This window comes from Pinus tabuliformis, chromosome 3_2 (genome assembly GCF_031772625.1).
Source record: "Pinus tabuliformis cultivar Carrire ecotype Pingquan chromosome 3_2, CPIR1, whole genome shotgun sequence".
NCBI lineage: Eukaryota > Viridiplantae > Streptophyta > Pinopsida > Pinales > Pinaceae > Pinus > Pinus tabuliformis.
Genome location: NC_142302.1, coordinates 1,198,808,147 through 1,198,952,325, shown reverse-complemented (window position 1 = coordinate 1,198,952,325; position 144,179 = coordinate 1,198,808,147). Strand labels below are relative to the sequence as shown.

Below are 144,179 nucleotides of genomic sequence, written 5' to 3'. Positions count from 1 at the left end.
AATCAGTAGGATCGATGCCTCCTATAGCAGAAAATAATGATTTCCACTTCATTGCACAAGTTTGGAGAACTTCCAAAGTAGTCATCACCGAAGGCGCTTGAGCTAAACCTTCAACAATACTGTAATCTTGAGCATCTCTAGCATTCAGATTATAGGACGACTTGTGAAGCATACCTTTGGGAGGCAGTCGGATGATAGATTCATTATTAGGTCTCTCAATATGGAGAGGACCATAACTGGGTGGAGCGGAAGTAGAAGGTATATCAGTGGCTTCCTTTTCCACTGTCTACTTTTGAGGGGTTTGATAATATTTTGATCGAGTGGCTATAGAGATAGGCAATGAACCCATCATCATGTAAACTTGAGAACCAGATGAGGCAGAGGATTGTGGTTGGTCTACCAACTGAGCCTTCTGAGATGGAAATGGCTCTTTCAGTATAGTCGGGGTCCCTTTTAATAAATGACTAACTTCTACACGTCGCGACAATCCTTGGTGTAATGATCTTCCTCACAAATGAGGCGAGGATATTTCGGCTTTTATTTGTAGACATCATCAGCAGATGACTTAGGAGGATCATGTTTTGGGGTATCACATTTTGCTTTACCTTTACCCTTCTTCTTACCTTTCAAGGCTTCTGCCATGGTAGACTGGACGACATTGACCTCAAAGGTTTTACCAAGATTCGATGGGTTTTTTGAAGGATGATTAGAACCAGTATTCGAAACAGATTTTTGCTTCGAAGAAGCTTTAGTGGAAGTTTGAGATACTGATCCAATTATACCATCAACAGGTGGTACTTCTGGAGGCTTCGAAGATGATCAATCCGATGATGGCCTTGGAGCATCATGCAACATTTCATATAGCATGACAGATTGGGAATAAACCAAATCCAAATACTAGGCACGAGCAATAGCTTGATCCTCGGTAACACAACCTCCCATTGCTATATCTGTAGTGATTTTGTTTACGAATGACTTGGTGAACCATTCGGTCAACAACTCATCAGGGATTTCAAATTTGATGAGGCAACGTCGATGTCTCCATTCATGGATGTGATCAAAGATATGGTTTGCGGTATCATGTTTCAGACATGTGAGAAAGTGGGTACCAGTTTCATAACGAACCGGTAACTATAAGTGGGTGAGGAAGGCCATGGCCAAAGTGTTGAAGTTTGCACAGGTATCTCGAGGCAACTCGATGTACCACTTTGCGGCAGCACCTGTTAAGGTTCGTTGAAAGAGGCAGAGAGGAACATAATCGTCAACGTAAGAATTGGAAGAACACCATAATTCATATTTCATCACATGGGCCTTAGGGTCATCTTTAGCTTTTCCTTCAAATTTGGGGTAATCGTTTGGAATTTTGGTGGGAATTAGAGGCCAATAAGGCGAATGAAGAATTGGATCATTAGTAACCCTCGAGACATTGGGCAGTCCAATGTCGCTAAAAATGGCAATTGTGGGTTAAAAGGCATATAAGGCCTTTGATAAGGCCCAGTCTGTGGGTTCCAACCTTGTTGGTAAGGATTATGCCCCCAAAGTGGAGGATTTTGACCATAAGGGGCTTGATTTTTCCCCCACTGAGGGGTACCTTGACCATAAGGTGGATTGTCTCCAGGATACGGTTGATATTGACCTGCCATAGGTTGTTAATAACCATAAGGAGGATAAACATTATGTGCAGCATATGGATTGTAAGGTTGTTGCACATGCTAACCCTGGTAATAAATCTGTTGGCCCTGCTGCTGTAGGGGTTGGCCTTGTGTCTACAAGGTTTGACCTTGTTGATATATGGTTGAGCTTGATGCTGCAAGGGTTGACCTTGTTGCTGCAATGGTTGACCTTGTGGTTACAAGGGTTAGTTACGTTGTTGGACAAACTGCGTTTGTTGTTGCAAATGTTGTTGAAACTGCTGCAAAGGTTGCCCCTGCTACTGCAAAGGATGCCCTTGCTGCTGTAAAGGTTGTTGAACGGTTCCTTGAGGGATTCCTTGTTGGTACTAATAAGTTCTAATTGGGATGTGACCATATACACCAAGAATAGGATTTTTACCAGGTTGCACATGAGGACCTGCTTGTGGAATATAAGGTGGATTTTGCAGTGCTTGTGAACCATATGGAATATAAGACTGTTAAAGAGGTATTCGGGTCGTGTAAGGTTGTTGATACTGGATATTACCTGCCGTAGATGGATCAACAGGATTAGGTTCACTCACTCCAACCATGTGAGGTTTTGATCCACTCACATGGGTTCTACCTGACACGAGGGAAGTTTGGATTCCCCCCCCAGGTTGTGAATTAGGAGGTGGTACATTTTGTCCACTTGATGGAGGGATTGAGGAACTTATAGACGTATAAATCGAAATTGTTGGTTGTACCAGAATGGAAGGTTGAAACGATGGTAACGGTTGTGACGGAATTGTTGGTTGAATTGGAACTGAAGTAACGACAGTTTGCACAGGGACCTGAGAGGTCACGTTAGGAATAATCGGACCAGAAGTAGGCATAGAATTTGATGACAAAACTGGATTTTGGTACAATGAAGAAGCACTGGGAGTTCCTGAAATTAATTGAGCCAAGATTGTATAACCATGTGGAATCATAGGCTCATTGTTTTCAGGAGGTGGTTGAGATGGAACTCTTCCTACATAAGGAAAGCCTTCCGGAGTAAAGTCGTATTCATATTCATTATCAACATTAGGAGTGCCAGTAGCGGAGACTTTCGAAGGACCTCGAGAAGAGGTTGGAATCTCACCTGCTGAAGCCATAGGTGGAAACAGCTGGCGAGGAAGAATCCAAGATGGACAAGGAGATAACTCCATAGGAACACCTAGTTGATCGTATGAACTATAAGGATGTTGAAGATATATTACAAATGGATCAAATAACAGATTTAGAGGATATAAAACAAACCTATGTGGACTGTAAGGGGTTTCTAGATCAGACTCCTAAGATGACAATGAGTCTCGAGGTGGAGGACGAGAAGCAAGGGGTTGGGTGCTTGGGAAAATTCCAAGTTCAAAGCCTTGAGCTTCAAGTGAATGTGAAAGTTCAGGATGAAATACTTGTGAAGACGCTTCAGTACCAGACGATGAAGGGGAACTGTAACGTGAACCCGATGGTTCAGCCACGATGACTTTCTCTCAAGAGCAGAAGCATAAGAGATGATTCGTTTAGAGCTGATAAAAATTAAAATTTACAAGGAATTAGTTAATGTTAGGTCAAGAAGCAACTACATGGGTTCGACATATTATCGTTGGCAGTTAATTTTATGACACAAAACAACAAATAAATCAAAATGGGTAATGTTAGGCAAGAGGGTTTACCAAGTATCGGTGAACTGTTATATACACCTTTGCCGAAACCAAGGACTTGACGTATGACAGACGATCTCCCCAAATGTTGTGTTCGATGTATCACGTTTACAAGGCGGCTAACTGAGTTACCTGTGGCTAAAAGATAACAACCTATTGGGGTCACCCAATATATACTCAACAGTATGGGGAGCACAAGTTCGTGTTAGCATTGTCTAATGCATAATTGTTCAATGAGAGTGTCCCTATATACTTTCCATACTAAAGTGCCTCCTATATACCTGAAAGTACTGGAGAACCTTCGATATACTTCCGTACTGGGACGAGATTTCACCCTCGGGATACAATGTAGGCAGTTAATGACAATTGTTATGTTTAAAGACGTCGAAACATGTCTCTAGCCTAGACCTCTAGATATTTTCATTAGGTTACAAATGCTCCTTGGGTTGATTGAGGTAAATTTTAAGTTTATCTTCAATTAAGTTTCAGTTTGATGGCTCAACAATGTTACCTGAATTCCTATAATGCAACTAAATGATAAAAATGAAATCTTTTCATTCGATGAAGGATAAACTAATGAAGGAAGAGAGACAACCAAATAATGCATCAATCAAGCAAAATGCATCAAAACACAACTCTTTATCTTTCCAATGCAAAATGTAAAAATGAAATCTAATCTTTCACTTTCATTAACAAATGCAATCCCATGAGAAACAAAAATCACTTTCCTTTCACTAAGATGCACTAATCTTTTGTTCTTTTCCTTTCACTTTGATTCAACAATGCAAACTAATGCAATGAGCAAAGGAAAAATGCAATCTAAAACAACTAAAATGAAAATTTCATTCACTTATGGTTTCAAATGCAAATCATTTCAAAAATACTAAAATGAAGAAATATTTCACTTTTCGTTTCGAAACAAAGAAATCAAAAAAGGTATTTACCTTCAGCCCTACCAAAGCAAACACCTATAAACTATGTTTGACAATGGAGCAAAAACAATTTTCAAAGCACCAATATAACTCAATACTAATGAAAATAACTTTACAATAACGAATCGAAAGCAACTTGAAAATGGTGTCCTAACTACAGCAAGACTCCTAAATGGAAGCAATCAATCTCAAAGAGACAGACCAAGCAATGAGTTAAGGGTGACCTGGAAACCCTAGAAGAAAATCAAGCTTCAAACACACATCAACAAAGCCAAGAGACAATTGCAATCACACAAGGATAACAATATAGACAAACACCCTATAGTTACATTGGAAAAGACTGACAGAGGTGGAAAATCACTGAAAACAAGAAGAAACCCTAATTTGCTTCTATCCTTTGGGATCAACGTGCCTGTTAAAGGGAAAAGGGTGATGAAAGGCAGATCAGCGTAACTGTAATTTGAAAATCAGCATTGTCAGCGCTTTTGTTAGAGCAGAAGACGCATTGGGTGAGAAAAATAAGGAAAAATAAAAAAGCTTCAAAATCAGAATAGGCTTAAGATTCTTAGGCAATAACTAGTGACTGAAAATAGCTAAAGTCATGCACACAAGCCAAGAAATTGACAGTTGGTCAAACTCATCAAAGAATCTGATATAAGGAATCGATGGAAAGGGTTATAGCTTCCCCAGCGGAGTCGTCATTGTGTTGTCTAGGTAAATCCTCTCTGCGGACAGAGACGATCCCTCGAGCCTAATGAGTGGGACTAGCAATCTACGTGACAATCTATAAGGCACTTTCCTAAATTACAATTGAAATGAGAGAAGAGGAAGATGGCCTACCTCGTTCTTATGCTATAACGCACTCCTTTGTTGAATATCTCGAATCACTTACTCCTCAGGCTCAGCTCTATCGCTCACAACGCTTGGATACCTACACAAGATATCAAAGTCATGATGAAGCATACAGGTGCAACAAGCATAATCGAAAGTAATCCACTTAACAGATCAAGGAGAATTAAGATAAATGATGCATTAACACAAACATTTATGGAAAGTGAACCAACAATTTTATATATTAATGAAATAAAAGGTGAAGCATGCAACCAAGCCTTGATGTCAATAAGCTCTCCTTGAGTGAATGTCCAAGTCCAAGTTCAAGCTCTCCAAGCACTCCTTCTCCAAGCCAAATGAGTAGTATGTAGGCACTATCCCAGCATAAGGGTGAAAATAATCAGATACCAACCATTTGGGGATGGGAGAGGATGAATATATAGGCAGGGAAAGGGAGTTAGGATCTCTCCAAAGATAGGGGAAGGCCCTCATCTCAAGGAGGTAGCTCATAGGGATAAGATCAAAGGGCAATATTGGGATAATTCAACCACATCCACACCGAACAAACTTCAACTCATTGTTCTAGAAGCCTCTAGATCATGAAGCTTCTTGTCCTCTTTGGGAAAACTTTCCTTTTAGGGATCAACGTGTGTATCCAAGTAAAAATCACGCTGGAAACGCGAGGCTAGTATAGTGCAACTTGTCATCAGCGCTAGTTTCCAATGTCACAGTCGCGTTGGTCCTGAAATTAGGGTTTTAGAGCTTGCTTCTTCAAGGAAGGCTCAAGGCATGTTTCCATCAATGTTTTAGGGAGGATCTAAACTACATATCAAGATGGGTACACTACATGATTTCCAAGTTTTGGGCACTTCAGGATATGACACATGGAAGCGCAAGAGGTGAGACAAAATATTGTGTAGCAAGGGGACAAGCCTCCTACATCTCCTTTAGATGCCTCCAACATGCCTCCGCATAGTAATGCACTAAAAAATGATTTTTTTCCTATACATTGACCACATTAGGCCACTGAGTATGACAAAAATCCTTTAGTTTTACTATTAAGCACATTATAGCCAAAAAGATATTAATTAATGTGAGAAAAGAAGAAATTATAGGTCGAAGGATATCAAAATGGGCCTTATAATATACCTATTGATGGGGCCCATCACTTCTCCCTTAACACCATTTCCCAATATTGATTATCACTCTGACATAATCTCATCATAATGATCCACATCTCAAAGGCTTTATCCTTCATTGTTATGTGAGGGATTATGTGATCCCTCACCGCATCTATGATGATACATCTGGTGTCTTTGAACTCATGAGCTGCCAAAGTTGTAGCATTTAAAGGAGATGTAATATTAGTGGTTACAAACTCCCATAGGTTGTTCTCCTTGAGAATCAATGTTATCCTCTCCTTCCATGGATTGAAGTTGTAGGGCCCATCTAACCTACCCTCAAACCTCAGAGTGATTGTTGCCATTGAAAAATCACTAAATACTTTCTCATGTCCTAATTGGTATAGTTTCTCTCTCTCCCTCTGAGGGTTGATTTCACCAATCACATTAGCAACACTGTGCAAACTATTGTTTATGTCATTGTCTCAATGTGGCTCCTATACAGTTTCGCCTGTTCTTGACACTTTTGTTTCTGCAACTAAGTTTGGCCCTGACAAACAATCTCTTGTACAACTCCATCACTTTCTAACCTCTCTCCTATATATAATACTCCCGTGGCGTACTTGTGACACTACAATTTGGCTCTGCACGTGCCTTGGTCCCACAACAACTTTCCTTAGCTGCTTGCAGCTACACTCAACTCACATTCTCACTACCTCCTCATAGTGAGCTTAGCTATGACACTCATATGTCGCCATGTTCTCATCTCGTGTCTCCTATCCACCTTGTGTAGACCTTATCCCCTTTGTCTACTTATTGTGGTGTTGTGCTCTCCACTTAGCCACCTGATAGATGTGTCGTCCACTCTAACCAAACCCTAAAATGCACTTGGCTCATGACTCAGATTCTCTGGTAGCTAGTCCACCCTTCTATGAGGCCTTGGAATGACTCTTTTAACAGCCTGTGGCAATTGTTGGTTTCCTTGGAGCTTATCGGACCTATGTGTTGTCTACCTCATTTGCACGTTGTTGGTGGATCTTCCTACCCCCGTACTCTATGTTCTTAGTTTTCGGATGGGTGTGGCTTGCTACCGTAGCTGTTAGTTTCCTTGGTGGTCCCAATTCTCTTTTGGTTCAACTGACTTGTGGTGCCTCGATTGACTAGCTTCAACAACACTTTATCAACCACTCTAATCCTATGTTTGTTTTCCTCTGAACCGCCCCAATGTTGTTCTGTAAACCTTCCTACCAGTCTGTCGACACTCGCAGGTCTAACAACCACAAGTTGTCAACCATTACGGCTTGCGGCCCAACCACCTCCTCTCTCTTTTTTTAAATTTTCCTTTTAAAAGCAATCCCCCCCCCACCCCACCCCTCCCCACAAGAAAAAACAATATATCTCTCTCTAACTCAATCCAAAATATTTTTGGCCCCTAAAGAAATTTCACTTTAGGGAATTGTATGGTCGCTTTACTTCAGCCTCCTTAAAAAAATACCCCTTGTACAATCATGACCAAACAATCAGAGAATGCACACTGAACACAACAAAACTTGGACTTTACATTGCCAGGGAATGATTTTTATACATGCATGATGAAGTTTCTAGATTATCAGTGGAAATAGCTTCTTCGGGAAGCTATCTGAACTCTCGAGACTTCCCCCAAAACTCTCTAGAATAAACTAACCTTCCTACCTAATGCATTTAATGTAGAAGGGGGTTGGAATTAATGTTTTCCAACACTCCCCCTTAATTCCAACCATAAGATAAACACACAAAATACACTATAGCACAATACATAAGACACAAACATACTCTTAATTAACACGTTTGTCGGTCTAAGTATCAGCTAGGCTTACAACATAATTTGGATTTTGTACAACACATAACTTACTTCTACAAAACTCAAATTTGGCCTTCCCAAGAGGCTTAGTGAATATGTGAGCTACATTCTCATTTGTATTACAATATATTAAGTCAATTTCCTTTGATTGGACCTTTTCTCTTACAAAATGATATTGTGTGTCTATATGCTTTGACCTTGCATGACATACAGGATTGTTCGCCAATTTGATGGTGCTTTGATTATCACATCTGATCATTGTAGGTTCTTGTTGACCTTCACAAACATTTTCAAGTATTCTTTTGAGCCATATTGCTTCACAGGTGGCACTGCGTAATGCTTTATACTCTACTTCAGTTGTTGACAAGGAAATAGTTGGTTGTTTCTTACCGCTCCATGATATAGTTCCTGATCCCATATTTGAACACATATCCAGTGGTGGATTTCCTGTCATCTGGATTTTCGGCCCAGTCAGAATCAGAATGACCTGTCAATTCAACATTACAATCATTAGTATATTCAATACCAAAATTAATAGTTCCCTTTAAATATCGAAGGACCCTTTTTGTAGCTATCCAATGTATTTCACGAGGCTTAGCCATGAATTTACTAAGTATGCTTACTACATAACCAATGTCTAGTCGAGTGGTAGTGAGATAATTTAGACTTCCCACTGATTGTCGATACAATGTTCCATTCACCTCTTTTGTTCTGTCATCACTTCTCAATTTGATATTTTGTTCTAGTGGAGTACACATTGGTTTACTGATGTAGGAGCATGAGAGTTGGAGGAAAAATCTTCAAATTTATTCCAAAAACACAAAAAAAAAAATCTACAAAATAGGAGTGGGATCCTTTAGCCATCAATTTCCATGTTTTTCTAGCTTAACATAGTGATAGAATATAGGACTAAATCATGTTGTAATAAATGTTAAATAGATAAGCTGTAGTGGAGGTTATCGAGCAGAATACCTCGTTGAACAAATAGGATTAGTTAAGCAAATTGGAGGTTCTCGAGGAGGATGTTCCGCTGAACTGAAAGTTGTATTACATTAAGCCTCTATTTTAGGGATTTGGTTGTTAATACGAACCAATATAAATGTAATTTGGATGCTATGGTAATGGGATTTTGACCGCATACTATTATCGCATATTTTTCAAAGGAAGAGGGGACTTTTCTCTATGTATTCTTCGATCTCGGAGACATGGTGACCTCTGAAAAACCTTTTTGTGCATATGAACTATGTTTGCATGTTAACTGGTATTTATGCGTATATTGGTTTCGGTTCTTTTCTTCTGAGTCTTATTAATGGTGATTCAGCCTTGTTTTCTAGTTAATATTTGATTTTAAGTCTATTAGTATTTTTTTCCTTTGTATTAGCATGCTCTGTTTCCCTTTTAAGCATCGTTGAGTTCTGCAGGCGGAAACTCTATTTTACATTGGAAAACTGTAAAAACCCTTAGTCAGAATTAAGTTCCAGACGTGAAACCTTATTAATTTTGGCCAATACCCTTTTGGGTCCATAACCATTATCGCATCATTGTGTTGAAGTGAGGAGAGACTAACCCTTTGGAGCATCGAAATCCGATAGTGTGATACTATTGGATCTGAAATGTTATAGAGGAGGGCTTATTGTATATCAGGTTCACAATAAGGGTCGCATCGCAAGCCTTTAATGGGAAGGCTTAGCGTATCAGAATCGTCGATTGCGATTGCCGACGATAGCCACGTGTTATATCGCATCGGGGTTATTGGAGTCTTATGTGTGTTCCGTTCTTTGGAACTGCCGATAGCGATTGTGATAGTGTATTATGTGTTATTCCATTTCTTTGGAATAAAGCCGCTGACAGTGTATTATGTGTTATTCCATTTCTTTGGAATAAAGCCCCGTTGACTGTGTATTTTGCGTATTAATGTTAATTCCATTAAAAAAATCCCTGCGATAGTGTATATTATAATTCCTATGGAATTACGGTTCCGATAGAGTTAAAGAGGCTCTATGAGATAAATTGTGCCCGATAACCAGAGTTGGGGTGATTAAACGGGAAAGAGTGGTGATTTTAGGGGAAAAGGGAAATTTATGAATAGTCTGTCTAAACAATAGATGACTGATACTCCAATATAGGAAACAGAAGGAACTCCACTAGAATTAGAAGAAATTATATCAGGTTTTGGTCGTTTGTCTATATCGCCTGCACCCAGGCCACCATTAGTGGTATCAGAGCCAGGTTTTGACACTGAATTGAATCTTAGAAGCAGAAGAAGGAAGGTTAATATGGCTTTCAGAGTTGGACGAGGATGTGGTAGAAGAGGACGGCCTGTTGCAAATGCTGAAGTGATGGAAGTTGTGCAACAGATGCAAGCAAGATTAGAGGCATTAACAGCAGGGAGAAATATAGATGATGGGGATGTTAGTGAGCCTGAGGTTGAAGCTGGAGAAGAGGAGGAAGCTATAGAAATTACTCCTGAGATGAGATTCTTCCAGTCAGTGTTGAGATCCACAGCTAGGCTGAAGACTAAGGTTTCAATATATGAAGGAGGATTGAATCCAAAAGAATTGATAGACTAGATTAATGGCATGGAGAAATTCTTTGACTATGAAGAAACAAAAGATGAGAAGAAAGTAAAGTTTGTTGTCACCAAGCTAAAAGGCCATGCAGCGCTTTGGTGGGATGGTGTGCAGGCAGAAAGAAAGAGACTTGGCAAGCAACCTATCAAAATTGGAGCAGGATGGTAGCAAAGCTAAGTGGTAAGTTCTACCAAGTAATTATCAGCAAACCTTGTTCAGACAAATGCAGAATCTTAGATAGAGGTCTATGACAGTGAAAGAATACATAAAGGAATTCTATAAGGTAAGCATAAGAGCTAGACAAACTCAGGATACAGATGAGAAGGTGGCTAGATATGTGAATGGTCTTAGGATGGACATTCAACATGAGATAAGTGTATTGTCTCCTAAAACAGTAGAGAAAGCTTATCAGATGGTACTGAAAGCTGAAGAAAAACTCGTAAGCAAGCAGTCTGCCAGAGGCAGAGGCGCTTTCCGAGGAAGGGGAAGTCAAGGTGGTAGAGGAAGATCTACAGCACCTAAAGATGGAGCTAGCAGCAGCTCAACCCAGCATGGTGATGTAAGTGGCAGAGGCAGTTTTTCTAGAGGAATAGGAGGCAGAGGAAGAGGAAAAGAAGTAAGATGTTACAGGTGTAACAAACTGGGACATAGAGCTTTTGAGTGCAAAGAATGTAGGAACAAGCCAGAGGAATGCAATTGTTGCTCTAGTTGAGGGAGAAGCAACAGCAACAGCAATGGCAAAAGAAGAAAATATACTAGAGAGAGGAGAATCTTTGGTAATCATTAAAATTTTACTCAAGCTAGCAAAGGAGATAGCTGAACCATCACAAAGAAAGACCTAGTTTAGAACAGTGTGTAAGGTTCAAGGAAAATGTTGTCAGATGATCATTGATAGTGGCAGCACTGATAATTTGGTCTCTACAGAGGTGGTGGAGAAATTGAAGCTGAAGACAAAGAAACATCGAACACCTTACAAGGTGTCATGGTTACAAAAGGGACCTCACCTGTTAGTAAATGAACAGTGTGAAGTGGAATTGCAGTTGGGAAAATATAAGGACAAAATTGTATGTGATGTGATGCCAATGTATGTGTGTCACATATTTCTTGGAAGACCTTGGCAATATGGCAGAGGAGCTATGCATGATGGAAAGAGAAACACCTACAAGTTTGGTCCTATGGAAGAAGAAGATGCATCAGGAAAGAAGACTGATCCAAAAACTCTGTTATTGGGAGGAAAGGAATACTTGCAGCAGATTGAAGAGAATGAGGTAAATTTTGCTATAATTTGCAAGCCCAAGGTAATAATGACTTCCACTAAAGTTTCTGATTTACCCATTGAAATTCAAGAAATGTTGGACAACTATTGTGATATCATTGTTGATGATTTGCCTAATGAGTTGCCACCCATTAGAAGAATCAACCATCATATAGATTTGATTCCTAGAGCAAGTCTACCTAACAAAGCAGCTTATAGAATGACTCCTACAGAAAATGAAGAGGTTAGGAAGCAGGGGCAAGAACTGCTTGATAAAGGGTTGATCAGAGAAAGCTTGAGTCCTTGTGCAGTACCAACAGTGTTGAGTCTAAAGAAAGATGGAGGCTGGAGAATGTGTACTGATTCAAGAGACATCAATAAAATCACAATTAGGTACAGATTTCCTTTACCTAGAATTGAAGGTTTAATGGATTGCTTGAGTGGAGCAAAGTATTTTTCAAAACTAGATCTTAAAAGTTGGTATCGTCAGATAAGGATAAGAGAAGGGGAGGAGTGGAAAACTGCTTTTAAGACAAATGAGGGATTGTATGAGTGGAGAGTAATGCCTTTTGGGTTGTCAAATGCACTACTACGTTTATGAGACTCATGAATGAAGTTATTAAATAATTCATTGGTAAATTTGTGATAATATATCTGGACGATGTATTAGTTTACAGCAAGTCTAAAGAGGAGCACATGAGACATCTGAATTATGTCTTACAAAGGCTACAACAAGAGAAATTATTGTTGAATTTGAAGAAGTGTTCATTCATGAAAGAAGAGCTAGTGTACTTGGGTTTTGTTGTCTCTGCTAAAGGGCTGAAGATGGATCCAGAAAAGATCAAAGCAATCACGGAGTGGCCTTCACCTAAAAGTGTTTTTGAGGTAAGAAGTTTTCATGGTCTTGCTAGTTTTTATAGAAAATTCATAAAGAATTTTAGTAAGATCAATGCACCTATTATTGAGACCATAAAGAAGGATAAACAACCATTTAGATGGACTACTGAAGCAGGAAAGAATTTTCAGCTGTTGAAGAAAAAAATCATTGAAAAGCCTATTTTGGTTCTACCTGATTTTAATAAACCTTTCCAAGTGAAGTGTGATGCCAACAAAGAAGCTATTGGAGGTGTTTTAAGTTAGGAAGATAGACCTATAGCTTATTTTAGTGAAAAGCTGAATGATTCCAGAAAGAATTATTCTTCTTATGATAAGGAGTTCTACGCAGTTGTTGTTGAGTCCCAAACCTGCACTTCCCTATATAACCTTTCAGCCTTCTTTTTCCATTTACTTCATCCACCAAGCTGTCAAATCGTTGCATATTAGTCTAAAAAGAGCTTATGAAATGGTTTCCTAACTATGTTTATGACTATTGTTTGATTTAGATTTTTGTTCAAGCAGTTGCGGAAACTTGTCACTTTCCACAGCCAGCCCAAGTTTCCGCAGCCATTTTGTTAAAAGCTATGCTACAGGTGTCCAATGGAGAAACCGGCCACATGGGTAAGCTGCAAGTGACGTGTACATGGAGTGTGTCCCCTCAGTTCAACCAAATCACTCATAAACGGTCGTGGTCAACGACGGTTAAAGGAAGGGCCAAATGAGGAGTTTTGCGGTGGCACGGCTCTGTTTTGCCCACGTGAAGGTTTGCGTGGCACGATCCTTAGTTTCCGGAGGTACTGGCACACCTGTATAACAGCCCATGAACTGAATCGAGCAGCCACCACTCCATGGATTCAACTGTCATGATGACCATCACGCTAGATCTCAGGTCAAGGAGATTTACGTGTCTCTTGGCAGCATAAAATCTAGGAATTAGTTGCAGCACCTTTACTTATAAATAACGCGTTGATATACGCTGGATAGTTAGTTTTTGAAATGTAATTTTGACTGTTGTTATCAGCCCACTGTACTGTGCTTCACTTTGTTTTATTGCTGCACTTTAAATACATGAGAAGACAGCATTCCTGAATCTGATTTGTGACTAAGTGATTGACTGGCCGAGGTTGCAGAGGGCCCCTGTACACCAAAGCTTTGTATAGTTTCTTACTTGCTTTCATTTACTGTTTTTAAATCATTGCTTGTATATATATTGCGTTGTTCTGATGTTCATTGCTGTCCAAATTTCCTTTATGTTTTCTTTTTAGCTGATCAGTGCTTCTTTTACAGGTTTTTGTAGGTAGCCCGGGTATATTTACATATTTTTTATAACTACTGACATGAGATCATCTTGTCCTTTCTGCTGATTTTCATTTCCTGGGTTTAATTCTAGCACTGTCATTTTTCAAGTTGTGTTTTTCTTATTTACTTTTCTGCTACTTAGACATCATATTACTCATCTGTTTATGATTTCCTTTCTATAGTCAAGCGACTCTATTAGTAAGGAATCAGAATATTACTTATTGTAGTATGATTTAGTTTGCTTTCCTGCAAGTTAGAGATTGGATTACTTATGTCATTTTCAAGAGTTGAAATATGAATGAGTAGTTAAATCTTAGTTTCCTTTTATGTAATTTAATTTCCTGCAATTTAGATATCATATTACTCAGCTTGTTTATGATTACTTCCTATTGATGGAGTGAGTCGAAAGGTGAAGGGTCAGAACGGGGGTTGAAGTAGTGTGATTTAGTTTGCTTTGCTTTCAGTCTTTGAGTTGCTTTAAGTTCAGTTTTTACTTTCTTTTTCATACAGCAGTAAGGATACTGGGCCACTGTCACTAGTTCACTGTTTTGGTACATTTATTTCCTTTTGAGAATTGATTTCATTACAGTTAGTTTGGAACTTTCTTTTTGAAAACTTTTAAGTTTGGAAAATCACTGTAGAAATCACCATCACCATCCATACTTAACTTTCAATTTCGCCATCACACACTAGGGAATCCATAGAAGATAAACCCAAAAACAAACTAAAAAAACTCAAAAACGACAAAAGACTAAGAAAATGGTTATCTTGTACATATAGTACACCTCACTTCACCAGTTTACGAATCCCGGATTGACATTTTAATTAGAAATTTAGGACACACTAAATTGACCAAACATTTTTGTGCCGTTGCCGGGGAAGTGAAACTAGGTAGCCAATTTCTCAAAAAAAAAAAAATAATAAAAAAAAAAATTCAAGGAAGGAAAATTGATAACCTCTCAAAGTATGCTCTCCTCTTGCACTTAGCGTGACTTGGAGGATCAGAAAAGAGAAAGTTATTGGTTTAATAGTTTCTTGAGTATGCTCTCTTCTTGCACCTAGAGTGACCTGGAAGATCAGAAAGAGAATTATTAGCCTGACTTGAAGAAAAATAAAAAGGACATGCATAGAGCAAGAGATTCTAGAGGAAGGTTTTTAGCTAGAGCCAAGAGTTCGATTTTCACAACTCCATCTACTTCAAGGAATAGACAAGAGACACCTCCATCATCTCCAACCCACAGTCCTAGCCCTAGGATTCCTGGAATTCAAGAGGCAGTAGTTGAATTAGGAGACTCTTCCACACCATCCATCGAATATGAATTAGGAAAAGATCCTTTCTTTCCTTCTACAGGGAGACACATTGTAATTGAAGAAGTAGAATCACCTGAGGAAGAAGAGGGAGAAATTCCTCCTCGTTCACCATTAGTAGAGGAACCAGAGGACTCTGAAATCTCTGAGGAAGCTATCATGACAGAGGAGGTAGTTAATGGATTTGGTAGAGGTAGAGGTAGAGGAGGGGGAGGAGGAAACAATGGAGGAGGTAGAGGTAACAATTGGGGAAACAGGGATGGAGATAACTCATTCGGATTTCCTATAGTCGATGAGGATTCTCGAGCAACAATGAAAAATATTTCACCATCTGTCCTCCCAAACTTTCATGGGTTAAGAAATGAAGATCCTGAAACATTTCTATTTGAGTTTGAGGTCGTGTGTCGAACTTATGATTATCTGGAAGACTCTCAAAAACTCAAACTGTTTCCTTCAACATTGAAAGGAGCTGCTTTGAAATGGTTCATGGGATTACTCACTCAATCCATTAGGACTTGGAATGATATGAAACAAACATTTTTGGATAGATACCTGGACTATTGTATGCCCACCAATCACAAGGATGAAGTATTTAAAATGGTGCAAAGAGAAGATGAAAACTTGGAGGATTTACTTGAAAGATTCCAATACAACCTGAAAAGAGCAAAAATGAGTAACTTAGATGAGGAAACCCTGAAAGCCCTTCTATTAAAAGCCATTAGAGATGAATGGATAGATATTTTGAACATGATGGGAAAAGGAGACATATCTCAACTTCCACTTCATGATATAGCAGAACTACGTGTCCATCTCTCAAGAGGAAAATCTAAAACTGGAAAAGGGCCTAGAGATCCTTCTCTCATCAGAGCAAACAAATCTGCAATTGGATCAGTAAGTAGGGCCAAGATTGGCAATATGCTTGATGAATTCAAAACTGATATCTTAGGGAGTCTCAGTGAGCAACTAGACACTCTTAAGATACACAATAAGCAGAAAGCAGAAGCTGAAGCTTTGGCCATCTTTTGCCCAAAATGTAGAAAGAAACATGCTCTAAGGGAATGTCCCTTGGATGCAAAAGTTGCAGAAACATGTGTGATTTGTTCAGAGAATCATGAGACCAAGGATTGTCCTTCAATTCCTGGGCTCAAAGCTGTCTTCCAAGAAGATCCAAATACAATTGAGTCTCTCGGTTTTGTTGCAAGGAGACTTGGTAGGGGCAACAAAACCAAGGGTTTAACAACTCTATGAACTTCCAAACCCCACCAAATTGGAATCCTTGGCAACAACCTTGGTCCCAACCTCAAAATCCTTTTCAATCATGGGTACAAGGCATGCAAAATCCTTATGGGAGATTTTCTCAATTTTATCAATATCCTCCATCTTTTCAAAACCAACAAGCTCCACAACTTCCAAATCAAAATCCACAGCTATCATTGCCATTTCAACAACAACAACCTTCTCAATAGAATTCAAATTCTCAACTCTTGCTTCCATTCCAACAGAAGTCAAATCAACTTCCTTCCCAGCCATTGCCAAACCCCAATAATAAAAACCCTCAAAATGCTTACATGGTAGAAGGTCAAAAATTTCCTACCTATATGATTGTTCCTCTCAATGATGTACAACTCAGATCTGGTAGAGTTTTATATAAACCTTCTATAGATGCCCAAAAGCAAAGCATTTATGAGGAAGATTCTCTTGAAGCCAATAAAGGTTCTGAAGCATCTCTTCAAAACCCAAGCACTCAGAAAGAAAAAGAAAAAGAGCTAACCCCCACAACTCCTATAGTTGAGCAACCTGCATCTTCATCCACACCTCCTTTTCCTGAAAGATTACAAATTGACAAAGGGGTGGAAAAACAAATCTTGTTGCCTGACTATGATTTTCTAGATGAATTGAAGAATGTCTGTATCAAGATTCCCTTGTTACAAGCCATTAGAGAGATTCCTATTCTAGCAAAAACAATAAAGGAGTTGAGTCTTAAAAGACCAGGAAGGAAACCTAGAGATACAAGAAGAATCCACCTGGTAGGAAAAATTGCAGATATCATGATGGGAAAAATTACTATGCAGAAGTATGTAGATCCCGGTAGTCCAATTGTCAAAACACATATCAATGGGGTAGAAATTCCAAATACTTTGATTGATTTAGGGGCTGCTATCAACATTATGAGTAGACAGACTATGGAACAGCTGAAACTTCCTAATCTTCTTTTTACACCTACTTTACTGCAACTTGCAGATCGATCAATTATCAAACCAGATGGTGTATTAGAAGACATTTCGGTCTCCTTAGACTCTTGGGAATATCCAGTAGATTTCATGATTTTAACTCCCAAGAGTAATTTAGGAGGACACCCTCTCATCTTAGGAAGACCTTGGCTAGCCACAGCTGATGCTTTCATTAGTTGTAGGTATGGGGATATGTATATTTCTGATGGTAATTCGACAAAGAAATTCAATCTGTATCCTCCAACAAAAGCAATTACAAAAACAGGAGATAATGAGTGGGTTGATGATGAGGATACTATACAACCTGTCTTTACCATTTCTGAAGTCAGTGAAGATAGTCAAATTTTGAACACATTAGAAAACTTTGAAACATCTTCAGAATATGACCACACACAATTTCAGTTAGATTCTGACATTGAGTATCTATCATCTAGACAAATGTCTCTTTTCTCTATGGAAGAGTTTGGTAGTTCCGCCATTGAAATCTTTCCAGGTAAAACATTGAATATCAACAAAAAGTTGGAAAGATCACTACAGGAAGAACTAACCAAAATCTTGCAAAAACATTCTACTGCATTTGCATGGGAATATACTGATATGAAAGGTATTGACCCTAAGACTTGCATTCATCACATCTACATTGAGGAAAACAATAGACCAATCAGACAACCTCAGAGAAGGATGAATCCAAACCTTAGGGAGATAGTGAAAGAAGAGCTCCAAAAACTACTCAATGTAAACTTCATTTATCCAATTTCAGATAGCCGATGGGTTTCTCCTTTGGTTATAGTACCTAAAAAAAATGGTAAATGGAGGGTATGCATTGATTACAGGGAATTGAACAAAGCAACTTTGAAGGATCACTTTCCTTTACCCTTTATCGATCAAGTATTAGATACTTTAGCAGGCAAAAAGTATTTTTCATTTTTGGATGGTTTTAGTGGCCATAATCAGATTCAGGTAGCACCTGAAGATCAGGATAAGACCACATTTACCTGTCCATGGGGAACTTTTGCTTACCGAGTACTTCCTTTTGGATTATGTAATGCACCCGCAACATTTCAAAGGGTAGTACTAGGAATCTTTTCTGATCTAATCCATGATTGTGTAGAGGTTTATATGGATGATTTTACAGTTTATGGTAATTCGTTTGAAGAGGCATTAGAGAATTTGGAAAAAGTCCTTATAAGATGTAAAGAAACAAACCTATCATTGAGTCATGAAAAATGCTTTATGATGTTTACTGAAGGGATTGTTTTAGGACATCATATTTAAGGGGATGGGATTAAAGTTGATAGATCAAAAGTTGAAGTCATCTCCAAGTTGCCTATTCCAAATTGTCAAAAAGATGTTAAAAGTTTTCTTGGATTTACTGGATACTATAGAAGATTTATTGAAAACTTCACCAAAATAGCTTCTCCACTCTTCAAATTACTTACAAAAGACTGTGAATTCAAATGGGATCCTGATTGTCAATATGCATTTGAAACTTTGAAAACAAGAATATCTGAAGCACCCATTTTGAGAGGGCCAAATTGGAAACTTCCTTTCCATATTTCCACAGATGCTTCAAATACAGCTCTAGGAGTTGTGTTGGGACAAAAGGATTTAGTTCCTTATGCCATTTACTACACCAGTAAAAATTTGACTCCCACCGAGTTAAACTATACTGTGACTGAAAAAGATTCTTAGCTATTGTTCATGCAATCAATAAGTTTAGACATTATATAACAGGCTATGAAACTTTTGTCCATACTGATCATTCTGCAATTAGATATCTCATGAATAAACCTGTTACTAATGGCAGAGTTACAAGATGGCTCTTACTTTTACAAGAATTCAATATTACTGTGTTGGATAGACCAGGGAAACAAAATATAGTAGCTGATTTCTTGTCTAGAATCCAAAATACTAATGAAGATTCTCCTGTAGAGGATAAGTTTCCAGATGAGTATTTATTTGCAGTAACTACTAAGACTCCTTGGTATGCAGATATTGCTAACTATTTTGTTACAGGAAAGCTACCTCCACATTTATTTCCTGGTGAAAAAAGAAGAATTATTCAGGAGAGTTCAAGTTATTCATGGATTTCTAATGAATTGTTTAAAACAGGGCTAGATTGTGTGATCAAAAGATGTGTTCGGGAAGATGAAATGCCTGACATCCTCAAGGCATGTCATGATGAACCATGCGATGGACACTTTGCTGACAAAAGGACGGCCTATAAAATCCTTTCTTTAGGATATTATTGGCCTTCCCTTTTCAAAGATGCAAAACAATATGTCAGAAGGTGTGACAGCTGCCAAAGAGTTGGGAGACCGACTCTTTCAAATGAAATGCCATTACAACCACAGGTACTCATCGAACCCTTTGAAAAATGGGCTTTAGATTTCATTGGACCCATTAATCCACCATCTAAACAAAAAAAGTATATATTGGTATGCACTGATTATGTCACTAAATGGGTAGAAGCCAAAGCATTGCCTTCTGCCACTGAAAATTCAGTTGTTCAATTTCTTTTTGAGGATATTTTTACTCGTTTTGGTGTCCCAAGAGAAATTGTGACAGATCAGGGAAGTCAATTTACATCTAACTTGATGGAGAAGCTGATGGAAGAATACAAAATCAAGCACAGAAAATCTACTCCTTACCATCCGCAAGCAAATGGCTAAGTGGAGTCTACAAACAAAGTTCTTGAGAGCATCATCACCAAAATTGTTCATCTACATAGAAAAGATTGGGCAGAAAGGCTTCCTGAAGCCTTATGGGCCTACAGAACTACATGGAGGAATACAACAGGACATTCTCCCTATGAACTTGTTTATGGGAAAGAAGTCCTACTCCCCATTGAGTTTCAAGTCAAGACTTTTAAGATGGCAGTCCAGTTGGGGATGAATCTATCAGAAGCCCAAAAGCACAGAATGGAGCAGCTGAAAGAGCTAGATGAGATCAGACAAGAAGCAATTTTAAGGACTGATCTAGTTCAACATCAAAGAGCTAAGTGGCATGACAGATACATCAAAGAGAGAAAGTTTCAAGAGGGGGATTGGGCATTACTGTTTGATTCCAAGTTCAAAGACTTTAAAGGTAAATTTCAGACCCATTGGCTTGGGCCATATGAAATTGACAAATTCTTTAACAATGGATCGGTAAGAATCAATACCATTGATGAATTCCGTATTTCTCTTATTGTGAATGGCCACCGATTGAAAATTTATCATAAGCCACTCTCAAAAGAAGAATTTGTCAAGATGTTCCAAGAGAATTCTGCAATAAGGTTGGTGGAGAAGAATTCTTCTTCCCCACCAACCTAGCCTTTGTTCTTTCAGTTAAAAAAAATAAAAATAAATAAATAAATTGTATAAGCCTGAAAACCAATCATAGATTGGCAGTCTTATACAGAAAATATAGAGTGAAAATCAAGGACACTTGACACTCTATATTTTCCAAAAAAAAAAATCTCCTCTCCTTCTCTTTCCATCTTCACTCCACCTCATTTGCCATTCCACTCCATCTCCATCTCATTCACATTTTCTCTTCACTTCACTCCGCTTCATTTTCATTCCATTCCACTCATTTCATTTTCATTTCATCAATAAAAGTTCCTTTCAGGACTATTTTCACTCAGTTAGTTCTTTTCTAACTATATTTGTTCAGCTAAGTGGGTGCTGTCCCAGTTTCCGCAGCTGGAAGCAGTTTCCGCAGCCAAAAACAGTTTCCGCAGCCAGAAACGATTTCCGCAGCTACCACCACTCTGTTTTTCAAATTCACAGTCAAAATGTTAGTACAAAAATCATGAAAATGCAGGTGTAAGTGAGAAAATGCCATGAAGACATGGAGCATCTCCAAGACATCAAGAAAGAACAGTTGATTAAAAGCTATGAGTAAGAAATGACAAAGTTTCTAAAGGTATGAGCAATTTTTTTTATCAAATAGCAATTAAAGTCATGATTATGCATAGTTATCAAACCATAAAAAGTTCTACTATGTGAAATGATTCAATATGATAGCTCCATTACCCACTCCTATCCCACGATATTACTCCATACACCATGCATTCATTTCTTAACGGTCTCATGATGGGTTTTCGGGTTTAAACTCAAGTTGACTGCACTTTCATTTTCCACCTGCGCTCATAAGATGTGACCAATCCCTTTACGGCTCTTCTCCACCGTATTCCCCGCAGCCATCTATCAAAACGTGTGATCTCCCGTACGCAGTCGTTAATTCAAAAAAAAAAAAAGATCTCGCCTCCACTACCGTTCACTTACCATTTCATTTAAGATCTTCCTTTTTCATACACACGCATTTCAATTTGTGAACTCATTCACTACTGCTTATCCTCTGTTCCGCCTATAATCTGAGGCATTTTCGTTACCTGCTATCGATTGCAGCCATTGCATTTTACCATAAACCCTGCAACCGAGCTACTTCCCTCTGCCAAAATCCTCATACGCAATTACATCCTCAGTTGAAATCTAAAACAGAGAAAGGAATGGGAAAACTACTAAGGGCAGAACCAGAAGGACCGAAATATCTAGAAGGTTACCCTCAAGCCAAGGATTTACTGAAGAAAGCCAAATGGTTACGCTTCATTCAAAAGTTTAAAGGCTATAACAAAGAAGTAACCAAGGCTTTTGCACGGTTTTTCGATGGTCAAAAGGTGGAGATTGGAGATTTGAAGCTCATGGTGACCGAAACAACAGTAGCAGTTGCCACAGGCTTACCTCAAGAAGGTGAGAGATGGTTCAAAAATAAAAGCGTGGATGAACAGGCATGGAGAATTATGCTAAGAAACCCAGGTATGGACACCACTGTGTTTACTAAAGGAATTCCTATTCATGCATTGAAGGAAGAATGGGCTAGTCTGTTGTTAGTTATCCAAAAATTTGTCACTTGTGAAGGACGCTTTGGTTCGATGTACATGTACCATGCTAGACTGTTGATGAATTTCTTAGAGAATCAAACTCTTAATTTGCCTTATTTCTTACTATTGAGTTTGAAGAAGATGAGTATTACAGTCCAAAAACACATAGGCAATATAGACCCTCGTCTATACCATCATGGACTTATAAAAATTCTTATTGAAGACCAACTAAAGAAAAACAAAGATACATGGGAACAATTCTTGATAAGAAACTACTTCCAAGAGCCATTTGAGGCCTCTGAAAGTAGTACACCAAAGACACCAAGAAAAAGTAGGAGAAGAGAAAAGAGCACCATAGTCCAAGACTCCCCTACTACAGAAACTCAAGAAATTGGTCAAAAAGAAGAAAAAGACAAAACTAAGACAAGAAACAGAAGAAAGAAAAAGGCAAAAGGACCATCCAAGAAGTCTACCAATCACCTGAGCCATCCATAGAGGAAGATTATCAACCACTATCAGAAAGATTAGTACATCTTCAGGCTGCTGCTATAGCAAAGAAAAAGGAAAAAGGAAAACAGAGTATACAAGAAAAGAGTACTAGTCCACCATACTTAAGGAGAAGCACAAGGTTAAGAGGAAAAGGGAGTAAAACACAAATAAAACGGCCCCACTTCATTGACTTGGGTGGAGAGACACCTGAGAAAACTCCAGCTGGCCGTAGTCCACCTCGTCCTCAGCCAAGCATTGAAACCAGTCCTCCACATGATGAAAGCCCTTCTCGGCCAGAGCTAGAGAGCAGTGCTCCTCCTCCACCAGATTTTGAACTCAGTCCAAGAAAGACACCTGAAGTAGATCCCAATCAACAGGAAGTATATGACTACTTGGAATCATTAGAAAAATCAGCTGCAGGTCCAAGTACCACTCTGCCACCAGATGCACAAGTTCAGTCCTTAAAACAGGAGGTATTTGAATTAGAGGTCCTAAACATGCATATCAAGCAGGAAAATGAAGCACTCAAAGAGCAGAGCAAAGTAGATAAAATTATTCATGATAACGCTATGCTCCATTTAGGACTATGGCAAAAGAAAAACAAGAAACTGAAGAAAAAGTGAAAAAAGTTGAGCAGAGCATTGATCAATCTCAAGTTCAGATGTCTAATAAGGAAACCAAGAATGGTGGTAGCACCAAAGAAGAAGAAAAGAGGGCTAGATGTCCTAGTAGAAGCATCAGAACATATGGATTAGAGAGAAGTGACTAAATTTTGGTTGCATGAGGACATGCAACACCTTCACAGTGGGGGTATGTTGAGTCCCAAACCTGCACTTCCCTATATACCCTTTCAGCCTTCTTTTTCCATTTACTTCATCCACCAAACTGTCAAATCGTTGCATATTAGTCTAAAAGGAGCTTATGAAATGGTTTCCTAACTATGTTTATGACTGTTGTTTGATTTAGATTTTTGTTCAAGCAGCTGCGGAAACTTGTCACTTTCTGCAGCCAGCCCAAGTTTCCACAGCCATTTTGTTAAAAGCTATGCTACAGGTGTCCAATGGAGAAACCGGCCACATGGGTAAGCTGCAAGTGACGTGTACATGGAGTGTGTCCCCTCAGTTCAGCCAAATCACTCATAAACGGTCGTGGTCAACGACGGTCAAAGGAAGGGCCAAATGAGGAGTTTTGCGGTGGCACGGCTCTGTTTTGCCCACGTGAAGGTTTGCGTGGCACGATCCTTAGTTTTCGGAGGTACTGGCACACCTGTAGAGCAGCCCGTGAACTGAATCGAGTAGCCACCACTCCATGGATTCAACTGTCATGATGACCATCACGCTAGATCTCAGGTCAAGGAGATTTACGTGTCTCTTGGCAGCATAAAATCTAGGAATTAGTTGCAGCACCTTTACTTATAAATAACGCGTTGATATATGCTGGATAGTTAGCTTTTGAAATGTAATTTTGATTGTTGTTATCAGCCCACTGTACTGTGCTTCACTTTGTTTTATTACTACACTTTAAATACATGAGAAGACAACATTCCTGAATCTGATTTGTGACTAAGTGATTGACTGGCCGAGGTTGCAGAGGGCCCCTGTACACCAAAGCTTTGTATAGTTTCTTACTTGCTTTCATTTACTGTTTTTAAATCATTGCTTGTATATATATTGCGTTTTTCTGATGTTCATTGCTGTCCATATTTCCTTTATGTTTTCTTTTCAGCTGATCAGTGCTTCTTTTACAGGTTTTTGTAGGTAGCCCGGGCAAATTTACATATTTTTTATAACTACTGACATGAGATCATCTTGTCCTTTCTGCTGATTTTCATTTCCTGAGTTTAATTCCAGCACTGTCATTTTTCAAGTTGTGTTTTGCTTATTTACTTTTCTGCTACTTAGACATCATATTACTCATCTGTTTATGATTTCCTTTCTATAGTCAAGCGACTCTATTAGTAAGGAATCATAATATTACTTATTGTAGTATGATTTAGTTTGCTTTCCTGCAAGTTAGAGATTAGATTACTTATGTCATTTTCAAGAGTTGAAATATGAATGAGTAGTTAAATCTTAGTTTCCTTTTATGCAATTTAATTTCCTGCAATTTAGATATCATATTACTCAGCTTGTTTATGATTACTTCCTATAGATGGAGTGAGTCGAAAGGTGAAGGGTCAGAACGGGGGTTGAAGTAGTGTGATTTAGTTTGCTTTGCTTTCAGTCTTTGAGTTGCTTTAAGTTCAGTTTTTACTTTCTTTTTCATACAGCAGTAAGGATACTGGGCCATTGTCACTAGTTCACTGTTTTGGTACATTTATTTCCTTTTGAGAATTGATTTCATCACAGTCAGTTTGGAATTTTCTTTTTGAAAGCTTTTAAGTTTGGAAAATCACTGTAGAAATCACCATCACCATCCATACTTAACTTTCAATTTCGCCATCACACACTAGGGAATCCATAGAAGATAAACCCAAAAACAAACTAAAAAAAAAACTCAAAAACGACAAAAGACTAAGAAAATGGTTATCTTGTACATATAGTACACCTCACTTCATCAGTTTACGAATCCCAGATTGACATTTTAATTAGCAATTTAGGACACACTAAATTGACCAAACAGTTGTGCAGTCATTGAAGAAGTGGAGACATTATCTAATGTCAAAGGAATTCATCCTTTATTCAGATAACCATGCATTACAGTATATCATGCAGATCAAAACTTAGCCAGAAACATGCTAAATGGGTAGAGTATCTTCAAGGTTTCCATTTTGTCTTGAAACATATAAATGCCCAATCAAATAAAGTTACAGATGCCTTAAGTAGGAGAAATATCTTACTTCAAGAGAGTCAAATTCAAGTGTTAGGTTTTGATTTTCTTAAAGAATTATATGAGACAGATTCAGATTTTAAAGAGGCATTTGAAGCTTGTAAGAATCATGTTTTGATGGATAAGAGTAAATGGTTGGATTATTTCTTACAAGATGGACTGTTGTTTAAGAGAAATCAGTTGTGCATACCAAACTGTTCTATGAGGGAGAATTTAATCAAAGAAAAACATAGTGGAGGACTTGCAAGACATTTTGGTATAGAGAAGACTTATGAACAGTTGAACAGATTTTATTTCTGGCCAAAAATGAGATCTGATGTGGAAAAGTATGTGAGAACTTGTAAAATCTATCAATATGCAAAGGGAAGAAGCCAAAACACAGGTTTGTATGTTCCATTACCAATTCCAGATAGGCCTTGGGATATGGTAAGTATGGATTTTGTTTTGGGCTTACCAAAGACTCAAAGAGGTAATGATTCAATTTTTGTTGTAGTGGACATATTTTCAAAAATGGCACATTTTATTCCATGCTATAAAACTAGTGATGCTACTCACATTGCTAATTTGTTTTTCAAGGAGATAGTAAGATTGCATGGGTTGCCTAAGAGTATTGTCTCAGACAAAGATTCCAAATTTGTTGGACATTTCTGGAGAACACTATGGAAGAAATTGGGAACTAAACTGAGTTTCAGTTCTGCCTATCATCCACAAACTGATGGACAGACTGAAGTTGTGAACAGGAGTTTGGGCAATCTTTTAAGAAGTCTTACTGCAGAACATCCAAAACAATGGGATCAAGTGTTGGCACAAGCTGAATATGCATATAATGACTCACCTAACAGGAGTACAGGACAAATTCCATTCCATATTGTTTATGGAATGCACCCAAGAGGAGTATCTGAGTTGAGAAACTTGGGAAAAGATGAGATGAGAAGTGCAGAGGGAGAAGATTTTGCTTCAAAAATGCAAGCAATACATGAACAAGTGAAACAACAGCTGCAGGATAGCAACATCAAGTACAAGACCAGAGCAGACATGAGAAGAAGAGAGGTGAACTTTGAAGTTGGAGATTTGGTATTAGCACACCTCAGAAAGGAAAGATTTCCAAAAAGGGAGTATAATAAATTAAATTTCAAGAAAATTGGACCATGCAGAGTATTAAGGAAGTTTTCTGCAAATGCATATAAGATTGAATTACCCCCTGATGTTAGAATATCCCCAATTTTCAATGTTGCTGACCTGTACAAGTATGAAGTGAAACTGCAGATGATACAACATAAGATCAAGAGATACAAGAGATTGACTGGGTAAAACAGTTACCTACAGCAAAAGAATTACAGCCAGAAAAGATTTTGGACAAGAAAGTGTTCAAGAAGACCAGAGGACATGAGTACTTTCAGTATTTGGTAAAATGGAAGGATCAACCAACTGCTGAAGCTACTTGGGTAACAAAAAGCATGCTACAGAAGCTAGGCAATTTTGTAGAAGAGCTCATGGACAGGAGCCCATGAAGAATTTTGTCCTCAGGAGTCTGATGCAGGAGCATGAGACTTGGAGGGAAAATATTCAAATTTATTCCATAAACACAAAAAAAATCTCCAAGCAAAGGAGTGGGATCCTTTAGCCATCAATTTCCATGTTTTTCTAGCTTAACATAGTGATAGAATATAGGACTAAATCATGTTGTAATAAATGTTAAATAGATAAGCTATAGTGGAGGTTCTCGAGGAGAATACCTCATTGAACAGATAGGATTAGTTAAGCAAAGTGGAGGTTCTCGAGGAGGATGTTTTGTTGAACTGATAGTTGTATTAAATTAAGCCTCTGTTTTAGGGATCTAGTTGTTAATATGAACCAGTATAAATGTAATTTGGATGCTATAGTAATGGGATTTTGATCGCTAACTATTATCGCATATTTCTCAAAGGAAGAGGGGACTTTTCTCTGTGTATTGGTCGATCTCGGAGGCGTGGTGACCTCTGAAAAATCTTTCTGTGCATCTGAACTATGTTTGCCTGTTAATTGGTATTTATGCGTATATTGGTTTTAGTTCTTTTCTTCTGAGTCTTATTAATGGTGATTCAGCCTTGTTTTCCAGTTAATATCTGATTTAAGTCTATTGGTATGTTTTTCCTTTATATTTGCATGCTTTGTTTCCCTTTTAAGCATCATTGAGTTCCGCAAGCGGAAACTCTGTTTTACACTGGGAAACTATAAAAACCCTTAGTCAGAATTAAGTTCCAAACGTGTAACCTTATTAATTTTGGCCAATACCCTTTTGGGTCTGTAACCATTATCGCATCGTTGTGTTGAAGTGAGGAGAGACTAACCCTTTGGAGCGCCGAAATCTGATAGTGTGATACTATCGGATCCGAAATGTTATAGAGGAGGGCTTATTGTATATCGGGTCCGCAATAAGGGTCGCATCGCAAGCCTTTAACAGGAAGGCTTAGCGTATCAAAATCACCGATTGCGATTGCCGACGATAGCCACGTGTTATATCGCATCGGGGTTATCAGAGTGTGATGTGTGTTCCGTTCTTTGGAACTGCCGATAGCGATTGCGACAGTGTATTATGTGTTATTCCATTTCTTTGGAATAAAGCCACCGACAGTGTACTATGTGTTATTCCATTTCTTTGGAATAAAGCCCCGTCGACTGTGTATTTTGCGTATTAACGTTAATTCCATTAAAAAAAGCCCTGCGATAGTGTATATTATAATTCCTATGGAATTACGGTTCCGATAGAGTTAAAGAGGCTCTATGAGATAAATTGTGCCCGATAACCAGAGTTGGGGTGATTAAAGGGGAAAGAGTGGTGATTTTAGGGGAAAAGGGAAATTTATGAATAGTCTATCTAAAAAATAGATGACTGATACTCCAGTACAGGAAACAAAGGGAACTCCACCAGAATTAAGAAATTATATCAGGTTTTGGCCGTTTGCCTATATTGCCTGCACCCAGGCCACCATTTACACCCATTGATATGAAATCTCTTTAGTACCTCGTTTGTATATTTGCTTTGTGTGATTAAATTCCTTCCATCATCTCTCCGTACTTCAAGACCTATACAATAGTGCATCTGTCCAAGATCCTTCATCTCAAATCCCTGGGATAATTTCCTTTTTATATCCCAAATCAATTTATCAGCACTCCCTATTATTATTAGATCATCAGCATATATAGAGATTAATACTATATCTCCATTTCTATCTATCTTGACATACAAATTAGGATCATTTTTGCTTTTGTTAAATCCTTGCTGAAAGAAGAATTTATTGATTTTCTCATACCAAGATCTAGGTGCATGTTTTAGTCCATATAAGGCCTTTTTTAACTTGCATACAAGATGTTCTTGTCCCATTTTTACAAATCGTTCTGGTTGAACAAGATAAATATATTCTTTTAAGTCCCCATTTAGAAAAGTTGACTTCACATCTGATTGTTGTAGCTTCCAATCATATTTAGTGGCCAATGCTATCATTATTCTGATTGTATTCATTTTCGCAACCAAAGCAAAGGTATGTTCATAATATATACCTTCCTTTTGTGAGTAACCTTTTGCAACCAATATTGCCTTATACTTGTCTATGCTACCATCTGCATTAAGTTTTGTCATGTACAACCATTTTGATCCTATAGGAACTTTATTTTCAAGTAATTCTGTTAATTCCCAAGTTTCATTTTTCATTATAGAGTCATATTCTTCTTTCATAACTTCCATCCATTCTTTATGATTTTTATCTTGTTCATAATTTAAAGGCTCAAAAATAGTCATTACTTGAGACATTAAAGCATAATCTTTATACCTAATAGGGGTTTGAGTTTGATGTGTTGACCTTCTTAGAGGTTCATTACACTGTGGAGTACCTTCTCCTCTTCTTCTTCTCTGTGGAGTGCCTTCATCACTTCTTTGTGGACTTTGACTTCTTGAAATGTCTTCAGTAATGTCCATGTTTTCTTGAGCTTAAGATGATCCCACAACATCTTCTTCCTTAAAGCTATCATGAGGAGGTTGCCATACATTATGTTCATCTTCTTTTATTTGTTTATCTACATGCTCTTGAAATATAACATCTCTACTTGCAAAGACCTTGTGAGTACTTGGATCATACATTTTATATGCTTTTTTATTAGTACAATGTCCAATAAAAATGCATTTAATAGATTTAGAATCTAATTTTCTCCTATCCTCTTTAGGAATATGAGCAAAGATTTTGCATCCAGATATCCTTAAATGACTAACTTTAGGTTTAAAACCATAAAATGCTTCAAATGGTGTTTTGTGCTCTAGATACTTTGTAGGGCTTCTATTTTTGAGGTATATAGATGTATTAATGGTTTCAGCCCAAAAACTATTAGAAAGTCTTTTAATTTTTAACATACTACGAGCACATTCAACTAATGTTCTATTCTTTTTCTCAGCTACTCCATTTTGTTGAGGTGTATGTGGTACTGTAAATTGTTGCATAATTCCATTTTGGTTGCAATATTTGACAAAAGCTCCTGAAGTGTACTCACCACCTTTATCTGATCGAAGAACTTTAATGCTCTTTCCTGTTTGCTTTTCAACCATACTCTTGAATTCTTTAAAGTATTTAAACACGTCACTTTTGTTTCTTATAAAGTACACCCAAGTGTATCTAGTGTTATCATCAATAAATATAAGAAAGTAATATGCTCCAACAAGTGACTTAGTTTGCATTGGAACACATACATCAATATGCACTAGTTCAAGTATTTCACGTTTTTTTCTATTTTGATGCACATGAAATTCTTCCCTATGTTGTTTTCCTAGTGCACAACCTTCAAATTCAAAGTGTCCACCCTTAATATTTCGAAGGCCTTCTACCATCAATGTCTTTTGTAGTAATAATAGGCCATTATGATTCAAGTGTCCATACCTTTGATGCCAAAGCTCTATATTTGACATGCCTGTTGATGCCAAAGCTTGATGCCCATTCATCATTACATCCAACTTGTATAATCCTCCAACTTTCATTCCTTTTGCAACAACCTTGTAGTTGTCTTGCACATCCTTTACCAAACAATGTGATTTCACAAATTCAACTTTTAAATGCTCACCTATAATAATAGAGGCTAGAATTAAGTTCTTCTTTATTCTTGGAACATACACCACATTTTGAATTTGTTTTTCTTGTCCATTAGGCATCATAACACTTATATCACCATATCCTTTAATTTCATGTGATTTATTATCTCTTAAATATATGTGTGCACCATTATCAACCTCATGATAAGTATTAAACCAATCTCTTTTGCATGATATGTGGATTGATGCATTAGAATCTATAAACCAAGCATTATCATCATCGATTTCTGCTGATAAAGAAACATTGGACACAAACAATTTAAGATTGCTAAAATCATGACTGATTGCTTCATCTCTGTCAACATAATTTCCTTAATGCCTTCTTTGTTTAAATGGACCAAACCTTATTTTCATGCAATTCTTAGCAAAATGACCAGGTTTTCCATAGTAATAACGCACATCATCTCTACTTGATTTTCCATTTGTCCTTGGTAAAGGTGTACCTTGAAATGATTTTACCTGTGGCTTTTTGCCTTTATTTTTCTCCCACTGTTTGCCTTTGAAGGAATGCTTCCCTTTAGCCATCAATGCTAAATTTGAATTGGGAGATTTTTGTTTAAGACTTCTTATCCGCTCTTCTTCCTGCATAAGTATACCTACCAACTCTTCAAATGTAGAAGCCTTCTCTCTAGCTTAAAGACCAGTGATAAACATTTGATATTCATCAAGAATTACATTTAATGTCACAATAACCAAGTTTGTACTAGATATTGTTTTACCAATGTCACCTAATTTATCCTTTAGATCCTTAATTATAGAAATAAAATTACTGACACTTTCATTTTCTTCCATCTTAATTGAAAGAAGCTTACTTTTTAAATACAATATTTGATTTGTAGTCTTCTTCTCATACAATTTTTTGAGAGTGTCCCATGTCTTCTTGGATGTTTTTCACTCTCTAATGTGTTGAATAATGTTGTCCTTAACACACATCTGCAAAAGCACATTTGCTTTGTTTTCTCGTCGTTCCCAATTTTGAATTGCAACATCTGTGGCTTGAGGAGGCACTGGATTGACTTCAGCTCCAGACACAATCATCCATATATTGTAGCCTTCCATCAAAGTCTGCAACTTAAACTTCCAATTTGCATAGTTTTCACCATCTAGCTTGTTAGAGTTAGATAAATAAGATTCTGCTACATTAGCCATGATACTAATCTTATGAATCGTTCAATCACTAAAAACCAATAACTTTAATGACTCCTTAATCACAAATATAATTCCTTAAACACAAGTCATAAAGTTATATTAAACTTCACAACTCAAAAATATTATTGAACAATATGTCTCCCTCCTCCTTTTTAAGTTATATATATAATTAATCTTTTTTATTCCATAATCACCAATTTCATCATATAGCCTTCAATCTTTCAAGAGTCTTTCTAAAATAACAACACCAATTTAAAAAAAGGTTAGGAGGCCAATCATTAATCAACACCCCACAACACTTTTCACTTAGTTGAAATTTAACCACAAATTTATTTTTATGACCAAAATTTACTTTTTACTAAGTTGGAAAGTTCCAAGAACTTAAAACCCAAACAAAACAACCGCCACAAACTACTCTTCACTTAGAAAAGCTATTTTCACCTTAAATAACCCCAATTTGTAAAATATGCACATTTAAAACTTCATTTCAGAGTGCCCACTGAATGCAAATCAGAGTTTTACACACCGAAAACTTAATTTCACAGTGCCCACTGAACGTAGTCAAGAATACCAACAAATGATGCCTTGTTCACCAGAAATACTACACCCAATGTTAGCCAAAGCTTTCCCCACTTGTTCATGCACACACAGAACGATAATTCCAGTAACAGAATGAAGAAAAAAAAAATTCCCAAACTTTTCAATATTCTCCACAAAAAAATGAGTAAATAAAAAATCTCTTGTACCAAAAGCTCACCCCACTAGCTTGTCTTGGGGTTCCAGCAACTCCTTAGAAATATTTGGCTCCGTTTCTTTGACAACAGACGACTCCCTCCAGCAAGCCTCACAAACCATACTGCCTCCCTAATCATCCTCAACACGAGCAGATTTCTCCACACTATTTGCACACAAAGACTACACAACGACTACACAATTGTTTCTCCCACACTGGCTGCACACAACATGCTCAACACGCAACCTCACGCCAATACGCTCTCCACCAAAGCTTAATTATTTTGTTGCACACAGACACTATGCAACACCCTAAATGATCTCACACTCTGATTGCTCACAGAGGAAAAAGGCTCACACTCTCACCTCACTCTAATGCCAAATCAGGGAACACACACTGAACACAACAACACTTGGACTTTACATTGCCAACGAATGGTTTTTATACATGCTTGATGAAGTTTTTGGATTTTCGGTGGCAATAAATTCTTCAGGAAGCTATCTAAACTTTCAAGACTTCCTCCTGAACTCTCCAGAAGAAACTAGGCTTCCTTGGCCTCGACCTCTAGTACGAACTTGACACCTGTGATTTAGAGATAAATTTTCTTTAGAGTTTATGCTCTCATACCATGTTATTTTTCTTACTATAGCAATCAAGTAATTAGTCCCAAGTAGAATTACATCCACTGAATAAAAACACAACTAGGGTATTAACCAAAATAATTACATAAAAAGCAAATTTTCCAATCTAAATAATATAAATAACACATATTTTGCCCAATCCGAGTTCTTCATTAAGATCTAAACTTATTCAAGCTCCTTTCCTAGGAAAATGGCCTCACTGAGGAATCTGTATTGAGTGGCCTTGTTGAACCCTCTTGGGGAACTCACTTACATTATGGAATTGTTTTGGGGCTCTAAGCTCTTGATTTAGCCCATATTTTCTTTGGATGCTCATTTTGAGTCATTGACTACCTAGATCTATTTAGGAATGTGTAATTGGGGACCCTCTAGGCTAAACCTTCCTTAGCCCTTTATGGTTTCTTATTGTTAAGTGAATCGTAACTTTTTGGGGCTATATCACATACATGGATTGTGGTTCGTAGAGCATTGTGTGTACTCTATAGAAATCACTCATGGTATGCATTGAGAAACCAACAACACATATTTAAAACACACAATATGATTGTTTCGTACAAAGCTGATCTAGGTGGATATTGGCGGCCACCCACATATTCCACTTAGACCCCCACCGTTATTTCTTTCAGTTTTTCAGTTTCCTTATTTGTAGCACAATTTACTATTTTTGGCAGTTTTTCAGGTCATGAACTTTCGGAGCCGTTTTGAGGCCCTTAATGACGTTTTTTGGGAAAACTTGGACCAACATTGGTCATGGACGATGTTGGTCATTCAAAAGTTGTATTCTTCAGATAAATCTTTCTAATGAGGTATTGTGCGTGTCAAACGAAGATCATATGCCAAAGTTACAACCCTCGGGAAGTTGATGTACCAATTTACCCAAACGGGGCCCATAGTTTGGCGCTTCATCTCCTAGGGTTAGGTTTTTGGATGTTTAGGGTTTTCCATTGTTTCTCAATAATATATTAGGCCTTTAAGCCTCATTGTAACACAGTTCAGAGGCATGTAGCCACCACATCTCTTCTCAAAGATAAGCTACCATCGCCCGAGCTAGTCTTATTTCCATTCTATTTGTAATAATATTTCAGTATTTGATATTAATGAAATGAAGTGTTATTTCTATTGCGTCTTTGTATTTATGGTTATATCTGTAATTTGTTGCGTTCCTATTTAAATATGGATCAGTGGTATCAGAGCGGTCTGCTCTTTCTCTATTTTTCTTTGCATGTCCCCAATGAGGTCAGGATATAAGGAGTTAGGGCTCGATCTGGTTGAACCTTTGCAAGATCAGCCTCACAAACCTCGACGATTGCCCATGGGGGAAGAAAAGAAAGACGAGGGGAAGGAGATCCTATCAAAATATTGCTCGAGGAGGTCCTCGAGAAACAAAGGAACGCGAAGATGGATAACTTTGCCCAGATCCTTCAATGGTTTCCCACCGGCGGTGCATCCACGTCCAACAGCCACTCTGGAGGCTCCACTCCTTTTAAGGTACAAGTAAACTTTGACATTCTCATATTTAAGGGCCAAATAGATATACACCGTAGATAAATGGTTAAATCTGCTAGAAGGATATTTTTCTGCTCATGATTTTTCTAGCCAAGAAAAGATTACTTTTGCTCTTCTCAAAGCCGCCCCCCATGTCAAGGACTGGTTGGAAACCTACTGTGAGCAGAAGGATGAAAGTACGACCTCACTTTTTTCAGCCATACCCACTTGGAATTTGTTTCGGATGCCATCAAGGAGCAATACTACCCTGTCGGTAGCTATGAGGATAAATACATTAAGTGGACAATGTTGCGGTAGGGAAGGGACCAAGATGTGCCAGAGTTTATTAATGTTTTTCATACCCTTCGCACAAAGTTGGGTATCAAGGATTATAAGAAACATTTGGTACTCAAGTACGCGGTTGCCTATGCAGGTAAATCTAGGACAAGATGGAGTTATTGGACATCTCCTCGCTCAGCACGGTGTACTGATACGTCGTCAAGATCGAGCAGAAGTTTAAACATAAGAAGTGAGACTTTGGATCTGCAAATCCAAAGCAAGGGAAAAATGCCCCCAAAATGCTGAACAAAGGACAAAGCCAGGGCGGGGCAAGCTAGGACAACCCGCCAAAGTCGCAAGCAAAGAACAATACCGCGAAGACGAAGAAGGACACGGGAAAGTGGTGTGAGTTCCATAAGAGCTCCACTCACAACACAAGTGAGTGTCAGGCCAAGCAGTCACTAGGGGCCAAGCTGAAGGCTTCAGAATCTAATGCATGTTCCGACTCTGAGTCAGAACCCGACAAGGGGAATGACAAAGGGAAGCAGATTATTGATGCGGAGCCCAATGCCAACGTTGCCACCACGAAGATCCAGAAGGAGGAACCTAAAGATCTAGAGGAGGAGGAGCACCTCTTCCACTCCCAAATGTGGGTAAAGGGTTCCCCGCTACAGTTCATTGTCGACAACGAGAGCCAAAAGAACCTCATTTTGATAGAGGTCATGAAGCGGCTGGGCTTACCGACCATAACACATCCACAACTGTACACCATCAGGTGGCTTCACCAAGGACGAGATATTCACGTGAGCCAGCAATGTCGCCTTCCATACAATATCAACCCCTTCACGGATAAGGTATTATGTGACGTTTCTCCCCTTGATGTTTGTGATGTATTATTAGGACAACCACACTTGTGGAAGCGACATGATGTGTACGAGTCAAGGCCTCGCGATGTTATTGTTACTTTGGAAAATAAGTTGTATAGGATACCAAAGGTAGCACCACCTACTGCCATCTCTTTGGTTACTACAAAACAATGCATTAAGATCATTTCCAAAACTGGCAAATTTGTTTTTCCTGATGATATGCCCTCAGGGAAAGAAGAAGACGGTGGCCATGACCTCCAGACAGGGCCCCTTCGCACAACAACAATAGATGGACAAGGTCATGGAGGAGTACAAGGACATCTTCACCTCCCACGTAGGGGTGCCTCTACATTGTTAGGTCAAGCATTCCCATCGATCTGACCCCAGGTGCGCCGCTGGCCAATGGACCAATCTATCGGTGCTCCGTTCTGGAGAACGACGAAATCAAGAGGCAGATTCAGGAGCTGCTGCAGAAAGGTCACATTCAGCTGAGTTCATCACCCTATGGGAGCCCGATCGTATTGGTATAAAAGAAGGATGGAACTTGGAGACTTTGTATTGACTATCGAGTGTTGAACAAGATCACTGTCCAGAATAGGTACCCGATCCCACAGATTGATGACCTTATGGACCAACTCAAGGGGGATAAATATTTCAGCAAGATCGACTTGAAGTCTGGATATCACCAGGTGCCAATTGAACCCTCCAATGTGTGGAAGACTGCCTTCAAAGCCAAGGAAGGCCTTTTTGAATGGTTGGTTATGCCTTTCGGGTTGACGAATGCTCCTGCAACCTTCATGAGGTTGATGGATGACATCTTGCGACCATTCACCAACTTATTTGTAGTGGTATACTTGGATGACATCATGATCTTCAACCAAAGTTGGGAAGAGCACCTATACCACATCCGATAAGTTCTCCAAACACTGCGACAATGCAAGCTATGTGCCAATTTGAAGAAATGCACTTTTGACATGACCTAGGTTCAGTATTTGGGATACATTATTGATGAATTGGGGGTGCATGTGGATCCAACCAAGATCCAAGCCATTCGGGATTAGCCAGCCCCAACTACTCTGAAAGAGCTCCACAGCTTTCTGGGTCTTGCCAATTTCTACCACAGGTTTGTGTTGGGATTCACTCATATCACTTGGCCCTTGAGCCAAGTCACCAGGGGAGGAGCGAAAGCAAAATTCTTTTGGTCTGAATCTCAACAGAAGACATTCGTAGAGTTGAAACATTGCCTCCGCTTTGCACCAGTGCTCACTTTACTAGACTTGCAAAAACCAATTGAGATCGAGACAAATGCTTCTGACTATGCTATTGGGGTAGTCCTTACTCAACAGGGGCATCCAGTGGCATATCACAGTGAAACACTTTCAGGTATAGTCCAGAAGTATCCCACTTATGACAAAGAGATGTATTCCATTGTGCAGGCATGCTGACAATGGAAGCATTACATTTTGGGGAAGAAAACGGTCATCCACACAGACCACTGACCCTTGCAGTTCATATAGATGCAAAGGAAGTTGCAGAATGATTGCCATCAGAAGTGGTCCACATACCTGCAACAGTTCCATTTGAATATCAAGTATAAGAAGGGCAACACCAATAATGTTGCAGACTGCCTCAGCCGACCACCGATCATGGCGTTAACCACGGTGCTCAACTCTTGTGAGCACAAGACTTCTGATTGGCCACTTCTCTACAAAAGCGACCCAAAATTCGGCCACACATACCAAATTCTCTTGGAGGGTCAGTAAGTTCCAGATTTTCACCTCTAGGATGGCCTACTATACCACCTGGGACACCTTTGTGTTCCTCAAGCGAGTGTGCCAAGATGATTTGGGAAGCACACTACAGTCAAGCCGCTGGGCATTTCGGGGTTGAGAAAGCGGTGGCAGTACTGCAAAAGTATTTCTATTGGCCAAATCTTCAATAAGATGTCGGGAAGTACATCAGATCCTACACTGCTTGTGCCATTGCCAAACCGACCATCAAGAAGCAAGGCCTCTATATTCTGTTGCCTACCCCTAGTCGAACTTGGGAATCCATCTCCATGTATTACATGTTGGGCCTTCCTTCTACTAAGCATGGCAATGACTGTGTTTTTGTAGTCATCGACAGATTCTCAAAGATGGCCATTATGACGGCCTGCAAGAAGAATATCACAACAGAAGCCACTGCTAAACTCTTCTTTGAATGAGTGTGGGTACACTTTGGGATCCCATAGTCTATCATCTCAGATCGAGACAACAGGTTCCTCAGTACATTTTGGTATAGTCTCTGGCCAATGCTGGACACCAAGCTCACTAAATCCACAACTTTCAACCCCAAATTGATGGCTAGACAGAGGTCATCAACATGATGATCGTGCACATTCTGCACATGTACAACTCAAAGCATCTATGCACATGGGATGAGAGCCTCCTCTATGTCCAACATAACTATAACCGAGCTCTCCACAGCTCGACTGGGCACAACCCTTTTCAGGTGGGCTTGGGATTCCAGCCACCATGTCCCATTGATGTGGTCATACCATTTGCAGCTACTAAGGCAGATTCTGCTCATGTCCAATCGGAAGCAGATAAGGCAAACAACTTCATTAAGCACATCCAACATATCACCAGCAGGTCCATGACATTCTGGAGAAATCAAATGCCAAGTACAAGCAACGACATGATCAACATCGGGTGCCACACAAGTTTCATGTGGGCGACAAAGTCTGGTTGCATTTGCAGAAGGAACGCCTTACCGGAGCCTATCGGAAACTCATACCACTCTGATATGGTCCTTACACCATTACCAAGGCTATGGGAGATAATGCATTTGAGCTCAACATTCCCCCATTCCTTGGCCTGCACCTAGTGTTCAATGTGGACCACCTTTGACCATACTTCCCACCATTGCTGGACACATCACACATTGCAGAACAACTCACAATTACAGAGTTAAAACCAGATTGCATGGAACAAGCCACAACTGATTGGATCATGGACATGCAGAACAAAAACATCCAACAACAAAGGATCCAACTATATCGAGTTGTCAAAGCAGGCCAACTCCTTCACCAGGGCAAGTGGCTCACTAGGGACCAAGTTCAACAGTGGTTTCCTCATCTCATGGAGGAACTCAATGCAATGGGGACCATTGCTTCCCAAGGGGGGAGGAATGATCCAGGTGGATATTGGTGGCCACCCACCTATTCCACTTGGAGCCCCACCATTATTTCTTTCAGTTTTTCAGTTTCCTTATTTGTAGCACAGTTTACTATTTTTGATAGTTTTTCGGGTCCTGAACTTCCGGAGCCATTTTGAGGCCCTGAACGACATTTTTTTTATAGGAAAACTAGGGCCGATAAGGGTTATAAATTGATGTTGGTCATTCAAAAGTTGTAGTCCCTGGATAGATCTTTCTAATGAGGTATTGTGCGTGTTAAATGGAGATCGTATGCCAAAGTTACGACCCCGGGAAGTTGATGTATCAATTTACCATAACGGGGCCCATAGTTTGGCGCTTCATATCCTAGGATTAGGTTTTTGGATGTTTAAGGCTTTCCATTGTTTCTCAATAATAAATAGGCCTTTGAGCTTCATTGTAACACAATTCAGAGGCATGTAGCCGCCACATCTCTTCTCATAGATAAGCTATCATCACCCGAGCTAGTCTTATTTCCATTCTGTTTGTAAGCATATTTCAGTATTTGATATTAATGAAATGAAGTGTTATTTCTATTGCATCTTTGTATTTATGGTTATATCTGTAATTTGTTGCGTTCCTATTTAAATTCGAATCAAAGGCATTTTGTCTAATGACTAGTTTAGGGTTCAATTATGCATCGGGGTCATTTCTCTGTCTATTTATATTTCCCATCTTCTCTTTGTAAAGTCTATTGGAATCTTCTTTCCTCGTCTCATTATTGTGTAAGGACACTTTTGGATTTATGCCAAATCTTCATCTAGTTTCCCTACTTTTCTCCCATGCTCTTATGCTACTCACTACTTCCATCTCCAATGCCTTTACATGTACCTCTTACTCTTGGTATAACCTCTCATTTGAAGGCTTGTTGCTTTTGTCCCAAGCCATCTCCATTGGCTTGGTCCCCTCCTACTCTTTGGATGATTCAACTCTTCTACCTCAAGAGAGATTCCAAGATCACTAATGCAACTGAGAGACCATCTTTTCAAGGGCACTTTAGGTTACCATACAACACTTCATTATTTTGTCATTCATATGGTAGATATATATGTTTTTATTACATTATATTGAAGATTGGAATCAAATTTGTTTTATAGGAAGGTATAACAACATGTGTAGATTCGTTCAAGTGGAAAACCCTTCTCCTAAAGGCTAGTGGCATCTCTCAACTTCAACACCTATAAAAATGTTTTGTTAATGTTCCTCCATTTTCACCTTCAATGTTTATGTTAATTAATTCATCAAAGCAAATCGATAAATTACTCTTACATAGTTTGCTTTACTTTATTAATTTGTTATTATTTCTACTTGTTTTCAACATTTAATTGAATTATTTTAAGTAATTTATAACCTAGGTCACATAATCAACCATAAAACCCTAATTAACCTCTTCTCTATGTCTTCCTAGCTCAAGATTTCTTAATTTTACCCAAAAATTTAGTGACAACTCCACTCTCTCCTTTTCTCCCTCCTTGTAGTAATATGGTGCCTCACTTTCACCATCACAACACATTAAATGGTTACTAGACCCATATAAACAGTTTATATGATAACATTTTATCCATAGGTGGAAAACCTATCATAACTCAGTTGTCAAACAGCAGTGAGGACAACCATCTCTCGCTGCTAACCGTGAATGCAAGCTGACTCATCACCGTTAATCAAGGAAAACCACGCCACCTGGAATAACCCGCTAGTAGTTTGTAAGGGGGCAGACTTTCACTCCAACGAGATGCCTCTAGATCTTGAACCATTAACCTATTTCCTTAAGTCTGAGAAAGACAAGCTCTTAGCCAAATAGAAACAGTTTTAAGACATACTCGAGACCAGTTTATAAAATAACATTATTGATATCATTTTATTTTATAAAACATTTAACCTAAATTTTTAAATAATTTTTTAATTAAAATTTTAAAATAAATTAAACCATTTTTTATTTACCTTAAAATGGTAAAATAAATAAAACATTAAAAGAACACTATCCTTTAAGCCCCCGAAAAAAACCGAGTAACGATTTTAACAAACCTGTCGTCAAAGGGATCAGAACTCTCTTCGTCTTTTTGGAATTTTAACAAACTTTTTTATAACAAAGAGTTCTACATAAATACCACATCAACCTGCTCAAACAAAAATACTGATCATAAAATCACAATGCTACAATATTTTCAAACAGATAGCTGTTTTCATGAAATCACAACGCTATACTATTTTCAAACAGATAGGCTGTCAAAGTTACTGGGCAATATAAACCATCCTTTAATCTCCGTTGATATACGGAGCAACAAACAATGGAAGTGATTAACACAAAAACCGCAACGAACGCTGGAAGTGATCGACACAAAGAGCCCAAGAAGACGAAGAAACGAAGGCATGATCCCCAAGAAATTCAGTATTCGGCATTCAATCTTCTACAGCAGGGAAGCAACAGCTCCAACAACTATGGAGTGCAACCTCTGGGCAATCTTCTCTTCGACTCGGCTGCAGTCAATATTAGAGATGTGGGTCTGGGTACCCTCATGCGCTTCACGGACGAAACCATTTTAGAGATTTTGGGTTTGCTAGATGCCAAAAATTTGGGTCGTCTGGCGATGGCGAGTAGGGCCCTTTACGTTTTCAGCAATCAAGATTCCCTCTGGAGGGCTTTGGTCCTCGATCAGCTTAACGGCAGATTCTCCTTCAAAGGCTGCTGGAAATCCACATACATTGCTGCACATTGGCCCATGCATGTCCTCCCTCAGGTGCCATTGAAGGTCAGTAATTTCTATTCGGATTACCTGTTTCAAAGTTGGCTGTGTGCTAGTTTAGAGATGAAACGAGAATGGCTTGAGGTGGATAATGTGGATCGCAGAAACAATCTGTCCCTCGAGGACTTCATAGCTTGTTATGAGGAACCCAACAAGCCAGTTCTTGTGAGCAATGATGCATTGGTCAACTGGCCTGCAATGAAAAAGTGGGACAGAGGCTACTTGTGTGAAGTTGCAGGAGATTCGGAATTTGCTGTAGGTCCTGTTGAAATGAAGCTCAAAGACTACTTTGTCTATGCTGATTCTGTCAAAGAAGAGCGCCCCCTTTATCTATTCGACCCTAAATTTGGAGAAAAAGTGCCAGTCCTGGCATCCGATTTTGAAGTGCCTGTTTATTTTAGAGAAGATCTGTTTTCATTACTCGGTAAGGAGAGACCGGATTACAGGTGGCTGATTGTAGGTCCAGCTAGATCAGGTTCTTCCTTTCATATAGACCCAAATAGCACTTCTGCATGGAATGCAGTCATAAAGGGCTCCAAGAAATGGATATTATTTCCTCCAGATGTGGTCCCTCCAGGCGTGTATCCCAGCCCAGATGGTGCTGAGGTTGCGTCTCCGGTGTCGATAATCGAGTGGTTCATGAATTTCTATGGACAGACTAAGCAGTGGAAGAAGAGGCCCATTGAATGCATTTGCAGGGCTGGGGAGGTGATTTTTGTGCCTAATGGATGGTGGCATTTAGTTATCAATCTGGAGGATTCCATCGCCATAACACAAAACTATGTTAGCAGGTAAAATTGATAATTTGTAATTTAAAGAATGAGATCCTGTCTACTCAAGCTTTCTAGGGGATATGCAAGATTAAAAACAGTAAACCTTCACTGAAATTCAAAGTTTACAGCATCCACTGTAGTTCTGTATTGTGTTTCCTTTTTCCTTGTTGCACCGTGCATGTAATTCACATCCAATTGTGAGTTTGAGGCATAGTTGTATTTCTATCCTCATCCCCCACCCCAGAAGGCCATACCTGTACCCTGGACTCCTGCAGCGTTATCGTTAGAACGAGACACCACACTACCGCAAGGAGGAAGACCCAAGCTCGAGTGCCTGGAAGTGAAGTGCAGTCACTTCCTGGTTTTTGGAGAAACCAGGAAAACTAGGGTGGGAAGAAGTAGGTCATTAAGTTTATCAGGAGATTAATCTCATCCTTAATGACCTATGGTTGTTAATAAAGGTTTAATGTGTGAGCTTGTTATGTTTATTTAGAGCAGCAAGTGATGTAACCGGTGAGTTAACAAGGGAAGAGAAAATAACTAGGGTTAAACCGATCTTATTTTTTTTGGTGTGCCATTGAACTACTTGCATGAATGGAAAGAACTGAAATGAAACAAGATGCAGCCTATTTGATCCCTCCTTTAAACCTAATGCAAATTGCAAGTAGCAAACATCAGGATTGGTTGACCAGTTCTTTTCAATGGTCAAGCAACCAGGAAGAGAATATACAGTTTGTTTAAGGTTTACTACCCTCCTAGGTAGGTTAGAGCCCTTAACTAGGTTTTGAACCAAACTAACCCTAATCCAATCTCAATGTACAACGAACTACGAGTGCCTCGAGAAGAAGAGACAAACAACAAGCAACAACGGGGGGAACTTACTCTACTTCCTTGTGTAATGCTTCTCTTCCTATGGAAACATATTAGATATGGTAGTTTGGTTCTTTGTGTCTTAGACAGTGTTCTAGCTACAGTACATTTTTTTCAGAGCAGCATACAGTAGAGTTCCATACAGTACAGCAGCCTTCCTTGTCAACAGTCCTTACAGCAGTTATTAGGGTGCACTAGCATTATGGAGGAGAGAAAGATAGATGTCGCATGCTTTTGAGGGTGCACGCACACCAAGAGCATGCATGAGCCATCCTCAGTTAATTTCCAGTTTAGATGCTTTTCCTAAATTAGCAAATCATTTACCATTCTGATTTTTTGCTTTATTTAGTTTTACATGCACGTCTTCCTAGGCGCTCATGCATGAATATTTCTATCTTAGTTGAAGGGGACAGATCTCTAGGAGGATGCATGCCTCAGATCATCCTCAGTAGAGGCGCACTTAGTTGGCATATTTATCAATGCAAGGAAAATGCTCTAGGGTTAGGGTTTCACATTCTCAGTTAAGGTGTTGTTGTGCATTTTTCTAGTTTCATTCTACCTGCTCCTTTTTCTAGTCTATAAAGGAGAAGGAGGGCACACCACTTTATGGTTGGAGAGTTTGAGTTTTGAGCTGTAGCTGTAGTTTCATGTTCAGATTTAATAGGAAATCAATGATGCTGTTTTGAGTGTTCAGATTTGCATGCTTACTGTTATAATTATCAATAGTATGTGTGTTTAAGTTAAAGTACTCTATCATAATTTGGATTGGTGTTTTCAGTTTCAGCAATCTATGGTAATAGGCTAGAGTTCAGAGTGCAGAATCTACTCTCCATGGTCTTATTTTTGACAAGACATGCTAGCTCCAAGTTCCAACTGAAACGAAACAAGAACAATAAACACAGCATAAAACCAAAGATGCATCAGATAAATGTGAATATGATTGTCACATGTGCCTTCGGTTGAGAAAGTTACCTCCTGGTCCACAGACTTGTGTTGAAGCTCCCTTTGAGTTGGAGACATTGGATAACAAGATGCAAACAAGAGATCAAGTTCGAACACCTCAATCGAGCAAACCAAATCAGCCAAAGGAAATCTAAACCAAATGGAGAGAAAAGTACCAACTTTAGCAGCCTTTCAAACAGGTGGAAGGTAGATGGAAACAACAAACAACAAGTCCAAGAGTGTGGAAGGTGGAAGGATATCAGAAGATTGCTAGAGTTTTTTTAATTTGACAGAGTTTCAGTACATGAGAGAATGAAATTAGAGAATCTTTACAATGAGGAAAAACCTGACATAAATAGATTTGGGGAACATTTGGGGAACCTTGAGGGCAGAAACAGTCATTGCACTAATCATTGTGTAGGTGGTTTTTCAAGAAAAGCGAAACTGTGGGGTCTGACCTAGCATATTGCAAGCATATGTGACATACAATAACTAATTTCTGGAAAAAACATGCTTTGTACTACAAGAAAGTATGTACTGCTGAAAATTGTAGACAAACTTTAAATGTTGTAGCTCACCACAGTTTCAAGGTTTTTGCATAAATTTAGTACCCACATTCCCAACTAGTAAATCTGATATAAAGCTTTTGAATGCAAATTTATATGGAACATTTTATAGCTACCTCTACCATTTTGTTTTCAGCTGATAGGTAGAGAAACACAAGCAACTACACACAGAAATTTTACACAAGTTTTTGGTCTATTGAACCTGGAAAAACCCACAAGGGGAAAACCATTTCTAAGGATAATTTTAGTTGCTTCTCAGGAAATAAATACACAGCAGAGATAAAAAACAACTTCTCTCCCTCTCTCTTGGTGATGTCACTGCTCAGAATACATAGAAATTCAACCCCCACGATGTCATAAACACAGCTGTGTTATGCCTTGAATTCTGTGCACATTGCCACCCAACAGTGCCTTGAAAAACGTGCCAGACAGCGCAGAAGTCTTCTCAGAAATTTGTGCCAAAGTCTGATATAAATTCCCTCCTGGAATCAGGTTGAAAATGCCTCACTGTTTGTGCTCCAAGCCAGAAAAAATACTGAGAGGCAATCTCCTATATTCTCGGCTCTGTGACTGTATTGTGGCAGAAAAATTGAAGAGTTTGAACAACTCCTAATGTTGGACATTGGATAAACCAATGCTCCCCGCATGTTTTGTGACATGGACTAACCGCCTCTTGTGGATCCTTATTTCTGGCGATGCGATCGTTGACTAACACCTGTGGGTTTTGGTCTAACAACAATTGTGATTCCCAACAAGTGGTATCAGAGCGTAGGTCACAAGTTCGATACACACTCGACTCGCGTTGGGCGGAGAAATTGTTGGACATTGGATAAACCAACGTTCCCCGTGTGTTTCACAATATGGACTAACCGCCTCTCGTGGATCCTTATCTCTGGCGATGCGATTGTTGACTAACACCTGCGGGTTTTGGTCTAACGACACTCGTGATTCCCAACACATAATAACCATAGAAAAAACACTGAGACTCCCTCTCAGCTGCTGAACCAATCAACGCAGGTCCTTTGCTTGAATCTTGGCCCGTTTGCCATGGAAACACAACCTGAAACCTCTGCCCAAAAATCTCGGGATTCGTGCCAGAGACATATAGCAGAACTTGGGTTTCTCGTTGGGCTGTACGCTGTCTCTCTTTCCTTGAAATCTCTACCTCCTCTTCAAGCTCCTTGCTCTCCTATGCTCTCTTCTCAAATCTCATGAGAATAATGAATAATACTTAGCCTTTTCCATTTTGTCTTCTCTAAGTGAAGAGAAACCTAACCCTAGAGATCTAATGGCTGAGATTAAATCTCAACTCATTAGATCAAAGGTAGAGGTCATTTCCCTTTCTTGACCCATTTTCTTATGTGACCCCCTTCACTTTATAAACGTCTAGTCACTTTAATATGTTTTGTATCATGTGCATTTTTTCTCTCATAAAGTCACTTTTAAAACATAAAAGTCACTTTAATAATAAAAGTCACTTTGTATTTTTTCTCTCTAAAGTCACATTTAAAATATAAAGTGACTTTATTAAAAAGTACCTAGCACATGTACCACCTCATAAAGTGACTTTACTCCATGACATTAATATAACTCATAATGTCACATGACAAAAAAGTTATTAAAGTGTTTTCCTAGGCAAAAAGGCCAATGCACTAGGAAACACTTCCTTGGTACCATTTTTTTCAACACTCACTTTTACCAAGGTAGTTGTTTCCCACCACTCCATCTTTATCTTTGAAGTGGATATGCTCACCCCTTGGTACCATCCTGTCACTCGCTACTCTCGCCACATCACCACCTAACCTCTCTGGTGGTCTACTCTTCCTCACTGACTCATGTGCTTCTTTCAAGGTACCATAAAGCATTCTTGGCTTCATCTTCCCTGAAGAAGTCTCCTGTACAAGTGAGGGAACCTCATCTCTATCCCTTGACACCTGCGGCCCTAATGAAGATGCCCCTGTGGCCTGTAGTGATCCTCTAACCTGTGTACCTATCACCCCAGAAGTCAGTGATCCTCCTGACCCTTGTAAACCTATACCTGTGGACCCGTAAACTTGTAGTGCACTCTCCCGCTTAGGAGCCTGCTGCTCTGCACGATCATCCTCCCGTGACCTCCTCACGATCCTGGCAGGCTGAAACATGAACCTGTAAAGTCTCCCCTCACAGACACCAATCACTTTAGCAGAAGCCATGTTAGATCCCATGGGATACATCAATACCTATCCAACTTGGAACACCACAACATATCCCCTGTCCTCAATATAGAAAACTGATATCAGGTTCCTCCTTAGGCTCGATACATAGAGGACTTCCCTCACATTTAGAGGTGGCAATGACTCCCTTTGCAAGGCTACAGTCCCCACTCCTGTCGCTCTAACCCTGGTGTTATTTCCAAGCACCACCTCCTAGTCTACACTCTTTGTAAGACTCGTAAAGTGCTCCCTCACACATATCATATGTCAAGATACTCCACTTTCCATAAGCCAGACAATCATGAATATAGCACTAGTGGCTAAGCTCACCACCAGTGCAAACTTTGAATCAAACCTAGAGGTGAACTCCTCCACCTCAGCTGATGTTGCCACATCCTTTTTCGTCCCCTTCTTCTTGGGACACTGAGAAGCATAGTGACCCATCTTCCCACAAACAAAGAATCTCACTTTGCTCATGTCCTTCTCAGACTCCTGTTCTCCCTTCTGCTGCTCAGCTCCACTAGAAGACCCCTTGCCTTTTTTCTTGCCTTAGTCGCAAGGGCAACATTCTCCTCCTCATCTACCCCACCACTCTCACTGCCACTCTTGGCACTCTTCCTGGTTTCCTCTTGGATGAAATCATCCCACATCCTCCTCCAGTCTGGAAAATGCTCTCTGGCAACAATGCCATGTATGAATTCATCCCACTGCTGGGTGAAACCATCTAGTGCGATCCTAACCAACTGGTACTCGGGATGTTACGCAACCAACTCAGAAAATAGAAGAAAATATAGATAAACGACTTCAGAATCAGCCTCTTCGAGGGGGCAACCTCCTTTACATTACACAAATGAACAATTCTTGGATGATACAAATGACAATACCTCCTTCTATATATAGGAGTCTAAGGGGTCACAATATAATCAGAGCCGACATAACAATAATAATGTAAGAGCACAACAATAACAATAGTGGGCTTCTATGGGGCACAATAATAACAATATGGGGACAACATGGGCACAACAATAATAATAAGGGGCTACAATGACAATAATAATAAGGGAATACACTAGTATTATAGGGACTTAACATGCCCCTCTCCTTCAAAAAAGTGTTGTTTTCAATGCTTAAGTATTTCTAAATGCTTCTGTATAAAATTCTCATCCTCCCATGTGGAATCTTCAGTGGGTAAGTTCTTCCACTTGATGAGATACTCTGAAATTGATCGATTTCGTAGCTGTCGCGTTCTTGTTTCAGTGATTGCTTTAGGTTCCAATATGATTTTTCCTTCCTCGTCAAGTTCTAGCAATATTGTTTGAATTGGGAGCTTGTCACCTATAACCTTCTTTAAGCATGAAACATGGAAAACTGGGTGCACTCGGGAAGATGTAGGAAGTTCCAATTTGTATGCCATAGTACCAATCTTTTGCAACACATTGTACGAACCATAATACTTTGGTGATAATTTATTATCCTTCTTAGCTTGCTTGAGGGACATTTGTTTGTATAGTTGTAGTCGTAGAAATACCCTGTCACTTACATCAAAACTTCTTTCGCTGTGATGTTGATCTACCTGTTGTTTCATTCTATTATGCGCCAAAGTGAGGTTATCCTTTAAGAGTTGGAGAACTTTTTGTTGATGCTCGATGTGATCTTCCACTGTTTGAACCTTAGAATTTTCTCTTAAATATGATGTGATGGACAGTGGATGATATCCATAAAGTGCCATAAATGGGGCCATTTTTGCTGTAGTATGGAAGGAAATGTTATACCACCATTCAGCGAGAGGTAACCATTTGACGCATTGTGTCTGTTTATCAGATAGAAAGCAACAAAGATATCCTTCCAAACATTTGTTCACTATCTCAGTTTGCCCATTAGATTGAGAATGATAAGATGAACTATGAGCTAACCGAGTATCGAGACAAGAAAATAGTTCTGTCCAAAAAATTCCAGTGAAAATAGGATCTCTATCACTTACAATAATCTTTAGGTTTCCATGTATTTTTTGAATTGTCTCTGTAAATGCAGTGGCAACTGTACTGGCTTTAAATGGATGAGATAATGCATAAAAGTGTGCATACTTGGTAAGTCTATCAACTACCACTATGATGACACTTTTTCCTTCGGACTTGGGTAAACCTGTGATAAAATCCATTGAAACCTGCTCCCAACATTGACTTGGAATGGATAAAGGTTGTAATAGACCTGGGGTCTTAATTGTCTCAACTTTATTTTGTTGGCAAACCAAACATTCCGCCACAAACTTTTGAATATCAGATTTAAGGCCATCCCAAAAAAATTCCTTCTTAACCTTGTGGTAAGTTTTTAAAAATCCTGAATTCCCTCTTAAGCGACAGGTGTGCAATTCCGAAGAATCTTTTGTTTGAGTTGGGAATTCTTACAGAGGTCTAAGCGATCTTTGTACCATAACAAATCATTTTTCCTGCTAAATGTATCAGATGTACTGGGATCTTGTTGCAACTTTTAAATGAGTTCCCACTCTTCTTCGTCATTCTTCCATTTATTCCTTGCTTCGTTTATCCAATCTGGTTGGATAATAGAAATGGCACAAAGCAATGCTTCCACATCCTCATCCTTTCTTGAGAGTGCATTTGCAACAACATTTGCTTCCCTTTTTTGTAGATGATTTCAAAGTCATAACCCAACATCTTTGTGACCCATTTTTGCTGCTCTTCTGAAGATAAACCTTGTTCTAAAAAGTATTTAAGATTATCATGATCCATTTTTACCTTGAAATGTCTTTCCATTAGGTAAGGTCACCATTTCTTAAATGCATGTGGTATTGTCAACATTTTCTTCTCATAAATAGTCTTTTGTAAATACTTTCCTTTGATTGAACGACTTTCAAAAACAATGGGTCTTTCTTTTTGCATTAAAACAACATCAATTCCATTTCTTGAGGCACCACATTCCACAATAAAGGTTTTTGTGAAGTCTGGCGTAGCTAAGACCGGTGCTTGGCACATTGCCTTTTAAAATGTTCAAAGGTTTTCATTGCTTCTGGAGTCCAAGAAAATGCATCTTTCTTCAGTAATGTTGTCAGAGGTGCTGTTATTCTCCCATAATTCTTAACAAACTTGCGATAATACTCTGTCAACTCGAGAAATCCTCACAGATGCTTTATGGATGTGGGAATTTTCCATTCCTTAATGACTTTAATTTTGCTAGGGTCTACCTTAACACCTTCATGAGATACAATATGACCCAAATATTCCACCTCTTGTACTCCAAAGTAACATTTGGAGGTTTTTGCATATAATTGTTTCTCTTCAAATAGTTTGAGCACTCTATCAACATGTTGAACATGATCCTTCCAAGACTTGCTGTAGATTAGTATATCATCAAAAAATACTAACACAAATTTTCTAAAGAAGGGTTTGAAAATGGAATTCATCAAACCTTGAAATGTAGAAGGTGCATTAGTAAGGCCAAAAGGTATGACCCAAAATTCATAATGACCCTCATGAGTTCTAAATGCTGTTTTCAGAATGTCTTCAGTCTTCATTCTGATTTGATGATATTATGAATGAAGGTCCAACTTAGTGAAGTAAATTGGTCCATGCAATTCATCCAATAATTCATCAATGACAGGAATGGGAAATTTATCTTTAATAGTGAGTTTGTTGAGTTCCCTATAATTCGGACACATGCGCCATGATCCATTCTTTTTGTGCACCAATACTACTGGAGCAGCGAGAGAACTTTAACTAGGTTGAATTATACCAGCCTCTAGCATTTCTGCAACCATACGTTCAATTTCACTCTTTTGGGCATAGGGATATCTGTAAGCCCTGATGTTTGGAGGAACACTTCTTGGAATCAAATGAATAGCATGATCATGATCACGAATAGGTGGGAGGCCTTTGGGAGTCTCAAATACCTTGGAATGGTTGTCCAGGACTTTTTAGAGATCTGGGGAAATAGATGATTTCGATGTGGGAACTGCTAGCAAACATAATTATGCAATTATGCCATGTTGTTCTTTCTTTAGAAGCTTTGTCATGCCGTTAGAGTTGATTATCTTTCCCGATTTCCCTGTGATACCCCTTAATTCAGCTTCCTTAATTTCTGAAAAAAATTTCAAGAAAAGTTCTTGGAAATTAAAAGCTATTGTACTGAAAGATTATAACCATTGGACTCCTAGTACAACATCAACACCACCCATTGGAATGGAAAGCATTGGACCATTCAACACATATTCTCCCATGGATAGCTTGATATTATGGCACTTTCTAGAGCAATTTATGGTTCTTCCATTTGCAACCATCACTTGACACTCTCGTGTTGGATATAAGAAGCAATTCATTTTCTTCGCTATCTTACAATGAATAAAATTATGGGTACTGCCCAAATCAATCAACACTGTTACCTTTTTCTTCTTGATATGTCCTTCTATCTTGATAATTTGAGGAGTGGTAATTCTGTCCAATGCATTACAAGATATGGTCGGATTCATTTCTTCTTTCTTTAGGGTTTGTTCCTAGTGTACATCCTCTTCTTTTGATTTTTTTGTTCCTTTTCTTATTCCTCTTCACAATCTATGTAAAACAATTTATTCTCAGCACACTTATGACCTTTAGTGTATTTGCTATCACAACTGTAACAAAACCCTTTTGCTCCTTTTTCTTCCAATTGTTGTGGTGTCAACCTTGTAGGTTGTGGAAGGCTAGGGGCAACAACACTTCCATCTTTATACTTGTGATTGGTAGGCTTCCTTGTTGCCATAATTTTTCTTTCAAATTTTCTTGCCAACCTGAATGCCTTCTCCAATGAATCAGGTTCCCAAAGACGCACCCCATGTTGGATGCTATCTTTTAAAGTCCCTATGAACACATCAATCCTATGCTTCTCTGGAATATCTTTTACCCTTATATTCAATTTTTGGAAGTCCTCAATGTGCTCCACGATTGAACCCTTTTGTTTGAGATTTATCAATTGGCTAAAAAAAGGTGTTGCTTTTTGTATCCTCGTAATGTGCTATCATTTCTTCTGTAAAAATTGCCCAAGTGACAATTTGTTTACTAGAGCGAAGCCATCGATACCATACAAATTGATTGGGTTCCAAATATAAAGTCGCAATGCATACCTTTTGTGTGTTTTGCACATTATGGAGATCAAAATATTGTTGCATCTATAGTATCCATGTTACAGGATCCTTGCCATCAAACTTCCTCATATCAATCTTTGGAACATGGTGGGTCTTCAATCCAACGTTAGAGTCTATGAAATCATGATTAGCATTTCGTTTGTTCTCATTATGAGTTTCCTCTACTACTTTTTTGCCATTAGGAAACAATTCTTGTAACAACTTTGCCAAACCTCCTTTCAAACCTTCCATGTGTTTTTTCAAATCTTCAGTGTTTATTTCTAAACCATCCTTCTTAGATTCTACGCCATCCATCTTTGCTTCCACGCCTTTCTTTAAACCATCCATCTTAGCTTCTGTTATTTTTTGTGAGAGTGAAATTTGTTGCACTTGGTTTCGTAATTTTGATATATCATGTTGCATTTCTTCCTCTTCTTCATGAGTCATGCTAGAGCTTTTAGGTTGCTTACTAGGTGTTTCTTTTTTCTTTCTTCGGGGCATCAATATGCCGTTTGAATTCCTTCAAACTAATTTTTCAAACCAAACTCATGCAAAAATTTTAAAAAGACTACACACCTTTTTTCGCTTTGTAGGAGCTCGATATTGAATCTGTTCTATCTTTGTAATTTCGGATCTTCGTGGTTTGAAATTTCGTCCCGAAGTAGCCCTCTGAGTCTTTTTTCCAACTCCGCAAGTCTGATCAATATTGGATTCTCCAAGGAGTTATTCCAAATCTCCCACGATGACTTGATTATAGACTGGTTCAGTAGAACGAACTTGTACTAAGTGCCACGTGTCACCGTTTCGACCTTTAGACCTGGAAATGATACACAGAAAACTACAATCCGTCTTCTTTTTGTACCTTTTTACGAAATTTCAATCTGATGCTCAGAGAGAAAGTTACGACGATTTTCCCTAGGTCACCTGTTTAAGATATAATTCGGGAGCCTGCAAAAACCCAACTTCCTTGGATCATATCTCCGAACATATAACGAGACAAGATTTGAAATTCGTACCCGAGGTTCATCAAGATTTCTGCTCAAATGGGTTTTAATTTCAGCTTCTGAAATGTCGTAGAAGAAAATTTATGGCGAAAATGCCACGATGACTTGTTTGAAGCAACGAAATCCTAGAATCCAAAGCTCTGATACCAAATGTTATGTAACCAGCGCACAAAATAGAAGAAAATATAGATAAACGACTTCAGAATCAACCTTTTCTAGGGGGCAACCTCCTTTACATTACACAAATGAACGATTCTTTGATAATACAAATGACAAGACCTCATTTCTATATATAGGGGTCTAAGGGGTCACAATATAATCAGAGCCGACATAACAATAATAATGTAAGGACACAACAATAACAATAATGGGCTTCTATGGGGCACAATAATAACAATATGGGGACAACATGGGTACAACAATAACAATAAGGGGCTACAATGACAATAATAATAAAGATACACTAGTATTACAGAGACCTAACACGGGAATAGCCTCTGCTACTGCAGCCAACTCATCTCTCACTTGTGTGATCTCGGTGATGTATGAGGTCACATTGTGAGTTTTAGTCATCTTGGTGTTCCTTAGCTTATGCCTCAAAACCATCTTCTTGTTTTCATTGGAACTCTGTTGTAGTGTGACTATAGACTTCCACATCTCTTAGGCAAACTTCTTCCCGATCACATGAGGGAATAGGTGGTCTCTAATGGGATTGAGAATGATTCTCTTTGCTTTTACATTCTTCTTATTGAAATCAATCCACTGAGCAGGATTTGTAAGAGGTTGCACGCCATTTTCCACAATGTCCCATACCTCCAACTCAAACAAAAGCATCATCCTCTCCTTCCAGGGGCCAAAGTTTTATGCCCTTGCCAATCTGTCCTCCACTCTTATACCAGTAGCCATGACTCTCCAACCACTAAATCTGAGATCTATAAAACTCCAAATTTACCTCCCTCTGAACAACCAATTTTTTGGTATCTGAAGGTAGTTTTGGTTCACTGTTTACTGACTTATAACAAAAGATAACTTGCCGGTTTTTCTTATCAGCTGAAGGTTTTCCTCAGATCTGAAGCTTCCTTTTTCAGATAGTTTTCCAGACTTTGATACCATGTAGAAAAAATTTAAATGCTGTAGCTCACCACAGTTTCAAACTTTCAAGGTTTTTGCATAAATTTAATACCCACAGTCCCAACTAGGAAATCTGATATAAAACTTTTGAATGTAAATCTATATGAAACACTTTAGAGCTGCCTCTACCATTTTGTTTTTCGCTGATAGGTAAAGAAACACAAGCAAGCACACAGAAATTTTACACAAGTTTTTGGTCTAATGACCCTAGAAAAACGCACAAGGGGAAAACCAGTTCTAAGGAGGATTGTAATTGCTTCATAGGAAATAAATACACAGCAAAGATAAAAAACAACTTATCTCCCTCTCTCTTGGTGATGTCACTGCCCAGAATACATAAAAAGTCGAGCCCCCACACAGTCATAAACACAACTGTTTATGCCTTGAATTCTGTGCGCACCCAACAGTGTCTTGAAAAATGTGCCAGACAATGGAAAAGTCTTCTCGGAAATTCGTGCCACAGTCTGACATAAATTCCCTCTTGGAATCAGGCTGAAAATACCTCACTGTTTGTACTCCAAGCCACAAAAAACAATGAGAGGCAATCTCCTATATTCTTGGCCCTGTGATTGTATTGTGGCAGAAAAATAAAAGAGTTCAACAACTCCTAATCACTACAGGAAAAATGCTGAGACTCCCTCTTGGCTGCTGAACCAATCAACACAGGCCTTTTGCTTGAATCTCGGCCTGTTTACGTTGGAATAATAGCCTGAAACCTCTGCCCAAAAATCTCGGGATTCGTGCCAGAGACTTACAACAGAACTCAAGATTCTCCTTGGGCTGTATGTTGTGTCTCTCCTTCCTTGCAATCTTTGCCTCCTTTTCAAGCTCCTTGCTCTGTATGCTCTCTCCTTCTCAAATCTCATGAGAATAATGAATAATACTTGGCCTTTTCCTTTTTATTTTCTCTAAGTGAAGAGAAACCTAACCCTAGAGATCTAATTGCTGAAATTAAATCTCAGCTCATTAGATCAAGGGTGGAAATCATTTCTCTCTCTTGACCCCTTTTCTCATGTGATCCCCTTCACTTAATAAATTTCTAGTCACTTTAATATGTTTTGTACCATGTGCATTTTTTCTCTCATAAAATCACTTTTAAAGCATGAAAATCACTTTAATAATAAAAATCACATTGTACTTTTTCTCCCTAAACTCATATTTAAAACATAAAGTGACTTTATTAAAAAGTACCTAGCACATGTAACATATCATAAATTGACTTTACTCCATGACATTAATATAATTCATAATGTCATATGACAAAAAGGTTATTAAAGTGTTTTCATAGGCGAAAAGGCCAATGCACTAGGAAACACTTCTTTGGTACCATTTTTCTCAACAAATAGGTATGGTAGGGCTAAAAACAAGTTACAACACGGAGTTTGGAATGCATTCCAAGACCACTCAAGTTATGTGCACCCTTAAGAGCTTGCCCAAATGGATTAGGGACATTTAGGGACCTAGGGGAAGCTTATAAACTAATTAAGATCCCATCTAGTGCATGAAGCCCAAGAGAGATCCAACTTAGCAAGGGAGGGACCCAAAAGATTGGCTAAAGCACCTTTAACGGCCAAACATGTGGCCAAGGGCAGTCAAGGATGAAAGTGGACCCTGCCATGGTACCAGACATGAAATGGGAAGCCACACTCAGACATCTAGACTAAGTTAAGGAGGCTCAAAATGAGTGACTTCAGCAAATTGTGAGACATCACTAGTATGGATGGGACTGTGAAATGCCCCACACAACAATATCTGTGAAATAAAGACATGGTGGGTACAAAGTGTAGAAACCATACACTACATACCCTTCACACCTACATTCTAATGACCTTCTTAAAACATATGTCATGCCTAGATTTGATGGGCATGCCTAAAATTTGCAATGTTCTTTCTGAGCTTATCTGTTCCAAACACATGTACTGCTGTTAGCTCAGCTGGTTTCCATCCCATACTAACTACGACAGCAAGGGGCTATATAAAATCTCTTACTTTATACATGACAACATTCATGTTTATACATATGCATTCTAACTAGAATTCATAAGCTGATTGACCACATATAAGACAATAAATTAAAAATGGAAGTTTAGTTCACTATATTAAAATTACAAATAAGACATCATAATGCAGAATACAAGAAGATGGGTTGCTTATCTTAAAATGTAGCACACTGTGAAAATTGTTGCGAAATGAGATTTCTCCACTCAGACATGGGCATCCCGCTTGAGTGCCTACCCCCAAGATGTGACAATGATGTGAGAAGAGGAAAAAAGGAAATCAGTTGGCTTTATCTCAAGCTTCCAATTGTCTAACCACAAACCCTTGCTAACCCAATCTCTACAGCTGGGATGAAGGCAATAAAAATGAGCTGAAACATTGCTTGCTTACTCATTATGCAAGGTGAAAGATCTCAGCAAGAAGATAAAGCTACAGCAGTTAGCCAAGCAGCCTTGCTAGGCTACTCACTAGTACAAGAGTTCCTTGCCACAGCCTACTTGCTGGAACAAGGGACCTCAATCCTTGCTAGCCTACACAAGAGAACAGGGAGATGCCTTTAAAGTTTAAATTGCAATTATAGCAAGCTTCTGCCTCAATCCTTCATTGCTATCTTCTCACTAGGGGAGTAAATCAGCCTGTTCAAACAGCACAATGTCCCCCACTAGCCAAATTACATCCTATGTTATGTACAACAGCATGTGCAGAGATTTCAGCCTCTAGTTATGAGACCCTCCATTGGTTCTCCCTCATTTGCATGAGAAAAATGTGATACTGTGACCTGAAATAACTCCTTTCTTGTCTCTAAAAGGGTTGTTTATACAAGGTGGGTTGGCAAGGATTGAATCTGCATGGATTTGAGGTATCACTTTATTTCTCAAGGTACTTGCTCACCACTCAAGAAGGGAATGGGTTAGATGGATGCCACTTGGCATTTTTTTTCTCACTTTTTGTCACATTACATATTTGCCTCTCTCCTAAGGAATCCATGCCCACTTATAATACTTATTTACAGCACATTTAATCATGTACATGCTTGTGTCTCCAACCAATAACTTAGGAAAAATAAATATTTTTACTCACAATAGCACAAGCCTTTATGGGGCTGTGGCCTTAAGCTCCCAATTAGGGTTGACATTACAAGATCCTCATGGATTAATACTTACAACTTAGCACTTTATCCCCTAACCATCAAATAAAGTTGTGCATGGCCTTACCTTTCTAATTTGGCTTTGGTCTTGAACCTTTATTAGAATGTGATTAAGAAATCCATATATTTAAATATTTACATCATGACAAAGTACCATTACAGTTGTCCATTTTCATGCCATTGACTAAGCTTCCATTCTCATGGGCTTTTCCCAACACCTCAAGGGTAGCCATGGGGACAATTGGAGGTAGGGGTTGAATTTATTGCATGCATAACACCTCCTGTATCTACATATTATGAGCCCATGAACATGCACATGTTCTCCTAGTCTGCCACAAAGCTTGGGGATTACCCGTGTATTGGTAAAGGCATTGTCAATGTCTAGGAGAGGTGCAATATTGCGATCTCTCTCCCCATATGTTAAAGTGGGTTTGTACCATGTCGATGTAGCATTGGGGTTCATAGTTTCCCATGGATTAATTGAAAGTAAAATTTAGTAGTTTAAAAACAACATTACAATGGTTCATATATTTTTATTGACATTAGTTACCATTAGAGTATTTACTTAGTTGCTTGGTAGTTGTTTTTCCTTCTCTAGGGTGCACCATAGTGACCATAGATCTATACCTTAAGATGCATGTGGCATGTGGAGATGTGATGTAACCATGCACAACACTAGTTGCTTATGGAGGTAACTTGTTGTTATGTGGGGATGAGTGAGGAGAGCACATGCATGAACTGATGTCTTGTTCGATCTCTAGTTCAGATTCAATTCAATTCAGTTTTAGATCTATCAGATTTCCTTTTTAGGTGCCTTTTTCAGATTTAGAACAAAATGCTTACATGAGAAGTTTGCCTATTCTAGAGGGTTTCGATATTTTTTAAAGATTAATTTTGAAATGTGGGAGTTTGTGTAGTAGATCTTAGAGATGGTATCAACTAGCCTCAAATTCGAGGACATATTGGATGTGTTGAAGAATGTCATTGGTGTCGGTCTTCATAATTGTACTTGTCAAAAGAAAATTTATTATTGAAGAAAATGACTTATTAAAGCATGGGTTTCATGCTTGGGTTAATGTTTTCTATTTCAAAGCCTCCATTGAAGGCTTTTAGGTTTTGTCGTGAGTCATTGTTATTTTTATTAGACCCTTCCTAGGCTTTTGTATCATGTAAAAAGAATTATTTTTGAGTCAAAAAGGTTATTTTTCACCTCCACACCAAGTCGACCCTATCCCCATGAAGTCGGCCTACATTAGGGCAATTCGACCCAGCAAAAAGGCTATATATAGAGAGGCAGTTTGACCTATTTGGAGCATTCACTCAACAAGTTCGATCTTCAAGGAAGAGAGGCAGAAAAGAGAGCGAAGTAGCTAGAGAAGGACAAAATTTGTTGGGAAGACCTAATTCGAGTTTCTAGGCTATTTATCTCTCACACGTGCGAAGTTTATGGGTAGTTGCTGGGGCCGAAATTTAGTTGCTAGGGGTCGAAGTTCTGCTGTCGGGAGGTCAAAATTCTGGATTGAAGTTGCTGTTGGGGAGTTGTTACTTGGAGACTTTGATAGGGATCAACTATTGAAGGGAAGGGCTGACTTGGTGGTTGGAGGAGGTCTTTGTCTAGGTCTAAGAGGTCTTGAAGAGTCTCATCTTGATTTGAATCTATTGAAGGAAGAGTTTTATTGGGTTTTCCCCTTATAGGGGTTTTGCCTTGGCTGAGTGCCTACATCTTGTGTCTCGTGTTCTTGTGGTCTTCATATACATATAATTTGGTAATTGCTTGATGAAAGATAAACTAATAAAGAAGTAAAAGAAGCCAACATAATTCACAAGTAATTATCAAGAAAGAGGAATCAAACCCTAATTCCTATAAGCATTGATTTCTCAACATGGTATCAGAGCTAAGGTCAAAGAAGGTTGAAGATCACATTGTTGGCTTGGAAAGGAAGGTTACTCCCTCTATGGGAAACTACTTGAAGATGGGATTCAATGTCATAAAAATTGTTGGAAGTTGGATTGGAAGAATCATCTACAATCTATTTAGGAAAATCAAGAGTGAAGGATTCTTCGCTGCACTTATAGGTACTCTTGATGATGACAACACATGGATCATTGATAGTGGAGCCTCAAGACACGACGGGAGAAAGTGGAAAACTTCATACTTTATCAAGGGAACCATCATCACATGCAGTGGAGCTAGGAGACAACAACATTTATGTAGTCAAGGGCCTTGGATCTACATCACTAAAGCTGGAAAGTGGAGCAAAGCTACACCTCAACAACATACTCTATGTTCTAGGTTTAAAAAAGAATTTACTTTCCATTTCTTGTTTAGAAGATAAATGAGATAGGGTTGCCTTTTTAGATGGTAAAGTCTTGGTTTGGAGAAAGGATTCAAGTATTGAAAAGGAAAAAGTAATTGGAGTTCGTGAAGGAAGGCTATATAGAGCCACCATCTTCTCAAGCCCTAGTTCACATGGAGATCAATCCTATCGAACTATGGCATAGAAGATATGGGCATATTCATTACAAGATAATACCCTCACTTAGTCAAATGGTAAAAGGCATTGTCAACATCAAGGAAGATCATGAAGGAGTATGTAAGGGACCTTGGGTGAGAATACAAGAAAGCCTTTTACAAGTAGTGATACAAGGTCTATGGAGATATTAGATCTCATTCATTCTGATGTGTGTGGGCCAATGTCTAACAAATCTCTTGGAGGCCAAGTGACCTTCATTGATGATCATTCTAGAAAGACATGGCTCTATCTTCTCAAAACAAAGGACAAAGTATTTGAAAAGTTCAAGGAATGTTGATCCAAAGTGGAGACCTTAATCGAAAGAAAAATAAAGACGTTGAGATTCGACAATGGAGGGGAATACACTTCAAAAAGAATTAATTGCCTATTGTAAAGAAGTAGGTATTAAGAGGGAGCTCATTGTTCCCTACAACCCTGAGCAGAATGGAGTTGTAGAAAGGAAAAATAGAACAATTGAAGAATGTATTTGAACTATGATATTTGATCAAAATCTACCAAAGTTTCTATGGGGAGAAGCAACAATGACAACAATATATATACAAAATAGAAGTCCTCATAGAATCCTTGATAATATGACATTGGAAGAAGCTTTCACAGGGAAGAAACCATGTGTAGACCATCTCCAAATCTTTGGATGTCTTGCATACATCCATGTTCCGAAAGATAAGCGAAAGAAATTGGATTCTACAACATAAAAGGGATCTTCGTTGGTTATAGTCTTTCTTCAAAAGCGTATAGAATCTACATTAAGGAAGGAAGACAAATTAAAGTTAGCAGGGATGTTATATTTGATGAAAGTCATGCCCACAAAAGATCCAAGGTTATACAAATCGAATTCGATGATGAAGATGTACCAGTGTTTGAAGAAGAAGAGCATCATGACAAGACAACTACAAACCAAGAAGAAGAAGAAGAAGGAGGACCAAGTGAGCCTATTCAACCTGTAATCATTCCCGAAACAAAGAAGAGGCCAAATTGGTTAAAAGCTACACTTGTGTTAGCACTCTGTATTTCCTAAGAATGTGAAAGAAATGCAAAGGTAACCACAAAACCACTTTGGAAGTTGGGATCTAGCCCTGCCAGCTTCATAGAGGGATCTCTCTTTCAGATTTAGATTTGTTTATATTGAGATATTATGCTAGTTATGAAAGTTTAATAGTTTGGTTTTTGATTTGGTTTGGTTGTTTGGTTGATAATGTAACAAGATACCATTGGGCAATGGAGTCAATTTACTTCAAATGGATTTATTTTAGCATTGACAGACAGATCTAACAGGGCAAGGTAGGTAGATTTATTGGATCTTATATGTTTGATGAGATGGAAAAAGAAGAAATGATCAAGTGTCCATTAAGCAGAGAGCAATTAAGAATTCTATTGCTTAACTTTAGTAGAAAACATTGAAATTGTTCAAAAGACAGAACTGAGTGTACTTAAACAAATTCAGATTCATAATTTTCTTTGAACAAAATAGATTAGAAAACACATATGAAATTACAGAGAAAGGAAAACACAACAACAAAGGAGAATATCACTTCACCAAAAATCTGACACAGGAATCCTATAAGAGCTTCTGTATTACTGAAATGTGTCCACTGGAACTTTGTGGAACAACTTTACATCAATGGTCCTTTTCTTTTACATAAACATCAACCCCTACTACTTCGAATTATGAAGTACTTATAGAAATAATTACAAAATATCTTGATTTCAAAAGATCAAGACAAAATCCTAAAATATCTAAAACTAATTACACAAATAGTACAAAAATTTAGGAATTTTGAACTGCTGGAGCTGCTGGCACTATTTTCGAGGATGGCTATTGATGATTGGTCCCAAAAAGGTGTTGCCTCATTGTATAAGATGAAACATGTTTCACTCAAGTAATTCACACAAGTGATCCTGTTGTGGCTTTTTCTAGCACCTACAACACGAATGCTTCAGGCAACATAGAAAGCCTCCTAGAGATAGCCTTTGGGTTGATTGTAGATCAGTGCCTAGGACATCTTAAATAGAGGAGTGCATGGAGGATTATGAGTGAGGTTTCTGTTGCACTCAAATTGTCACATAATAAAAAGATAATAAGAGGGGCTTGGTTCAATCGGCCTTCATTAAGGTAGACTCAAGCCAACACATGGATCCAAATTCGGGGGGTATACTGGGGCAATCTCAAAGAGATATGTCTTCTTCTGGTGGCCGGCACACAACAATGAGACAACGTAATACTGAAGTTGTAGAGATGGTGGAGAGGAGGAAAGGAAGGAGGGAAATAGATGCATAGGGCTATAGACAAACAAAATATTTAGCAACAATTTAATGATAGATTTTTCGGCGAAAATCACATGAGAAACCATTTGTCGACGCGTTTCGAACCAACCAGTGTGGTTCATCGTTAGGACAAGTTGAAAAACAGATCCAGCTTAGCCTGTTTAAATAGCTAGAGCAGAGACACCAACGGTTACCTGGGCAAAAAGTTGACTTAAGGAGCAAGGTCAAATATAGTTATATTAGGTAAAAAATAAATAAATAAATATATAAATATATAAAGAAAAATAAAATAAAAAATAATAAAATATAAATGGTAACATTAGTTAGGTAAAACTAAAGGGAAGTAGTTATGTAAGGGAACATCTCTTATAATATATAAATATGTAAACAAATTAATTTACCCATGATGTGGCACCTCCTGAGTGGTGACACATGTCACTCGGAAATGCCCCATAGGACCCCTTAAAAAGCCAAATCAATGTGCCACGTGTCCTTCGTATTGCCACATCATCTCCAAATTGCCACGTCATCTTCGTATTGCCACATCATCTCCGTACTGCCACGTCATGCTGATGTCAGCAACCCTGTGGATTCTTAGACCAATAAGATTTTGCCACGTGGCACCCTAGAAGTTCTCGCATATTGCAATCACAAGCTGGAGGACTTCAGAGGAGGAGGAAACTTTGCTTTGTGTGATCGACGATTGATGATGTCATTAGTGCCATGTGGCATCTCCCGAGTGGTGACACATGTCACTCGGAAATGCCCCATAGGACCCCTTAAAAAGCCAAATCAATGTGCCATGTGTCCTTCGTATTGCCACATCATCTCCAAATTGCCATGTCATCTTCGTATTGCCACATCATCTCCGTACTGCTACGTCATGTTGATGTCAGCAACCCTGTGGATTCTTAGACCAATAAGATTTTGCCACGTGGCCCCCTAGAGGAGAGAGAAAAGGCTCGTCTGCCTCTGGTTTTGCAACTGATTTCCTTTGTAAAATGAAATTGACCCCTCCCTTGCTGTTAACACTATCGACATATTTCCCCCGCAATTCCTTAAGAATGGTCCATTGGGCTCGTCAATTTGCCGATATTGCGGGGTCTGATGCGCGGGATCGCGGGGCTGCGGGATGCCCGATATGGCGGGATTGCGGGATGCCCGACTGCGGGATCTGCCATACGACTGAAATTCGAGATGCAGGATTTGCAGGATTTTCCCATTGCTGATCGCTAGTTTATTGTGCTAGGGGCCCTCTAATATGCTCTTTTCTTTCATTTCAAGGCAACATAATCCCCATCTTCTGATCCAAAAGTACATTTTTGGACTTCCATATACCGTTGGAAAGCTTATATGAGCACTATGCAATGGAGAGAGACTGATTAAACTCCGAGAGCTTTTGTGGCTTAGGAAATGGCTTCAAACTTCACTGCTCTTATGCATTCTGGGCAACTGATAACTTGTAAAGCAGTGAGTGACAACATTGGCTCCAACTGGGGACAGTGCCTTGCTGGCAAGGTGCTGAGAACTTGCAGACCAATATCTTTCACCATTGGGCATGGAGTCAGAAATATATAAAATTATATAAAATCTCCATGAACCTTTATTTGCAGGTAGTCACTTCCTCCAACTGAAATGCAGAAATAAAAATTCTAACAACTAGAAATTAAATGCTGAGCTAGTGAGCTTATTTATATACACTCCTATTTATGCACAGGGCTCAATTCACCTAAGTGAGTTCAACCCTCCAATGGAGCTAGGCCAACATTTGGGTGTTGGATCTAGTGCCTTCATGCTGCTAAAATTTGAAAATTAAAATAAGCATGCACCATAAAAACCTTCAAGCAAAGATTCAGATACATGCTCTAGGAACAACCTCTGTTGCTTGATTAGGAATGTCGTCATGTAGTCAACTACAGAGTCATAGAACTGACAAGAAAAATTTGCAGCTGCCTTATTTTCATGAAAAGTCTGCTGACCAATATCTTCTTGGTCAGGGCAGCCACAAATACTGTTCAACTCCTCAGCTTTAGATTCTTCTAGAAAAGCTTGTTGCTGATCATTTGCTACCCATTTGTCAATGGGCCAACCCTCTTGTAAATCTGCAATAGATTCTTCATTGTCTGAACTGTAAGAGTCATAGATTGGAGAATCTACTGAGAATTCCTGGGAGGAATCTTTCTGCAACCGGGCTCTTCTTAAAAAATTTGGGCTCTTCTTGGTCCTTCAACTTTGGGCTCTTCTTGAAAAATTTGCTGTTGGGAGCCTTCTCCCCACTTGTTTGTAAGTGGATCCCATTGACAATTTGTAACCACCTCATCCTCCTCTAAATCATATGAATCATAAATCGGAGGAGGTAGAAATTCAGACAGTGGAGTCGCCAAGATGTTTACCATAGAATGAAACAATGGAGTCGCCAAGGTGAGAGATCTTCAACCCACACTTCCCTTGCTCACCTAACAGAGGGAATGTAAAAATTTGTCGTACCGAGGGAAAAATATTCTAATCCGTTCCCCGACAATGGCGCCAGAAAGATGTTCTGGCATTTTCTAGCACCTGCAGCATGAATGCTTCAGGGGACATAAAAAGCCTCCTAGAGACAACCTCTGGGTTGATTGTAGACCAATGCCTAGGACATCTTAAATAGAGGAGTGCATGGAGGATTATGAGTGAGGTTTCTGTTGCACTCCAATTGTCACGTAATAAAAAGATAATAAGAGGGGCTTGGTCTAATCGACCTTCATTAAGGTAGACTCAAGCCAACACATGGATCCAAATGCGGGGGGTATATTGGGGCAATCTCAAAGAGAAATGTCTTCTTTTGGTGGCCGACACACAACAATGAGACAACTTAATACTGAAGTTGTAGAGATGGTGGAGAGGAGGAAAGGAAGGAGGGAAATAGATGCGTAGGGCTGTAGACAAACAAAATCGTTAGCAACAATGTTCCAAAGAAATATGGAAGAGAGAGGAGGTGGAAAGATAGAAACAACAGAGTACTTATTGAGGTTTCATGCCAAGTATAACATGGGTACCTCTATCACCAAACAGTGTGTGTAAGTTTGTGCTCATACAGGTACTGCAGGTTAATCTAATAACACAAGTAAATCTGTAGTTACTACAGGTACTGTAGGCTATTGAATAACACAAGTAAATATGTAATACACACAGGTACTGTTCTCTATTTAGCAGCCAGGGTAAATCCATGAATCAGGGAGAAACCAACAATCTCATTACACTATTTTAGAGAAGGAAAAACATATTATGAAATGAGGTTACAGAAGGGAAAACATACTGCGCATTGATCTGCTTGGAATCACTAGGGAGTTTCATTAATCCAATATGAGTCCAACATACCAGTCCATAACATTCAACACAACATCAGTCAAGTCCCCCCATGAATGAGCAAATAGAACCAAAGTGGCATCTCAGAATTCAGACCCTGCGGGTGAGAAATTCCAGAACCTTTTCTAAGTGTTTCTTCCCCCTATTTATAAGAAGAGGGGGAGCTTGGATTACAATTTACAAAATATCTTTACCTGAGCTCCAGCTGTCTCATAGACTAGCTGTTTAGGCGTGCTAGGCTATGCTACCCAGAATGATTACAATTGGGATTTGATCCCTTCTTGGAAATAAACAAAAATTGCAGAAATAAAAGGAAAACTGGAGGATGATGGAGGAAGAGGTCCTTCTGCCGTTCCTGTGAAAACCTCTGGTCAGGGCACGTCTCAGATGTGATGTGCTTCTCCTGCTGTTTGACTGTTTCTTGTCACTTTCGCCTTAACTGCCTGAATAGCTCGTTCTCTGGAGTAGGGAGTGGGTCGACTGTGAGTGCCTGTCACAGAGTGGGAATGGAGTGTGTCCAGGCAGTCCTTTGCTGGGTATTAGAGTGGACCTCCATGCCGTGCCATTAAGTCTTCCTGAGTTCCCCCATACTGATTTACTGCTGCACCATACTTCATTCACTGCTTCAGCTGCCGACCCATCTGCCCTTTAAAGCTCTGCACAATGCTATCAAAGCATTATCGCATCAGGATCTTTACTCTAAAAGACATCACAAAACAATAGGTCCTAATCGCCTTTGGCCCCCTGTGACTTAGCCCCCTTCTGTGCTTCTGCATAATAGGATCGAGGGTTTTGACCTGGGGCTTAGCCCTAAGGCGCTAGAGCCTTTGGACTGCCTTCCGGGGGGCTTTTTCCTTTGTTGCCTAGAATATCACATCCCGACAAGTTGTAGTGCTTTGTCTGCAGCATCCCCCTTGACACCTTGCGATTGTCAATCTGCGGGATTTGGCCCACCCGGTGTATCGCAATCGCAACACGGGAGAGGGATAGAACCATCCACTTCTTTTCATAGCGCGGGTCGACGGTCTGGACACGAACTCCTTATAAGATGTAACACATAAAATATCACATTCGGGGAAGTTCCCGCATATCGCAATAGCAAGCCGGAAGGGACTTCGGAGGAGGAGGAAACTTTGCTTTGTGCGAACGGTGATTGGAGATTGATGACGTCATTAGTGCCACGTGGCACCTCCTGAGTGGTGACACGTCACCCGGAAATGCCCCCATAGGAACCCTGAAAAAGTCGAAACAGCGTGCCACGTGTCCTCCATATTGCCATGTCATCTTCGTATTGCAATGCCATGCTGACGTCAACGGCCCCATGGATTCTTAGGACCAATAGGATTCTGCCACATGGCCCCCCCGGAGGAGAGAGAAAAGGGCTGCCTACCTCTGGTTTTGCAACTAATTTCCTTTGTAAAATGAAATCGGCCCCTCCCCTGCTATTAACACTATTGATGTATTTCCCCTGCAATTGCTTAAGAATGGCCTGTTGGGCCCACTGATCGTCGATTTGCTGATATTCTGGGGTTTGATGCGCGGGATCGCGGGAGTGCGAAATGCCCGATATGCGGGATTGCAGGATTGTGGGATCTGGCTTACGACTGATATGCAGGATGCGGGATTGCGGGATCTCCCCACCGCCGATCGCCGATTTATTGTGCCTGGGGCCCTCCAATATGCTCTTCTCTTTCATTTCAAGGCAACATAATCCCCATCTTCAATCTGCTCTAACTTCTGATCCAGAAGTCCATTTTTGGACTTCCATATACCGTTGGAAAGCTTATCATGAGCACTATGCAATGGAGAGGGAATGATTAAACTTCGAGAGCTTCTGTGGGTTAGGAAATGGCTTCAAACTTAATTTCTCTTATGCATTCTGGGCAACTGATAACTTGTAAAGCAGTGAGTGACAACAGATTCCTTCGATCTTCACTAGCGATAGAAAGTTTTATTAGCTTTCTATATGTTTCATCAACTTCAATATATTTCTCAAAAGTAGGCTTGTTGATGAAAATGTGTTTGATCTCATGTTTAATGATCAAATCAAAATCTAAAGCATCTAGGAAATCTTTTCTTGTAATACTTCCTTTTACCCCCGCAAACTTAGACTTATCTTGGGCAATAGTAAAAAGTTTGCGGTTATAGTCACTCAAACTAATCAATCTGTCATTCATTGCTACCTACCCTTGTAGCCCTCTCTGATTCAGTGAATTGAACTTGGTATGAAACCTCTTAACAATAGTTTCCAGAGTCTGACACTTATTCTCTAGTTGTATGTTAAGTTTTGGGTATGTTCTATGCTGGAGCAATTTATTTAATTTCTTTTCCATATTAGCAATCACATCAGCATAAAGTAAACTGCAGATAGAATATGAATATGAATCACAGAAGACAAGCCAAGGCAAGAGGACACAAGATATGGCGCAAGCCAAGGACAAACCCCACAATGTGTGGGGAAACCCTTGATCAATTCTTCTTTTATCTTCAAAGTTCAACAGAGAAAGAGAGAGAGTACATTTACAACAGAAGTCAACACTTTGACTTGTCTAGTTCTGAGCATAGATCATCTTCTATGACGATGAGATCAGTTGAAGACATTCTGCTTCAACTGATCCTCCATGGTGACTCCTTCACCTATCATTGTGCTGCATCTGGTTCTCTTGCTGCACCACTGCATACTACACCATGCTGCACTAATCATGATTATCATCATGTTTCCCATGTCCATGATCTTATTAATTATCTTGCTGCCTTTTATGTTGCATCCTCTATCATCATGCAGCCCTATGACTAAGCTGCTCTCATCTACTCTTAGCATCATCTTGCTTCCCATGCCCATCATGATCGGAGACATATCATTCTTATCATTCTCATTATGTTGATACTGTAACCATCATTGCTCATGATCCTTATGCTGCTCATGCTCTCATACATCACTGTGCTGCCCATGCTACCCATGCATCATTATATTGTCGCTGCATCCTTATGATAATACATCCTTCTAGGGCCTGCGTTTATATATTTGCGTATATTGTGTGTGACCATGCTACCAGATCTAGGGCCTGCATATATATATATATATATTGTTGTCCTGTGTATATATATACTGTCTTCATTACTGAGTGCCTGGACTGCATTCATATGTACAACCTTCATTACCTTGACTATGTTCATATGTATAGTCTTCAATAGATGACTGCGTTCCATATATATATGTGACTGCGTTCACATGTATATTGCCTTCATTACTTGTGAGCCTTGACTGCGTTCATTTCGCGTGTTAGGGTTTACAACATTAGCATACCATAAGTATATCAACATATCAACGTGTTAGAGTTCAATTCGTAGATGAATACATCTCAGCGGATTCATGATTCTGTGCTCTGCTTATGAACAGCGTATATGTGTCAGCATATATGAACAGCATTGTAAGTGTCACCATGACAACGTATGAATCTTTCAGCCCTATGTAAAGAACAAGATATATGAACAGCGTAGATATCTACATTGCCTGCTCAGCGTATGACAACGTATACTGCGTGGATGTCTAACTGCGTAAGGTTTCTCTATTACCAGCATACTGATTTGCGTATTAGGGCACTATTACCTGCGTATATATGTATGTTTGCACTGCGGCTGATCTGCGTATTATCAGCGTATATATATCTTCATTCACTGTGGGTAAGGTGTCCATATTTACCTGCATATATCTGTTGCGTAGATTGCTTGAGTGACTGCGTGTATCCCTGAGTGTGAAAGCTGTGCGTGTATATATATTGACTGCGTTGAATTCGGATGTCATCACATTCATTGTCTTGTCTTCATGCTGTGCGTGTATATATATTGACTGCGTTCATTTGTTACCCTTAAGATGTGAGCCACATTGGGATCTTCATCTTGAATCTCATCCGCAGCATGAAGAATGCTGTCGATATTAGTGGTTCTCCCAAGAGACGATGGAACGCTGGCAATAAGCCCCGCAGTGGGTGCTCTGCCATCCGGTCGGACCCCGCTACGGAGCTGCTCGCGCTGCAACGTTACTCGAACCAGGCGCTCCCAGTTCTTCTCAACCCTCGCCATGGCTACAAAAACCGGGATGCCCTAGGGCATGGCAAGCAAAGATTCGGAACCAGAATTCAGCCTCACAGAATCACGCTAGACAAGGAACAGAGCAGCTAACAGAGTACATTCAATCCCCGCGATGGAATTCGATGAAGGGTTTGCACGTTTGCCCCAGTATTATCAGAACGAGAGCATCATAGGAAATACTCTTAGCGTTTTCCCCTTATCCAAAAACCCAGATGTGGAGAGGAGATCACCTAAAGAGTGTGTCTAAATGACATCAAATCCTCTTATATTTATACTAAAATGAGGGTGATGAATAGACCCGACGGTTGGGCTTCTAGAGCCTACATAAGAGCTGGTCGGCTTGATAATAATTACATAAACAAAATAAATTCATATCTCCATAAATACTTATCGGAATCGGATGATCTTTGGATCAATCCTACACCTCTTGACGAGAGGGATCCAATAAAAATATCAGCTGCCATAAATAAGCTGACCCACATGGAGTTTGGCCCTAGTTGCCAATTTAACACTCCCTCTCAACTAGGGAGAACTCCATCCGCTGATCCATATGTACGACTGTACTATCTCTGCCATTAGTGCCTTGCACTACTCTGCCCAACTCTGCTCAACTCTGCTAGCTCTGCTCTACTCTGCTCAGCGCTGCTGGCTCTGCTCTGCTCAGCTCTGCGGGCTCTACTTTGCTCAGCTCAGCTCTGCTAGCTTTGCTCTGCTGGCTCTGCTCTGCTCTGCTCATCTCCGCTGAACTATGAAGAAGAAGAATTGATCGAGAATGAGTCATATCATTATCCACTGACTTGAAGTCAGTCTCAGAGTGCGTACCACTGGTCCCAGACCAGTCTCAACTGACCCAAAGTCAGCGTCATAGTAGGTACCACTCCTACCACTGGTCCCAGACCAGTATCGCAGGCTCAGAGAGTGTACTACTGGTCCTAGACCAGTCTCAACCGACCCGAAGTCAGCGTCATAGTATGTACGACTCTCACTGGTCCCAGACCAGTCCTGCACTGACACGAAGTCAGTCTTGGAGTATGTACCACTAGTCCCAGACCAGTCTCAGCCGACCCGAAGTCAGCGTCATAGTATGTACAACTCCTACCACTGGTCCCAGACCAGTATCATTGATCCCAGATCAATGGAGGACATCCTAGCGTAGGGAGTACGGTAGATACAACGATGCGTCCATCGGTACTACTATGGTCCCTAACTTCATTTCCCTGCTCATTGATCAGATGAGAGGTACTTCCCATGAGTCCCAGACTGCATGGGTAGGATGCCTCGACAGGAGAACTTAATCAATCCTGTCCTCACAGGAGAACACATCAATCCTGTTACAATCGCCATGGAGAACACATCAATCCAGGCTGCCATGGAGAACACATCAATCCAGGCCTCACAGGAGAACACATCAATCCTGCTACAATCGCCATGGAGAACACATCAATCCAGGCCTCACAGGAGAACTAATCATCCTGCTACACAAGAGAGCGAATCATCTTGTCCCACAAGAGAGCGAATCATCTTGTTCCAACGCGCACCACCAGGGGAGGGTGAGTCACCCTGTGGTCATATGTTGCTCTAGTAGATTCTGTAAGCCCCACAGAGCTCCCAGAGCTCAATGTATGCAACATGCAGGACCCTTTTACAAAGGTCTCTTGATGACTCCAAGTCATTCGGGAAAATCACAAATTTGATCTTCCCCCCGGGGCTTTAGCGACATGTATATCATCTCAGTGCGATGGAGCCTCCTTGCTCATCGACTTTCCATATCCCAGATAAGGCAGTATCTGATGTCTGTCTGCTGGAGCAATTGTCGAATACAGGATTCCTCAATAATCGAAAACAGCTAAGAAATTCCGCAACCATGCAGCTTCATACAAGATCATACTCGTAGCCATGTATTCGGTCTTGGTGGTGCTTATAGTGACCAACTTCTGCTTCCTGCATCGAAGCAGAATCCAAAGAGAACCAACACTGAAGAGTGCTCTAGTGATCATCCACAGTGCTTGCCCACTCATCATTCGAATAATCATGTGGTTTCATATTTTCGGCAGTGTATCTCAATCCATGAGAGATTGTGCCCCTGAAGATATCTCAGAAGATTCTTGGTACCAATCCAATGAGGCTCAACCAAATATGAGCTCACCATGCTAACTGCAACACATATGTTCGAACGAAGGTTCTCCAAGAACATCAATGCGAATGAGTTTATGAAACTCAGAGGCATTTCCCAAATCTGGTCCGACATCATCACCATATAACTTCTGAAAGTTAAGGTCCTCGAGGCAGTCACAAGCTAGCAGCTTATCTTCCCACATTCAGATTCCAACTCCCTCTGTCTCCTATAAATGAGAGGGTCTGCACCTGTCAGACATAGGTGCCGGTACAAGAGGTTTATCATCCACAACCTTCGAGTAATGGTTTGGATCGGTTTCACTCCTAGTGAATCTCAGCTGCATTAGACAGCTATCGATCCTCTCATACTATGCCCGAGGTGTTTTTCTTCAAGCCATAGAGGGCTTTCTTCCACCTGTATACATGAGATTCCTTGATCATGATTCTCAAACTCCTCGGGTTGATCCAAACCTGTGAACTTGCTGCATGAGGGGAATGGTCCCCTTATAATATTTTCCTTCGGTACATTTCAGACATGTACCTTCATGCTTCTTTTTGAATTCAGGCATCCTAGTCACCATCTGTCTCACAGACCTCCGGTGCTGAGTCAATGGACATGGTCCCCAGTGGACTTCCTGCAACTTGATACAACCCTGAACTCAAAAACATCTTTAAAAAAAATCTATTTTCAAACACTTACCTTTCCATCGGTAAGTGCCACCTTGTAACCTTTGACTTCCATTTCCGAGATAGACATCAGGTTCAATCAGGTACATAAAAGAGATTTTGGGGTTCCTTGCTTTCGTGGAAGAGTCGACCATTGTCTTTGATGACCCGCATCTCTGTCATTCGGGCACTCCTTCGCATAAGGGCCGAACTCATAACCAAGTCATCTACCTTTCCTTCCTACCCTTAGATCTGAACTTCCCAATGAAGTGATGCCATCAGAAGTTTTGCTGCGCCATTCTAATAACATTCTCTGCTTCAACTTCACCCTAGGTGAATTATGAGGAACCCATTGATCCTTCTGTCTTGTCCCAACTGTCTTCGGTGATAGCTCTTTCACTCTTGCTTGGGCATTGTCTTCACCTCAGCTCTGATACCATGTTAAGTTTTGGGTATGTTCTATGCTGGAGCAATTTATTTAATTTCTTTTCCATATTAGCAATCACATCAGCATAAAGTAAACTGCAGATAGAACATGAATATAAATCACAGAAGACAAGCCAAGGCAAGAGGACACAAGATATGGCGCAAGCCAGGGACAAACCCCACAATGTGTGGGGAAACCCTTGATCAATTCTTCTTTTATCTTCAAAGTTCAACAGAGAGAGAGAGAGTACATTTACAACAGAAGTCAACACTTTGACTTGTCTAGTTCTGAGCATAGATCATCTTCTATGACGATGAGATCAGTTGAAGACATTCTGCTTCAACTGATCCTCCAAGGTGACTCCTTCACCTATCATCGTGTTGCATCTGGTTCTCTTGCTGCACCACTGCATACTACACCATGCTGCACTAATCATGATTATCATCATGTTTCCCATGTCCATGATCTTATTAATTATCTTGCTGCCTTTTATGTTGCATCCTCTATCATCATGCAGCCCTATGACTAAGCTGCTCTCATCTACTCTTAGCATCATCTTGCTGCCCATGCCCATCATGGTCGGAGACATATCATTCTTATCATTCTCATTATGTTGATACTGTAACCATCATTGCTCATGATCCTTATGCTGCTCATGCTCTCATACATCACTGTGCTGCCCATGCTACCCATGCATCATTATATTGTCGCTGCATCCTTATGATAATACATCCTTCTAGGGCTTGCGTTTATATATTTGCGTATATTGTGTGTGACCATGCTACCAGATCTAGGGCCTACACACACACACACACACACACACACACACATATATATATATATATATAGTTGTCCTGTGTATATATATACTGTCTTCATTACTGAGTCCCTGGACTGCATTCATATGTACAACCTTCATTACCTTGACTATGTTCATATGTATAGTCTTCAATAGATGACTGCGTTCCATATATATATGTGACTGCGTTCACATGTATATTGCCTTCATTACTTGTGAGCCTTGACTGCGTTCATTTCGCGTGTTAGGGTTTACAACATTAGCGTACCATAAGTATATCAACATATCAACGTGTTAGAGTTCAATTCGTAGATGAATACATCTCAGCGGATTGATGATTCTGTGCTCTGCTTATGAATAGCGTATATGTGTCAGCATATATGAACAACATTGTAAGTGTCACCATGACAACGTATGAATCTTTCAACCCTATGTAAAGAACAAGATATATGAACATCGTAGCTATCTACATTGCCTGCTCATCGTATGACAACATATACTGCGTGGATGTCTAACTGTGTAAGGTTTCTCTATTACCAGCATACTGATTTGCGTATTAGGGCACTATTACCTGCGTATATATGTATGTTTGCACTGCGGCTGATCTGCGTATTATCAGCGTATATATGTCTTCATTCACTGTGGGTAAGGTGTCCATATTTACCTGCATATATCTGCTGCGTAGATTGCCTGAGTGACTGCGTGTATACCTGAGTGTGAAAGCTGTGCGTGTATATATATTGACTGCGTTGAATTCGGATGTCATCACGTTCATTGTCTTGTCTTCATGCTGTGCGTGTATATATATTGACTGCGTTCATTTGTTACCCTTAAGATGCGAGCCACACTGGGATCTTCATCTTGAATCTCATCCGCAGCATGAAGAATGCTGTCGATATTAGTGGTTCTCCCAAGAGACGATGGAACGCTGGAAATAAGCCCCGCAGTGGGTGCTCTGCCACCCGGCCGGACCCCGCTACGGAGCTGCTCGCGCTGCAACGTTACTCGAACCAGGCGCTCCCAGTTCTTCTCAACCCTCGCCATGGCTGCAAAAACCGGGGTGCCCTAGGGCATGGCAAGCGAAGATCCGGAACCAGAATTCAGCCTCACAGAATCACGCTAGACAAGGAATAGAGCAGCTAATAGAGTAGATTCAATCCCCGCGATGGAATTCGATGAAGGGTTTGCACGTTTGCCCCAGTATTATCAGAACGAGAGCATCATAGGAAATACTCTTAGCGTTTTCCCCTTCTCCAAAAACCCAGATGTGGAGAGGAGATCACCTAAAGAGTGTGTCTAAATGACATCAAATCCTCTTATATTTATACTAAAATGAGGGTGATGAATAGACACGACGGTTGGGCTTCTAGAGCCTACATAAGAGCTGATCGGCTTGATAATAATTACATAAACAAAATAAATTCATATCTCCATAAATACTTATCGGAATCGGATGATCTTTGGATCAATCCTACACCTCTCGACGAGAGGGATCCAATAAAAATATCAGCTGCCATAAATAAGCTGACCCACATGGAGTTTGGCCCTAGTTGCCAATTTAACATTGTATCATAATATTCCTCTTCTGTAAAACTTTCTTTATTTCCAAAATGGTTTCTGTTATGTCTGAAATCTGAAGCTCCTACAGTTCTTCCTTAGTTTTTGAATTCAAAACTTTGATTAAAGCTACTGCTTCACTCTGTTTCTCTCCCAACATTTCTCTTACCTCCTCCATCACTGTTTTTGATCTCTGCATCAATTCTTCCTATTCAAAGATGATCTGAATTGATGGCCAAATTTCTGTTATGGCCTGATTTATATCCACCCATATGTTTTCTTTGGCTTGTGCTAAAGTTTGAGCCATTACTGACTCACTCTAAAAACTCTATTCTCTGAGCAAGCCTGTGAGATTTTTGTAATTCTGCTACATAGGAGTTGTCTATCTTCAATTTCTGTTCCTGTAAATTCTTTAGCTGATCTTTTAACTTCTCAATTTCTTTTCCTTGAAGGGACATCTCCTGCATGGCTTTAATCAATTCGTTGGAAGAATCTGTGGTTTGTGCTGGTGCTGTTGTCGATGTAGAAGCCTCTACTGTTCCTGTGACTGAAATAGGCACTACAGTCAGTGGAAATAAAGCCAACTGTGAGGACTACGTTTTCTCCTTGAGCATTTTTTCTAGTTCCACCTCCATTTCTCTGATCTGAACATTTTGTTCAATTATTATCTTGAACATGTCTTCCTTTTGCTTTTCTAGTTCTCCCATTTCCTTGGTCTGTGGATCCTTTATAGATGGTAGCTTGAGCTACTTCCTCAGAGCTGCTATATCTGCATTCTTTTTTCTCACAATCTCCTCTACTGCCTTTACATCACTGGGGTCATAACCTAGCTTAATGACTAAGTCCTCTAGTGATTTGATTCTAGTATCCTTTGCCAAAGATGAGATCTTAAACTGTGACTGTATGTTGCTGATGGAGGCCTGCAGTTTTGAAGCTGTCATGGCAGTATTAGTCAAAGTGGAGTATAACATCTCTCCAGTCTGTTTGTGCATATCCATCTGATCAATCAGATGGATTTGATTAGTGTCAAAGGAGAAAATTGTCTTCTTGTAGTCTGTTGGTGATTTTGGGAATGGAACCTGTGCCTGTAGAAAATCCATTTGCATTCTTCCCTTTTCAGTATCAAAGGTTGACAAAATTTCCAGAATTGAGTATATGTGCTGGCCTTTAGCATCTCATTTTTCTGCTTGATTGCTTTGTACTTAGCAAAAATATTTGGCTCTGTTTGGCCTTGAGCCAACTCTGTTGTCTGTGCTGAATCTGGAGGATCTTGTGAGGTTGAGGAAGATGGAGAGCCTACAAAAATATCTTCTTGTCTTGTACCTACAAAAATGTTTTCTGGTCTCGTAGAAACATGTGGACCTATCGAAACTATAGTAGCCTGTTCTTCATCATCCTGCATGAAAATTGGTTTTGAATTAGTTTTTTGCTTCTTTTTATATATTAGGAATTCCTTGGCTCCAATTTTTGTTACTGCAAGAGACTCTTCTTCTCTTGGCCTTTTGTCATGCTTCTCCTGAGGTACTGGAGTCTGTGAAGTGGTTGTAGACAGAACCTGTTCTTCAGCTTCTTGTAGAGTGTTCTCCTCCCAAACAAAGTATCAGTCATCCATGTTGATCATTTGCCTTATATATTCCAATGAGAAAATTCTCATAGGAACATATTTTGGCAGTTTGTATGGTGGCAACTCACAGCCATACACTCTAATTTCTGTGTAGTTTTGGTACAAGTACCAGTCTCCTGTTTTAGCTTGTTCACTGAGGTGTAAGGTTCTTTGTATCTCAGAACCTATTCTAGGTTCCACATTACTGTTAAGAAGGCATGCAACTGTATAAATGAACTGGTCTATGAAGTCACTGAAACTGAAATTATTCGAATTCTTCCGCACCAAAGAGGTCCACTGGATGACTGATTGTGCATTGCCTTGTTCATCTAGTTTCTGCAAAGCAATTGGGAATCTTTCTACCTGGTAAAATAGAAACATATAAACTAGCACTGATGCATGTTTAAACATTCCTTTTGTGGTAATCTTGAGAAACTGCTCATGGATGTTGTCTGCAAGGAATTGACTGAAATTAAACATTACAAAAGGTTTTTCTTCTGTGGAAAAGATGGACAGAAAACCTAGGATAGGTTCATCCACCCATTGATCTGATTGATACCCTAGGAGACAAGATACTAATGAGACAATTTGCTTGGTCTTTTCTGGAAACATGGAGGCTGGATATGGTGGATTCTTCTTTGGAAGTTGGACATCTTCTGGCAAGAAAATTTCAAATATTCTGGCTCTTCGAGGGAAGGTTAGCTTTTGGTAGAGTTCCATGAGGGAATCTACAGAGAAAGGGCTCAAAGAATCATTATGGGGGACTTGAAGCATCTGGTTAATTGACTCTGAGGTTATAGTAAACAGAATGTCTCCATTCTGGGCCACAATGGCTCTTTGGCTGGGGATATACCTGGCTTGACACCATAAAACAAAATCTGGGAAAGGGTGAGTCTGGGGAAACATGAATTGTGGCAAGAGGGATTCCCAGAGGTTGATTTCATCACTCTGGTCCAGAAAGGTTTGCTTGAGCCAATTGTGCAGTTCGAACAAGTCGAACTCACAATTGGTCTTTGTGATTTTATATTGCTGGTCAGCCAGGGGTATATGGTCTAGGTCAATGGCAGGAGGGATCATTGGGTTTTCATTGGTTGGTTTTGACTTTCCCTTAGGTGCCATTTTTTAAAATTATTAGGAAAAGAGGTGAAGAGCTAGTGGTATTTACCCAGGAAAATTTGGTTGCTCGCTGAAATAGGTAAATGGCTGGGAAACAACTATCTGGAATTTGCAGTGGGTGACAAAGCAATTTGGTGGAGGAGATGGGGTTTTAAATCACTATACCTGTTCTCTGAAGTAAATGAGAAGCGGAAAGGGGGCCACACTGAACAACTGGGAGGTTTTTATAGGCAACTGGCAATCCCTGTTGTGTCTGACTGTTATGGAGCAGGTCTGTTGTGATTTGGTGCACGTTCGGGAGAAAACGATTATTGTATAACGGATAGGGTGTAACGGGAAAGGATAGATGTCAAATAGGAAAAGACATGCGACAGAAAGGAAAGACAATGGTATTCGGGAGCGGGGAGGACGCGTGGCATGATAGGAGTGGAGGGGGAGCAAAGACATGGCGGGTGGTACTGAGGTGATGAGCACTTGTAGACGTTGGCGGGAGATGGAGCGGTTTTCAGAGGGTAGGTACATGGTAAGAGGTTTTGTGCGGGCGGGGGGGTGTGAAATGCTGAGTGCTTGCCACGTAGCGTGGGGCCAAGGAAAGTGAATCCGCTTTTCAGACCCCCGATAACGATAGAATGGATTGGGGGGTCCGAAATCGATTCCCTGCCATTGATACGGGCGGGGTGGATCGTGGCAGTTGGATTATGTGCCCGCTATACCACAAGCTGACAAATTAAGTTTGTCCCTTTCAACTTTAGCGCCAATATCTTATTTACAAATTGTTAATCGTGTTTAAATGACACGATTAATTTATTACAAGCAGGATTAATTATTCTAAAACACACTTAATTTACCCTAAGGGCACATTTAATCTAGCAAGCCCATTTTTATTTTTTTTCTAAGGTTGTGCAACTTCTATTCTAATGCTTTTTTATCAAATTTAACCAAGCTTAACACTTTGGTTAATCTTTCTCTAATCTACCTAATTAATTTCGACCAAGATTAAATTGGATGGTTGATTCATTCACGACCTAACCAACCTTATTTAACTCAATTTAACCATGATTAAACAATATGATCAAACTTAGGAAATCTATTTCTATGTGACATTTAAACAAGCTGCACACTTTATTTGAAAAATTCCTAAAGTATCTTTGATGCTTTTTTAAGTGGCATTTAGACTTGCTCACTTGCATACATATTTTTCTTTTCTGGGTTTTTTTTGTTTTTTTATATTTTTATTTTTCTCATATACGTTTTTTATCCCCTTTTTCGTCTTCATTTTTTTTTGTAAATCATTTGCAGAAGACAATATTATTTACAATTTCTATCAATTGAAAGATAATAACCAATCATCATATGATCTTATGAATTATAGAACCCTAACAGTGGCTCCAACTGGGGATGACATTCTCCTTGTGAGGTGTCAAGAATGTAGTAGATTAGTAGCCTTGGTCCATTGTCTTCAGTCTTTATTCTACATTTGAATCGATCTGTTATTGTTGTAAATATGGTAGCAACTCGTCAAAAGCCTATGGCCTTCACCTCGGGCTTTAACTTCTGATGTAAGCCATCCATACTTGTCAGGCCAGGGTAACTCCAGAATGAGCGGGAGAGAAAACTGATTATTAGTATTCATTAGCTAACTCATATTTATATACATAAATACAACGGATCAGTTCATCTTCCTGATGACTGTCCAGTTCACCCATCTGTTTCGGATTAGGTGTCAACATTCCCCCCCTTAATCTGAAGGGATGTTGGTGAGTCCAAGCATCGTTCTGAATCTTTCAAGCTTTTCTCTTCCAAGCGCTTTGGTGAAGATGTCTGCAATTTGCTCGTTTGTGGAACAATGACGGAGATGGATTGTTTTGGCCTCAACATGATGTCGGATCAGATGATATTTAGTATTGATGTGCTTAGTACGATCATGGAACTTTGGGTTCTTGGCCAACTTTATCGCAGATGTGTTATCAATCATGAGTGGAGTTGATTGTATTTGTTTTACCTGCAAATCTTTAAGAATTTTCCTGAGCCACACAATTTCTTTCGTTGCTTCAGCTGCTGCCACATATTCTGCTTCTGTTGTGGAATCTGCTGGTACTGATTGTTTGCGTGATCTCCAGGAGACAGCTCCTGATCCAAGACTCATAGCATATCCTGAAGTAGATACCCCAGTTTCTTTGTCTCCATCGAAGTCTGAATCAGAGTATCCAATCAAGTTGAAGTCGTCCACCTGTGTATACTTGATTCCAAGGTCTTGAGTTCCCTTCAAGTACCTTAGAACTCTTTTTGCAGCAGACCAATGTCCCTCACAAGGCTTTTGCATAAACCTGGAGAGGATTCCAACAGCAAATGAAATGTCTGGTCTGGTAGTAGTGAGGTAGATGAGACTTCCTACAAGCTGTCTATACTTTGTTGCATCCTCAAATTCCTTTCCTTCAATAGATGTGAGCTTCAAGTTTTGTTCCATTGGAGTACAAAGGGGATTGCACTCTGTCATGCCAAATCTGTTTAACAAATCTCCAATGTATTTCTTTTGAGAAAGAAATATGGACTTTGGATGTTGGGTTACTTCAATGCCAAGATAGTAATGAACATAGCCCAAATCAGTCATTTCAAAATTTTTTCCTAATTCTTTCTTTATGGATGCAATATAGCTTTCATTGTTCCCTGTTATTAAAAGATCATCTACATATACCACAAGATATACAACTGTTTTGCCAACTTTCTTGATAAATAATGTTGCATCATCAAGATCAAAATGATTGAAGTTGAGTTTCAGAAGATGCTCAGTTAGTTTTTCATACCAGGCTCGTGGTGCTTGTTTGAGGCCATACAAGGACTTCACAAGTTTGCATACTTTGTGTTCATGTCCTTTCATAGCAAATCCTTCAGGCTGGGACATAAAAACATTCTCTTTTAGATCTCCATTCAAGAATGTAGTTTTTACATCCATTTGATGGACTTTCCAACCGTTCTGAGCAGCTAGTGCAAAGAGTGTCCAGATGGTGGCCCATTTTGCTGTGGGGGCAAAAGTTTCCTCATAATCGACCCCTTCCTTCTGTGCAAAACCTTTTGCCACAAGCCTAGCTTTGTGCTTGTCAAGTGAGTCATCAGCTTTGTACTTGTTCTTGTAGACCCACTTGCAGCCAATTGGTTTGGTTCCAAATGGAGGATCAACCAGCTTCCAAGTGCCATTCTTTATGAGGGCATCATACTCCTTCTGCATCACTTCTTTCCATTCATCATGAGAAACAGCTTCTTTGAAGGAAGTTGGTTCAAAATCTGTAGACAAGTTCAATTCACAATCATAAGTAACATCCATATCAACAGGTGAATTAGAGTTATCTACATCACCTCCATCTTGTCGGTTTGTATTTCTGGTCCCTGTTTTTCCAATTTCATCAGGATGAACACTTTCAAGTGTCTTTGTCAGCCATTTTGGGGGACCTTTCTGAGATGGTCCAGGCTGCTCTGTTGATTGAGTTGGGTTTGAATCAAGATTGAGTCTCCCAATTCTATCAATTACATCACTTAAAGCATCATCCGTTGTTGGAGTGTCATGCAGGGGAGATTGTTCTTCAGAAGAAGATTCCACATGTTGATCTAGTATAGGAATCCCCCCTTCAAGATGTGGAATCTGATTATCAAACTCTTGAAATGATTTCGGTTTTGTGAATTTATCCAAGCGATCAAGTTGCCGCTCAACAACACTGTCAGATTTGGATGATTCAAGAAAAATGACATCTCTAGATAAAACAAACTTTTTATTTACTTCATCATAGAGGCGGTATGCTTTAGATGTGTTTGAATACCCCAGGAAGATACACTTACGACTTCTAGCACCAAGTTTGTTTCTATGTACCTTTGGTATTAAAGCATAACAGGTGGAACCAAATATCCTGAGATGTTTTACCGAAGGAACATGTCCATACCACAATTCATAAGGAGTCTTGTTTCTTATAGCACTAGATGGACATCTATTATTTATATATGCAGCACATAGAACAACATCAGCCCAAAACATTGTCTTTACATTTTTGAAGAAAAGCATGGATCGTACCATATTCAAAATTGTTCTGTTCATTCTTTCAGCTACACCATTCTGTTGAGGATTATAAGGCACAGTTGTTTGATGTTTAATCCCATGTTGGCGAAGATAGTGTTCAAATTCATTTGATGTATATTCTTTTCCATTATCAGTGCGAATAGACCCAATATGAGATTGTGCATCATTTTCAATCCATTTATGAAAATTCTTGAATGTTTGAAAAGCATCAGATTTGTTCTTCAATAAATAAACCCAACACATTCTGGTGTAATCATCAATAAATGTCATGATATATTTATTTCCATTTGCAGAAGAAACAGGCATTGGACCACATAAATCTGAATGAATGAGTTCAAGCTTCCTATGTGCTCTTGAATGTGAATCATGAAAAGATTGTTTGCTATGCTTTCCTAGAATGCAAGCATCACATTGCTTATGTTTTCTAGGAATTGTAGGCAAACCAGCAACACCATTTTTCTTCAACAAGCGGAGACTATCATAGTTTAAATGTCCAAATCTAGCATGCCATAATAAACTTGATGGAAGTGTACCTTCTTCATGATGAGAAATATATGAAAAATGTTGTGCATGAGCAGAGGTTCCTTGCAGTTTAAGAAGTCTTTCTTCTTCTATACCCCTCATGACAAGTGAATGGTCAGATGCCTTTCTTACCTCAAGCTTTCCATCAAACATATGAATGGAGTGACCTTGCTGGCGGATGTGGACCAGGGACAGCAAGTTTCTCTTGAGCTGTGGGAGATATAGAACATGATCCAGAAGAAAGTCTGGAAGACCAGGCAGTTTAAGCCTGATTGTGCCAAGCCCTGATGGCTTGATTTTTGACTGATCTGCAAAGTATACTGCTCCATCAACATTGTCAGTGAAATCTTCAAAAAAATCTTTCCTATGAGTCATATGACAGGTTGCTCCTGAATCAAGCAACCAGTCATTTTTCGAAGAAGCAAGTGAAGCATTAAACAAGTCTTCATTTACTCCAATGTTACATTGTGCCTCAATATAGTGAGCGGATTCAGGTGCTTTACCTTTGTCTATGTCATCAGTTTTACCTTTCTGCTGGTTTCTTCTCTGCTCAACCTTGTCCCATGGTAGCTTGCATGTAGAAGCATCATGTGATCCATTTCGTTTGCAGCGAATGCAATGCAGATCTGCCTTTTCTGCTTGAGAATGTCTGCCCCCCCTGCCTCTGAAGTATCTTCCTCTTCCTCTTCGTCCACCTCTTCCTCTTGTAGAATCTTGAGTAGGATGCTTTTCTTTATGAGCAAGGCAAACAGTCTCTTCAGAAGATTCAGGGACTGTTTTCTTTCCAAAGGCTTTCTCTCTTTTAGCAAACTTTTTCACAAGAGACTCAAAGGTTATGTCTTTAAGATTTCCATTTGCTTGTAAAGACTCAAGATAATTAGAGTAGGTAGGATAGAGTGCTTTGAGAAAGGCTATAAGAGAGATATCCAGCTCAACCTTAGTGGATTTAATATCATGCATTATAGACTTTATTTCAGATGCAAGAGCAAGGGGATCATTATTTTTCAGTTCAAGAGTGAAGAGTTTAATCATGAGCTGAACAACTTCAAGTGCAGAATGTGAATCATAGAGTTCTTTCAGCTTTTGTAAAGCTTCAAAGGCAGTGGAATAGGATGAAATATGACGACTTACTTCTTCATTTACAGATGCTGCGATCAATGCATAGGATTTGCTGTTCTTGTTTTCCCAAATGACAAGTTCTTTATCTGATGTAGGCTGCACAGGGTCTTTGTCTTCTTCTCCGACACACACTCCTTTCCACAGCTCATTGTAGATGAGGGTGTGTTTTACCATCCGAGACCATTCAGAATAGTTCTCCTTGCCAGTGAGAACTATTCCGACCATAGAGATGATTGAATGCATTCTGTAAAAAAAAATACTTCTGCTTGATAAAAAAAAACTTCCTTACAGCCTTATGCACTATATTTTCTACAAATCTCTCTAATGTGTGACAGAAGGCATCAGAATTTCATTGAAATATTATATCACTTTATGCTTCAATATAGCATTACCAAAAATAAAAAACTGTGCAATATCACTATATCACCTCCACAAATGCTTTGATATATAAAATGTTCTGACTGATATGACTTTGAAAGCTTTTGAAAACTGCTTATATAACCCCTTTGAAAACTGCTTACAACACAATACTTAAAACTGCCATCATAAATACATATCAACAGCACAACATTATAGCGCCATTAAAATCATCTTTCTTGTCATTCTCAAACTTTTTGAGATGAATCAGGTTTAAAGTCATATGGTTATATGCATAAACAAACTGCGCAAACCAGCTACCATAATCAAACAGAGATGCGAAAGGCTCTCATTTCCAAACACAATTTCAATTAAAATTTGGAATTGTGATCCCGATGGCTTCGGCAGCTTGTAAAGGAATTTTCTGAGTCGCCCAATAACTTCATAAAAACAACGTATAAAGACCAATCGTTTTCAAAACCATGGAACACATGACCGGCTTTTATGCAAAGCTGCAATTAAAGCACATTGTTTCTGTGTAGAGCGCTGACAGGTTGGGCGGGCACGAATAGACAAATCAAGAAAGAGCAGGGGCTTTCATAACCATTTCGCTGAGACCTGGGCACACACACCATTCCGCTGCGCACTCTGGTCTTTGAATCCAGCGAATCAAACACCGTTTAACGCATTCTTCAGCAGCATTACTATACCACTCAAATATTTTCCTCACTAGAGCCACGATCAAAAACAAGACATTTGTTTACACTAAACCACGATCACGATCCCCACCGATAACTATAATAAGCACAGTCCCTTGCCAACAACAGAACAATTAGAGCCACGGAAAATATAAGAACCAAAGAAAATCAAGCCCTAAACACTACGCTTATCTCTCGGTTCTCTTACACCAATGCCACAGCTCTTACCCCGTCCTCAACCTCTGCACTTTCTTCCACAAGTTGGCTTTGGGATACACGGAATATCTCTCAGAGCCAAACATTGCAGATGCAATGCCGGAAGCCAGAAGTATACTTCATCCGCAGTTGACGAATATCATAAATCGATTTTAGAAGTCAAAGAACGACTAGAAAGAGAGCATGAGAACCTACCCATAGGATGCTCGACTATTCAGTTTCTGATGTGGTCAGATACAAGAGCATCATAGAGAGCGTTATAGAGAGCGTTATGAAGAGATTGCAGTGGCGTTTCATGAACCAAAAACGATGCGTTTCATGTATTCATGCGCAGAGAGGGGCAGCGTTGACAGTGTCAGGGAGCACAGAGCCAGGGAATCAATGTCAGAGTAGCGCTCAGGACTGAGCAGCTCTCAGGACAGCAGGAGTTACAACTATTTCTGGGACCTGTGCTCTGATACCATGTCAGGCCAGGGTAACTCCAGAATGAGCGGGAGAGAAAACTGATTATTATTATTCATTAGCTAACTCATATATATATACATAAATACAACGGATCAGTTCATCTTCCTGATCACTGTCCAGTTCACCCATCCGTTTCGGATTAGGTGTCAGCAATACTGACAGTAGAAAAATAGAATGGTATTCACAATGATTTGAGTGAAAAGTAATTTATCCTTGAGGGAAGTAATGTTTGAGCATTCTACCATTTACAGGTCCACCAGGTAGTTGTGCTCCAGACATGTCTTTCAGGAAAAATGCATTGTTTCCTCTGTAAGCATCAATTTTATATGGTCCCTTCCACAGAAAAATGCATTGTTTCCTCTGTAAGCATCAATTTTATATGGTCCCTTCCACAGATTATCAAACTTACCATGCTTACCTTTATCCTCGTTTCTTGAATCCCACTTTAGTACAATGTCTTCTAATTGAAAATCATCAACTTTAGTTCTTCTATCATAAATCTTTTTGATGTTCTCTTGGATGACTTGGGTTTTATTGTAAACTTCTTCTCTTGATTGCTGCAATTGTATGGTTTGGTTTATCCTCCTTTGTAAATCATTAGGCTTAGCTTGTGACTCCTGCAGTAATTTGAGAACAGGGATTCCTAGGGATGAGGGGAAACAACATCTACCCCATAAACTAATTGGAATGGAGACATACCAATAGACTTTTTGGTACTAATCCTGTCTGCCCACAAAGCATTGATTAATTTATTATGCCAAGACTTTTTGTTATCCTGCAACAACTTCTTAATGATATTAACCAAACTTTTATTTGAAGACTCTGCTAACCCATTTCCTTGTGGGTAATAGGCAGTAGAGTGACCCAATCTTATGTTGTACTTGTTGCAAAAGTCCACCATCTTCTTTGATTTGAATGCAACTGCATTATCAGTAATAATCTTATTTGGGCATCCAAATCTAGTAAGAATGTTACCTTCCATGAATTTAATGATTACTGCATCTGTGGCTTGTCTTGTAGGTATAACTTCAATCCATTTTGTGAAATAATCAGTGGCTGTAAGAATCCACTTATGTTGGGTTGAGGAACTGGGATGTATTTCTCCAATGAAATCCAAACCCCATTGTTGGAAAGGAGTTTCAACTGATATGGGTAGGGGTAACAATTTTCCTTTTCCTTCAAAGATTTGGCATTGATGACATGTGGTGACTTTCCTATGGACATCTGCAAACAAGGTGGGCTAGTAGAACCCAACCCTTAAAATCTTGTTTGCTGTTGTCTTCCAGTACAAGTGTCCTCCACAATCTCCTTCATGGAATTCTTGCATAAGTTTATCTGCTTCATCTTTAGCACATAGTTAAGTAAAATTCCTCTTGCATCTTTCCAATACACATTATTATCCAAAATACAAAATCTCACAGCCTTTAATTTAAGAAATCTGGCTTTAGTTTTAGTCAAACTTGGAGGAGCTTGTAAATTTTGCAGCACAAAGACAATGTCTTCATACCACGGAGAGGTAGCAAAGGCTTATGATACCGGTGGAGTTGCCTGCTCTTCCTGTTCATCCAGTTCAACTATGAAATTTATATCAAGTGCATGGAAATTAGATTTTGCCATCAGTTTTGCCAATCCCTGACCTTTGATCAACTTGGTAGGCTTGATTTCAAGATCATATTCTAACATAACAACAATCCATTTGCCCCTCTTTCCATCAGGATCAGTTTGTGTTAAAATATCTTTTACAATAGCATTAGGGACAAATGCAATTATATGGGAGTGTAAGATGTAAACTCTAAAGTCCTTGAGTGCTTTTACCAAGGCAAAAGCATGTTTCTCCATTATATTGTATTTCAATGAAGCATCCCTTAAAGCCCTACTAAAGAAAGCTATTCGCTGCTCCTGTCCTTTTTTGTTCTTCTGCAATAAAATAGCTGCAATAGTATGATCAGATGCAAAAGAAAATATGATAAAATCTTTGGTGAAATCAGGACTAATCAATATAGGAGCAGTTGTTAAGGCTAGTTTTACTTCGCTGAAAGATTTTTTGGTTTCAGAGTTCCATTTTATCTCAGTATCCCTTTTTAACATGTTTGTGATGGATCTTAAGATTTCTACTAAATTAGGAATAAATCTCCTTAGGAAATTTATTCTCCCAATGAAGGACTGAACTTCTTTTTTATTCCTGGGTGGGTCAATTTTGAGAATAGCTTCAACTCTACTAGGATCAATTCTAATGTCCTCCTTGGAAATGGTGTAGCCTAGAAGCTTTCCCTCCTCTAAACCAAACAATGTTTTCTTGGGGTTTAGTGATATGCCATATTTCCTACATTTTTGAAAGAATCTTCTTAGATGCAACAAGTGTTCTTCCTCGGTCTTCAAAAATATAGTGATATCATCCAGATAAATGACAATGAACCTGCCAATTTCATCAGCAAAGGCAAAATCCATTGCCCTTTGGAAGGTGGCTCCAACATTCATCAGACCAAAAGGCATATTTACATACATAAAGGTACCCCATGGTGTAGTAAATGCTGTCTTTTGTTGGTCATCAGGGTGAACTAGGACTTGGTTATAACCCGAAAATCCATCCAGTAAAGAGATCCTACTTGATCCAACTACCCTTTGTAATATATGATAAATGAATATAATAGGTACATCAATGATACATTTGAATTACATTATGAAGACCGACACTAGTTACATTTTCAACACAAATGATCAGGAGGGAGTTGACATTACTACAACCCACAACAACTTCCTTCTTAATCAAAAGATAAGCACTTCATTTCTTTATCTAGATTATTATTTTATTCTTGATCAACCTCTCGTATTTGTATTTTTTGCTTGGTTATAATTGTTTCTCCCATGGCCTCCTAAATGAGGTCTATAGGTACATCACGAAGGCTACCAAGCAAAGTTTGAGGAAGCAACAATAGTAGAAGGACTTGCTTATGTAACAAAGTAAGCAACAATAGAAAAAGGACTTGCTTACATAACAAAGGAAGCAACAATAGTAGAAGAACTTGCTTACGTGATAGAGGGAGCAACCATGACTACCATAGGAAGACCTGTTTCAAAAGTCAGATGGACATGATCAAGTCACTTCATCCGAGACATGATACCGAGAGGAGCAAGAGAGCTCCAGTACATATCCACAAATGTGTAGATTGTGGACAAAGATGAGCTTAGTTTGATGCTAATTCTCTCCTCCTTAGAAGGAAATAATGAGGGCTAATACATTCACCTTTGAAGCCAAAAGGATTTGGCTAGGTCGATCAGAGGTGAATGCCCCAAGGAATTATGAGATTGGATAGATCTTCTCCTTAGAAGCCAAAAGGACTTGGCTTTGTCAACCAAAGGAGATAAAAATTTGGAGAACTCTTGAGGAAGAGTCTAGGGTTTTTTAAATCCCTCATTCTGGTTTGCTAGTTTCAGTGTTGAAACTATACACCCTAGCTAGTTAATGAGCGGGATCACTCAAATTTTGCCATTGTGCTTCAAAGGAGAAAAGATGACTAAATTGATGTAAATTTTCCAAGTGTTATCAATTGATTTTAAGTGTTGATCTTGTGTATTCTAGAAATATTCTTTCATGCTAAGATACCAAGTCAAATCTGGGGCCGAGTTGTTGAAGGAAGTGGCTGAGTTCCCACTGCTAAAGTGGTTGTGTTACCTCTGTTGAGGGACAAGTTGTTGGCTAAAGGACAAAATTTTCTCATTGCTGGAAGAGGTTGAGTCTGTTATCCAAAGGAGGGCCAAGTTATATTCACTCACAAGAGCCGAGTTTACTGTCACCAAAGGGCTGAGTTTGTGCAGAAAGAGGGATGAGTTTTGTTGATTATGAGTTCTAAGTTTGTATTTACTTGGAGGTTCGAGTTCAGTCTTGTTTGTTGGCTGAGTTGGGGTTTTTTTAAAGGGGCCGAGTACCATTTAGACTCGAGCACAAATACCACTCATAAACATGCTGAAAATATCTCTGTTGAACCATGACTTTGACTCATTGTGGCTAAGAAGATGATGCTAAGGGAGATGTACCTTCACTATGTGTGGAGATGAGTTGCTCGCAGGTTAGTATTCTCTTGGGAAGAGGCCCAAGCTCCATGTTTGTGAGCTATTCGAGCTGCTACAACCAACACCAAACCTGGGTTGAGTATGTGTTGAAGGGATTGTGGATACCTTCAACCAATAGTCCAACCTTCCTCTTGTGAACGAGTTTCCAAGTTCTTATTTTTGTGCATTGTAATCTCAGTTACTGAGCTAATGAGATGGTTGAGTAGTGTTAAATTGTAATATCCTATATCAGGAATATACCCCAAACACAAGCAAACTCCAACCAGAGATGGTCTGGGAGGGCATTTACTAGATATGTCGCCTCTAAAAAGAGGACGAGATCCAGAGGCTACCTGGCCCTTTCCAGACTCTATCTAAGAGTATAATAGAAACACACAAGTGGTATAATAGCCGAGAATGCTCACAAAGATACAAGTAACAATGATACTGTATATATATCAAATAAACCATAAACAGATACACAAGAAATGCAGAGAGAATGCTAAGCCACTTTATTATACTGAGTAATAAAATGAGTACAAGAGGTGATCAGGAAGATGGCACCTCTACTTGCACAAGGCAAGTGAAAAAATACACTCAGAATAGCAAAGGAATGGCCCCTCTCTGATCTGCATCCAAGCCGCTGGGAAAACTGCTGTGCTGCTGCTAGAAATCAAACGAGGATTTGGGATTGCTCCCCTCCTCAAAAAAAGCTGAAACTCTGGAATCGGACTCTACTCAAGAAACCCAGAAAAACCCAGAAAGCTTTCCTGGAATGGCCGACCCCTGAAAATCACCCCCTTGGGGTTCTGCGCAGTTCCTCACTGCTTTGCACTGCCACTGAATAGAACCCTCTGAAACTCAGCCCAAAACTCTGCCAAACTCCTCCAATATGCAAGAGTTGATCTCTTGCTCAATCCCTTGGCTCAAATCCTCCACAAACCCTCAATCCAGACTGCTCCCAAAAGAACTGCGTCCCTCTCCCAGTGTTGCGTAGTCCTCCAGAACACTGATAAAATCACTTCTGAAATGCTGAAGATACTGCTATTGAAATGCCAATGAAAATACCTTGTCCGAGCAGGCACTCGAAGTCCCTCGGGGCTAAGGGTGAGATCTCCGAACGGAGACACTCAATGCACTAAACAGTGCTGTAGACTAGCTAAACAGCCAGCGTGCTCTAAGCCAAAACGACTATCAAAAATGCACATAACCGAATGATCAAAATGAGTGGGCTCCTCTCTCTTTTATAGCTTCTGCATCTCTCAATCCCAATGCTCACCTTCTCCTGCATGATTCCCCTTTTGCCACGTGTTCCTTCCCTCCTGCACAGTCCCTCCATGTATCTACGTGGGCTCCATTTTTGCGTCCCCCTTTTGGACCCCTTGGCTCTCCCTTTAAGTCACAACGTTGGGCTACTAGGAAGTGACTTTTATTCTAAAAGTGAGTTATGTCCCCCTTTCTCACTTTTTTTATTTACAAAATAACTATAGAAGGCAAAATTTGGCAAAATCGAATATTCCAATTCGCTGGGGCTAATTAGGAATATTATAGTCTCCCCCGGCAAAATGTTGCTTGTCCTCAAGCAACTGAAGTGATGGATGCTGTAAGATCTTCTCATTCTCCCAAGTGGCATCCTCATCCGGAAAATTTTTCCACCTCACCAAGAATACCCGAACCGTCCTGCTCCGCAGCTGCCTCTCCCTGGTATCAATGATAGCCTCCGGTTGCAATACCAAATGCCCCTCATCATCCATAGGTGGTAGCTCATCTGTCACTGTTACCTGCTGCCCCAATGCCTTTTTCAGGCATGATACATGAAAAATGTTATGAATCTTGCTGCCTTGGGGCAGCTCCAACTCATATGCAACCTGTTCAACCCTGCGTATCACCCTGTATGGCCCATAAAAGCGAGGCTTGAGCTTTTCAGCCTCCTTCTGCTTCAGTGATGATTGTCGGTATGGCTGTAACCGTAGGTAGACCATGCCCCCCACCTCAAACTGCCTCTATACCCGACCCCTGTCGGCATACAACTTCTGCTGGTTCTGCGCTGTAGCCATGTTATCCTTGAGAGCTCAGAGGATATCCTGACTCTCTTGGATCCAAATCTTGGCTCTAGGAGCCCTGCTGTCACCAAACATCACATCAATAAAAGATAAAGGATGATACCTATATAAGGCATAGAATGGTGACATATGAATGGATATGTGATGTGAAGTATTGTAGCAATACTCCCCCAGATGTAGCCACTTCAGCCATGCTCGCTGTTGCCCATTGACATAGTTACGCAAGTAGCCCTCCAGCCACTTGTTAACTATCTCTGTTTGCCCATCTGTATGTGGGTGATAACTGGTACTCAGAGTCAACTCCGTCCCCACCAACTGGAAAAGCTCCTGCCAAAACCCGCCCATGAAACGACTGTCCCTGTCACTGACGATGGTCTTAGGAAGACCATGTAGCCTGAAGATCTCCTTGAAGAACAGCTCAGCCACCTGTGCTGCTGTGTAGTGTGTGGATATGGCAAAGAAATGCGCGTACTTTGTCAGTCGGTCAACGACGACAAAGATACAATCCTTGCCCTGTACCGTGGGCAATCCTGTGATGAAGTCCATCGAAATGCTCTCCCATTTCCCCTCCGGAATGGGTAGCGGCTGCAATAAACCCGCGGGATGGCTCATCTCTCCCTTGTTCCGCTAGCAAACATCGCACTCCTTGATATGCCAGAGTACGTCCTCCTTGAGGCCCTTCGAGGAGAACCTCTCTCTAATGGCCCTGTAGGTTTTGGTAAACCCCTGATGGCCTGCCAATGGTGAATCATGTGATGCTTGGAGTATCTTCTTCTTGAGCTGAGACCCCTTAGTCAAGAAGATTCGATCCCTGTAATAGATGATCTCATCGATCACCCTGAACCTGTCATCTGCCACCTGCCCGTCTAGAATCTCACATGCAAACCTGTCCTTGGAGTACTCTACTAAGAGTTGAGCCCTCCAGTTTGTATCCAAGCTCATAAGAGACAACGTGGCTGGTCTACGTGAAAGGGCATCTACTACCACGTTGTTCTTACCCTTGACATACTCAATGTCAAGGTCATATGCTTGGATCTTACTGATCCACTTCTACTGCCTCTCCTGCAACTGCTTCTGCTCCAAAAAGAACTTGAGGCTGTTGTGATCAGTCCTCACCCTGAACCTGTTCCCCACCAAAAACTGCCGGTACTTAGCCAATGCATGCATGATGGCCAGCATCTCCTTGTCGTATATAGAATACAACCTCTCGTGCGGAAGGAGCTTCCGGCTCTCAAAGGCTATAGGGTGACCTCCCTGCATCAATACTGCGCTGATCCCCTCTCCCGGCGCATCACACTCCAAAACAAATGGTTGCGTAAAATCTGGCAATGCAAGCACTGGGTAGCTGCTCATAACCTCCTTGAGCTTGTCAAAGGCTCGCTGCGCTGTATCCAACCAACTGAATGCCCCCTTCCTCGTCAAATCTGTCAAGGGTGTAGCAAGCTGTGAGAAACCTTTGACGAACTTCTGGTAGTAAGTACAAATGCTAATGAATCCTCGAAGTTCCGTCACATTTCTCGGCTCCGACCAATCTTTGATGGCTCTAATCTTCTCCTCGTGGACCCTCACTCCGTCCACTCCAATGATGTGTCCCATGTATAACATCTCCGTCAACCCGAACTCCAAGATGCGTAATACTGTCTCAATATGCTGGAGATGCTCCTCCCACGTCCTGCTGTAAATGAGTATATCATCAAAGAACACCAACACAAACTTCCTCAAGTGACTACGGAAGATGTGATTCATGCAAGATTGGAATGTAGCTGGGGCATTGGTTAGCCCGAAGGGCATCACCAAAAACTCAAAGTGCCCATAGTGACATCTGAAGGCGGTCTTGGGAATGTCCTGCTCCCTCACGCGAATCTGATGGTACCCTGATCTCAAATCAATCTTTGAGAAGAACCGTGCTCCTCTCAACTCATCCATCAACTCATCGATCCTGGGTATGGGGTACTTGTTCTTCAGTTTCCTCTTGTTCAGGGCCCTGTAGTCAATGCACATCCTGAATGTACCGTCCTTCTTCTTCACCAACACAACAAAAGAAGCAAAAGGACTCATGCTCGGTTGGATGTGCCCAAGAGCCAGCAACTCCTGAATGGCCTGCTCTATCTCGTCCCAATAGGCCTTGGGATGCCTATAGGGGGTAGTAATCACTGCCTGTATGCCCTGCTCAAGCTCAATAGTGTGCTCAAACCCCTGGTCCGGTGGTTGACCCGGCGGAATCTCCCCAAATACTATGGCATACCGGTCAAGGATGGACTGTATCTCCGGGTGCACTGTCTGCCCTGTAGTCCCTGCCTCCGATGCACGCAGCTCTATTGCCCACTCTATGTCTCCCTTCCGGAAGACTGCCTCCATTCGATGAGTCGAAACAGTCTGAGGCAGATACGTATGCTGTCCCCGTATCTTCTCATGCCTCCCTGTCTTCTCATCATCCCACTCCATCTCTAGGGTCTTCCAATCCATCGTGACCTTCCCTAGAGTGATGAGCCATTGAACACCCAGTATCATGTTGGTGTTCGGAATATCGACCACGAAAAAGTGGTCAGTCAATGTGTAGGTGCCCATCGTCACTGAAAGCTCTGGAACATATCGAGCACACGTCATGGTCTGATCTCCTGGGACCGAGACTGAAAACCCATCGAATCTCTTTGTCTGTATACCTCTCTGCTCAACCATCTGTGCATTGATGAAGTTGTGGGTTGCCCCACTGTCAACCAAAACTGACACTCGCTGGCCATGTACTGTCCCTCGTACACGTAGCGTCAGATACTTGGGAACTCCTCGCAATGCGACAAGGGCCCCTCCGGTGGGTGCAAAAGATGCACCACCTGCTGCTGGCAGTGGAGGTGGCAATGGTCCCTGTCCATCATGGCTATCTCCTGCCTCCACACCATCCTCATCATCCTCTTCTCCACTGCTCTCGGAGAAAACCTCAATGAAATGTGCCTTGCCAGCAGCACATCTATGTCCTGGTGCCCATGGCTCCTGACATGTGAAGCACAACCACTTCTTCTTCAGCTCCCTCTTGACATCATCGTCAATCTGCACTCGTCCTGGATTCCCCTTTGGAGATGGAATCCTCGCATCCTTCCCCTTAGACTGGAAAGTATGTCTCTGGGGGTAAGGTGTCCGGGTCTTGGGTCCTGCTGATAGCATCCTGAAGGGTGGTCGGTCTAACGGATCTGACTAGACCCTGAAGTGGCTCTGCTAACCCCTCAACATACAGATAGATCCTCCGTGCCATGGATAGTTTTGGCACCATCACTGAGACCCTCAAGAAATCTGCAATGTAGGTCTCTGGGCTCCCTATCTGTTTGAGCCTTGTCAGCTCAACAAAATGTTGCTCTGGATCCCTCTGATCAAATCACTCCATTAATCTCCTGGTGAAATCGGTATATGTCGTCACCATGGAGTGTCCTAGTGTAACCATCCCATGAAACCACCAATCCTGGGCCTCACCATCCAAATGCAATGTTGCCACCTTGATGGCCTCTGTCTCCGACATCTAGTTAAGCTGGAAATAAATGTCCAGCTTCTCCACCCAAGACCTTGCCGAATTGTTTGATGAGCCATCAAACATAGGCAAGTGGAATCTACTCGCTGCATGGTGGGTGTCACCATCATGATAATGTCGGTACCCTCTGTGATGGTCGCGGGGTCTACTATCCCGCTGGAGCTGAACAAAATCACGGAATGAGAGGGCTTCCCTGAACTCCTGCCCATAGGCTTGGTACTTTGCAAAATAATCACCCATGTGTCCAGGCTCTGCCTCCTGCTGGGCTACGGCCTCCGTGTCTGCTACTAAGAAAGTGGGCATGGTAGAGCGTGTAGGGGCATGTGAGGCCACCTGCTGCGCAGTATCACGCTGCTTTGGCAAATGGTGGGATGCACCCAATCCCTCCTCAACCTGGAAAACCCGTGGGTTGTCACGCTGTCTGGCCTCTACTGCCGTGAATCTCTGCCCCATCACCTCAATCTGCCTCGACAGATCCTGCACTGATTTGAGGAGCATATCCACAAATCTCTTCCCGTCATCATCTGCCATTGGAGCCTCTTGCTCTGCGTCCACCACCGGCTCCCTCTGTTTTGCGTCCACCACCGGAACATAGTCTCCCTCTTCGTAGGTATTCTCCAACCTACGCCCAACGTCTCTGTATCTCCGACCTCTGTAACAAATATAGGGTTTCTCCCTCGGTGTCATAGATTGCTAGCTCTACAGGCTGAGCCAGATCTATGCTTTGATACCACTGTAATATCCCATATCAGGAATATACTCCAAACACAAGCAAACTCCAACCAGAGATGGATTGGGAGGGCATTTACCAGATATGTCGCCTCTAAAAAGAGGACGAGATCCGGAGGCTACCTGGCCCTTTCCAAAGTTTGCCTAAGAGTATAATAGAAACACACAAGTGGTATAATAGCCGAGAATGCTCACAGAGATACAAGTAACAATGATACTATATATATATATATATCAAATAAACCATAAACAGATGCACAAGAAATGCAGAGAGAATGCTAAGCCATTTTATTATACTGAGTAATAAAATGTGTACAGGAGGTGATCAGGAAGATGGCACCTCTACTTGCATAAGGCAAGTGAAAAAATACACTTAGAATAGCAAAGGAATGGCCCCTCTTTGATCTGCGTCCAAGCTGTTGGGAAAACTGCTGTGCTGCTGCTGCTGCTAGAAATCAAACGAGGATTTGGGATTGCTCCCCTCCTCAGAAAAAGCTGAAACTCTGGAATCAGACTCTACTCAAGAAACCCAGAAAAACCCAGAAAGCTTTCCTAGAATGGCCGACCCCCGAAAATCACCCCCTTGGGGTTCTGCGCAGTTCCTCACTGCTCTACGCTGCCACTGAATAGAACCCTCCAAAAATCAGCCTAGGACTCTACCAAACTCCTCCAATATGCGAGAGCTAATCTCTTGCTCAATCCCTAGGCTCAAATCCTCCACAAACCCTCAATCCAAACTGCTTCAAAAAAGAACTGCGTCCCTCTCCCAGTGCTGCGTAGTCCTCCAAAACACTGATAAAACCACTGCTGAAATGCTGTAGATACTGCTGCTGAAATGCCAATGAAAATACCTTGCCCGAGCAGGCACTCGAAGTCCCTCTGGGCTAAGGGTGAGATCTCCGAACGGAGACACTCAATGCACTAAACAGTGCTGCAGACTAGCTAAACAGCCAGCGTGCTCTAAGCCAAAACGACTATCACAAATGCACATAACCGAATGATCAAAATGAGGGGCTCCTCTCTCTTTTATAGCTTCTGCCTCTCTCAATCCCAATGCTCACCTTCTTCTGCGTGATTCCCCTTTTGCCACGTGTTCCTCCCCTCATGCGCAGTCCCTCCATGTGTTTGCGTGGGCTCCATTTTTGCATCCCCCTTTTGGCCCCCTTGGCTCTCCCTTTAAGTCACAACGTTGGGCTACTAGGAAGTGACTTTTATTCTAAAAGTGAGTTATGTCCCCCTTTCTCACTTTTTTTATTTACAAAATAACTATAGAAGGCAAAATTTGGCAAAATCGAATATTCCAATTAGCTGGGGCTAATTAGGAATATTACATAAATCTCTTGTTGTGGTGAACAAATACATGTGGTCATTGTATTTCTGAGTTAAAATAAATATATTTAGCTAGATTGGAGTCTTTTCCTTGACATATTCTTGGTATTGTGCTAAACTCCTTGAAATAAAATATTAAAAGTGCACCTACAACCATATGTTACTAAACTATTTGATGAAATGACAGTGAAAAACTCAAACAAAACTCAGAACTTTAAGCAAGACACCAAGGTATTCCTAAGGGGTATCTTACATTGAGGTTGATGCATTAGTTGTTGGAGGTTTTGAGGTGCATGGGCAAGATACCGATGATCGTAGGTTGTTGATTGATTTGGCTTGTGATAGTGACTTTAGGGATGATGGAGTTTAGTTGGTTGTTAATGATCTAGAGTTATGTTCCTTTATATTTTTAGGTGGCCATTGTTCTTTGGAGATTCAAGATGCTCTGATGGCATCCTCTGTTCTTAAAGGCAATGATACTTCTATATCTTCCAATGCAACAAAAGACAACTGTATTTAGATATTGGAAGTTTGATGAGGACGTGAGGTCTTCTCGTGCACATGATTCTTGTTCAAAGATTGAAGGGATTGAAGAGGCTTTCTAGAGATTGATTCATAGACTATAGTGAGTCAAATTCTAGAGTGGATGAGGTGAGATTAGGGATACATATACCCTCACCTTCTACTCCAACATACAAAACGCTAAGATGGTTGATACCAAACATTACAAGAGGCATAGGAGCATGTAGGATTGCCCATATCTTCAATGAGGGTGAGTATACCTCCTAGGATATATTATAGCCATATTGCATTGGCTTCTTCCACTTATGAGCTTACCAATTGTTTTGAGGGCTTTCCATGTGATGCCTTGGTGGAGGAATGTGATGGATAGGCAATAGTTCCTTTTAAGAAGATAGTGGTTGATTTTGAGACTATGGTAGGTTTAAATTTGTAAACGACGGGTTTGGTTGACTTGTAGAGGGGGAAGAGAGGTGTTGGTGAAAACACTTTCCTTGTAAAGGAGTGTTAACTTATGTTTATAGATGACAAGTTTGGTTGAATTGTATAGGGAGAAGACAGGTGTCAGCGAAAACACTTTCCTTGTAAAGGAATGTTAACTTTTGGAGTTGCTTTTGTTGTATCTCTGAGATGATAATGGTCAGCTATAATGCCAGGGCATCTAAGATGTTTGTTTGTTTTGGGGATTTTGTTTTAATTTGGAGGACCAATGTATGAAACAGATTTAAAACAGTGATGCCTGACCTTTTGAATAGTATTAATATTTAAATAGAGGGCTGCTATTAAAATTCACATAGTGATATAGCTTGTATGGTGGCGAGCAAAAATAGAGAGATGATATGACTATCATAGTCTTCAAATTGAAAATTAAATAATCATGAGTAAGAAAACCTTTAAACCATGTTTAGAAGGTTTAACACAATATACTTAAGCTTACAAAAGATACTGATGATTTTATGATTTTGAGGGAATTAATTAAACAAACAGTTTATATAATTCATTCTCTTTATAGATGATCACTTCAGAAGCTTATAAGAATAAATTGAAACACAATTACTCCTACCAGGTTATCTTTGTAAAACATAAGAATATGAAGAAAACATTGTGAAATAAAATTGGAAAAACTTACAGTAAAAACGAAACTGTATGAATCAGAATTCAGAATCCTTTGCTTTTGTATTAATGATTCAGAAAAGTCAAGTACATTTAATGTTTAGAAATGCTTCTTCAAGGGTGCAACCCTTAATAACTCGTGAAAGAGAGTTATTTATACAATCTTAGAACTGAGAAAATATCTTAAACTATTTTACAAAAATAGATAAATATAAAATCAGGAATATAAACTGATAGTCGATCTGTCACTATTTTGGTGCTGAGTTGTTGATGACTATTGTTGGAAAAACTGAGAACTGTTGAGATGGTGATGACTGTTCCTGAAAATACTGAATACTATTTGATCACCCTTTTAGTCAAGTAAATCAGTTAATTCTTCCCAATGTTTCTTATCTGGGATAGATAACTTAGTTACCCTTCTATAAACTTCATCTATCTCTGTATATTTAGTAAAAGTGGGTTTTACTGGAAATATATGTCTGATTTCATTCAAAATGAAAAAGGAATCTCTGAGTGCATTCAGCGCAACCCTTGGTGTTGCTGCACCTCTTATGTTTGAAACTGAAGCTGCATTGGTGCCTACCTCTGTAAGCTTTCGAACATAATCTTCAATAGGCATTAATTTGTCGTTTATCACAAGCATAGAGGGCAAACCCTTGCTGGTCAAGGGTTCTAACCTGCTGAAAAATTGTTGAACTATGGTATTCACACTGCTACACTTTTCCTCCAACTGAAGGATGAGGTTTTTCTTGGTAATGATCTTCTTTACTTCCAGTATAGTTGTTGTCCTGTCATTTATACCTAATTCTTCAAGCTCATAGCTGTCTTTAGAATTCAGGAACTTGATTATTTCAGAAGCAATTTCTGGCATGTCCTCAAGCTCTTTAGAAATAGTTTCAACAGCTTCCTGAGCTTTCTCCAACAAGTCTTTTTGATCAAAGATTATCTTGATATAGGGCCAGATATCCTTGATTGATTCAGTAATTTCTTCCCATAGAATCTCCTTTGCCAAACCTAGTTTGTTTCCAAGGTAAGATTCTTTGATTTCCTTCTGCAAAACTTCAATTTGACTTTTTGTCCTCTGCAACTCGGCTGCATGTGAACTGTCTGCAACTGCCTTCATATGTTTTAATTCCTTTAGTTCATCCTGCAACTTCTTAATTTCAACTGTTTGAATGGACAGATTCTGAACAGCTTCTGCAAGTTGTTCAGCTCCTTCTGCTGTACCTGTAGTTGGTGCTGTGCTTGAAGTAGAAACTCTGGTTATAGAGACTGCTGAAAGAGGAACTACATCGATTGGAATTTGAGTCCTCTTCACAACTTCCTCTCTCTTTGACCAATTTTTCCATTTGCTCCTCCATCTGTTTTATTTGCAGATTTTGTTCCATGATGAGCTTCATCATGTCAGATTTCTGAGTCTCGGTTTCTTCAATCTCCTTGGTCATTGGATCCTCAGAAGCTGGCAATTTGAGCTGCTTCCTTAATGCTGAGAGCTCAACGTTTTTCTTCTTGACAAGTTCTTCTGCTACATTTATGTTTGAGGGATCATAACCCATCTTCAGCACCAGATCTTCCAAAGATTTAATCTTGGTGTCCTTTGCCAGTGAGGAAACTTTTTCCAACTTGAGCTGTGACTGTGTATTGGCCAGGGTGACCTGCAACTTTGACAAACTCATGGAAGTATGAGTTAAAGTGGAAGAAATCATCTGGCCAGTTTGTTTATGCATCTCAATTTGGTCAATTGGATGTACATCTTTTACATTAAACTCAAATGAGGATTGCTTGTGATAATGTGCAGGAGTCTTGGGCTGTGGAATTTGTGCTTGCAGGAAAGCCATCTGCATCTTTCCCTTCTCAGAGTCAAAGACTGAAAGAAGTCTGGCTTGAGAGCTGGAGGAATGTTTCCAGAATTGGGTATAGGTGTTCAATTTCAATTCTTCATTCTTCTTTTTAATCTCACTGAAAACATGAAAGATGTCCTCCTCCTTGTCCTTCTAAATGCTTCCATTGGTCTGAATTACCTGTTGTTCCTGAGAAGTAGTGGAATGAGTTGGGGACTAGGTAGACTGTCCACCAGACTGTGTATAGAGCAAAGTCTCTCCAAGTCCATCAAATGTTGTTTTCTGAGACTCATTTGTTGCACCAACAATCACAGAGATCCTAGGTCTCTTCTTTCTATGCACAATCCTAAAGCCCTGGCTTGATGCTTCAGTTGTAGGGGATGATTGTTCTTCCCTTCCTCGTTTAGTTGTCTTTTTCTATGCAAGTGGAGTTTGTAGATTTGAAGTAGAAACTGCCTGCTCTTCAGCTTCTTGAAGGGTGTTCTCTTTCCATTCCAACTGATTTTTGTATTGCTCTATTTCAGGTATGGCTGTGTGGTGATATGCAGTGAACTTATTTTCAACCCAAAGTTTAGAAATCACTCCCATTGGGTCATAAGACCAAGTGAAACTGAGACCAAACTTCATTTCCTTTAATAACCTGTCTGCTTCTTCTCCTGCTGCTTTAGTGTTGCAGATGAATGGACCGACTTGAGCTTTTAGCTTGAATTGTGATTTCTTCTTTGCAGCTACAAAGTGTACTTCATCTGCATTTAACCTCTGCCTAATATATTCCAATGCAAAGATTCTGATGGGGAGGTACTTGGGAAGTTTGTAGGGTGGAAGCTCATAGCCATAAACCCTGATTTCTGTATAGTTTTGGTAAAGATACTAATCTCCTGTTGTGGCTTGATCAACTAGCTGCAATACTTTCACAATTTCATCACTGATTCTTGGTACTGGAGTGTTGCTTGTAAGACTAATAGCTAGATGAATAAACAATTCTATGAACTGTTTATATGTAAATTCTTCTTTCTCCTTCATTCCCATTGAAGTCCAAAAGATCACTGATTTTTGGTTGCCTTCCTCATCTAGCTTCTGTAAGGTGAATGGAAATTTGTCTCCCTGAAAATATATAAAAAGGTATACAAGTACTGAAGCATACTTGAATACTTCTTTAGTGTTAAATTGGACAAATTGCTCATGTATGGCTTCAGCTAGGAATTGGCTAAAGTTATAGAGAACAGTGGGTTTGGAATCAGCAGAAAATATTGACAAGAAACCTAAGATGGCTTCATTAACATATTGATCAGAATTGTAACCAAGCAGATAGGACAAAATAGTGGTGATTTGCTTGGTTCTATCAGGGAACATGGATGAATCATAGGGAGGGTTTCTTTTAGGCAGAGGACTATCTATAGCTAGGAAAAGTTCAAGAATTTGGGATCTTTTAGTAAAATCTAGCTTTTGATAAGCTTCTATCAGGATTTCATGAGAAAAAGGATGGGTTGGTGCAATAGTTGGGGCTTGCAACATCTTTCCAATGGACTTAGCATTGATGAAACAGAGGATTTCTCCTGTGGGTGAAATGATTGCTCTGTGAGTAGGATGATAGGATTCATGGCATTTCCTGACAAATTCAGGTGCTCTGTGTATCTGAGGGAAAATGTAGTGGGGAAGGTGGGAGTCCCAAAGTCCTATTTCATTTGTCTGATCAATTAATTGATCCTCCATCCAACAATAAATTTCATATAAATCAAATTGAGAGGAAGACTCAATGATTTTACAATCTCTGTCGACCAGGGGAGTATGATGGAAGTCAACTTGTGGATGAATAAGAGGATTTGGGATTTCTGCAATTTCTTTTCCCTTAGGAGGCATCTTGTTAAGTGAATTACAGGTTGAAAGTGACAAAAATGGAAGAAATTAGTCTGAAACACAGTGAAAACAAAAAAACAATATAACTGAAAGTAGATAGGTGGACCTAGATGTTGGCTTGGTTCTGAACAGAATGACGAATTTGTATGAATGATGAGTCTGTCGTTTAGGCTATAAGCACGAAATCTCCAATGATGAATTGAGTTTCAGAATTATACTGTGTAACGGTTTTCATTAGGGAACATGGCTTATAATGAACAAAAATGGAGCGGGGTTGTTTAATGAACGACTAAATCCTCATTAATTATCCAATGGGACTGATAAATGGGTCTATGGGGCATAAATTCGCGGGAGTTGCGAATTAAATGAATAATGGATAGGCGACAGTTGATTGGATGGAGGAAGTGACATGGAGCGGACGTGGACAGTGATGTTGGAGTGACGGTAAACGATCAAATGTAAACTGCGTTCTGGAGCAACTTTAGGTGGTAAGTTGTTTCAGGATTTTAAGTCCCGAAAGACTAGAATGAGGGAAAAGTAGTTTAAGAGGGCAGTTTCCAAAACTGCCCACTTCGGACCCCCCCCCCCCCCTGGAAACTGCCCACTTCGGACTCCCCCCCGCTGATAAAGTTCAGACGGTAAATGAGGGCCGAGGAGCGATGTGGGCCATCGGATCTCGGGGGAGTGTGCGGGATGTAAGGTAAGATGAAAGGGATTTAACAACGTGAGGCGGAAAGTGATGGTGGGGTCAAGATTTATGGCGGATGTGACAATTGTGGGTTATGGGCGAATAAATGGATGAATGAAGTTAGGATATTTACAAAATAACATTGGTGCTTAGAATTTATGGTTAATTAAAACCCATCACCGTATGCACACATTTCCAATGTTACAACTTAGGATAAAATCCTTTCATGCTCCAATTATATCTCATATGTCTACCTACCCTTTACTCTCCTAACATTTTCACTTATTTCTCCGAGTGCATTTAGACTAGCAACTCAATATTTCCTTTTAATGACTAATCTACTTCTATCCCTTATTTCCTCCATTGGCTCAGATTAAACTGTTGAGCCAATTTTATTTGCTACCTATTGACAAATAATTTAAATAAAATCCAATTATGATTAAACTGTACAATTGGATTGTATAAACTGTGTGGCATTTAAACAATTTGCTCACAACTTTTATTTGCAAAACTAAACTGGACTAAGAGTAGTGGCATTTGGATTTGCAACACTTTCAGAGTTTATTATTTTTGCTTTTCTTTCTAACCTAACATTTTATTTTTGCCTTCATTTTTTAGGGCATCTATTCTAACATTTTATTTGATATGGATTTATTCATTAAATATCCCTAACATTTTTTAAATTCAATATTCTTTTTGTCCATATCCTAGCTTAACATTTTTTGAAATATATTTTCATTTTTGACTAATTGATACTAACTTATCAAAAAAAAAAATGCTACAACAACATCAAAAGTGTTTACACTTTACACCATGTTTGGGGGTGCCTCATGAGATGTGGAGTGTATGGTGTATGGTTTACCCATGGTGTTTCATGATGGAATTGCACATTGAAGATGGCTTACTCTTGAATTTGCTAGACCTTGTATGGATGCTTGCATGACATTTTTCATTTGGGCATTGGAGAGGTATGGAGCTTGGTGACTTCTTCATGTAGTCAATGCATGTAGGGAGGTTGATGAAGACAACTTGCATTGAAGGAGGAACATTGGGCATACCAAAGGAGGTTGTTGAGCCTTAGATAACATGGGGTTGCTTGGTTGTTCACTCCGAGAGGCTTGCACTTGATTTCACTTGAGTTGAGGGAGTGGACGTGTAGTTATTGTTGTCCCTGAGGAGGTACATGATCTTGGAAACACATTGAAGCTTTGGACCCTTGGAGGAGGAGCGTTTCTTGGGGTTGGAGCATTGCTTGTTGATCATTGTCACCTTGGAGCTTGACCATGTGTCACTTGTAGTAGAACACTTCACATATGTGAACCTACTTATGTATTTTAGATTATTTGTAGGGGATTAGGTACACTTGTCATTTTAAACATGTAGGTGAGAGTCATTATCATCATTAACAATGCACTTGCACTTATTCTTCTTTACACTTGTGTTAAAGATGTAAGAGGAGTGCTAGTTCTATCTCTATCACTCTTGTTCAATCTTCTTTGTACTATATATCTTGTTGTATTAAGGTGATAGGGTTTCTTCGAGCATTCTTGAAATATAAGGCTAGGGTTTGGTCCCTAAGGCATTGGAGTTAAGGTTTGTTGATAAACCCTAAGTTGTGCTTGTTGAGGAAGAAGAGAAGAGGAGATATCATGCATGAGGCCAAGGAGAATTTGCTAGTGGTGATTCTTGTTGGAGTATCATTGGTGATGTTGAAGAATGTAACTAGGTTCTGTCTTCATATTTGGGTCATTATGAAATGTATTTATCAAAGAATGAAAAAGAAAAATTTATTATTATTACAATGACTTATTAAAGCACGGGTTTCATGCTTGGATCATCATTTTATAGGTCAAAGTCCCCATTGAGGACTTCTAGGTTTTATATTGAGTCATTAGAGTCACTGTCCATTTAATGAGACCCTTCTTGGGGTTTTGAATCATATAAAAAGAATTATTATTGAGTCAAATATGTAATTTGTCACCTCCACACCAAGTCGACCCTTGCTTGATGAAGTCGGCCTACAAGAGGACAATTTGACCCACAAAGAGGCTATATATACAAGTGCAGTTCGATCTATTTTCTCACCCAACTCAACAAGTTTGATACACAAGAAGGAAGTGCAGAAAAGTGCGAAGTTCAAGAAGAAGGAAGGATTGCAAGTCGAAGTTTCTGGGCTATATCTCTCTCACTCTTTTATACGAAGTTACTAGGCTATTTGCCGGGTTGAAATTCTAGATTTGCTAAGTCGAAGTGCTGCTGCTATAGGGTTGAAGATCTAGATCGAAGTTGTTGGAAGGAAGGGCTAACTTGGTGGTTGGAGGAAGTTTGTGTATTGGTTGAAGAGTCTTGGATTATCTCGTCTTAACTACTGGAGGAAGAAGTTTGACTGGGTTTTCCCCTAGATAGGGGTTTTACCCTGGTAGAGTGCCTACATCTTGTGTCTCTTGTTCTTGTGATCTTTATACACACATAATTTGGTAACAGCTTGATGAAAGATAATATAATAAAGAAGTAAAAGAAGCCAAAATAATTCACAAGTAATTATCAAGAAAGAGAAGTCAAACCCTAATTCTGCTAGCATTGATTTGTCAACATGGTATCAGAGCTAAGGTCAAGGAAGATTGGAGATCACTCTGTTGGCTTGAAAGAAAGGGCTACTCCCTCTATGATAAGATACTTGAAAATGAGATTCAATATTGCAGGAAGCTTGACCAAAAGAATCATCTACAACTTATTCAATAAGGTCAAAAGAAAAGGGTCTTTGGCTGCACTCACAGGTTCACTTCATGATGACAATGCATGGATTATTGATAGTGGAGCATCAAGGCACATGACCAGAGACAACAAACAACTTCACACTCTATCAAAGTAATGATCTTCTCATGCAGTGGAATTGGGAGACAACAAAATCTATGTTGTTAAAGGCATGGGATCAACTTCTTTGAAGCTGGACAATGGAGCAAAGCTACATCTCAACAATATACTCTATGTTCCAGGTTTGAAAAAGAATTTACTTTCAATTTATTGCTTAGAAGATAAAGGTGATAGAATTGCTTTTGTAGATGGAAAATTTTTGGCTTGGGGAAAAGATTCAAGCATCGATAAAGCTAGGGTTATTGGAATACATGAAGGAAGTCTATATAGAGTCATAACACCATCTCCTCAAGCCCTAGTTCACATGGAAATAAATCCCATTGAAATATGGTATAAAAGATATGGACATTTACATTATAAGGTTATTCCCTCTCTCAATCAATTGGTAAATGGCATTCCCAATATCAAAGAAGACCGTGAAGGAATATGCAAGGGATGTGCCTTAGGAAAGAATACAAGGAAGCCATTTACAAGCAGTGAAACAAGGTCTAAAGAAATATTGGACCTCATTCATTCGGATGTGTGTGGGCCTATGTCTGACAAATCACTTGGAGGTCATCTTTATTATGTAACCTTCGTTGATGATCACTCTAGAAAGACATGGCTCTATCTACTCAAATGAAAGGACAAAGTATTTGAAAAGTTCAAGGAATTTAGGTCTGAAGTAGAGACCTTAATCGAAAGAAGAATAAAGACTTTGAGATTCGATAATGGTGGAGAATACACTTCAAAAGAAATAATTGCATATTGCAAAGAAGCAAGAATTAAGAAGAAGCTTATTGTTTGCTACAATCCCAAACACTATGGAGTTGCAGAAAGGAAAAGTAGAACACTTGAAGAATGTATATGAACAATGATTTTTGATCAAGATATACCAAAATTTTTATGGAGAGAAGCAACAATGACCGCTGTATATATACAAAATAGAAGTCCTCATAGAATCCTCGATAATATGACACTCGAAGAAGCATTCACAGGAAGGAAGCCATGTGTGGACCATCTCCAAATCTTTGGATGTCCCGCCTATATCCACATTCCAAAGGACAAACGAAAGAAGCTAGATTCTAGAAGCATTAAAGGGATTTTCATTGAATATAGTCTTTCGTCAAAGGCATATAGAATCCACATCAAGGAAGGAAGTCATATTGAAGTAAGCAAGGACGTTATATTTGATGAAAATCATGCCTACAAAAGATCCAAAGATATTCCTATTGATTCTGATGACGAAGACATACCACTATTCGAAGAAGAAGAGCATCACGACAATCCTACTACAAATCAAGAAGAAGAAGAAGAAGGACCAAGTGAACCTATTCAACTTGTGATCATACCTGACACAAGAAAGAGGCCAAATTGGTTAAAAGCTACTCTTGAATATGCCGAAGGACATGGAGTTGCAAAAAGAACCTTCAGAGAAAGCAAGAGACCAAAAAAACATTTTGTGTATGTCGCATACATGACAAAACTAATAGAAGCTGAACCAACTACATTTGAGGAAGTTGCTCATCAAGAAGTATGGAAGAAGGCTATGCAGGAAGAATATCAATCCATCACGAAGAATGGGGTTTGGGAAATCGTTCCTAGACCAAGTGACAAATCGGTTGTCACATGGATCTACAAGATCAATCATGCTGTTGATGGAAGCATAGACATGTACAAAGATAGATTCTTTGCAAGGGGTTTCTCTCAAGAGGAAGGCATAGACTATGAAGAAACCTTTGCACCTACCATAAGATATACTACTATAAGATCTTTGGTTTCATTAGCTGCAACAATGGGATGGAATATCCATCAAATGGAAGTAAAAACAACATTTCTGAATGAAACCATCGATGAAGAAGTATACATTGAACAACTTGAAGGCTTTGCAATAAATGGTGAAGACACTCATGTTTGTAGACTCAAGAAGGCCCGATATGGTTTGAAGCAAGCTCCTAAGGCATGGTATGCAAGAGTGGATGCATACCTTCTAAGAATTGGGTTCGTCAAAAGTATTGTTGATCCAAATCTCCATATCAAAGTTGTGGATAATGAGCCAACCATTATTCTACTATATGTGGATGATCTGTTTATTACAGTTGTAGAGCGAAAGATACAAGAATGCAAGAAGACACTGGCAACCAAGTTTGAGATGAAGGATCTGGGACTAATGCATTATTACCTAGGTTTGGAAGTATGGTAGAAACCTGGGGAGATATATCTGGGGCAAGGAATGTATATAATTAAGTTGTTGCAGAAATTCAGTATGATGTATTCCAAGCCCATGACTACTCCCATGATCACCAATCTCAATAAGTTGAGAAGCTCTAACTCAAGTCTCGTAGATCGTACCACCTATCATAAGTTGGTGGGTTCTCTAATGTATAACACTAGACCAGATATATGTTTTGTTGTGAACATTCTTAGTCAATTTTAGTTGGACCCTCGTCATGATCATTAAATAGATGCCAAGCATATATTAAGATATCTACATGGCACTATACATCACTGCCTAAAGTATGATAGCAAGGAAATCAAGTTGATAGGTTTTACAAATTCTGATTGGGGTGGTAGTGAGACTGATGGAATAAGCACTACTGGTGGATGTTTTAGTTTGGGATCTGCGATGATTTCATGGATGAGTAGAAAGCAAGATCCTGTTGCTTTGAGTAGTGCTGAAGTTGAGTATATGGCTGCATGTGAAGTAGGAAAGGAGGTTGTATGGTTGAGGAAACTTTTGTCATTTGTTTGAGAAGCCTCTAAGTCCTACTGTGATAAATTGTGATAATCAAAGCAACATTAAGATGTCTGAAGATCCTGTGTTCCATGCAAGGACGAAGCATATCAACAATAAGTACCACTACATTAGAAGTTTTGTACATGATAGGATCGTGAAGTTACAGTATGTCTCGACTGACGAATACGTAGTTGATGTGTTAACAAAGACTCTTCTTAATAAGAAGTTTGAATATCTTAGAAGCATGCTTGGTTTGGTTGATATCACTAATCTCATTGATGGTAAGTGTTTGGAAGAGATTTGTTGAGGCATTGTGTGTAAAATACCTGGGAGGACACTGGCCGACCTGTGTGTTGATATCTAGTTCCCGAAGTAGAGAAGGTGGCATTGGTCATGGAGCTCTGACCTTGCATTACACACCTAGTTCCCTGGGTTGATGGTTAGCAAGTAAGCCTGATGGTACCTAGAGAGGCTGAAAGCTTTAGTCCATCTTAGTCCCACCCAAATATATTGCCCTGGTCAGGAATCTAGTCTGTGGCACCATGTGTGCCTAAGTTCGTAGTTCTTGTGTTTTGAGATCTTCCTTGTACTTGTATATACATGTGTAAATTATGAATACCTCCCTAGTTAAGAGGGAGTGTTGAAGAATGTAACTAGGTTCGGTCTTCATATTTGATACATTATGAAATGTATTTATCAAAGAATGAAAAAGAAAAGTTTATTATTATTGCAATGACTTATTAAAGCATGGGTTTCATGCTTGGTTGATCATTTTATAGGTCAAAGGCCCCACTGGGGACTTCTAGGTTTTATATTGAGTCATTAGAGTCATTGTCCATTTAATGAGACCTTTCTTGGGCTTTTGAATAATGTAAAAAGAATTATTATTGAGTCAAATATGTAATTTGTCACATCCACATCAAGTCGGCCTACAAGAGGACAATTCGACCCACAGAAGAGGCTATATATACAAGTGCAGTTCGATCTATTTGCTCACCAACTCAACAAGTTTGATACACAAGAAGGAAGTGCAAAAAAGTGCAAAGTTCAAGGAGAAGAAGGATTGCAAGTCAAAGTTTCTAGGCTATCTCTTTCTCTCTTTTATTTGAAGTTACTGGGCTATTTGCTGGGTCGAAATTCTGCTGCTAGGAAGGTCGAAGTTTTGCTGTTGGGAAGGTCGAAATTCTGGATTTGCTGGGTCGAAGTGCTACTGCTACAGGGTCGAAGATCTAGATCGACGTCGCTGGAAGGAAGGGCTGACTTGGTGGTTGGAGGAAGTCTATGTTTACGTTGAAGAGTCTTGGATTATCTCGTCTTAACCATTGAAGGAAGAAGTTTGACTGGGTTTTCCCCTAGATAGGGGTTTTGCCCTGACAGAGTGCCTACATCTTTTGTCTCTTGTTCTTGTGATCTTTATACACACGTGATTTGGTAATTGCTTGATGAAAGATAATATAATAAAGAAGTAAAAGAAGCCAACATAATTCACAAGTAATTATCAAGAAAGAGAAATCAAACCCTAATTCTTCTAGCATTGATTTCTCAATAGGTGAAGCTAGGGTTTTTCTTGGTTTTCACTAGATAGGCTTTTGGAGAGCTTGGAGGGTTGTATTAGCTTGTCATAGCTGAGAACATGTTCTTAAACTTCATCTCTTATCTATGTATATGAATTTTCAGCTGTCCATAAGTGCCTTATTGCAAATTTGATTTTCAGCTACCATTCTCTTCTTGGTTTTGGTAATTTCTAGCTCTTTTACTGATTTGACATACGTTAAGGCTGAAATGTTGTGGAATTTAACATTTTTATTGAATCTAGAGGGACATATTTACTGCTGTAAATCTGCATTAATTTCAGTGATTTCAGACCTGGATTATGCATGAAAAGATTGCCCTAAAAGGATGAAACTACTTGTATATATTTGGTATCTTCTCTGTTGGATTGCCTACTGTATTGGGGTTGATGTGAAGTGAAATGTTGTCTGCTGTTTTGCTGCTGAAATTTATATTTCAGTTCAGCCCTAAGATTGGTAATTCACAGGGATCAGATCTGTGGAACCTCTAAGAATTGTAATTTTTGAATTTACTAAAAAACCTTCAATTCATGAAATTTCTAGTCTTGTGCACTCTTATGGATGATAAATGTAGGAATTTTGTCAGTTCCATATCTGCATACCTTTTATATGTTCTTGTTTGTTACCCTTACATATGGTTTAAGGCCATTGTACAGGGTACAGTCTCAGATGCCTTTTGGCTTGAATGCTATTTGGTGCTAATCCCTGCCAGAATTCCATTTTAGTTTAGGCCAATTTTGATAGCATTTTGTGAAATTAAAACTATAAATAGAGGCAGCATTCAAATGGATAATTCTATTGAGTTTCCCTCTTTACTCGAGTTTTAACTCCTTAGATTACAATTCTGAATTCTCTAAGATATACCATATTGTGAAACTAATTTCATATCTGGTACTGTGCAAAGTTCCCTGTCTCATTATTTTGGGTATTTTGCAGGAGAAATTTGTTGAATGTTCTGGATTTCCTCAGCAGGCCCAATTCAAAGGAACTAGTGTCTGGGACAACAGACCGGGTCAATTTGTATGACAAATTTAGAAAAGCATATGAGACTCTTAATCCGGGTTCCATTGAAGAGCTAAAACACAAAGAGGAAGAGAAGAAAACAAGAAAGAAGTCTGCGTCCTTTTGGGAGTGTGTTACTGATGCAAAAGTGGGAGAATTCAAATTTGGATTTTGAATTGAGATTTACTAACTCAGCATTCTGCTAGCAAGCTGCAATGTATGTTGGCCAAAATTTTGTAGTGTTCTATGTTGTCTATGAGGGAGGGAGTTTGCTTGATGGAACTTCAAGTTGCATCTCCAAACGAGAACTCATAAAATCAAAATTGGAGAGCTGTTTGATGATATGTGGTATATTAACTATTCTGACCCCCAGTTTTTACTGCAAGTCAATCAGCCTTGTGCAATGAGTGGGCAATAAGCCTGATGTCAATTTGCACATAACAATATTTTAATTTTAACTCTAGCAGAGGTCAAAGCTCAAACTAATTTAATGCTTATGCTCTTACTTTAAGAGCACACTATTTACTGAGTCATGAATAATGGCCAAAATTGGTGAAGGGGAGGGGAGGGGTCTCATGAGCAAAGATGACCACCTTTTCCAGCAAACTCTCTTTATTTACCTGTTTGTATGAGCATTATTAAGGGGTGCATTTTCGTGATATTCTTTTCCTTCTTCTGGTTTAGGACTTCAACAAGTTCTTGTATAATTGTATGAATGCTGTTGGATGGCATTTGTTGCCACTGATAATGGGCAAACCAAGCAAGAAATTGAAATTCAGCAACGGAAGTCAATCAATTTGATTCACACATCATAAATTCTTTGTAATTTTGTATGTAATTGCTTCTGTGCAATTTCTTTCCTTACCTGATCTCCTGAATTAGCTCTTACTTGTGTTCTTTGTTGGACATATTAATCAGTGTTCCACGGGGACTCGCCCCCCCCCCCTTAGGGGTCTAGTTTCCTCGCTCCCCCACGCTCCGGGACTTGGGGACGAGTAGGGGACGTTTCCCCACGCTCCCAAAATGGAGGAAACTCAGGGGGACGTGCCAGGGAAACGTTTCCCTTCCCTGAGGGGACGTTTCCCCACGCCCGCAAAAAAATGGCCTTGCTTATAGTTTATGATTTAATAGACCTAAAGTGGTACAAAGCTACTCATGTTTTGTATGGGGACAACGTCTTCTGCTGTCTTTTGGTTTCAACAAGCGTTATTTTAGAGGGTCAGTATCATGGAAATTTGTTGGACCATATAGCACGTACATGAATTTTCCCTTTTAAAACTTCTTTTTTTCTCAAGTGATGGCTGGATTACAGTGGGGAGATAACTGGAGTCACAGGCAAAGAATATGAGACATTCAGTTTGTGTTTTTAATTTGCATGACATTTGACATACAAACTATGGAAGCAGCACCTATGTCATGTGGGAAATAATTGGGTGGACTATAGACTAACATGCGTTTACTGCAAGCATGACAAAGTACTATGGGCAGCAAGAAACCTCAGGAATTGTCGTTATATATGAATTTATACAGTTACAAAATTTACACAGACCACAGTTGCTCAGCTTGAATTCTCAGGTCTGAAAATTATTTTCACCCCTGAAATACACTGCTAGTTTGAAGTTTGAACTGCATGGCATTGCTCTAATAAGGTAGACAAATTATCCATGCCATCGTTGGTCACCCAAGTTGGTTTGCAGATGGTCATCCTGCAGTCAATGTCATTTGATAGTAAACTGTCAGAAACTCTTTCATGTGATCTTCTCATCTCTCCTGGAACTAAAACTCTTCTTTCAGCATATGGTGTACTGTTTATATTATATATAATATAACAAACTTTTTAGCTGTTGGATCCAATACAGCTGGACAACCCATTGTAGTTGCCCCTTCTACTGCCAATGCAGTGTTCCTGATCTGTTCATTTACCTTTTCACAGAATTCAGTGGCTACCTTATCAAGCTGAAGCTCTCCCTCTATCTGACCAAAATCTAAATTAGAATTTGACCAAGCTGAATTAGAATTTTAAATTTATTATTTTATATGATATTATAAATTTGGATAATGTCAAATGATATTCATATCAATGATCATGCTTTGCAGCTTTTCAATTCAAACCAAATTGTCATAGTGGACTCAATTAATAAATTATATTTTATATTTATAAATTTTTAAGACCCTGACGCTCCCCCACGTTTCCTAAAAAATGGTAGGGAGCTTTTGCATAGGCCGCTCCCGCGCCCCCTCGTCCCGGAACCTTGGTGGAACATTGATATTAATATAACATTACAGCATACTGGCCTCACCCTAGGATCCTCTGGAGAAACATTTTCCCATATATGGAGGGCACTCATATGCATTGCATCCAGTTTGAATTCTAGTGAAGAAGGGACTGTTCGAGAGTAAATGGAGCAGGGATCTGAATCCAGAGCATTTACAATATCAAGAAAGATGCTATAAATTTTGTGATGTTAAGGTTGGTTTTCTAATTGAAAGTTGTGTTTGATGTTTTCAACTGGCTGAAACTGCAAAAGAAGTAGGGTTAGTAGTTCAGAAGTGTCCAGGGCTGTTTAACTTTTCAGCCCCATTTTTTTTGTGGAGTATCCCTAGTGACCCTACTTAGCACAACTGTCCTCACTCGTAGTGCATACTGTGCAGACTTTTTCTCCTAGAGAAGGAGCATTACCAGCAGTGGCTGTGGACATTGGATATGATGGTCTCATAGGGTCCTTATAAAAATAAGAAATTACTTGCTAGTGTATTTGTGCAAACCGAACAACGCCTTACAGACTGTACTGGCTTCTTATCTGCTTAATGACTGTCAAACCATTTTGCAGTGCTTTTGATGAGCAATGAAGTATAATCCATGTATAATAAAAAAGGGAAATAATATTGTAAAGCAAAGCAAGCTGGGAAGCTGCCAGATTGAATGAATCAATTCATCCTGGCAATGTTTTCAGACACAAGTAATAAGAGTTTTGGTCTTGTGACAAGTGATGTTCGGCGCTTTGTATGGTCAAGCTATGTTCTATGATCTATCAACATTGTGGCTAATATATGGAGTTTCATCTTGGCGCTTCAGGTGTTTATGGATTATTCTTCATCCATGGAATGATGTATCCATGTGCTGGAGATGATGTGAGGAGCGAGAGGTTCTACTCTCGGTCTCCATAATCTCTAGCTTTACCATAGTCTACATGGCTCTTGATTTCATGTGTTAGACAAGCCATTTAGTCTTCCAAATAGGCTGGGAATCTTTTTTATTATGCCCTTGGTGTGATGATGGTCCTTGGATTGCAATATCTGTGGTAAGCCATGCTGGATTGCTATTTTGTTTATCCGGCTTCCTTTCTAACAACATTTTATGGATTAATTCTATGAACAGTTGAGTCCCCAGCTAAATAGATCAGAACTTGACTATGTAAGCTAGTCCTACTAAGGCTCGGATGAGATCTTTCCTGATGTTTCTTCAGTATGGGCCAAACAGGCTTCTGCAGTCTGCCCAAACAATTATAACAGCTACTGACCATGCCTTCTGGGCAATGTTGTTTTCGTCAGCCTTGAACATTCATGATTCGAGCTAGCATCAACAGTCAGTATAAGAGTATAGGCGCCTAGTCTCAGGTTTAGATACTGATAACTATTATTCAATATAAGCAGGATTTACAGAAGTGTAGCGACTTTGAGTAAGCATGCCTCTCAAAATGTTTAATATTTCTCCTGTTTTGATCACGGTTAGTCCATCATCTTAAACTCTTGATTTTAATTTGCACAAATGCTCTTCAAAACCCACAAACCTAATAGTCACATAGTCTAGAGTGTTTTTACAGCAGTCACTGTCAAGTAAAGAAGGTTCTGACATGGTGCTGCAATTGAAGCATGGTAGGATGGTCATATCTGCAAAATAAACCACTGTCTACTGCCTCCATGTCCTTGAATTCTGTTTCTATTGACAAGGGAAGATTTGATATATGTAGGCTACAACTGCTAATAGGTGCTGATGTAGCCTATATGGACTTTGCTATCAATGATTGTCTACTAAAACAGATTTTTATTAGTTGAGTGAAAAAGCAAACCATTTCATGACAAAATTGAAGGGCATTATGTTATGGGTGAGGATAGCAGTATTTGAATGTGCAGGGGAAGCTGTGCATTTACTAACCCTTGTCTGTATACCATAACTGGCTGCAGGATGTTACCTTATGTATGTTGTGGGGGAAGATGTGCCACACCTCATGCAATGCAAACATATTGATATCATATCAAATTCCTCTCTGTACCTGCCATATGTGCCATTGAAGCATTCAGGTCGTATCCTACCCACCATCCTTATTGTTGGAAATATTGTTGCCATTAATGTCAAAGAAATGGAAAGACTACAGATATCCAAGATAAAGATTTCAAGATGGAAATTGTTGGAAATATTGATTTTGGACTTTTGATGCTCAATTTGGATACTCTATCTTTGAAAACATTTTTATTCTAAAGACATAACTCAAAAGGGAGCATACGATATATGGTTGAAAAATTCATTCCAAGACCTTTCCAACAATATATGTCACTCCCTATAACTCCATAGGATTGAGGAGATAAGTAAGATTCTGTCAGGTCTGCCCAGCCAGAAAGCACAGGTCGACTCAGGTAGTTTTTACAAGTAGGCCTCATAATGAACACAAAAAACACTATAAACAAATGATAGATGAACACATTTGAAGGGTATCCAAGCAAGACGATCAAGTGCAAGTGTGCAAAAGAGATCCAAAGTGCGCAAGAGGAGTTGAGGAGTATTCTTGGGGTTTAAAGGTGCACAAGAGAAGTCTAAGAAGTTTTCTTGGAGCGTTAAGGGTGCACTATGAAGGACTAATGTCTACAATGTTGTGAAGTGCATTGTTTTGGGGTTGTGAATTTGTGAAGTGCACTAGTCTGGGATTATATTATGGAGAATGATACTATTGAGGTTTGCTAGGGAATGAAGGCTAATATGACTAGGGCTTATAGCTATGTCTGGGATATGAAATAAGGAGAGGCGTTGGAGCATGAAAATTGAGGGTTGATGATGTTGTGAACGCATGAAGTATGAAGCATGCCGGTGAAGTCAAAAGTACTCTACATATGAAGACCCTAGGTTGGTGCCCATACAGGTCTTGCTAATGAAGGAGATGGGCGTGTCCACAATATCTTGTTGAGTTAGTGCTACAACTAACGAGATTGGTGCCTACAAATGTTTATAACGATAAGTTTTTGTGGTTTTCCCCTGCAAGGGTTTCCACATTAAACTGTGTATTGTGATTTGAGTTTACATGCATTTAATGTTTTAAAGTTAATGAATGATTGATGAGTGCTCATTTAATTTAAAAAAAAAAAGATCTTATATTGATTCACCCTCTTAGTATATGCATAAGTTCAACACATTTGTAGCTCTATCTAATGTGCCTTGTGCATTTGACAATATCTATAATTTACCGTTATGTTACTCCTTGACCTGATGCCAAATATTCCATAAAGAGAAATACAAAACAAGTAGAAAATGACGTCCAAAGGCTCACCTTTCGAGTGGCTTTGTCCGTCTTCCTTGTTCCCCATCCATCATTTTCTTTTTCTTTCTCGAACATATTTGGTTAACATGGATACCTTTGATTGTGATTTTATTTTTCCCTCTTGCCTTTATTGCAAGGTTGTTATGTGTTGTCAAACATGTATTTGGTTAACTTGAATACCTATGAGCTTGTGCCTTGATTTGGACCTAGACTTGTTATGTTTTGCCATATGATCAACTATTTCATACCAATTGTGCATAGGTATTGCCTTGGAGCATTCTCATTTTATAACAACCTTCTTAAAGAGATTATATAGTTACAAGGCATTGTTTGTGACAATGTTGATAAATTCTCCGTTTTTTGGTGATGTCTCGAAAAATTGCGATTTTTCACCAATCAAATTTTTTCAGCAAATCACAATTTTTTATTTTAATTATTATTATTATTGTTATTATTATTTTTATCTGATTTTTTCCTTGATTTTTGCCAAATTTTCCTGATTTTTTCCATTTCTTTTCAATTTTGAGAAAATGAATATATTTTGTATTTTTTAATATGTGGCATGGTTTGCCAATTTTTGCCAGTGTTTTCGAGAAGATGTTTTCTAGATACTTGCTGATTTTTTCAACACTAGCTTGTGCTTGTGATAATATGACCATTGTTATATAAATTTTTGTTGATGCCAAAGTGTGAGGGGGTGAGTTTTAGGAATGACACATTGGAACCTCATATTTGATGGGAGAAGAAAGCAATGAATGAATTTGGACAATCACACTAAAAATAATCTTACTAACCCCTTCCATAAGCAATTTTAGAATGAACATGAAGAAACCATTTATAATGATAATTGATTGTCTTTTATTGAGGTTGCACAAATTTTCGTCTCAATGAGATGCATTAGATTGAATTTTTTTTAGTACTTATTACCAACTTTTCTTGTTTAACTAATTTAAACTTTTTTTTTTTAAATAAAAATTATTACTTAATAAAATCTACGCCCGATCGCAAGCAAAAATACTCGGGGGTTACATCTTCTGAATTCAAATCTGTTAGGCCACGAGGTAACTCCTCAAAGCGAATTGTGCCATTGCATTAAGATTAATCATAGATATATACATGGAGGGATAGACTCTTGGGTTTCATCTCCTAGTGTCTCTTCATCTTCTAATTCTCCTTATTTTCTATTTACAATATTTACATGGATTTACCCAATCCCAAATATTAGGTGTCAACATTCCCCCCCTTACTTTGAAGGGATGTTGGTGAGTCCAAGCATCATTTTGAATCTTTCAAAATTATCTCTTCCAAGTGCTTTGGTGAAGATGTTTGCGATATGATCATTTGTGGAACAATGGTGTAGGTGGATTGTCTTGGCATCAACATGATGTCGAATCAAATGATATTTTTTATTGATGTGCTTCGTTCGATCATGGAACTTTGGGTTCTTGGCCAACTTTATTGCAGAAGTGTTGTCAATCATGAGAGAAGTTAAATGCACTTGTTTCTCATGCAAATCTTCCAGAATTTTCCCAAGCACACAATTTCCTTTGTTGCTTCAGCTACTACCACATATTCTACCTCAATTGTGGAATCCCCTGGAACTAATTGTTTGCATGACCTCCAGGAGATAGTTCCTAATCCAAGACTCATAACATAACCTGAAGTAGATACACCAGTTTCTTTATTTCCATCGAAGTTTGAATCAAAGTATTCAATCAAGCTGAAGTCACCCTCTTGTGTATACTTAAGTCCAAAGTCTTTAGTTCCTTTCAAGTACTTCATAACCCTTTTTACAGCAAACCAATGTCCCTCACAAGGCTTTTGCATAAACCTGAAGAGGATTCCAACAACAAATGAAATGTTTGATCTGGTAGTAGTTAGGTAGTTGAGACTTCCTACGAGTTGTCTATACTTTGTTGCATCCTCAAATTCTTTTCCTTCAGTGGACGTGAGCTTAAAAATATGTTCCATTGGAGTGGTTAAAGGATTGCACTCAGTCATGCCAAATCTGTTCAACAGATCTCCAATGTACTTCTTCTTCTAATAATAATAATAATAATAATAATAATATCCATTTTTAAGGTCACAGCCAAGCCAAACACCAAATTGGTGTATGAGACCCCCTTGTTTGTGGGACAAGGGACCCACCTCCGCACAACGATTTGACTGCTAAGTCTACGAAGGCATACATACTCTACCCCCCTCTGGTTTTGAACCTGTGACCTCTTAGGAGGAAACACATGCTCTTAACCATTAGGCCCACTCAAGTTGTATACATGCTCTTAACCATTAGGCCCACACATGCTCTAATAGAGGAATATAAAGTTCAAATGCTGAGTTACTTCAATCCGAAGATAGTAGTGAACATAGCCCAAGTCTGTCATTTCAAAACCTTTCCTCAATTCTTTCGTTGTGGATGCAATATAACTCTCGTTGCCCCTTGTCATCAAAAGGTCATCTACATACACCACAAGATATACAATTGTTTTTCCAACTTTCTTGACAAACAAAGTTGCATCATCAAGATCATAATGTTTGAAGTTGAGTTTCAGAAGATGCTCAGTTAACTTCTCGTACCAGGCTCACGGAGCTTGCTTGAGGCCATACAAGGATTTTATAAGCTTGCATACTTTATGTTCCCGACCCTTCACAACAAATCCTTCTGGCTGGGACATAAAAATATTCTCTTTCAGATCTCCATTCAAGAAAGCAGTTTTTACATTCATTTAATGGACTTTCCAACCATTCTGTGCTGCCAAGGCAAAGAGTGTCCGGATGGTATCCCATTTTGCTGTGGGTGCAAAGGTCTCCTCATAATCGACCCCTTCCTTCTGTGCAAAACCTTTTGCTACAAGCCCGACTTTGTGCTTGTTAAGTGAGCCATCATGTTTATACTTGTTCTTGTATACCCACTTGCAGCCTATTGGTTTGGTTCCCAATGGAGGATCAACTAGTTTCTAGGTGCCATTCTTTATCAAGGCATATTTAAAGAATCCAATATTTTTTTCAAGGTAAACCTCTAATTGAGAACACCATGAATGTGTTGGGTTTTCACTATCAAGAGGCTAGAGTTTGTATGTTAAAGTGCATAAAATGAGCATAAATGTTACTAGGTAAAATTGATCTCTAATCTCAGTGGTATGATGACCACTATGAATCAATGATTTACAACTCTCCTTACTCAACATGTAATTTGACGATCTTAAACAATTTCCATTGGCTTACAAAGATCAATCACTTGAGAGCCTTTGAGATACTTTGTCATCCATTGCAAAAAAATTCATATTTCTTTTCTCTTATGACTAATTAGCTTGATGGCTAGTTTTCTTCATTTGTGCACTACTTAATGCATAAGACTCTCAACTACCTGTTGTGTTGATAATTAATGGTATGCATAAAGATTTTCCTCGAGACTTAATTTTCTTAGTTAAATCATAAATTGGGTGAGGGACTCATGTCACTTGAACCACACTTCTCAACAAAACCTAGGTAATTATTTCTCTTCTTCTATTTTCTCTATGAATCTTAGTAAAAATTATGTCGTATGTTTCTTTTGTGGTACTTTCCATTCTTTGGTTTGTCCCTAGTGTGAAAATGGCATTTATACTACAACGACTTTCACCCCTGTCACCCAACTTAGTTATAAGAAATGTTTAAACTAGCAATTGCCCCAAAAGGTGCAAAGAGAGGCCAATAAGATTGGTAAATTGGAATTGTTGAATTGGAAAATTTATACTTTGATTCTAAATAATATTTGTTGTATTAGGTTTAGGTTGTTTAACTTTACATATACTATTTGGTACAGACAATCATTGAAATTATTTACCCAGGTCTTATCTTTTCATTGTTATTTAATAGTAAACCAAAAAACGTAGTCCATGACCCAAGAACAAAAAAACCAATTTAAATATTTTTAATATTCAACTAAAAAAATCTAGCCCATAACCCATTTTTTTAAATCCAAATTAAATACATTTCAAAGATCTTTGCCACAAATCAGAGAGTGCTTTTTAGTGGAGTTGGGATAGTTGGGATTTGAAAAACATTTAATTCATTAGAAATATAATTAATATTATAATAATAATTTTCCCAATTTAATTAAAATCAAATGTAAAAACAGAGTATCTCGTTACAAACATTTTTATTATTTCCAATTTTTATGTAATATAATAAAATATTAAACCATAGGAAAAAAATGTATTCTGCCATAAAAACATGTGAATAAAGAGGAGTACCATGATGGCTTGTCCTTCAAGTTCTCTTCCCCACTCTCACATCGTAAGCCATCACTGACTTGGTCATCTTGTAGAAGCTTGTTGATCCCTCTATGCAGTTCTGGTACTGCGGGGTTCTGGTACTACTGATCGAGTTTTGGTACTGTTGATTTGGCACTGTTGAGTTCTGGTACTACCGATTATCCATGGACACAAATTTTGATTTTTTCCCTTTATAATATCGATTATCCATTGACACAACTTCTAATTTTTTTTTCCTTTATGAGATGATGCTTATGCTCATGATTCACACTATTACTTTTCTCCATAGATCTTAGGATCGAGACTCAACAATATCTTTTTACTTACCTTTTATTCCTGTGTTTAAAGATTTTAATTTTAAATGATTTAAAAATAATAATAAAATGGCTACGCTGATTTAAAAATCATGCATGAATATAGCAACAATATCTAGCAATAATAACATAAAATATACCAAGTAGTTATTCATATTGAAATAATTATTTTTGCAACGTTAAATATTATAAATTGCATTAGTCAATGCTATGACAACGTTATTTTATCAACATTTAATGAAATGAATGATTTTATCGATGTGTGAGTTTGCTATGTTGTTGTTGGTACATATAACAACAACCATTGAACATTTAATGAAATGATTGATTTTATCAATGTGTGAGTTTGCTATGTTGTTGGTAGATACAACAACAACCATTGAACTTTCTAAATGTGATAGTTATTCATGTGTTTGGTAGCCCTTGAGCAAATATGAGCATTTTCAACTTGTGGAAAAAGCAAAAAAGAATTGTTGAGGATCCCACCACAAATTGAAAATATTAAAAGAAAAATATTATTTATATTTTCAAATTTTAATTTATGTTGTAATCATGGTTGTTATCTAAAGTTTTGATATCACTTTGATGACTAGACAAGAAAATCATACAATAATATTATAGATCAAACTGTTACTTTGTAAATCAGATTAATTTAATTAATTATTGAAAATAAATTATTAAATAAACTCAAAATTATTAATAATTAAGTTAATAGAAGTTTATATTTTTAATAGAGCTTTCAGAATTATTAAATGGATGGTAGGGATTTAAACTCCATAGAATAATGTAGAATATTATTAGTAGTATGCACAAATAAAAAGTTGAGATTAACCTTTAAAATTGTTATGTTCTTGTTTTACTTTTCAATTAATTTACCTCTAAAATATTTTCTTTTCTTTTCTTTTTTCCATTTTTTTTTTCTTTTTTCAATTAAATGGATTAATTAAATAAAATGCCACATTAACAAGTGTTATGTTTTTTTGGGACATATGATCTTGATAAGCCATGGTATTATAACAAAGCCTATTTGCAAATATGGTAAAATGGAGGTGGATCTCCATAGTTAAGAATCTTATTACATGTTTTCGTAAATGTATAATAATAATTGTTATTTAAAATTAATTTGTAATTTATGCTTTAATAGTTACAAGTTTTTATTTTCTTTAAAATTTAGTAGTTAATTTTTTTGAATTGTTAATTTTGAATATGTAATCTAAAAAAAATTAGAGAATTTTGAGACACTAAGTCTATTTATACATTTTAAATAAGCAAAATTCAATATTTTCATAAAGAATTATGCCATAAAATCCCAATGAAAATAGCAAAAAAAAATCAAAACAATTATACTACTTTGTAAAAACTTATAAAAACTTAGAAAGAAACATCCTTGAGTTGAATCTATTAAAAAGCAAATATATATTCCAATATAAATAACTTATTTCAATTCCAATGTTAATAATATATGAATTTAATTGTTTCCAATTCTAATGGAACCCCGTGATTCTAAATTAACTTTACAACATTAAAGTTGAATTAACTTTATAACATCAAAGTTGAAACTATTGATTTTGATCTTAATTAAAATAAATAAGATGCTTCCATTAATAGAAACTATGGTTTTAATCTTTAATGAATTATGGTTTTAATCTTAATGTCATTTCCAATAACATAATCTTAAAAACCATTATTTTTTATTAACCTTTGATGACCATCGTTTTTTATCGAACTTTAATTATGATATAACTAAGTTTAATTATTGCATTTTCAATCACAGAAATGAAATATTAAAAACCCCAATCTTTTGATTAAGCTTTGATTTTTATTCGAATGAGGTTAATTACATAATCTTACAAACACCTGCTTTTGTTTAAGTTTTGATTTTGATCATTATGGTGTTTTCAATCACAAGAATGAAATCTTATTTTTTTATCTTATTATTTTGTTGCCCAAATTTATGGGGCATGCCAATACATCTGACAACTCTCTTTACAAATGCCAATGTCCAAATTTGTAAACCATACACATATATTGTGTGTTATGTGGAGATCACTATGGATCTAATAAGAACGAACCTGCACTCTGTCTGATATAGATTTTGAGAACCATAAATTTAGCATTCCAAAAGTGCTCGGTATTTCAAAAGTGGTCGGTGTTGCAAGATGCTGAAGAATTTAGTGAAAGATTTAGTTGTTCAATGTTGAAGACTCTAGATGCTCACTTGAAGATTGCTCCCAGTATCACTTGGAGATTTCTCCCAATATGATATTTTTAGAGTATTTTTCATTGCTTCATCCCTACGCACATCAGAGCACATTTCTTCCAATAGGAAAATGGGTTGTACAACCCAAGTCTAGCTCACAACCGAGTTTTGGCAGTGAAGGAAGAAAGAATGTATTTTGGTGCGGAGAGTGCTTCTGAGATTATTAAAGGGTTTTGTCCAAACCATTTAAAGTGGAAAAACCAGTTTTCTATCACAGTCCGAACAAAAAAACAGTGCAGAAACGAAACTTACAAAGCTGTGAGATAGGGACAGGGAGAAAGTTTTATTTGTAAAAAAAAAAGTGGCAAGAGAAATTTTCACAAGATTATTTGTAAAAAGAAAATTTGAGAATTTTTCAACCACATTTGCCATGTGCAATTCAACTTAAAATTATGTTTTTATCGGCCTTTTCCAACCTATATTACATTTATTTTATTAACCTAAATACACTTTATTTTTTTTCTACAATTTTCAATAATCATAATTTGGATTGCAATTAGATCTAGGGAAAAGATTTAGGTGATAAACAAAATCAAAATTGTGGTTAAAAATATACCTGAAAATTTAACCTATGCTTAACCCATATGTACTTGGACATCTATCATATTAAAACTTTAGCTTTTTCATGGTTCGCCTTCATATGTTGAACTTTGTGAAACGTTTGTTGAGCTTCCTAAATACACTTTATTTTTTTACAATTTTCAATAATCATAATTTGGATTGCAATGAGATCTATGAAAAAGATTTAGGTGATAAACAAAATCAAATTTGTGGTTAAAAATATACCCGAAAATTTGACCTATTCTTAACCCATATGTACTTGAACATCTATCATCTTACAACTTTGGCTTTTTCATGGTTCGCATTCATATGTTGAAATTTATGAAACGTTTGTTGGCCTTCCTTCTTGTCAGCCAAGGGGAGTCCATTGATTTTTACATCTGATTGTATAATTATAATAATTTTAAGAGCTATTAGGAGTCACGATATATAAAAATTGATGAAATCCTAACATCCTACCAAATAGCTATCAAGCTTCGGACTTGGCATTTTCCATGTTCATTGGCGTAAAAGTAAATTCACTCAATATATATCTTAAATTATTCAATTGTACAGTGAATGTGGGATAATACCCACCAGCACCAAAAACCATAAACACTCCCATATCTGAATCATCATATCCCACTACCCTGCCACTAGCACATTTACCAACCACGTCGTTAAGGCTAGCCACTTTATTTTTAATATGCTTTGAAATGAAAAGGATTTATAATGTATTCAAATGGTGTTTTCTGTCAACATAAGAGATAATTCCCTGAGGCAAAAACAGAAATAAAATAAATTTTATTTCGTGACGCATAAATCAAATCCCTTCTTGTTAAGTCACTAGTCAAAGAAACACTTGCCATTACGATAACTACAATAACCAATCCCTGACCAACGTAGACTTAACACAATTCTTAGTTTAGCGATGACAACACAATTCCATATATCAACTAACAACACAAGCAATACGGGGTAATTCGCAGACAATTAGCATCAATCGAGGCGAATTACAAGGCTCCAATCACTCGAGGCCTGGACACGTGGCAGATCAAAAGCCAGCATGTTCAAACCGCAGGAGCACGACTAGGCAACTAGGAACGAGCAATTATAAAAGATTTAGTTAGGAAAAATTCTTTATAACAGTATGTGATCCAGGTCTGGGTGTGAAGAAAGACCTTTCCAAGACCTTTTACTTTCGTGATGTGTTAAAATTTCATTTTAGAAGAACATTAACAAATACAGCTACAGACTGTAAAGAAGAGGAACATATCAATCATCAACACATGAAAACGTAAGTTGTTGTTAACGGAGTTCGTCCAGGAGGGACTACGCCTCCGGGCCCCAGTCAAGGTGGTGTAGGTCGCTGCATTAGGTGCTGTCAATAAAAGTGATGTACACAAGAGATGATGTCTCGATCATACAAGGAAGAATGCCCTCACACGGGAGTGGCTCTAAGAGATATTCCACAACTAGAACTCTCAATCAAAACTCCTATCAGTATGACACAAAGCAAGCATGGTGCGCATCCCGCCAACATGGCACAAAAGGGATGTCAAAACAAAACACATGCATGACGACAACAAGAGTATCCCAGCAACATACAACAAGGGATCTCAAAGCATAACATAAAGAGTTATGACAGACAGTACATCATGTGAATGATTCCGCATAACACGAAGCAAGGAATCATGACAACAAGAAATAAAGAAGATCCTGCATCAATATCAATCAAGGATCTGTAGCATAATGTAAAAGAAGAAATATATGAATAAATCATATACCTCACACCACCACGGGCCATCTGAAGATGTGAATGAAGAAGTGGATAAAACAATCCACGGTGAACATCTGTTCACATTATCAATGCATAGGCACAGTCCGCTACCAATCTGTCATGGCCTCATTACGAATGACCATATGAAGAAGCGAGGCATTTGAAACAGCTGTCAATAAGTTGAAGCTCGATGAAACATCGATCTCACAGCATTGATCATACAAGAAGAATCGATCAAGAGATGAATCAATCACAAGAAGAAGAACTACTCTGGACTCTCGGCTCTGTAGCTCGCTGGCTATTTGGCTCTGTAGCGCTCTGGCTTATGTCACTGCAGCTCTGGATCTGCCTGAATTTCAAGCGTTGTGCCTCTATGGCTATCTGCGCTATAGATTAATCGACTATGTGGCTTTCTGGGGTTCAAGCGTTGCGCTAGCTTCAAGCTCTCTCTAGCACATAGGCTCTCAGGTTTCTTCCTTGCAGCCTTTCCACGTAGCCTCTTGGGCTTGCCGTCATACTACTCTCGCCCATTGTTTACACAGTCTTTCGCCTTCCTCGGCTTTCTGCCTCCATGCTCTGGGCACCATTAATAGGCTTTTGGGCTCTCTAGCACACGCTCTCTTCCTTTGGCACGCCACCTTCTGCCTCCCCCAGCGTTCTGTCATCCATCATGTTTTATAACATGTTTGGGACAAGGCTGCATAAAAATCAGGGTCGTTTTGTTTATAATGGAAGCCTTTTGCATAAAAGCATCGGCTGTTGCAATAAAACCTTGAAAATAGCCTTCTTTCTGTTTAAACAGAAAATACTCTAAAAATTGATAAATCCAACAAAATCCCTTTAAAATCGGACTTCAAAACAGTTTAAATCAGCCCTATGAACCTTATCGGGTTCGCTTTAATCGCTTATTGCATCGCATAACGGATTTGTTCAAAACCACAAATATACGGGAATACAATGAAAAGTCTGAATTCCCAGATTTCATATTTTATCAAATCAGATCTATAATTTCGTCGGGTCCGCGCTTAATCGCAATTCGGGATCGCAGATCGCCAATCACTGATGCCGATCATTCCGATCGTCGATTTAATTGTGGTCGTTGATCGGCTTCCTGATCCGACGCCTAAGATTAAATCACATATCGTTATCGCATCGACCCGGGGTCCTTCGCTGATACATGGGCATGTGCCGACGCCGATCACCGATATTAGTGATCGCTAATCGTAGGGGTCTCGATCCTCGGCCTTTGGGTTTCGCCGATGCGGATCGCCAATTTGATTGTCGATCGCATAAATAACTCTCTGACATCGCCAATTACTTGCCCCAGATCTTGATTAATCGGAGATCGCTGATCGGGGGTTCCAAAGGCCCGCCTTAAGTCCGCCCTTGGCACGATTCCCGATGCGATTTTCCTTTAAGGCCAAAAACCCATTTTTATGAGAAAATGCCTCATTTTCTTAAGGAACAGAGCCACCTTCTTTTCGCGATAACTTCATCATCCAGACTCGAATTGATGAACCATTCGCACCTCCACGATCAGGAAGATGAGCTCTTCGATCTAGTCCTGGTTCGACATCATTCTGATCACTTTGATTTTCAAGCGTTTCCATGCCATGGTGTCTGAAGATCCACCTGGATCAATCCTCCCCACTGAGGAGCTTTTGGTCCTCCAAAAGCATAAAAAGTAATTTGCATCTCTATCTATACCCTGTCTGCATCACAAGCGTCCTGAAAAGGTCTCGCTTCCATCTCCTTCACCTTTGTTCTTCGGAGCCTTAAGCGACGAATTGACACCTGCTACTTCTGCAACCTGTAGTACATTGTTTGCAAATCACATGCTTTGAATAACATGACCAAACTAAAGACCCAAACATCCCATACTTGCCACGAGTTTATAACACATACTCGGTGGTCAAGTTTACAACAAGATGGACGTAATACCCCAGCGATGACAACAAGGCCAACACGTCATGGTTGCTTCAAAAAGTGATGGAAAACACATCATCACTACAACACATGATTTCCATACATAAAGCCAAACATTGTTTTGACAAGTGACGGAAACATATCATCACTTTCAGAGTTTTAACATGCAACTCAAAATACGACTCAAAACATGACCAGACATCATTGTTGCTGACCAAGTGATGGAAACACATCATCACTTTTACACTTTAAAAATGCAACAAATGATTTACAAAAGAATGATCATGAAATGACATCATGTCAAAAAAACCACTTTTCACTGATCAATGTGAATGGGTCAACTCTCGGAGGTGGTTTTGCTTGTCGAACAACTGCTCTTCCTGGTTCATGCACCGACGCTTTGTTTTTAAGGCACTGCTCTAGATGGAGCTTCCAGCAAGTGGCTATTTGATGGCCATTTTTGTCGCATTGACTGCAGTAGGATTTCTTCCTCCATACCTGCTTAACCTGTTTCTTTTCATGCTGTCGAGAGGGTTTTTCACGCCTCATGAGTGTTGCCATTCTTTTCCAACACTTGGAAAAGGTATGGTTAGGTAAACCACAAAAAGTGCACGTTTTCCGATGCCTTTGTCTTCGTTCATTATTAACAACATGATCATAATCAAAATGAACCTTCGAAGATCGAAAGTGATTATAGCTTCCTTTGCTATCTTTAATGTCAATATGGCGATGAGAGCTTGCCTCAGCTCTCTCCCTGTGATGGAAACTGCCATGGGATGATGGGGATGTTTCCCCATCATTTTCTTTTCTCAACGATGTCTCGAACAAATCTAACACCTTTGAGCACTCTCCTCTGGTGTATCTCGAGCCTGCAAATCGAGGTTCATGCATAACCTCCAAAGGTTGAGTTATGTCTTGGTTGTTAGCACCAAGCTCTTTCTCCTCGTGCCTTGTCTTTGTAAGGAGCCTCATATTTGTCCCTGTAATCGAGATCTCCAAATCTCCAACAGACATCGTACTATGAAAAGATGAAATCGAAAGGAAATCAACATCTTTTACCTTCTCTTTCGATTTGGAAAGAACTGATGAGGGTTGCTCATCATTCGTTGTTGGTGGATCACATTCCCCAACTTCTTTCCTGACATACCCAAGTCCTGCTCGACACGGTAATTCCTCTACTTGGATGGGGTTGACAATGCCTTGGCCATTAACGCCCAAGCCTTTTCCTTCATACCCCATTCTCTTCAACAGTTTGGAGCCAATTCCTGTGGTATGATTTTCAAACACAGCGAAATCATCATCAAGAAACATACATGAAGATGAAGAACTAATTTTTACCTCACATGAGTCTCGCTGCAGCGTTTCCAAGGCCTCGTCCTTTGCTTGCAGCTGTAGTAGCAAACTCTGCTTCTCCTCTTTCTCTTCATGTAAGCGCATCTTCAATTCATTGTTCTCTGTTTGAAGATTATGTTTGTTTTGCTTCAGTTCTTTCATGGCCTCTTCGGTGGCTTTCAACTGACGTTGTAAGCACTCCTTTTGCTCTGTCTCTTTCTGTAGAGTTTTATACATGATTTCCACTTTCTTGGAAATGTTAAGCATGGTCTCGTACATTGCTCTTTCGTCCTCTGTCATTGTTCACACTGCAATTCACATCAACGTTAAGCCCTGCTCTGATACCACTTGATCCAGGTCCAGGTGTGAAGAAGGACCTTTCCAAGACCTTTTACTTTCGTGATGTGTTAAAATTGCATTTTAAAAGAACATTAACAAATACAACTGCAGACTGTAAAGAAGAGGAACATATCAATCATAAACACATGAAAACATAAGTCATTGTTAATGAAGTTCGTCCAGGAGTGACTACGTCTCTGGGCCCCAGTCAAGGTGGTGTAGGCTGTTGCATTAGGTGTTGTCAATAAAAGTGATGTACACAAGAGATGATGTCTCGATCATACAAGGAAGAATGCCCTCACGCAGGAGTGGCTCTAAAAGATATTCCACAACTAGAACTCTTAATCAAAACTCCTATCAATATGACACAAAACAAGCATGGTGTGCATCTCGCCAACATGGCACAAAAGGGATGTCAAAACAAAACACATGCATGACAACAACAAGAGTATCCCAGCAACATACAACAAGGGATCTCAAAGCATAACATAAAAAGTTATGACAGACAGTACATCATGTGAACGATTCTGCATAACACGAAGCAAAGAATCATGACAACAAGAAATAGAGAAGATCCTGCATCAATATCAATCAAGGATCTGCAACATGATGTGAAAGAAGAAATATATGAATAAATCATATACCTCACACCACCATGGTCCATCTGAAGATGTGAATGAAGAAGTGGATAAAACAATCCACGGTGAACCTCTGTTCACATTATCAATGCGCAGGCACAATTCGCTACCAATTTGTCACGACCTCATTACAAATGACCATATGAAGAAGCGGGGCATCTGAAGCAGCTTTCAGTAAGCTGAAGCTCATTGAAACATCAATCTCACAACATTGATAATACAAGAAGAATCAATCAAGAGATGAATCGATCACAAGAAGAAGAAGTGCTCTGGACTCTCGGCTTTGTAGCTCGTTGGCTATTCGGTTCTCTAGCACTCTGGCTTATGTCACTGCAGCTCTGGATCTGCCTAAATTTCAAGCGTTGTGCCTCTACGACTATCTGCACTATAGGTTAATCGGTTATGTGGATTTCTGGGGTTCAAGCACTGCGCTAGCTTCAAGCTCTCTCTGGCACGCAGGCTCTCAAGCTTCTTCCTCACAGCCTTTCCACGTAGCCTCTCAGGCTTGCCGTCATACGGTGTTCGCCCATTGTTTACACAGTGTTTCGCCTTCCTCGGCTTTCTACCTCCATGCTCTGGGCACCATTAACAGAGTTTTGGGCTCTCTAGCACAGGCTCTCTTCCTCTGGCACACCACCTTCTGCTTCCCCCGGCTTTTTGTCATCCATCGTGTTTGATAACACGTTTGGGACAAGGCTGCATAAAAATCGGGGTCGTTTTGTTTATAATGGAAGCCATTTGCATAGAAGCGTCGACTGTTGCAACAAAACCTCGAAAATAGCCTTCTTTCTGTTTAAACAGAAAATACTCTTAAAATTGATAAATACGACAAAATCCCTTTAAATCTGGACTTCAAAACAGTTTAAATCGGTCCTACGAACCTTATCGGGTCCACTTTAATCGCTTATCGCATCGCATAACGGATTTGGCCGAAACCACAAATATACGGGAATACACTGAAAATTCTGAATTCTCGGATTTCAAATTTTATCAAATCGGATCTATAATTCCATTGGGTCCACGCCTAATCGCAAGTCGGGATCGCAGATCGCTGATCACCGACACGATCGTTCCGATCGCTGATTTAATCATGGTCGTTGATCGGCTTCATGATTCGACGGCTGAGATTAAATTGCATATCGCTATCGCATCGGCCCGGGGTCCTTCGCCAATACATGGGTATGTGCCGATGCCAATCGCCGATATCGGCGATCGCTAATCGCAGGGGTCCCGATCCTCGGCCTTTGGGTTTCGCCGACGTCGATCGCATAAATAACTCTCCGACATCGCCGATTGCCTGCCCCCAATCCCGATTAATCGGAGATCGCTGATCGGGGGTTCCAAAGGCCTGCCTTAAGTCCGCCCTTGGCACGATTCCTGATACGATTTGCCTTTAAGGCCAAAAACCCATTTTATGAGAAAATGCCTCATTTTCTTAAGGAACAGAGCCACATTCTTTTTGCGATAACTTCATCATCCGGACTCGGATTGACGAACCATTCGCACCTCCAAGGTCAGGAAGATGAGCTCTTTGATCTGGTCCTGGTTCAAAATCATTCTGATCACTTTGATTTTCAAGCGTTTCCATCCCATGGTGTCTGAAGATCCACCTGGATTAGTATGAATAAATAGAATTTTCACAAATGTAGCGGCCAGATGTCACTAGTAGACTAAAAAGGTTGACGAAAATCCTAGGTTCACTGATTCAAAAAGAAGGCCTATCAGCCTAAAAATTGCCTACTATCCCCACTCATCACACAAGTGCACCCATAGTTTGACATACTTTAGAAGGGTATTTTTCTTTGGTGCCAATAATGTTGACCCATAAATATTTCTTGCACCCAACATGAACTTTTACATTTCATACATCAATTCCAAGGTAGTATAAAAGTTGTCCTAATTACTCTTCATATGCTAGTTTTGGATTATAAGACAAGTGGTCCCAACCATGTTTGTTCTCACACGAAAGAGTGTAATTAGAAAAGTAGTGTGGTTGGCCATTTTGGGCTTATAGTGACTTATCAAACACTAGATGAATATTATTCTTCATCAATAAATCATTTGGACATGGTAGAGGATGCATATAGTGTTTTGTTTTCTCGCTAGTAAGTTCTCATGCATTGAGATTGGGCTTATTTTTCTAATGGAGCTTCAAACTTATATTTTTGTGTTAGCATTCTATGATCGTCCTTGCATGTTCATAATAGCCATTTGAAGTTAAATTGTCCAACAAGATCTTGTTGGCACACAATTAGAGTCAATATGGTTTCTTTTGACCCATTTAGATACCATACCTTTTTTCTTTTATGAAGGCCATATCCAACTTAATTTTGAGCCCCCAAACCCTCCCGTATCAACAAATGTTCTATTCAGGGTGATAATGTCATATTTCTTCAAAAGTAAAAAATGATTTAAAAAAATTCAATGTTGGCCCCTTTCAGTGGTCATTATGTGGGTTGCACTTGAGCTTGGATTTACAAAGAAAATAAAAGATATTATCAAGCTTGTTCTAGAAAACCAATGGTTATAACTTGTAGTGCTCAAAACAAGAATCCCAATAAGCTCTCATGTACTCAATTTTGAGTTCATATCTTATTTCAGACTTGTGCATTTTACACATCTCTAATGGGCCAAATTTCACTATTGTAACTACAGGTTCAGATTTTATTCCAAAACAATTCTAGAATGATTAAACACAAACAAAAAAAATAAAAAAATAAGCATGTTCATGGCATAGAACAGTTCAATAATTTTCCAATGCTATATCATGTGCCCATTTTTTATTTCCTACCACTAATACTGACATTTCAAAAAAAATTGACTAGTTTTGAGGGAACAAATTAAAGACCTTGGTTCAGAGTTTAAACAATGTTGTGGTCTAGTGATGGAAACAAAGTTTGCATTTCAATGTTATAGATTATCTCAAGAAATTTCTATTGATACAACAACAACAACAATAATAATAAGGTCAATGCCAAGCCAAACATCAGATTGGTGTACGAGACCTCGACCTACCTTCATGCAACAATTGCATTGTTAAAGTTTACATAGGCTTATACTCTACCATCTTTGGATTTGAACCTATGACTTCTTATAATGAAATACATGTTCTTAACCATTGATATGTTATTTCCTCATTCTATCCTTGGACAACTCATTTGGAGCCTTTGCAAGTTTCCCAACTAGTTTCAAAGTTAGTCCTAATAACTCACTTAACAAGCTTTTTATATTTATAATGTAAGACTTAATAACAATAATTTAAAATTCTAAATTTATAATAATGAAGTACTCAATCATTTTTTTTAAATGATGCATCATTTTCTCTGTTCCACTCTTGTATAAGTGGGTGACAATTTTTGAAAGACAAAATACTAATGAATCTTAAGTCCTAATAGCTCACATAACAAATTTTTTAAATTTATAATATCAAACTTAATAACAACAATTTAAATTTTTGAGTTTATAACAATGAAGTACTCATCAATTCCCCCCATGTACATCATTTTCTCTATTTCAATTCCCCCATGTACATCATTTTCTATATTTCACTTCGACAACCTTTAAAAAACAAGATACTAATGAACTTGAGTGTTATAATAATTTTAAAAACTTATGTTTCTATTAAGAAAAAAAGAAGTATGTCAATATCAAATCAGAACTATAAATAATATTCATTTTTTAAATAACTTGAATGAGTATTTATGGAAAAATAGCAACTTCAATTGGAGAGTTTGGTTGCCACTATTACACCAAATATAATTATTTCATATCATATTTCTTCAAAAATAAAAATAATTTAAAATCTTCCAATATTGGCCCTTTCGTTGGTCACTATGTAGGTTCTATTTGAGGTTGGATTTGCATAGAAAATAAAGGTCATTCTCACATTTGCGTTAGAAAACTAGTAGTTATACCCTGTAGTGCTTAGAACAAGAATCCAAATAAGTTCTCATGTACTCAATTTTGAGATTATATCCTATTTATTACTTGTGCAACTTACACTTCTCTCATGAGCCAGTATGGTAACTATAGGTTCATATTCTATTCCAAAACAAATCTAGAATGATTAAACACACACAAAAAAAAATAGAATGATTAAACACCAAAAAAAAAAACATATTCATGGTGTAGTGTAGTTAAATAATATTCCAATCTTGTATCATATGTGCATTTTTTATTTCCTATCTCAAGTACTAACATTTTGAAAAATCTTGACTAGTTTTGAAGCAACAAATTAAAGACATTGGTTTAGAGTTTAAACGATGTCGTTGGTTAGTGATGGAAACAAAGTTATCATTTTCTAGGTTAGAGATGATTTCAAGAAATTTTTATCGATATAATAATAATAAAAATGTCAAGACTAAGCCAAATATCAAATTGGTTTATGAGATCTCCTTGTTTGTGGGACTAGGGACTTGTCTCTGTGCAACAATTTTGCTGCTAAAGTTTACAGAGATGTACATAATCTACCCTCTTTGGATTTGAACCTATGATCTCTTTTGAGTAAATACATGTTCTTACCATTAATGTATTATTTTCCCATTCCATCTATGAATAACATAGTTACCGATCAAACGAGAAAATGACCTAGTACCCATTTTTTTGACGTAGCAAAAAATCACTCGATTTTGAAAAGTGGTGATTCAGAATAAACATTTTTTTTTGGAGCATATTTTTGGCACTTTAAATTTTCTCATGTATCAAGTATGAACATTTTTTTTAAATCTTAGTGATTTTCATGCTGATTTTGAAAAGTGTTTATGTAACATCAACTCAAATTTTTTTAGAGGGTTTATTTTTGACACTTTAATGTTTTTTATGTATCTAGTATGAACATTTCTTTTGTTAGTGATTTTCATGCTGATTTTGAAAAGTGTTGATGCTCAAAAAAAAAAAAAATATATATATATATATATATATATATATATATATATACACACTTTAATTTTTTTTATGTTAATGATTTACATCTTGATTTTGAAAAGTGATGATGCAATATCAACTTTTTTTGTTTAAAGGGCTTATTTTTACACTTTAAATTTTCTAATGTGTTAAGTGTAGATATTTTTTTTTAAATGTTGGTGATTTTCATGTTGATAATAAAACATAAAATAAAATAAAAATATGACAAAAAAAAAAAAAACTAAATTAACTTGTAAAAATAAAAACAAAATTAACTTATAAAAAAAACTAAAAATAAAAAACAATACAAAAATAAATAAATAAAATAAAATAAAAATAAAAATAAAAAAATCTGGTGGTCTCAGTGGATGTTAACCACCATCGTCATAAAAAAAAAAAAAAAAGAGAAAAGAACAAACAAACAAACACAAAAAAAATAATGAAAATACTTAAATAAATACAACACAATTTAAGAAAAAAATGAAAAAAATAATAAAAAAATTAATTAAATAAAAAACAACCTTTTTTGAAGTTTAAAAAAAAAAAAAAAAATATTAAAAAAAAAAAAAAAAAAAAAAAAAAAAAAAAAAAAAAAAAAAATATTTAAAAAACAAAAATTAAATATTAAATAGAAACATTAAAATAAATCATTTAAAAAAATTGAAAAAAATGACTTAAGTGGGAGGGGTCAATTCCGGGAATCAGCGCTCGTTACCCAAGGGCCTTTTTTTTTCGGTTTAATTTTTCATTTTCTTTTTAATGATTTATATTATAATATTTTGTTTTTATTTTAATGTTTTCTTTTATTTTTTTTATTGTTTTTTTTTTTCATTTTCATTTTTTTTAATTATTTTGTTTTTATTTTATTTTATTTTTTTAACTTCAAAAAATTGTCTTTTATTTGTTTTTGTTAATTTTTTTTTTCTTTTTCTTTTTTGCTTAAATTATGTTAAGTATATATATATATATATATATATAATTTTTAAATTTTACTAGTAAATTTTGATTTTTTTTACATTTTATAGGTTTGTTTTTCTTTTTATATATATATATATATATATATATTATTGTTATGTTTTTAATTTTTTTATTTTGTGTTTCATTACTTCTTATTATTATTTTTTTAATTTTTTGTTTTTGGTTTTTATTTTTTTGCAATATTTGAAATTTTGTTTTCTTGTATTTTTTTTTATTTGATATTCTTTAGTTTTTTTATTTTTATAAGTTAATTTTGTTTTTTTATTTTTGTTTTTTTTAAGGTTTTTTTAGTCATATTTTTTCTCTTCCATAATGTCATGTTTGAAATATTTTGAAAACTTAATTTTTTTTGTAGCCATAATCTTTGGTTTTAATTCCATGGTTGAAAAATTGTCAATATTTTAATATTTTTCTAAGTCATGAATATTTTATCTTTAATGCTATGGCTGAAAACAGTTATAAGTATTTTTTCTCAAGTACATTTTTGAAATTTATTGAAAATTTAAAGATTTTCAGAGTCATGATATTTAATTTTTAACGCATTATTAAAAAATGTTGAAAATAACCCTGAAATAATAATAATAATAGTAATAATAATAAATTTAACACTTTTTGTTTTTAGCGTCTTTTGTCATGTTTTTTGGGGGTTTTTGAGGTAATAATTCTCGTTTGATCAATGTTGAATGAGTCATTTGAAGCCTTTGCAAGTTTCCCGACTGGTTTCGAAGTCAAGTCTTAATAGTTCACATAATAAGATTTTTTGGTTTATAATTTAAATTTCTAGTGAAGTACTCATCGTTTTTTTTAAATGATACATCATTTTCTCTCTTCCATCTTTATATAAGTGGGTGGCAAGCTTTGAAAGACAAAATATGTTGAATGGTGTTGTCATTGATGTCAACATATGTTGCTAAACGCTCTTAATATTTGTTTGGAAGCTCCAATGGAAGGATGGCTGGAAACCCTAGATAATTCTAGCTCTAGGGTTTGGTTAGATAATGATCACACCTGGCACTTGTTGGAGTTTTTGATGATGCAGATCGCTGAGTTAGTCTTGAAAACCCTCGCCAATGGATTCTACTCATCATGTTGATTTCGTTGACATGCAAAGCGTCTTGTGAACCTTCGCGATTTGAGAGATATACTTTATTGAAGTTCAAGACCCTTGATGTGGTCCAAAACCCCAAAGCATGAATGATGTGGAAGCACATGATTTATCAGGACTATGGAACATATCACGAGGTTAAGAAGGAATGTTTGTTAAAAAGATAAATTTAAGCTTTGTTGAGAAGGTCAAAGTTGATATCCTAAATATGAGGACCAAAAGCGAAGATGGTGAAAATAAATATGGAGGAGATTAAACTAAGTTTGGTCCAAAAGAAACATCGACAAAACATGATCACTATTGTGGATATTCCAAAAATTAGCTCAACAGAAACTAACCACAAAAAATTGAAATCCAAAATTATTAAAAGCTTAATCTTCAAATTTAGCTTCATCTATTTTTTAGTTTTAGCTTCATATTTAATTCTCCCTCCTAAAGTAATGACCTTAAGATCTGGTATCCATCCTCTCCTTCATGTCACCTCCTAGAATCCACTCTCGTTGCTATAAAAAGGAGTTGATCTCATTTCAATTATGTACATCGATCTATGACAAATGTTCCAAAATAGCTACGAAGGCCAGTTTGGTATGCTTGTCTTGTTTGAATTTAACTCAAGGGTTTCTTTGATCTACTCTCTGAAATAACCTGCAGCCAGGAGATGGTTAAGAGGTTTTTGGTTTTTGTTTTATTTGCTTGGCAAGGATTTCGATCTGGGTGTCTTTGCAGGTGTTCAAGGGGATTCGTTTGGGTTATTATTGTGCAGATGGTTTGAAGAAGGGTTTTGTTTTTGTTTGCAGTGGTTCACATACACAATGGCATCTTTGTGGTAAATTTGTTATAACTCTGTGGAGGTTCGCATCAATATTATGGCTCCTCGTTGTTTACTCTTCTAACTTAGACTATTTTCAGGGCTGGAGACTGAGGCCCTCTTGTAGCCTAGTAAAGCGTCATGAATTCCCTTTGAGGTCAGGTTCCTTTTGGAGGACTACATAAACACTCGCAGCCCTATTAGGGCTTGATCAATCCATGACAATAAGTACAAGCCTTCAAACCTTCTTCCAATACCTGTGAATTTATCCTTAATTCCTTGAATAGTGATCTGAGCATCCTTAGACCAAGGTCTCGTTACGTTTGGCATTTTTGAAGCAACTCTTGATATATTAAGAAGGGATGCATGTATGATCATTGAAACCAGTTCCGACATTTAGCCTCTGCAATTCTTAAGACTTTGGTTCAAAAACTCATTTAGTCTGGAGACATAAGTCATATCTAACTACTGGTTTTTTGGATTGATTCAATACATATCAAACTGATCATGAAAAGTCTTGTCATTAAATACGTTGGTTATGATTCCTCGGCAGTGAATATAAAGCTCGATGGTTAGCTTGAGTCGCTCTATCGAACCAAAGAACATATTAAATGATGGATTATTTATCTTTTAGACTGGGTTTTTTATTTTGTGGTTATGTAGGAAAAATCCTTAAGAAAATGTGCAATCCTTTTGGAAGATCATCTTTGTACCCTTGAGGAGCCACATCCTATTTGAAAAGAAGGACAACATCATCACGAAAATATGGTGTTGGCTAATCTATGACCGTGATCTTGTGATAGAGAAAATATGGCAAAAAACATACTGATATGACTTTGTATGACATTGATCCTAATGAATGTCTTTACCATGATGAAGAATTTTGACCAAGTTCAAGGATGGCTTGAATAATGTTTTGTAGCATGAACTAAGGCAAACTTGGAGCAGTGATGAAGCAAGTGATCTAATGATGAATTTATGAGCATCTTAAGATAGTGATAGTACCCTTGCATGGTAGTAACTCTTGATATAGATGGATTCATGGCAACGATATATATATATATATATATATATATATATATATATAGTAACTTTGTATGACAAACCCTAATGTTTAACAATGATAGTGTTTCATTGACAGTTGTGATATTATTACTATGATAGTGGTCCCTGACATTGATATAATGATCGATAATGGACAATAATGATGTGCCCTTAGATATGTTGTATGTATGTAGAGCTATATGGCAATATTCTTAATTGACAGATACTTGATATGGCAGTGACCTTGAGGAGCAATGATACGGAATTGACTGTTATATTGGTGTATGGCAGTTTCTTCATTTGACTATGTGATGTCATGTAAGATAAATTGCTTAAGGATATGACAGATAGGTAATTGTAAACCTAGGAGAAACTTTGTTTGTTATTGCAAAAGTTGTCTTGATGTGACCATATGACAATAGTAACCTTGATGAGAGTTAATATTAGAAGAGTCTTTGTATGGTTGTGCGACAAAGACAGTGGTAGTGTGTAACACCTTGATCCTACATCTACCCAAGTAACTGCCAACCGGGGTAAATATGCAACAAGAGGCCACTATAATGGGATTCAACCTCCTAGGTGACCTTATGGAAGTGGAATCGACGAAAACACACCAGCCCCTGGGTCCCACCGAGTTTTTAGACCATTAAACACTTGGATTCTCTCTTGATATGGACAAGCATGCGTCTAGGAGGCTCCAGACGCTCCCACAACATGGGTATGCATGCGTCTAAGGACTTTTCTCCTCAGACATGTGCCTGTGACTCCGAGATTTGTGCCACTTTTTCAGGCCCAGAGCCCAAGTCACTGCCCATAACTCAATGACACTTTCAGAACTAAAAGATAACAACAGAATAAGGATACAAATGAAATTACTTGAACAAGGACTTGACTGGACCCCTACTAGCCATGACAAGAATTTTGTCAAACATGTCACAAATATGTAATCTATAGGTTTAAACAACATATCTGAGCATAAGGGTCTCATACTTATATGAGAATCGCTAAGAAGTATTGCTCCCTTATATCATTAGTTGCATTATCATCTATTAGGTCATAGATACATTGTTAATTCATTTACAAATCAAAACATGAGGAGAGCCATACACCATCACTATGATAATACATGCTTATAACTAGCATAATAACAACAGAAATATCAAAGATACATCATCCATACAATCCACTTATAAACCAGTACATTTACATATAAGATACCAAGGAAAGAACCTCTTATTAATGAATGCAAAATCCAACCCGGGATGGGACCACCACGTTCCACCCAACCATAGAATGGTTGACCCAATTCTTTCTTCAGCCATTCACCCTTGTGCCATATTCCAAGCATGAATGTGGGACTCAAACCAAAAGAACCAACCAGGGCATCCCGAGGCTAAACCACCTCACCCTCATCAATAAAAACCAAGCTTTACCACAATCCACACCAGATCACTAGGCCAACACAATAAACATGGAATAACATGATTTTCCATTATCTCCACCTGATTGCTAGGCCAAAACAAGCATGGATGCCACTGAATTTCTCCACCTACACCGTGAGGAATTTTCCTTTCTCCTAGTCTCTAAGGCTTTACCGCAATCCATAGTCTGATCCAAGGATCACTAGGTCCTAAACCGAGACTCCACCCTCTAGGCTTTACCATATATCCTGCCATTCACTGGCAAGGATTCCTACACCTAATCAAAGGAAACCACCTCTAGGTTTTATTATATATCCCACATTTAACTGATCGAAGATTCCTAGGCCCATGGAGGCACACAATACATGGCTTTTCTGTAACCCACAGTCTGGTTCAGGGGTCACTAGGCCAATGGATTTACCGTAATCCATAGTCTGGTTCAGGGATCACTAGGCCATGTGTTCTTTCTTTCGGAGATCCACCTCACTCAGCTTCGAATCCATCCGACAATCTAGCTCAACCAAAACATGAGAAGCCCATGATAACGTGGCTATCCGGAAATGGCAAGGTTGGGCTGAAAACACTGTCACACTTGGAAAAACCCATGCCATAACAACAAGAACCACATGCAATACCATGCATGCCAAATCTAGCAAGGAAATCTCACATGAAAATTGATACCTACAAGGAATCTTGTTGTAGCTGCTTGATCCTGCTCTTCCTTGCCTGCTCCTTCCTTCCACTTCCCTTCTTTGCCTTTCTTGATCCAATGCCAAAGTGCTCCAGGAAAAATCTAAGTGTCCAAGAGTGAGAGAGAGAGAGAGAGAATAATGAGAGAGATCCAGAACTGAACTGAAAAAAGGTACCAATTGATCCTCATAATCCTTACTATCATTTAGGCCTCTATTTTCTTTATTTTCCATTATTTTCCTCCTCACGTGCAACATGTGACCTTTCACCTTCCTTTTCTCCTAATTTCTATTATTTTCATAAATAAATGTGCCAAAAAATGCCATTTTTCCTTTCCAAAGCCTTAGCCAATGCCTTTGCCAATTTCCTTACCTATAATAAACCAATGAACACCCACACTAGGATGCCTTGCCCAACATTCAGCTTGGAATAAGTTTCCCATCAACTGTGGTTATTATTTTGCCTTTATTAACTTTTATTATATGGAATTTTCACCATGGTTGCTATAGAACCTTCCCCCTTGTGGGACACCATCTTCAGTTTTTAACCATAGGTATACCTCAGCAAAACCGTTGAAAAACAAACATACTGCCCATGGAGCTTTATAACATAACTCAATGCAGTATTTACAATGATCACCCTGTTGAAAAGAAAATCAACATGACAACATAACAAGAATAACATCATAATGACATGACACCCATACCAGTTACTGGAGCTTTATAACATAGCTCATGGCAGTATTTACATCCATATACATATGTACATATACCTAAACATCACACCAAAACATATACCAAACATCATACCAAAACTACTTTGCCTCAACCGACAAACAATGAAGGATACATAGCCCGCATCTGATCCGCCATCTCCCATGTAGCTTCATTGGGCCCAAAGTGCTTCCACTGCACTTTAACCTGCTCAATTGCTCGGTTCCGGAGCATGAGCACCTTTCTCTTCAATATACACTGAGGTTCTGGTTAAAATTCTCCATATGACTCCACTTGCAATACAAACCAATCAATCACACGATCAACATATTTAACATACTTCTTAAGCAATGCCACATGGAAAGCATCATGTAATTTTATTGTCAGAGGCAGTGCAAATCGATAGGCTACTGGCCCAATCCTCTCAATAATCTTGAAAGGTCCACAAAATTGTGGTGCCATCTCAGCACATGGTCCAATATGCAAGGAGCTCTTCTTCAGTTTGATGTGCAAGTACCCTTGTTCCCCAACTTGGAAATCATTGAACAACCTATTTGATATGCATAGCTCTTCTACCTATCATGTGATTCTTTCAAATTCTTCTTGATTACATGCATTTCTCGCTCCATGTCTGCCAACATGTCCGGTCCAATTAAAACCCTGTTAACCGGATCACTCCAACTTATGGGAGATTGAAACTCTACCCATACAACGCCTCAAACAGAATCGTCTTCAAAGATTCCTTATACCCATTGTTGTAAGCGAACTCTACCAGTGGAAGATATTCTTCCCACTTTCCTTGTTGATGCATCGCGTACATCCTCAATATGTCCTCCAATATCTTGTTGACCCTCTTAGCCTATCCATCTATCTGCAGATGATAAGTTGTACTGAAGGCCAACTCTGTGCCTAAACCTGCAAACAACTCCTTCCAAAACTTGGAAGTGAACTTTTCATCTATGTCTAACACAATCTTCTTTAGAACACCATACAATTTGACCACATCTCTATTGAACGCCTGTGCCACATCACTAGTTGAATACATAGTCTTCAATGGAATGAAGTACATAACCTTTGTCAACATGTCCACAACAACCATGATGGAATCATGTTTTCTCATTGTCCTCGACAAACCCGTGATAAATTCCATGGAAATGACCTCCCATTTCCATTTTGGAATCGCAATCGGTTGTAGCAATCCACTTGGATGCCTACACTCTACCTTTACCTGTTAACAATCCAAACATCTAGCCACAAACTCTGCCACATCCTTCTTCAAGTTCGGCCAATAATAAAACTTCTTAACTGCAATCAACGTCTTATGATAGCCTGGGTGACACATATATCCTGTCTCTAAACCTCCATCAATATGGTTTTGCATGAAACTCCCTCAAGATCACCTTCTTGATCTCACCACTGTCTAACACATATATCCTATCTATAAATCTGACCAATCCATCTGTTATAGTCCACATCCTATGCACCTGCACCTGTACCTGTGCACAATCTCCATATATATGACATCTTATTGACCTGCCTGCAAGATCCTATCTTGTAGATCTGTCTCATAGGAACTCATAGATGCTATATGATTTACTTGTATCCAACCACTAAGAGCATCTGCGACCATGTTCTGCTTTCCTTTGATGTATCTGATCTCAAAATCAAACTCATTGATATTGTCCAACCATCTAGCTTGCCTGGCGTTTAGATTTGGATAGTCAAAGAAGTATCTCAACCAACTGTGTTCACTCATCAATACAAACCTCCTGCCAAGAAGATAGTGCCTCCACATCTTCAATGCATGTATGATCGTTGCTAGCTCAGGCTCAAGATCATGCATCATATAGTTATGCTCATGCTCATTCAACTTTCGTGACTCATAACATGCCACCTGTCCATCCTGCATAAGGACTCCACTAAGTCCTCTCTTACAAGCATCTGTACATACTACAAACTCTTTGTCTAGATCTGCGATCTTTAACACTGGAGCATGTGTCAACAACTGCTTAAGATGCTCAAAACTAGCCTCACACTCCTCTGTCCATTCAAACTTCTTACCTTTCCTA

At 38.8% G+C, this 144,179-nt stretch overlaps 1 protein-coding gene across 1 annotated transcript; it reads left to right on the top strand.

Annotated features, from left to right (window-relative positions):
• The first annotated feature begins 41,337 nt into the window (after positions 1–41,337).
• On the top strand, positions 41,338–112,349 carry LOC149185034 (transferring glycosyl group transferase). Its single transcript, XM_089417766.1, has 2 exons — positions 41,338–42,760; positions 111,468–112,349. Exons 1-2 carry the CDS (start codon positions 41,514–41,516, stop codon positions 111,706–111,708), a joined length of 1,488 nt encoding a protein of 495 aa, XP_089273892.1. The 5' UTR covers positions 41,338–41,513; the 3' UTR covers positions 111,709–112,349.
• Positions 112,350–144,179: the final 31,830 nt, after the last annotated feature.

Excerpts from the sequence above, each read along its gene's own strand:
- LOC149185034 (XM_089417766.1), top strand. The coding sequence starts at position 41,514 with ATGGAAGTGATTAACACAAAAACCGCAACGAACGCTGGAAGTGATCGA. Across the intron at positions 42,761-111,467 it reads ACACAAAACTATGTTAGCAG|GAGAAATTTGTTGAATGTTC; the intron begins GTAAAATTGATA and ends GGTATTTTGCAG.